This window comes from Morchella importuna (assembly GCF_003444635.1).
Source record: "Morchella importuna strain M04M26 chromosome Unknown Morimp01GS023, whole genome shotgun sequence".
NCBI lineage: Eukaryota > Fungi > Ascomycota > Pezizomycetes > Pezizales > Morchellaceae > Morchella > Morchella importuna.
Window position 1 is genome coordinate 458757 of NW_025763420.1, and position 118583 is coordinate 577339.

The window sequence follows — 118583 nt, forward strand, 5'->3', positions numbered from 1 at the left end:
CACCACTAATCCTACCCAAGCCAGCCAAGCCGAGGTCGAACGGGGTTCAAGGGGGCCTGTAAATTTTTCTTTCTTCTTTTTCTAGTGCCTCTGATCTACGCCTTGGATGGTAACAAGCGGAACGGATACTCGGATTTCCGACATGTGTTCCTGAATTCAATTCTTTTTTTGGAAATTCTTGGAAGGCAAAAAATGATTTGGTGACAAATTTCTTGGAAAAAGAGTTGCGCTCAGGGCACGGCTCGGGCCGTACTGGTTGACTCCAAGACAAGAACGACAAGAATCGCCCCCAAACTGGTGCCTGATGAATAAGAATTTGGCAGTGAGAGTTGGACCCTGGCAGGAACTCAGGAACCAGTTACTAAAGAGGGCGGGTGGTTCACCAGGTACAGAATAATACCGGCAAACATACAAGCATATGTGCAGACTCGTATCCTGGAGGTAGAATAGGTACATAGCTACGATGTGTGACTCGATTCTCGCTAAGGTAAATGCACATTGCATACTTTAGGTAAGTAGCACCTGGAGCTTCGCCTCGTTACTAAGACGCAGGTACGACGAAATGAGATGGTCTTTTAAAAGATTTGGGTTTTCTTGATCACCTTGGGTACCAGGTAGCTGGTAGTACTTGTTTACCACGAAAAGAACCAGAAATGCAGTTGCCCAGGGCAAGGATTATTTGTATGGAGTGGCGGTGATCTCTCATACAAACTATCCCTGTTTCCGTCACTTGCATTTTCTGGTTCTTTTCGTGGTAAACGAGTATATAGCATTGCAACCAGAGAACCTTGTAGGCGGCTTCCAGCATCCCTTACTCTTCCTGTCTTGTTGTTCACTTTTGTTCATCCTCGCTTTTTCGAGCTTATTGCGGATTCCAGGGGTGTTGTGTCTTCTCGTTGATACCTTCTGACACCTCATGTTTCGTTCTGTTTGACATGGTCAGGTAGGTTGTTATCACCCACGTTTCTGAGGCCAAGCAGCTGGCCTCCAGTACTGCATACTTCACTTGAACTCGTTTACGAGCAAATATCGGGTTCAGAAGGAATAAGTGTATAGAAAACCTAACTCACGATGTATGGATGATAACTATTGAGAACCGCGATATTACCCGTAAAGCCGTCTAGAGCCTACTCTCCTTAAAGTAATCCCTGGTTGTCAACTGGTTGCTGTCCAGTGAACGACTGTTGTTTCGGCACGCTCTGTTCAAGGTGACCCCAGCATAAATCTTCCACCTAGGAAGACCCTGCCTGACACAGATACTACCCGGAGCAGTATTGACGCAGAGATGCACCATTTCGATGTGGTGAACATATGCCCTTCAATCCAGTAGGTACTAACATGTAGGTACTCTATGTACCGACATACAATACATCTTGTACCTACAAGGCTAGTGTCATCCATGCGTACATGTTGCTGTGAGATCAATGCCCCACTTACGTCTAGGCACATCCCAACTCTTCCTCCAACACATCGGTCTACATAGTAGGCGAATCAACAAGTTCTTCACACTTAAGTACAGCAATTGGTACTGTACAATGGTCACTGTTTACGCATCTTATAACCAAAAATTAGCTATAATTCATGACCAGTCCGCCAAGGGGAGAATGATCTATAGGAATCAAAGGTTTGTAATCCGATGTATGCACTAGTACTACGATGTCACTTGACAGGACATCCCTTGCCATGTTCTGTCTTTAATTTAACGGCGCTAGCGATAATGGCAGTTCCATGGCCACAAAGGTTCCCCGGCTCATTAGGTTCAAATTCAATCATGAAGATCGCTTTCCAGAAGATTTCCTGACTGGACTGGTTCACTATGGGGTTACATGTCCGAAGAATTGCCTCTGCCGTAATTGGACTACGTAAAACACTCAAAGGTGTACCTCTAGGTACATAATCGCCGCTCAGCAGTCCGACACAGCACACATATAGCATAGCCTCCGATGGAGACCCCATCAGGCGGCGTGTGGTCATGGGCATTGGTTATCAACGCTGTTTGAACTCGCTCGTGAGATTGAACATCAACTCATGGGTGTTTCGAATACAACGACCTGCAGACGAGCTGCATACGAAAGGTATCGATCTGGCAACGACAACGGTCAAGAGGACGTGTAACATGTGTTCTAATCACTACAAATTCAATTGATATATCCTATTATTCGCAGGTGAGTTAGACTACTCAATATAATTAGAATAATAATTCTAATATATAATTTATGAGGCAGCGCAAGCTTTGATAGCAGATCTACAGGGGAATCGCTGAGCTGAGCTCGAGGCGTTCGCTTGAATTCTTGCGTATTGCCATCGTTTAAAGAGTCATAGAAAGCTCAGCTGCTGAGGTTTAGGGGGCTATGGAGGCCAAACGCAATAGCCTACCTATCAACGTTGAATAAGAAGTTCGGCAATTGGGCTGCGCACACTTCGGCTCGTATCCCCCCATTGGTCACCCCTACGTAACAACAAAAGCGAGACTTGATCGTCATAGCCGTCACCGTGCGCAGACAGTTCCATACATATGAGTGCCGATCTAGTAGTAACCTGTTCGCAACATACCGTACGTACAACTTCATTTGAGAGAATTTTATGGAGATTTTGGGCTGGGTGTTTGTATGGTTCGACGGAATAAGCATTTAGCTGTGTAGGCGATTTAACTAGCTTGTATGTTTAACATTGTACCCTCTAGAATATGGATAAGACTGAGATTGAGTAGATGACCGGATATTAAGATATAATCGGGTATCTTGGGCCATGGGTGGAAAAGGTAGCTAGAAGGATGGAGATTCTATGAACGACGCAACTGATGAATTGGTGAATCTAGTCGGCTTGGAAGATTTCAAGAAATCAGTATCAACTATCGGAATCCTTAAGGATTATGATACCAATCTGGGGGAAGAACGGTTCGACATTGTTTTCCAAGGGGGCAAAGTGCAAAAGATGGAAAAAAGAGAATGGTCGGAGAAGCTACATGCAGGTGTAGAATAGTGTGCGTGGTACTGCCAGAGGTAAAACTAGTAGCGTCAATTAATCGTAAACTAAGACTAAACATATAAACAGTATCAGAAGTGGATCTGATACCGCATCAGTACGGTATTGTGAGAATGTGCCGCTTTATCTCCGTATTTTAACGAAGCATGCAGTAGTGTTACGGCAGTTAATCTAAGGCATTGCCAAAGACTGCGGTAGTCGTTTTATCTATGTTTCTCGATCTGTCACTGAAGTTGTATATAACAGAAGATATTTATGAGTGGTATATATGCTCAGGACTATTGATCAATAAGAGAAGAAATATTGCAAAGATTCGAAGCTTATCGGTGCGCGTAATAGGTGTATATCACTAGGGGAGAAGGCGGGTCCAGAGAGAAGACAAGAAGTACCGGCCCGAAATCAGAGGAACCGGTGGATTGATTACTTCATTAATTGATTGTATTGAAATCAGTGGAAGAAAAGAAAGAGGAAAAAGAAATTTGGTTTGTTGTTAGTTAGGAATGGAAGTGAAGATAGGTGAGTACGGATCTAGAAGGTTGCACGAATAATCAATCAATTCATTCTATAATACCATATCATATATATATAAAAGTAATCAAACAAAGACAGATGTCGAGTGATAATGCATGACCACACATCTGGGCTCCAGAAAAATCTGAGAGAAGCCTTCGGGGAGGCTATCATTTCCCATATGAATTCTAGAGCCTCCCTCCCTGGAAGCGAGAATCTAGAGTTTCTAGAGCCCCCTGGATATCACTTACCGCCTATCAAGCAGATCTATAATCCTGCCACTTCTCCCACTCTATGTATAGTACATCCCAAGACACAATTCCTAAAGAACCATCTCAATAAAACAACACCCTCTCAAAACAAACCCACCAACAACCTGCCCAAAACCCAATCATCTACCATCAATCATCACTCATGACCACCCCTGAATCCGCCCTCCGCACCGCCACCGTGGCCAGAAAATGCGCCTTTGCCCAGCGTATGATTACAGCCTACAGAGAGCTCTACCTCGAGGCCTCTTTTGATCTAACAATGATCCGTCCAGCCTCATGCGCAACGGATACGACTTCCGAGCTCGGGCCCCCCGCGAAGGAGTCACGATGACCGATGATATGTAGTGGGAGGTGGACCACATTGAGAACTTGAAATGGGTTATAGAGGAGTGTTGCCTTTTTATGGAGAGCGCGGACAATTGGCGCAAGGATCTGCTGCTTTTGGAGATGGAGGATGTCGAGAGGGATGAGGCGGAGGCAAAGGCGGAGGCAAAGGCGGAGGCAGAGGCAGAGGCAGAGGCGGAGAAAATTAGAATGAGGGAGCTGGAGCTGGAGGAGGAGAAGGGCGTTGATGGAAGTGAAGAAGTCGCCAATTAGGTAATCTTTATATCTTCGGCCGTTGATATTATAACGCTCAGGTTCTCATCTTGATATGCTGGAGTTTGTTGCAGAGGGTCATGGCGTAGTATAGTTGTTCGGTTTGTTGGTTTTTGTGTCTCTTTGCCAATCTTGAAGCATCAAGGCGGGGGGGGGGGGGGACATGTACTGTACCGGTACGCGGTCAATGAGGTTGAGACGTCAGCGGTGCCAGAGGAGATATTTTGTACGAAACGTTTTGGCTTTCATAAGGCACTTTTAGCATCCTGTACCAATTACGGAACTATTAGAAGTGTTGCCAGCTGTACTAAGTATACTGGAAAATTATCAATGCCCTTGAAAAAATTCCTCAAATCACTCACCACCTATCAGAAGTAAAAAAGGCTTTTCCAACATCTTAATCATTTTATTTACCTGGTTTATGGTCATGTCAGAGGCAGGCTCATAATAACAAGTGTACCAAATAAGTGTCAGCTATAAGGACTTTGTACCAATATATTTTGTTAGATTGACCCATATACCAGTATAAAAAGCGTCGGACAGACTCAAGTTAATTGTCTCAGCCTCACTAACTAGTATAGTATCCGAGGAGGTTACGATCCGATTAAAGGTCGATACGTCTGAAAAATCTGATAGATGTCGTGCTGTTGGCGGGGGAAAAAAAAAAAAGGTCGTCGGGTCGAAACTCCAGAACGGTTTGCCCCATAAGCTTTATTAGTGCTTCATCCATACGAAGCTTCCCGAGTGCAAATCGGTAGTGATCTGTATACTTGTACTTGTAATTATCGAACACTTTCGAGTCTATGTATCTTCTATTAAATCCGCTGAAAACGGTGAAATCAAGCCCTCGACTGATCATTCTCTCTCCGCTATCAAGCGCAACAGACCAAGAGATCCATAGGTCCAAAACTGGTAGTTTATTGGCTTTTCTTATAGCATAGTTCGATATTTCTACGCCGCGGAGAAATTCCGGTAGAAAGACCGAGCCCGATATACCGTAACGAGCACTGTGGTTGATACGTCGTGGCTAACTGTCATGATAAGTTTATATTTATGGTACAAGGTTGATTTGGTGCTGACAGGTAATTCCATGCTAAGGTATACTCACGGTTTTCCAGCAACGTAATGGCTCTACTCCTCCAGTATAGACCTGCACCCTCTATGAAATAGAAGCCTTTTTTTTTTTTTTTTTTTTACTATTGCTGACATCGAAAATTATGGTATAGTCGCAGTTTTTGCTGACCTGACATCGTACCATAATTAAGGGACAAAAATCGCCTGCTGGCAGCTGACGTATCAACCGGCCACAGTACTCGTTACCGTATATATGCCAGATGATCCATTCTTGTCAGCTGCGGTATAAACGCCTGCATAATGGCGCCTATATGCCTTCTTTGGGCTTCGTCTTCCTCATCTTATGACATCAGACGTACCATCAGGTATGACTCTTGTGAGCTGGACGTCATCTCTCCAGACTTTAGGTATATAAGAACTGGTATCGGAGCCCCATAAAAATAATGCACATCCATCATATATAGTAAAGTGAAGCTTAACCTCCCTCACGATAACCATCGACATTATACACATACAGTTAATTCTACGTAACCCGGATTAATAGTGGGCTGGAATAATGGATTTTCTTTTGGTTTCTTCGATTTACTATAGCTAATATAAACTGAAAACCCCGTTTATATATATATCTCAACAGCCCCATTGGACAGCTGTAGGCTGCTACTTCTCTCTTATATCACCATATGCGAAACCCTTAAATTGTATCCTATTGTAAGGTGTCCTTGGTAGAAACTCGGAGTTCGGTGTGGTTATAGTTCGAGGGAGATGCGATACGTATTTACATATTATAATCATGACATATCACTCTGAAAAATAAATTGCCAAGCTTTTTGTAAAGTGTGCCTTCTCACAACCTAGCTCCCAGAGACGCGGAACCTGCGCATGAAGACTTTATGGAGCAGCATTTCCTTGCCAAGAAATTCTGGATGCGTCCATAGCCCTTTCGAAGCTTCTTGCTCATAAAAATCACGCGATTCTGATCTTCTCAGTTACCTACTTCTAATATTTAAGAGCCAATGATCAGAACACCACGCCCAAGATTATCCTTGACACCATCTCATCCTTACCCCGCCGCACTCTTACGTTCTATCCGATCTCTCTATTTCCGACTCCAAGATAAGAACCTGTCAAGGCGATCAGGATCTGCGCTCACTGCGCATGCTCGATTTTCCTTTCTTTTTGAAGAGTAGGCTTGGTTCCGGTCGGCCATTAGAAATTAGGCCGAAGGCCACGGGATTGGAACTTCTAGGCGGGAGTTTGATATACGTCGGGTGGGTATGGAATGGAGGACAATACCCGATTAAGTTTCGGGATTTATAAGAAATATAGATGTATGAGTGGTATATTGTTGTTTGCAGGTGGGATGTTGTTTGCTCGTTTGATAGCTGAATAGGATTGGCCGAATTAACTCGCGAAGCTTATCATTAACGTGCGATACTATACTATATTTTTTTTTTGATTAGATTTGAAATATAAAGTATCATGCATGGCACTGCTCTCAATGACGTCGTAGAATTGATTAGATTACATATAGAGAGTTGAATTGAATCCAACCACGCATCCACAGCCTGTACTTAGGCCGGCCTAGTAGCTGTCCGGCCTTGCAACTCAAAATTTAAAAACAAACAATTAACCTGACCCGCGCCGTAAGAACCGATTAGGTGATTGTTCAATTGATCAAGCCACTTGTCAGCAATCAAACCAGCTGCGATATATATACATATATCCTTGCGATAAAACCACTTCCACAATCCATCTATTTCACAACATCTTCCATCTCTGCGCAGGATCAATTGGCTCCCCGAATCACCTCTCCCACCACTGTCTGAGCTTTGCCCTGGATACCGTTGCGCCACAACCAGACCAGACCCCACGCCGCCCCCCAACGCCACACCTTAGATCCCCTAGAAGCGGCCCCCAATTAAGTTCGCACCCATCTCCCCCCCCCCCCCCCCGAAAGTGCAAAAAAATCGCGTCTCCCTGCAAAAGCCAAAAATAAAGAAAAAAGCCAATGGCCACGACCAACAGCACAAGAACCCACCAACAGCGCTCGGCGCGCAAGCCTACGCGCGAGCCGGTTGTGGAGATCCCCGACAGCGACGAGGAAGAATGCAGCGACGGGGAGGCGGCGGAAGAGGAGAGCTCTCGGGGGGCGTCAACCACCGCGCTGGTGGGGGGAAACGCGGGGCACCAACAGCAGCAGCTGGTCGGATCCGAAGATGAACAGGAGGAGGAGCAGGAGCAGGAGCAAGAGGAGGAGGACGATGATGACGAGGGCGATATGTGGGAAAACGAGTCCCTCCTCCGAGACGTCGTCGGGGACGGTAGTTCTCCGGTGATCTTTGAGCCCCGTGAGTGCTACCTTACTTACCTACATGATCTACTTCCTACTGTATTGCTTGCGCTTACTTGCGCTTGCTTCGCGTTTCCCTCCTCCTCCTCCTCCTCCTCCTCCTCCTTCTCCGCCACTGCCAACTAGCACCCAACCAGCCAGAGAACTAATTGCTCCCGCGACTACTATTAGATGAAGACGCGTTTTCAGCACAAGACGCAAAGGAGCTTCGACAGCTCCTACGGCAAGTCGGGGAACAGAAATTCTTGGAGCTGACAGTAATGAGCAAGAGTGGAGGTATAACTGCGAAAAAGCTCATTACAGCTTTTGGGATTAGGCCGGTTCGGAGTTTCCCGTCTCTCCACCAGTTCATGCGATTTTCTTCATAGGATAGAGAGGCTAACACGATGTTTGCTACCTTTTTGGTCGTTGTTTGATTTTACAGCCAGAATTCCTAGAAGGCTCGCCGGACCATGTGTACTACAGGTTTCTACAGATCGGTATTGCGCGGGAGCTGGTGAGACGGACAAAGCTACCCCAGTACAACTCTCCCCAGGATGTCAAGAAGCTTCTTCTTGAGTCAAAAAACATAATTGTCCTCACCGGCGCAGGTGTAAGAGCTCCCTCTCACCCCTTCCGTTAAAGCTCACATCACTGATGCAGCCCAGATCTCAACATCTCTTGGCATCCCCGATTTTCGCTCCAAAGAAACCGGTCTCTACTCCCGTCTTGCTTCTCTTGGTCTCTCAGATCCACAAGAAGTATTTGACCTCGCCGTCTTCAATGATGACCCCACGTTAGTGCCCTCCCTCCCTCCCTCCCCAGCTACTCTACCTCTAACCCCCCATATAGAATATTCTACTCCGTCGCCAAAGACATTCTCCCCACCACCGAGAAGTTCTCCCCCACACACGCCTTCATCGAGCTATTACAGCGCAAAAACAAGCTCCTCACCCAATACACCCAAAACATCGACAACCTCGAAACCCTCGCCGGCATCCACCCCTCCAAGCTGATCCAATGCCACGGCAGCTTCGCCACCGCCTCATGCATCAAGTGCCGCACGCGCGTCCCGGGGACCACCATCTTCCCCGACCTGCGCGCCGGCAAAGTCGCGCGCTGCGAGGCCTGCCTGCTCGCCAATAAGACCGCCACCGCAGGCAGGAAGCGCAAGCGCGGCCGGAGCGGCGACACCTGGAAGAAGAAGCGCTACAGCGAGGACTCGAGCGCCGAGGAGGAGGAGTTTGAGTTCCGCGAGGCAGGCGTCATGAAGCCGGACATCACCTTCTTTGGCGAGATGCTGCCCGACACGTTCTACAAGCGCCTCATGGAGCAGGACCGCGAGAAGTGCGATCTCCTCATCTGCATCGGCACCAGTCTTAAGGTCGCGCCCGTGAGTGAGATCATTGGATTGCTGCCTGAGCATGTGCCGCAGATCTATATCTCGAAGACGGTAATCACCCTCCCCAATTCTCCCCCACGGTATAGGGCGCGCGCAGAATATATCCACTAACATCCACAGCCGGTAACCCACGTCGAGTTCGACGTCGACTTCCTCGGCTCATGTGACGACGTAGTAGTCGAGCTCTGCCGCCTCGTCGGCTGGGAACTGAAGCACGAGATGATACCCGAGGACCTCAAGGTCGACATGGTCCTCGAGGAGGGGTACCCGAGCCGGTACATCTGCACCCGGAAAGAAGAACGGGAGCAACAGCAAGAGCAAGTGCAAGAGGAAGAGCTGGACGAGGTCTCCTAAACATGTATTGGCGTTGATTTGGCATTGATTGGCATTGGCTTTGGGTTCTGTTATCATTTTTTCTTCTACTCTTCAATACAATTTCCACCCTCACCACCACCACGCACGTTTTTTTAATCCTCACCCTTTTTTTTTTCCTTGTCATCTATTCTTTTTTTCTTTCTATCCATGCCCCCCGGTCCCTTGTATGTGTATTTTTTGTTTATTCTTTTTTTTCGTTTGTTTAGCTCCGAGGGAACGTAATTGCGGTGATGGAATAGAGTCAAGTCACGTGTACACGGAGGGAAGTTAGGCTTGGGGACGGGGCGGAGGGGGCGGAGGGGCGGAGGGGGCGGAGGGGGCGGGGGAGGTTGCAGCATATCATAGTTCCGTTCGTGCCATTGGAGGGGTTTCAATTAGTTTCGTCACATGCGGGATTCTGCTTTCACAAGAGGGTTACGGTCGATTAGCCATACATATAAATAGGGAACATAAAAGAACAAAAGAGCGGATCACTGATCACACTCCGTAGAGTACGATCCTTCCTACCCAGCTCATCATCTCATCCCCTCCTCAAAAAACCATCCCCTCGGCCACACTCCTAATCACCCCATAACACCCCTCAAACACCCTCTGCACCCACCCGCCCCCCTCACGCTCCAACACACCCCTCCACACCCCCGTTCCACTAAACATAACCACAACCCGCCCCGCCCGCTGCAGATAAAACACGACGAGCTGGTCCTCCATGTAGATATTGCTCAGCCCGGCCTCCACGCCCGCCCCCGCCCCCTCTTCATCCACACCATCGTCTATAGCGAAGCCAGTGAACTGCACCGCCGGTACAGCATTCACGCCGCGAAACACATCCATCACGGCCGCATCAATGGACGGCGCGACCAACTCGAGAAACGGGTGCAGGTAGCCCTGCTGAAAGTACTTCGTCGTGAGACCTATAGTATCCCGTCGCGATCGGTGAATCGCATGTCAATGATTGAAAAGGCACGAGTGATACACTGTGATTGGAAATAACCTACCGTCCTGCGTTTGTTTTATAAGCTCACGTCTGCGCCTCCACGCTTCTTTGAAAGCATTCTGCATCTGCTGCATCTCCCCCTCCTCCTCCTCCTCACTGCCACTTTCCTCGACACCAACACCGCTTTCCCACGCAGCAGCATGCACGAGGCGTGCAAAGGCGACGGATTCGGGCGTGACAGGCATCATCTCGTCGCACCGTCCGTAGCGGAAGTCGCGCAGTAGTACGGGCTGCCAGATGGGTGGTATAGCGCCTGTAGGAGAGACGCTGATGAGGGTGGCTTGGAGGGCGAGGTTGAGGAGCGTGTCTGTTAATCGCGGTGAGGGCGGGGGCGGGAGGGTGAGTGCCTTTACGGTGCGGGGGATGGGCTCTACGACGGCTGGTGGAAGTTGGGGAAGGTTCAGGGGTGGAAGGATGGTGATGGGGGTTGCGGGTGGGGGGGTGAGTGGGGATGTTGGCGTGTTGGTAGGTGTGGCGGCGATGTTCGCGAGGAGGGTTGCGAGCTCCATTGCGGGGCCGCAGTCGGAGGGGGCGTGGTCGAATGAGAGCCCCGTTGTCCCTATAAATCATACACATTCAGCACCATATTCCCACGGTACAGCATAGACCCCAAGCTCATCTACCATCAGAATACGACACCACTGTCAGCGTTTGATCCGCAAACCTATTCTCGCTCCCCCCGCCCGTCCTCACACCATTCAGCTTCTCCGCCAACCCCTCCGGCGCCCCCTCCTCCTCCAACGCAGCACTCACAAGACTCCCATACAGCACCCCCAGCGCGCCCTCGTTCCCTGGCACCGCAGCATACGCCGCCCTCTGCACGCACCACGCCGCCCGATCCAGCCGCCACGACACCGCTGCCAGCAACGGTCCCGCCTGAGCCCCAAGAGCACTCTCCAATACCTGGCGAAGCTGTACATCGATAGCATCCGCCGAGAAGACAGCCCCCTCGCTGTCCACGAGCTCAATCCGCCACGGCCACCCCCGGTGCCACACTACCGCGTACCGCGCCAGCGCCGGGTCTGCGTACTGCAGCGCACATGTCTCCGTCGTGATTGGGACGCGGAAGGCGGCGCAGAGGCCGCGCAGTTGCCATTTGAGGCGTTTCTGGGCGGTGTTGTAGATACCGGTGCCGCCGGGGAGGATGTATTCCTTTGTCCAGACGGCGACGGCGCGGAGGAGGGCGGCGACCTTGTGCGTGCGGGTTGTGAGCGGGGGTGGAAGGGTGAGGAGGAGGGTGAGGCGTGTGCTGGTGGGGACGGGCCAGCGGGTGGAGAGGAGGATCTCGAGGAACCAGTGGGTGGACCAGTTGGTGGCGGTGGATTGGAGGGTGTTGAGGAGGGTTTGGGTTTGTGTGGGGGTGAGGACGGGGTGCTGGAGGGTGGTGGTGTGGTAAGATTTGAGCAGGTCGGCGGGTAGGAGGGCGCTGGCGGTGGCGCCGATGCGGGTGAGGAGGAGGGGGATGTTGGGGATAGGGAGAGGCGGGCGAGGGTCTGGTGGCGGGGTGACGGTGTATGTACTCATCTTATCTGTGAGCTGAGTAGATATTTTCCTATAAGTCAATGAGAGATGAGATATTAGAGACCAGCGCCATACTACTCAATGAGTAGTTATATAACCAACGGGTATTTAACAGCTATTTAGCTATTGAGCGCGAGAGGCCCCGCAGCAGCTATCCTTCCCTCGGGGCCCGCACACCAAATCCCGAGTGAGTCAAAAGCTGCAAATTTTTTCCCTTTATTCCCTACTTTCCCCTCTCTGGCGCAGATTTGGAAACATTCCCCGTTTGGAAGGAGCACCGTATCCAATCCCTGCGTAGATTCATCAGCTGGGGAAGCTTGGCCTCAGGGTATATATATAAATAGTCCGTAAAGCTAGGTGCTGTATTATATGTGTATCATCATTTCACCATCAACTGTTCCACATCCCATTTGATTGGACAAAGAAGTATGCGACAGTTAGACATGATCTGCCCGTATTGAGGAGGATCATGGATAATCACTCGGCCCAATCACATGCTGCTGGAGACCGTTGCCAAGTCCCGTTCTACTATTGCTAAACACGGAGGTAAGCCATGCAAGAAGAGTACTCGACTCGCTCTCTCACGGGCCACGTTACTGTTAGCATATATGTGCCTACGGATAGTGCCTGTTGTGCGTCCTGCAGGGTGCGTATGAGGGTGAGTATAAGGATGGTGCTGGACAATTCAAGATATATATATAGGGAGAATGGGACCTAATAGATATATCTTGCTTAGCGTACGTCGTGGTGTAGCCCCGTGGAGTTTCAAGTGAGGCCTCTCTCTTCCGGTCGTATATATATATAGCTCCAGTTAGTAACAGTAAGCGGTTGATGAAATATCCCCCATGAAATAGAGGGGGGGGGGGGGGGTGGGGGAGTTCGGCCCAAAAGTCGTAAAGCTTTTCTGCGTGGGAAAGAGGAAATTTCACGTACCCACTTCATGGAAGGTAGCGTACGTAGCTAAGCAGTAAGTGACCATTGTGCCGGCAAGATCAGGTACCAGCATGGCTAGGGTATTGTAGCAGAGATATAACATAGGTATATGGGTATGGGCGGATAGCCCGGCCGGGAAGCAAGGCTTCCTTGATTCTCTCCTGTGGACCATACATTGGCGGTGCAGAAGAGAGAGGTACATGTCCAAAACTTTGAGTAATCCTCCAGAGATGTAGCTAGCGTACCACAGGGGTCAGCTTTATCGGACCCTTTATCGGCAAAATATATTCGAACCCCCCCCCCCCCCATCTGCGGAGAGAACGAGCGAATGAGTACGCCTATGAACTAGTTGAATGATATCCAGATAAAACTAGTAGCCAATTAAGTATTTATCAAGCTAATAAGAGTACACGTTACATACTCTTTTTCTAACGAACACACCACAGTACATGTAGTACTGAAAAACCGTCCGATCCCGGGTCCTGGATGTAAATACGTCAGACTCCCAAGTCAAGAAGGGCACATATCATAGCTCTCATGACACCGTATAGCGCCACGATATCGTTTTCTATCAACATGATGGACACCCAGAGGAGTATTATAATGAGCAACGCCTGTACAGCTGTTACTTATGGATATACGCATATATCCAGAAGATCTCATTTCTTCTGCCACTTACCTGTAGACTTGGCCGGCGCCAACTATCCTACATTGACATCTACCATGATATCTCCGCAACAGCTAATTGCAATTGGTCCCGAACCCACCCAACCTAATCCACTAATGCATCTCCAACACCGAGTTCAACGGTTAGTAGATAGATCTCCCACCCTGCGTTCCTGTAAGGGGCAAGGGAGGGGCCAGTGTATGTGTGTAGGGGAATGCCTACAGGATTCGAAACGACATTCTAACCTGCATCAGATTGGCCATAGGTACGTATACGACGCGGGGCCGGACAGCATATGGATAAGATAAGCTCCTAGACACCCCCCTACCTAAAGTGCCAAGAATAATCACAGGTGATCACTCGGCCCTACGCTACCCAGCTGACTGACGGCTTTACAACGCCTCCCGTTCGTTCACTGCACCACTAGAGTACATGTGGGTTAAAGGGCTTCACGCAAGTCTCCACGAACGAACGCACTTGCTAATGAACAGAACTTTAGGACGACCGTTTTATATTCTCCTCCCTCCAAACCTCATCCCCGCTATAGCAGGACTAAGCACTACAACAACTACTACTACTACTGCTACTAGAAAAACAGACAAATAAAACTTTCAAAAGAGCGAATACTTTTTTTTTATCACCTTCCCATCCATCCATCCTCCCACCCCCCATCCCATCCCTAACCTCGCGCCCCATCCACATCATCCATCCCACCGACGTACTCCCCCTCCGAAAATGAAACAAAAGAGCTAAAGAGTACTAGACAATAAGAACTAAACTAAGAAAAAAAAGATAAGGATAGCAAGATAAAAGATAAGCCAAATGGTATAATGATAGCAGGAAAAAAAAAGCAGAAAAAAAAGGTACCCTCAGAGTAACTCCCGAAAACAAGAAAGGAAAAAAAAAGTAATAACACCGGATATCCTCAACCAAAGGAGATATACAACCACCCACAGTAAAAAAAAAAAAAAAGCTTCGTAACAGATCTAACCACAATTTATCCGCGCGTATATATATATATATGTGTGTGGCAATGAGAGACCTTCATTATCGTCACAGACGGACAGAGAGAAAAAAAAGATATGAAGAGAAACCGGTTTTTTGTTTAAAAGCACTCATCATCCGTCTCCCCCATCCATTCCTCCGCGGCTCTATACCCCGAGGACCCACGATATCTGCCGCCCCAGTTCGCACCCACGCTCCTCTCCCTCTTGAGCGCTGTTGGGGCCGGCTCCGGCCTCTGGCTTCCAACCACCACCTCACCCCTCAGCACCTTCAGCGCGCCCTCGAGGCGTCTCCGGTACTCTGACCGTCGGACTGGCTCCTGCTCCATCTCCATGCTGCAGCAAACCTCGCCCAGGCCCTCAATCATGTTCTCGATGAGCTCGCGGTCCGAGTTTGACAGCTGCAGGCGGATCTCGCCGTCGCTAGTCAGCAGCATCGATTCCGCGGATCCAAGCGTGATGACTGATTTCCGGTTGATCTTGCCGCGGGTGGCAGCCGTGACAACCGCATCGATGGAGGTTGGTGCGTCCTGCGTTGGCGACGGGTGTATGGGGTATGGCTTCGCAGCCGGCTTATGTCCCGCCGACGGGGAATAGTCCTTATAGCCTAGATTTTTGGGCGTATGCGGGGCCGAGTGATAACCGTCATCGCGGAGAGTCGGGGTGGCTAGCCATTCCGGTGATGGGGTAGGGTGGTGGTTCTGGCCAGCGGCCTTGCGGCGCAGCGATTCCGTGGAGGATGTGCGGTCCTCGGCGGCCGTGGCGAATGAGTTTATCGAATCGAAGCTGTCGCGGCGCTTGAAGTGGGGGGTGGGTTCTAAGATTGCTGTGGTGGTGGACTCGGTCCCATCGCTGCCGTATGAGATTGGGCGGCCGTTTGCGCCGTTTGCGTAGATGCCGTTGCCGTAGAAGAGGGCGTCGTACGAGAATGCGTCTTCGCGGTCCTCGTGGCGGGTGGGCGAGAACGGAGATACAGAGCGTCGGTAGGCCCGTGGTGTGCCTGAAGACACAGTCGACGCATATTCGTCTTCGTCGGGGCTTTCTTCAGCGGACTCCCACGTCTCCTGCGGGGAGTCTGAGTGGTATTTCAGGTCGTCCATGGGCGTGTGAGAGTCGTATGGTGTCGGTGTTGAGCGCAGAGAGCTGATTGAAAGGCGACGCATGGAGTCGGTTTTGGCCTGCTCCTGCAGGGAGGTAATCTTACCCCGGAGGTCCTTCATCTGGTCCCGCAAGGCCCGCATCTGCTGGGTGCTTCTTGAAGGGCCGGTGGTGTGGCCCGTGGTCTGTTCCGTGATGTGGGACCGCTCGTCCTCGTCCGCAATTGTTCCCAATCCCAGCCCTATGAGACCCCCTTCACCACCGATCATGCCGCTCCTTCTCGACTTCATAACCGCACTCTCGCTGCTAGCCCTCACATGCGCAGATCCACCACCATTACTAGCACCGTTCCCATTACCCACCACCTCATTCCTCATCCTAAATCTCTGCGAATGGAACGCCGGCATCGCCCTCACTCCATTCAACTGCTCATTAAAGCTCGTCGGCGTCGTCGACGGCGATAATATCAGGGAGCTCCTCGCCCTCGAGATGTTCTGCCCACACAAATCCAGCTTCTTCTTCGCATTCGCCAGGATACGCTCCGCGCGCCACGATAGGTCGCCCGGCGTGTGAGGGCGCGGGTTGGGTGCGTCGTCGGGATCAAAGACGCTGTCTGCATACACGGACTCACCGCCAAAGATGCTTGCGTCGTCTCCAATCTCGGACATGTTGTCGAAGCCGAAGCCGTCAATCTCGATTGTGCCGTCGGAGTGGAAGGAGGCCACGGAGACGCTGCGGAGGTGGTTGCTGGGGCGGCGGAAAGGCGGTGTGGGTGTGCGGGAGGTGGGGTAGGTGTGTTCGGAGATGTCGGGGAGGGTGGTGCGGAGTGTGGTGAGAGAGCGTTGGCGGGGGGCGGTGTACCGCATGTAATCTGATGTGGAGGACATTGGGGGGAAATAAAAGGAAGGGGAGGCCTAGTGAGAGAGTGAATAGAGTAGGCGGTGGGCTCCTAGTGCCCCGGGGGGGGGGGGGGGGAATTGCTGAAATGAAGTGAACGGAAGTGGTGAACAAATGAACGAATGTGAATGTGCAGATGGCGTAGATCGAAGTGTACTCTCTGGTACTACTGTGTGTGGATTGATTGAATGTCTCAAGCGAATGTAGACGGATTGGCTAGAGCCCCTGGTAATTGTATAATAGTATGGGCTCGGTATTGCCAGTGATGTAATTGGGGGGGTGCAATCCCACAAACGAATGGAAGACAAAAGATAAAAAAAGAGTCACTAAACCCGAGAATAGAATGTAATTTCAAACGAGAGGATGCGTGCCACTGCAGCAGCTGAGAAAGTAGATTGCGTGTCGAGGAGGGAAAGGGAAAGGGAAGGGAAGGGAAGAAGTGGATGGATGGATAGATGTGGAGGAGGCAGCAAAAAGGAAGACACCGAGAAGAGATTACTCGATCAGGGGATAGGAGAAACACTAGACAGCGGCGAGCGAGCGAGCGAGTGAGAGGTAACCAACCCAAACTAAAACCCACCGAACAGCAACCACAGCACAAATAATGATCAATGATGCTGCCGAGAAGAAATATGGCAAGGGGAGGGGGCGGAGAGGTTAAACACGATAGACTGGTAAATATGGTATCTGCCTGCTTCCCTCGTCCCTGCAGTACTAGAGTAGGCGGGTGAGTAGAGCTGTCAATCAATCAATCAATCTCTCAAATCCCTTGACCCCTGCAGCTATCTGCAAATTACTTCCACCGAAAACCGAAAAAGCAGCTTTGTCTTCTGTCTGTCTGTCTTGTCTGAATGTATGTATGTATGTAGAAGGACACAAGCAAGCAAGCGAGAGAAAAACACACAGAGTGTGCGCGAGGGGGAGGCTCAGGCGGCAAAGCAGTAGTAGGCTAGTAATACTCTCCTCCTCCTCCTCTTCTCCTTCTAGTAAGTAGTAGTGAAATAAAAGCCCTTTTTGCACAACCTCAGATCTCTCTCCCCCATATCACGGCCTGTCTCTGCGCGCAGTAAAGTTACCTAGGTCCCACTTCCCCCCTCCCCTCTCTTCTGTTCCACATCAGAGACATACATCCTACATGTAACTAAAGAAGCATCAGCATCAGCATCAGAATCAGCATCAGCAGCAAGCAGAAGCAAGCAATCGCATCTGCATCACAACCAGACTATAGCTACTCTCTAGGTGCATATCATTTTTGCAACCAGCACTAAAACCAAGTGCAGTTTGTATGTAGCTGTACCCAATAGCGGCCAACAGTCCACACAGCTTTGTTTCCCCCCATCCAGTCCATCTTTACCCCCCATCTCACCAGAACCAGGCCAGTCAGCAGGCTGCCCGTCCTCACACGACCCACAGGAAACAAAAAAAAGAAAAAAAGAGAAAAGAGCTCACTCAATAGGAAAAAAAAGAAAGCAAACCCGCCCCAAACCCCAACCCAAACCCAAGCCCAACCCAACCCGGTGCCCCCTACCATCGGGTACGTGAGGATCTATCCATACATAGCGAGCGATAGGCCAGCAGCAGCTTTCTGCAGTTCAGAAACGGTGCCTGACCTGACGCCTCTTCGCTACAATTACAAATCGCCGTCTGGCCGTTTTCTATTTATATGTTTTTTTTTTTGGCTGCGCTATGTACTATTCCTGTTCTATCATGTAGGGCACATGTAGGGATATAGGTGTTTTTCTGTTTGGCTGAGGGAGGGAGGGAGCTGAGCAAGGGTTATGTTTTCGGGCGGAAGCAAAAAACGTGGCAAGTGAACCGGGGGAGGAGGAGGGAATTATGTAAGCGGCCCGGAAACCTTATTTACCCGGTAGGTTGAGGAGAAGCGGCCCTAACCCTGGGTTGATATTGGAGATTGGTTGTGCACGGAGACATTAGAGGGAGGGGAGATAAGAGCTTGGTATTGCTGATAGCAGAAACGACAGTGACAGGGCTACATATACCTACTCTACTAGTACAAGCTGTAGATACATGATTGATGTGCGGTTATGTGAGTGAGTCCCAGTCCCGTGTTTGTATGAAGGGAGCTGCTATGGTGTAATTAATAGCAATTGGCAATTTAAAAACAAAAAAAGCAAAACAAACAGACATGCACCCTATTCCTCGCCGAATGACCTTTGCAAACCAACACAAATTGAACCCATGATAAACCAGACCAATCCCAAGCCCAAGAACTAAAAACAGACCAAAACTAAACCTACAAGCTCACGCTCCTATACTCATCATGGTCCGCCAGGAACCGCAAGATTCCCGCTTCATACTCATCGTACCCGGAGCTCCCCCCATCCTCAAACGCCGACGCATCAGGCGTGCCCACGACGACGCCTCTCTCGAGCTCATAAAAGTACTCGCTCCCTCCTCCACTCTCGCTGCCCGAGACCAGCCCAATATCGTCGTCATCATACCCATCCTCCGAGTACGCCGACTCCTCCGGCGGGTCATCGCTCAGCATATCCCTCCAGCTGTTGCCAATCGGATACGCCTCGACGGGCGAGAACGCGAACCTCTCATCCTCATGCACCACGCCCCTCAAGACGCCAAAGTCGTTGCATATCCGCTCCACAAACTCGCTATCACACCCCTTGAAATGCACCCTCAACACATCGCCCGCAGGGCCCGCAACAGTCACGGGCAGATCGCCCAACTGCGCAAGTCTCTGCACGTCCGCATACACGGCCGTGATGCCACCAACCATGGCGCCAAAGTCGGCACCGAGGGTGTCGACGAACCCGGCGGCCTGGAGGCTGTTACCACTCTTGTTGAGTGGGGAGAGGCGGGTGAAGGTTGGCGCGAGGTGGAAGTCGACGTATGCGCCTGGCGCGCCCTCCATGACGGCGCTGGCGAGACGGGCACGGACGCCGATATTGCCATTGGTGTTGTTGGGGCGCTTGTTGGCGCCGTTGTAGACGAAGGCGCGCATGGCGGCAGAGACCTGTTGGAGGACCTGTGCGGGGGCCGCGGGGGTGTGAGAGAAGTAGCGGGCGGAGCCGCCGAGGGAGTAGCCGCTTGCTGAGCGGGGGAGGACGCCGCCGACGAGCTTGGGGCGGAGGGTGGATGCGAAGGGGGTGGTGGCGGTGTGCCTGACTAGGCCGCGGCGGACGGGGGTGCGGAGGTGCGTGGTGGCATTCTGCGGCTTGTGGGTGGTGGTAGTGTAGGAGCGGATGCTGATCCTTATGCGTGCGGGGCCGGGTTGGGGCCGGGGGAGGCGGGCGAGGGCAGGTTCGAGGACGAGTTTTGAGGTGGTGTGGGGTTGCGTGGGGAGGTGCTCTTTGAGGATTGCGACTCCACGCTTGAGCGCTGCTCTAGGGGGGGATGTTAGCTGATGTTGTGGTGTGGTGAGTGTGTTGGGGCGCGTCTGGCTGTGTGGGTGGCGACCACGGTGCTAGTGAAGTGATGTGATATTGCAGCAGCACCACAATAACAGAACAGTAACGAGGGGAAGGGAAGGGAAGGGCAAGAAAGAAAGTAAGCTTACCGTAAGAAACGGAGGGGCACGTGGACCCCGACCGCCATTTTGAAGATTGTGAGATTTTCTTTGCTTGTGTTCTGTGTTCAAGCACTTTTGCTTAATTCAAGATAGAGACGAGAAGAAATGCGGGGGGGGGCAAAGGGGAGCTTTAAAGACAGCTGCCTAACCGCTCAACTTAACTAACAAATTACTAAGGGCCGGGGCCGGTAGAATCCAGGAGAGCCCATCATGTAGATCTTCCCCCCCATCGATCTCGGGCAGCGGCTGTGCTTGCATGCATCGCCACAGGGTTTCAGCCCTCAACAAAGACACACACACCCCAAGGGGCCAAGCAGTGCCCAAGACGCCAAGAATGCGACGGGGAAAAAATTCTACTGGTCCTGGGGCACTTCAAAAAGCTGCCTGCGACTATCTCCCACCGCCCCTTCATCATCAACAACAACAACAAACGGCGGCGACGACGACGACGATGAACTGCTGGCTGGGGCAGTGAGTGAGCGATGAGTGTTCGTGGCCCTGGATGCCGCTGGAATTGGCAATTGGTAGGTCTTTATCCATCTCTTTCTTGTCTTCGCTACTTCCCTGCCCCGCTGTGCTGGCACGATTGCGGCACTGGAAGATTTAAATGACGAGAAAAACGCTTTTGAACAATCCAACTCCTACTTTTCCGTGAGGACCTAGTACTCTCATATTCTGATACCATCTTCCTCCTCTCATCTTCCCTGCATTATCCCCATCACCATCCATCATCCGCTAACATTCTCTCCCCAGATGCAAATTTTTTACCTTTTTTTGTATCCTTTCCTCCTTCCAGCGGTTCAGGGCCAGGAAGTGCAATCCAAAAGGTTAGTCTAATTTTTTACCTTCTTTTCTTTAACACGTAACAATTGGGGAAGTCAATCGCTTGAATGATGATACATCGACAATTGCTATGCTCCTTCTTAACACTCGTGTTGATATAAAGTCTACAATTAAGTTTCAGCCTTGTCTGACACGCGATTGACTCCCTCCCCTTCATCCCTTCCCCCTCTTCCTCATCCCAACCACACTTTTACCATCTCAACCACTCAATCGCTAACATTACCCGCAATAATCAGGTACATAAAAACATCCCTCCCCCTCAGAACATATTGCCCCAAAAAACCAAATGAAGAAGTTTGAACGTACGGGCGGACAGAACCGCGCCGCCCCCACCACTCGTGGTAGCCGCGACCCACTGTACAAAACCGGGAAGCTGGGGGGTGGTGCTTGTTGATTTCGAGCGTCAGCTGATGTTTTCCCACATCGTCTGCCTTTTAACTTGCCAATTGCTCTTGTTGAAAGAGTTGGCGCTGACTTTTTTGCGCTCTCAGATCTCAATGGACCTAACACTGGATTTTTGGATCACTAACAAACTAACGGTAAGCTTTTCCCCTCTCTTTGTTATATCCTCTTTTTTCCCTTTTCCTTTCTTTTTATCAAGGGATGGGAATTGTCGAAATGATGAAACATTTATTATTCACACTGTGTGATTGGGTTTCTGCCCTTTATGAGCACATCCATAAAAAATCTGATTTAATGAGCCTGACTCGACATATTTCCCATCCCTCTTTTTATCATACCCCCCGCGTTTCTGTTGCTTCTGGCAAATGGTTTTTGGAATTGAGGCTAATTTCGTTGGCTTCAGATTTTAGGAATAGCAGTAATATCTAGAATAGTAGAGCGTGCACAGCGGCCGCTCTGGTAAGGACTAACAAACCTTTTTACAATGGACGACTTCCCGTGAAAAATTTGGAAGGCGTTTAGGAAATAGATTTCTGAATATGTATGCGAATGCCTTCCCATGGCGAACAATATTTTCTAGATTTTTAAGTACTGCTTTGGTTTAGTGCGTAACATTAGCACCCACCCGGAACTTTCTTAACCAATCGTATTTCGCCCTTTCAAATTTCTAAATCTGAAATTTGAACGTACCCCCCTCCCCCCCTCCCCCCCACTCAGATTCCGAATCTGGAGCGTTGCCATCCAAATTTTATTACTAAACCCATCCAAACCGCTTCTAAACACCTTCTAAACGCCCACGGGAAGTCGCCCAATATATAATAAAAACAACCCGGTCGACATTCAATAATTTACAAAAATAAAAAAGGAACAAAAAGTTCACAACACCGCTCTAGGCCTCGGTTGCTACGTCTTTTTCTACGTCCGGAAGGGGGGTTGAACGCTCACGAGCTCGGTACAGAGCGTGAGCTCTATACCGCTGGGCCACGCCCAACCCCCATGTTCACCTTCTTTCCTTTGCTGCTGTTAGCTCCATGGGGGGCTCGTACGTACGCTAGCTTGGCGATTTCATGGTCAGCATGACCTGGGCCGGATGCGGATGCGGATGGCGTATATAAAAAAAAATACAATACAATAATATTTCTCTCCCTCTTGACGTGACGGTGGGTGGGATGAACGGTGTTTTTTTCTCTTTGCCGGCGTTAGTAGTGTGAAAGAGGGAAACAAATACTTCGTTCCCGAAGCCCAACCAGGTCCATTATAAACTGTTTTTCTCGCTAGTGCCATCAGCAAAAATGAATGGCTTCAGTCTGCCCCTTTGGCTCGTAGTTACAATATGCACCCATCTCGTAGATCACCCTGCCTTGACGCCCAGACGTCAAGAGTCAAGACCCATCCATCTGCAGATCTGATAAGATAAGATAACGATACCACCTCGACCTCTCTACCTACAGCTCTACGTCCCCCTCCACCTCTCACTTTAAACCTCACTCACCACACCCCACCACCCCTATATCAAAACCAGATCAAACCAAAACAATGGCCAACCTCTCCGGTACCCCCCCCCCCCAATCCTCTTCCCCCACCATCCCCCCAATCCCCACTGCCCACCCCACTAACACCCACCCCCACAGACGAAGACTCCCAAATGCACGACTCCCCCTCCTCCACGCCGTCCACACCACCACTCTCGCAGCCGCAGCCGCAGCCGCACACGCACACGCACACGCACACGCACACGCACAACCTCGTCAACCCCGCCGAGCACCTGTCGCTGCACTCGCCGCCCGACTCGCAGGGCCACCCGCAGACTTCTTCGCAGGGGGCTCAGGCGGGCAGATGGGGCAGGGATCTTCGCAGGCTCAGATGGGGATGGGGGGGATGGGGCAGGTGGTGCCGAGCTGGGCGACGAAGCGCGCGGTGGAGGACGCGGAGACGGCGAGGGAGAAGGTGGTGGATGGGAAGTTTACGTTGCGTATGTATGGCCTTTTGTGTTTTTGGGGGGTGGGTGCGGCGGACTGGGCTAATGAGTGTGTGTGTGTGTGTGTGGGGTGGACAGGTTGGGTCGGGGATGATTATGATGAGAGTGATATGTTCAAGACGGACTAAGACGGACTAGACTAGGAGGCTGGCTAGGGGGGATGGGGATAGGGGATCGGGGGAGGGTAGATGGCTAGCTATCTAGCTGGCTGCAATGCAATTTAATGATTGTGTTGCGGGTTTCTTTTTCTTTCTTTTCTTGTTACCATTATTACTACATAGCTAGCTACAGTGCAATGACTGTATTGTGGGTTTTTCTTTCTTACTACTATGTAGTTCAATGCCCGGGGCGTTATTTCTTCAAGTGCAAGCTAGATAAAATAGGGTCATTTTGCAATGAGAGCTCGTGAATTACTACTGCTGCTTTTGGTTAATCAAAGGCGGGGGGGGCCGCCACCTTCAACTTTGCCAGATCCACCTCCACCCCATCCACCTCCTCCTCCGCATCATCCATCCCCCGACCAAGCCGCGCTCATACAACTGTCTCCCCGTCAGCCTCTTCTCCTTCACGCCCCCGCCCCCCCTCCTCCCCTTCTCCTCCTCCTCCCTCGCCGCCGCCGCAAGCCGCCGCTTCTCCTCCTCCTCCTCCTTAAACCTCGCCAGCCACTCCACGAAGCGCTCCCGCGTCACCAGGGTGCCGCGGAACTTCTCCATCTCCTTCTCCTCCTCGGCGCGCAGCTGCTCCTCGCGCCGCGCCTCGACCGCCTGCGCGCGCGAGGCGATCAGCTCCTCGGCGGCTTCTTTGAGCGTGGTGGCGAGGCTGAAGACCATGGCCATGCCGAGGTTCTCGTCGATTGTGGTGGCGAGCGCGGTGAGGAGGGTGTCTTTGTCGTCGGGGAAGGAGAGGGAGGAGGTGGGGGAGGCGGCGTCGATGGTGAGGTCGAGGGCGGGGGCGGTGTCGGGGTAGGTGGGGGGGTAGGTTACGTGCAGGTTGAGGATTGCTGGGGGGGGGGGGTTAGCTAGCTGTGAGGAGGGGGAAGGGGAGGCGGGGGGGGGGAGGGGAGGGAGGGAGGTACGGGGCTCGTGGGATTGGCCGGGGATGTTGGGGGGTTCGAGGACGAGGCGGAGGGTGAACTGCGTGTCTGTGATCTCTGTGCAGCGGTGGGGTGTTAGCTGTCTGTCTGTCTGTATACCGTCCATGTCTTTGGGGGCGCAGATACGCACGTGTGAACTCATCGGGGTAGATGGACTGCAGGACCTCAATCTCCTGGGCCTGCTCTTCGGTCGCCATCTCTGCCTGCCTGTCTGTCTGACTGCACTTCTTTAATCTGCGAGAGTAAGGTAGGCTGCCAGAGAGAGAATTGTAGTTGAACAACTCGATGGTGAGAGTAAGCGTGCATGGAGTCACGCCCTCGTTTGTTTGGCGGGGTTGCAACCAACCGCCGATCACAGCCCCATGCAGACTAGCCCCACGCACAATCCGCGACCCAAAAAAAAAACTCTCCCCCGCCCCCGCCGTAACAACGATCACATCACATCACCTCTCTACAGCTATCTAATCTCTACAGACACACAGCCAACCGCAATGGCCAAAACCCGCTCCAACCCCCCCAAGCGGAAATCAAAATCCACCTCCACCGCCAAATCAATCCTGCACAGCGCCTCCAGCACCTTCTCCACCAACCCACACGCCCCCAAACCACCCCCCCCCTCCGCAGACACCCTCACCGCCTCCGCCGCCACCGCCCTCCACACCGAAGGCAACCCGCACGACGCCCTCCGCCTCACCACCCTCGCGCTGCAATCCGACCCCGCGCACCTCCCCGCGCTCGAGCTGCACGGCGAGGCCCACCTCGAGCTCGGCGACGAGGACAGCGCGCGCACCTACTTTGAGAAGGCGGCCGCCCTCGACCCCGACGGCGCGCTGTCGGGGCCGGAGAAGTTCCTGTGGCTGGCGCAGCTGGGCGTGGGCGGGGCGGAGATGATGCGGTGGTATGAGCGCGGCACGGCGGTGCTGCGCGCGTGGATGCAGGAGGGGCGCGGCGCGGAGAGGGGGCTGAGGGAGAAGATGTGTGGCGCGTTGTGTGCGATGGCGGAGATATATATGAGTGATCTGTGGTATGTTTCCCCCTAGCCTTCGGGGGTGAAGTGATGTGGAGAAGTGGAGGTGGGCTGATGTGATGTGGTGGCAGCGACGAACCCGACGCCGAATCCCGCTGCGAATCCTACGTCACCGAAGCGCTCCTCACCACGCCCGACTCCTCCGAAGCCCTCCAAACCCTCGCCTCCATCCGCATCTCCCAGCAGCGGCCCGCCGATGCCATCACAGCACTGCAGCGCTCGCTGCGCGTATGGCAGGACCTCCCCGCCGACGCTGCCGAGGTGCCGAGCTATGCGTCGCGCATCAACCTGGCCAAGCTTCTGATCGAGACGGCGCAGTACGACACTGCGCTGGAGGTGCTGGAGCGGCTGCAGCTGGAGGACGACCAGCTGCCGGATCTGTGGTATCTGGCGGGTGGTGCTTGTTTCTGTATGGTGAGCAGGAGGAGGCGGGGAGTGAGGAGAGACGCGAGCTGTGGGGGAGTGCGAGGGAGTGGTTGGGGAATTGTGGGGTGCTGTATCAGGCGCTGGGGTGGGAGGATGTGGGGATTTGGGAGCATGCGGAGGAGTTGAGGGGGAGGATTGGGGCGGAGATTGGGGAGGAGGAGGAAGGAGAGGATGAGGATGGCGAGGAGGAGGGGGAGGAGGAGTGGGAGAGTGAGGAGGAGGGGAGGATGGGGATGTGGAGATGAAGTAGAGGGCGAGTGATGCGGTGTGATGCGGTATGGAGACTGGCGTGGTGGGGTTTAACATGCTGGTTGGCCCGGTAAAAGGTGGCTTTCTTCTTTTTTTCTTTCTTCTACCTCTATTTCTTTTCTCTTTTTCTCGCATTTTCTTTTTTTTTCTTAGGTGAAAAGTTAATGAATTGATTCCTACACAAGGCCGCCAAAAAAATAAAATTACAAGTACATAGCTGCTCAGGAAAAAAAAGGGGGGCCCAGCTTAGATTGTTGGTTAGTAAATTTCCAGAGCATAGATCCTAGAGGTTTAGATCCCCGATCTGAATATAATTCGAGTAAATAGCGCCATGATCATTGAAGGCCCGAGAACTGAGAAACCACCTGTACTCGTAAACATCGGACCACCGCCCCCCACCCCCACCCCCACCCCGCTGCTACCTGCATTCTAAAACGTATAAAAACAGCTATACACCCACATCCACCCACCCCGCGCGAGAGTTATATATAGCAACACCCCGACGCACCAAGCACCAAGCACCAGCTACCTGTACGCAACCAGGGGCAATAACCAACCCAGAAGACCTACGCCCTGAGACGCGCCGCTCCATCATGGCAATAAGTTCCGCACAGATTCTCCTGTCGTCCAGCTAGCTGTTTCAGCCCCCCCCCACGGATACCAGTAGCGGAGAGAGGGGGGGGGGACTATCGAGTGATATTTCATGATGGGAGCCAGAACGCCCGGCCCAAGGGTCCGTTAGTCCGTCCGCTAGCTTCCTGTGGCTTTTTTTTTTTTTTTTTTTTACTGCTTTGGAACTTTGAGAACCGGTTCTGGGGGTGGGGTGTGTTGGCTCTATAGATGGGGTATGCTGTTTGGTTTGGTGCGGTTTGCGCATGCGCTACCACTGTATGGATGGACTATCGGTGCTGCCTGCGCTTTCCGGGTTTGATCTTCTTAAGCTAGCTTGCATGGCCTTCTTCTAGCTACTCGGTGGGCAGAGAAGGTACAGATACGCAATTAAGAACAGTTGATAGTGCACTGCCACCAGCTTAACCCCACGTACGCCTCCATGGGATGAACACACAACCCAGCCGCTGTCGGAGCGAGTAGGTAGGAGATTATTAAAATGCAAGTGCCAACCAAGTATTAGCTTGATGGCCCGTTTAATTGGCCAATTGGTTCCCAACTAAGACATACGGCGGAAATTAAGTTGCTCTTTCCCGCAGTAGTCACCCTAGCTAGCTTGTATGGCGCGACGTCGACAGTCAAACCGATTCCTAGAACTAGTAGAAACCTTATTAACACTCTAACAACACTCTAACAATACCCTATGTTAATATCCAACACAACATGTTTCAGGTGGGGCAAAAACATCCCTCAATGAACCAATCAGAAGACTATAAAAGCACATTGCCTATGCAGGTTATAATTATATACTTATTAGATGTACATGTAACCCACCACTACCGCAAATTTAAAATGCGTGACAGCAAAATATCTATATCCACGCCTGTTGCAAATCTAGTTCACAATTAAACCCTCCGAGGTTCCGGTTATAGAATTAAGCGAGCTGTCCTAGCTAAGAGACGGGGTGTCATGCCTTGTAGTATTAGTTATCTTAGTATTCTGCGCTCAAAGATGCCCTTTTCTAGATCCCCCCCCCCCCCCCCCCCGCTCCAATAATTATATATTCTAGCCCGGATTAGCCGCTTATAAACCTTTGAACATTGCGCTGATGATTGGTAGTTATGGGGGTAGGAGATGCAGAGCGTATTGTCGGAGGAATGTGTATTGAGCATCTTTGAAGGGTTCTTGAGTCTAGGCCTTTTTTTCGAAGCAGACTTAGGTCTTGATATCAAAGGTTATATCTAGGCGCGGGCTCCTAACGGAGAGAACACAGTTGACACAGAATTTACAGTGTCGTTTCCAGTCCTCGTTGTTCGCGAGCCGCACACACAACACCACACCGCAACCAATATGTAACAGCAAATTCTGAGTTTACAAAAAGGAAACGAAGCACAGCACATAATGGAAAAAATATATAAAAAAGAAGCTTATTGACCCCTACGTGATTTGAACACGCAGCCTTTCGATCTGGAGTCGAACGCGCTACCGTTGCGCCAAGGAGTCGTGAGAATCCTTTCATGAAATTAATATTTGTCTGGCATCCTTGTTGCCGCAGACAGGGATCATGATGCATGGAGGGAATGATCGGAATCACATGTTATTAACAGAAGGGAGCAGAGGGGAAATAGGACGACTTAGCTATGCAAATATAGCTGGATGGGTGGGTTAGTACGCCAATACACAAGATCAAAACCCATATAGATATTCAAAGGCCTTAATTGGAGCCCTAGTACAGCAGTCTCTCGCTAGCTCTAAGGATATTATCTATAAGCATATATGCCCAGCTAGCTATATATAGGGATAGAATGTCCCGGTCTCGCCAACTTTTTAACACTTCGTCCTGAACCTTCGAGGGTGATAATTCCCTATAAGGATACAAAGTCCTGGTCGTATCGTTCTAGCGAGAGAGAGAGTGCTGTACACAGATATCTCGGCCTGGTATATCCAATGGATTGTGGGACCAAAGATGTATAGCAAAAAAGTCCAAACAGTAGTAAAGCACCTGAAAATCTCACCCCCTCTCCATAGAGTACCTTAGTTATTGGAAGAAAATCATCAACTGCAGGCTTAGCCGGCCAGATCATTGGCTCCTTGTTCTAATGCCTTATGTGATTAATGTTAGTCACGCGTAGTACGAGAGGCTGATGACAGCGCAAATATGGGGGAAATAAGGAACGAATTATACAAAGGCATAGGCGGGAACACGGAACGTTACTGATAACTAATCTTAAATGAATTGGGTTCTTGGGAGGATGGAGCTGGCTGTTGGACGTACTAAAAACGAAGGAGGGAAAAAAAAAAAAAAAGAAAGGGAAAAGAATGGCTAGGCCTAGACTAGTGCTTCACCTCGCAAACGTCAGAAGATGATGAGGGGAGCGGCGAAAGTGCACAAGGCGCGCCATGCCAAGAAACCTAGTTTGCACCTCGAACAGCGCAGTCCATGGACGCACGCACTATTTTATTCCTCCCCAGATCTAACATGCCCGATAAAACAATCGAGAGTTTTGCACCCAATGCTAACCTAGTTTACCCGTTATAGCCTTATCGGGCATAGATCTTCCGCAGTTTTAAGTTGGTAGGCCCTTTGGACCAAGAAGTGACGATCAAGAGAATAGAGGGATGAGTACAAGGCAGTAGAACGCGCCTTCATCTGAAAAACAATTCAAGGAGTTGCAATGCCCAGTTATGCTCAGAGTATAATGGATCTAGGTATATGTGAGGACTGATGAGGAAAGAGAGGAAATCATAGTCGAGGCGCCCCATCATAATTATCTGAGGTAAGTGTGGCTGACCTAGGGCTGGGTGAAGGACTGCATATTAAAAGTAGCTACATCAGCGTTGACGATATGGGTAACCAACTAGCTCGACTAAACACTATGACAAGATACGTACGTAAACAACATAGTTTTCCGTCAATGCCGTTCATATGTCGACATTCACCGGTTGTGACTGTCTTTTCCTCTTATTTATCTCCCCTTCCCTCTTCCTTCCCCTCATTCCTCTCCTCTCCTCTTCATCTTCTTCCTCTTCGGCTTTTTAAGAATAACGAGTTCTTAGCAGGCGAGAGAAAAATCCGCTGGGTACTAAGACTTGGTACGTTTCATCTATACTGTATCTTTTGGCATTAGGAACCGAATAACCGTAGTAATGGTCAGGTTTCGAGGCCTGGGTTAGAAACACACTGCTTAAGAATTTTTATAGACTCGATTCCCCTCCATCAGACTTCGCTAGCTCAGGCTCGATCTTGCAACCATGTGGCTCTTTTTCTTCTCTGTGCATGGATTTACATACTTTCCTGACAGAATGTGAGCTACATTAGCTGAGGGGCTCGAAACCTACGGGCCTGAGTTCCCAATGGGTCAAGTTTCCTCAACTCAAAATAGCTCATGGGTCACACCACGCAACTGTATAAGATCTTATAGTGTATAAAAAGACAAGGGGATAGGCAAGCACAAATGTAAACTGCGACTCATACTCAAATGCGCCAGATCATGGTCCGAGCTCTCTCTAAGAGCTTTTCACAATAAATGACGATATCCAGGAGTGTCATGCAACAGCTAAACCTTCGACAACGTTCCCCCAGATCTCCGCCTAAGTCTTTCAACACAATCAAACAGTCGCTGACTAATCCTATATTTAATTTATAGGCAATTCATCAAATCGTTTCCTCATGACTAATCGTGACTCATTGCTAACAAACTACCAGAGTAACGAGTGATATCCCATGACCAACCACGCCTACCAGTACCCGGTAATCGAAGGAAAGAAGGAAAAAATGAGGCAAAATACTCTATAAAGCCGCCGCCCTGGTTCCAAAATGGCTATCCCAGCTTACCCTTTCGTTAATTCTTGAACCCCTTGGACTTCGCGCTAAATTCAACACAGGCCTCATCAGAATCATTATCTAAATGGTGCAGAACGGTTATTGTCATACCACTTGGCGCGGAAATCATTGCAAGTAGAATCGAGTTGTTCTGGTGCTGATAGTATCCAATCCCAAAGGTGGGGGCGAAGACATCGCAGACCGTTCCCCGAGTCAGGGTTTGACCTGGCCTAAATATGGGGCTTAGTTGGTACGCAAAGAGTCCGTGAATTAGGGTACAAACGTCACAATAGCCCTTGCGTTTCTGCGCTTTGGTGAGTTTCTACGAGGCAAGGCAGGACCTGACTGTCCAGAGAAGAACAGGCCAGCATCGTAGTCAGTGAGGTGCTTCTGTGGGGGCCGAAAATAGAGGTTTTTAGGGTCGTCTTCACAGGACTCCTCCAGCGTGAATGAGGAGCATTCTGCCTGTTTAACCATTAATATGGGCCTTTGATCTAGGTATATTGAGAGCCAAAGCATACCCACGGTCTGTTCATAACCTCCATCTCCCACTGTCTCACTCCCGCCTTCCTGCATGCCTCAACGAGTAAGTTATCTTGCTCACTGGCAAAATCATACCATTTGTTAATCTCAGGCCATTCTAAATGCACACATCTTGTGCAGGTCTGTTTCGGCCCGTTGTTCCGCGAAAATGCAGATCGGAAGGTGAACTTTCGCAGCGCCGGAAACGCCCCAGAACTGATTTTGGTCGCAAACCATAACTTGTTGTTTCGTGCAGGGAGGGATATGCTCATTGAGCGGAGATTGTGCGCTATAAAAGGCATTGGCTTCTCAGTCGGAGGGTATTGGACTTCGTCCTCGTGAGTGGTTGCGAGGACAAAATTGAAAGTGCGAAGAAGTGGGGCGTAAATGAATATTGATGAGAGAAACTCTTCGATAGGCATCATTCCGAGATATGTACCTTCTAGGTCGTTACAAAGTTTGTATGAGGAACTTGAGAGATTCCAGTTGACCTGAAAGTCTAGGTTTGTCAGGGTCGCTGCAGATTGCTGGTGGCAAAGCTTCAGATACTCAAGGAGTGGTTTGAACGGGTCGCATTTTTCAAGCGGTTTGAAGTAGGACTCGCTGACTATGATCTTCAATGACTTCAGTCCCTTTGTTGGAAGCCTCTTGAACATGAAATCGAAATCACAACCGCCTATCCTGAGTGATTCGATGGTTATAGACTCAAGGGTCCCTGGGAAGATCTCAAGTACTTTGTCTGCCCATTCTGTTTTATCCAGTTGAATGCTCCGAATGTTTTTCATCTGGCTGAAAATCTCAAGTAGTCTAGGCTCCTCCAAGATAGCCTCGGCAGAATGTTGAGAGTATCCCCAAGAGCTCCATCTCCAGTCCCATTCGACCCAATTTTGATTCCTCTCCATGGCATCAAAAAGCCTCTCCCGCAACACATCTCTCTCATATTCGTGGATATACGTCCACAGACTTCCCAAACCAAAAACCGACTCTAACCGAGCTGATGCCAGTTCAAAGATGGTGATCCACTTCGGCAATATACCAACCGAGATGTTGTTCTTCCATAAGGCAAGATCCGTTCTGCGCATTACGGGACGCACATACAACTGCGACTCGTCATGTGTGCTTACTTTCGGCCTGTAATGGGCCGATGGTTCATCTCTGCCGTAATTGTACACCCCCCTTGATAGGCCAGTGTATAGTGCAGGATTGATATCATTTGGACCATAAGTCATCTTCCAGCGAAGCTCAATCACTGGGAATTTCAAATGTCGAATAAGCGCCGCTGGGCCCTCTGGTGACCGCAGCGTATTTTCTAATCTATCGAGCTTCTTCCTTAAAATGTTCTCTCTAAGGAAGGATGGCTCGTTGTTATAGGAATCCAACGAATCCCCGTGCACCTCAAGGCAAGCATCCTCAAGTCGTAAATCGAGGGTTTGATAGAGCGCTTTTGTAGCGAACTCGTTGAAGACCCGACATACCAAGGATAGGTTATACAGCTGCTTATGTTTACAGAGAGTACAATTCTCAGTGTAGTCGACCTGTGGCAATATCAAAAACCATACATCTGCTGGCAGGGTTGGAGCTTTGCGTTGTTGTTGCACCACGTGACGATCGACATCTTCGTTGTCGTCCTCTGAGACCGTACGTATCGATAGCTGGCGAAGCGGAATGGATATTGAGTCGGGCCTCTTTGTGCTTTGTTTTGATGATGAAGAGTTAATTTGGAGTGCGTTGTAGACTTTCTTAAATGGAAACATTGGGTCAAAGCAACTTTGAGTTATCGTGGCTCGGAGATTAAATTCAGAAAGAGGAGTTTATATCAACAGCAGCCTCATACAAAGCTTCGGGCTTAGGGCAAGCAGGGTATATAAATAGCAACTGCTGCCTTGATGTGGTGTCCACTGGGGGTTTGGACGCGCAGACCCGGGCTCACGTGACAGGCATACCTGGTTATCCGGTGCACAGCCATCTTTATGGTGTAACATCTTCCATTAAACTCTTGGCTTCTAATGGGCATTGGTTGCAGCAACAAATACCAAGAGCTCATAATTTCTGAAGTTGTTTATTCGACAATGTTAGATTCCCGTTGGACGACAACTTGAGCTATCGGAATATAATATTCCCCACTATTGAAAGTGGGCAGCAGGCGACTAATTATACAGCCCCGAATGATTCATAAGCAAAGCATCTTACGACTCGTCCGATAGGCAAATGGTATTACAGTTGCATCATAGCATCTCACTCGCACCCGAGAGGAGTGAGTCATCATTGACGTTTGAACTTCCGCCCGGGTATTTTCGTACGTTCGCCTGCATCATGCAGTTCTGCGCTCACTCGATTATATAAACATAACCATACTACGTAATAAATCCATTTCAAACAATTCTAGCAACAAACCGTTTCATTCACTCTGGTGTATCAGCATGGTCGCTTTACTACACACAAGGAGAAAAATGAGCGAGCGAGTCTGCTACAGATGCGACAGAGGCTGAGGCCTTTGGTCACACAGTAAAAAGTCAATCAATCCTATACGTATATCAACTCTTTTCTTTTACCCAATTCACAATTTCGAACCCCGCCCCAAGTCCATAACACATAGCACATAGGTAGCCCACAACACGTAATGCAGAGCTAACGGTCCAAATACGTAAACAAAACAGGAGACAGAAACACAAAACACCATTGTTATAACCCTAAGGAAGAGGACGAAGGCTGGGAAGAGATAAAGATACACAAGAATTGACGTCGAAGAAAGGGCAAACAAAGAACGACTCCCAACCGCCCCAAACACGAATACACAAGGGAAAAACAGAGGCTCTCCGTTATTTTTTTAGTAGATTTTCCGACAATTTTCTTTTTCCAATCCTTTTCCTTTAATGACCCAACATGATGTTTTAGGAGCCTAGCCATCAATAACAGAGGTTTCCTGGAAAGACTCGCCCGAAAAGTATCGATATTTCCACAGGGCATCTATCTTTCGCAAAAAGAATGTCGATCCAAACCATCCCCACCCTCACTCATACTATCCTTTTTTAGGTAGAGCGCACAGCACACCTAAATCAAGGAAAAAGGTAAAAAAAAAAAAAAAAAAAAAATTGAAAAGGGATAGGAAAAGCTGTGAAAAGAGTAACTATGTACGTGAAGTTAACATCAGGTTATAAACTGCTGCCCATGACGGTTTTATAAACTGGGAGGGTAGAGGATAATACTGATGAATGCCCCTCCAAATCTTTGTAAGCATCGGATACTTTCCCTTTTGAATGCCTTCCGCCCATTTCTAGATGCAGAAAACTCCCTAGCTAGTTCCAAATACTAGATAGTCCCAAACAATGGTAGGAGTGAAGGAATAAATAGGAAATGAGTTTGGGGCGAATAAGTTTAAAAGAGAAGGCTCAGCCACCTAGAAATTTGAATGAGAATAAAGAAGTAAAAAACCAATTGGGCGCCGTATTAGAACAGAAGAAAAGCGGATTTTAAGTGAGTAAACAGTGATCTTTGAAAATGAGGAGAAAGAATTCTAGTTTGCAGAAAAGTGGAAAGAAAAAAACAATGTTGAACATTTTCGGTGACGATAAACTGTAATATCACAGAGATTTCAAGAGAAAAGGATGTAATATCTTGCGTACGGAATCCCACTACCCCCTGAAGATAAGTTTGAAGTAGTCGACTCATACCGCGACACATTTTCACTATAAACACTGTCAGTCATGATATCACTAAAGGGTATATGCGTCGCGTACAGCAGCATAGGATTCCACCAATCCATCCTTTGACTCCACACCATTCTGAAGCACGAATTGAAGCTCTGAGTCCACGAAGCTTTCAATCTTCTGTTTCCGTTCAACACTCAGCTGAGGATTTGACAAAAATGATTTAAGCTTCTCAAGACCTAGGTCCTGACCGTTCTTTACGTCCTTCTTGACCAAAGCGACAAGATCCTGGATCAACTTATCATGGAAGTGCTCGCGAGTCACAAGTCCGTTCTCGTAGAACTTGTAAATACACTCTAACCCAAACCGTTGAGAAGCGTCTGCATCTGAGAATGCGTATCGCCGGAAGTCCTCATACATCAAGTTGTTGAATTTGGCACAGAGGAAATGAGACCAGAATTTGTAGAGAGTGATCATTTCCGAGTTCTTGGTGGCTCCGGAAGATTCGCGCTGTTGCTGGGCCTGCAATAATGCATGTGGATACAACCTGTGAATGTAACTATCGGATTCTAAGCTTTGGTTGTCCTCTTTCAAGAGCCACCCAACTTCAGAGTCTAATCCAAATGATGGCCTATTCACGATAGCAGACCTATATACATGTGTAAGAAAAGGAAAGGAGTGCGGTCCATACGAGCTGTGATTGACTTACGTTGAGCCGTTGGTACCCACGCCATTGATCCCAGACATAGAAGGAGATCCCAAGGGGGATGTATGTCCAGGACGCCTTGTAACGACAACTAACCTCTGTGAATCTTCAATAAAGAACTCGTCGGGAACAGGCCGAGAGTTTTCTGCCGTTCCGTTTAAATATACAGCGCCGTTTGGCGAGAACTCGGGAACGTTGGCCGAAAGGGGAGTGGTGGCAAAGACCGGGGGGAATATGCCTGAAGGAACGAAGGGTGGAGCACCAGGTGTAATGGCGTTCTGGCCCTGACCTCTGATAGGACCGGGCATGAAAGGTGCAGCGGAGCCAGACATCTCGAGGGGTGAGCCGGAATTACTATTTTGCTGGCTGCGTTGTCTTGGATCAATTTGCCAGCTGCTCTGGTCACATTGAGCCGAAGGATCACGCTCTTTTTCGCTCAGGATCCATGTTTCCCACCCAACGGCTTTTCTTACGTGAAACTCATCAACACCATGGGCAATCTGTATCTCGTGGGATCTCAAACAGGCCTCTCTTAAGATGTTCATGTCTGTGGTCAAATTTCTGATGCGAGGGAACCCTGCAACGAGAGAAAGCTTGACAAAGCCATCACTGTCCATACGTTCTCGCAGCCACACATCCTTGCAAAGGTTGTCAACTGAAAAATAATACTCGCTATGCGAAAGTCAATAATAGCTCTAAAAGCCACAGGAATGAAGAATGTTCTTAAAAACTTACATCTGAGCAATAATCTCACTGATTCCGGCGTATTCAATCGGGGGTGGGATGCCGGTTGGGGATATCATGCTAAAATCGTATGGGAGAGGATAGGACGGCATATAGATTTGCGGGGGTGGTTGCATATTCGGGTTTGGATATCTATTACTGTAGTTCCCATTGTTGGGGCCCTGGTGCGACCTTGATCCTCTAAATGGGCGCTGTGAAGACTGCGAATTTTGAGCTGGATATTGACCATTGGTTTGGTGAGCATTGAAATGGGGAGGAGTGGAAGTAAAATGGGGTCCAGGGTTCTGATGATGCGCACCATTGTGTCCGTTTATATGTTGTTGGTTATAGAAATTCCCCCGTCCTCTATGGCCGCGGCCACGGCCTCCTCCAAAACCACGTTCTCCTGGGCCATGTGACGAAGCATTATCGCCCCCGTGGTGCTCAGGGCGGTTGCTATTGAAGCTCTGGTTATTGTACACACGTTCCCTAGGATGGTAATGTCCATTGGCATTGTGATGAGTCCTGTCTTGGCCCTCGGAGGAATGTCGACCATCACCTTGTGGGACAAAGTTGGGATCATCCGACCTCGAACCTTGACGCGCTCTGTCGTGAGTTTGGGTGCCGGCAGATGCTGTCTTCGAGGATTGGTTCGATTCCGCAGTCGGTTCACCGACCTCTGGAGACACCGCCGAGTCCTTCCTCTTCTCGGGAGATGGGACGGGCAAAGAGCCTTTTGACTCACGACGCTGTGTAGTGCCACCAGCACTGGTAGCACGCTTACCTGGCCTTCCCTGGTAAGCCCCTCGAGATGCGCCAGAATTAGAACCTTGACGGCCGCGATCGCCCTCCACTGCTACCCCAGCCCCAAATGTGCTACCAGTATGCTTATCGCCGTTGGGCGAGGATGATGATGGCACTGTACTTAGCCCCCCTCTGCTGCTACCATCACGACCACCACGAGCGCCCTTCCCTCCCCGTCCTGGCTGTTTGGCGAATGGTGGAACATGCGGTATGGTTATTGCAACAGGAACCCATGTGCTACCCCTACCGGGCCGGAGTACGGACGATGCGGGTTTATCCTTCTCATCTTTGTCTCTTTTAGCCTTCTCGACCTCGTCTTGTGCAATCTCTGGTGTTGGCCAAGACTCGGTATCCGTGACAGGCGGTGGAAGAACTGGAGCAGTCGCTTCTTTTTCTGGCGGCGGGTACCTCTTCGGTGTTTTTCGAATAGCTGGGCCTGTTCCCGAAAATGAATTAGTCCGTTGTGGTGGCCGTAGGAATATTGTTTAAAAAAAGGAAAGAAAGAATATAAATACCATCCTCCTTGCTCGCAAAGCCATTGGCCCTTCCGGCATCAGTGCTCTTCTTCCTAAACTCCCTGGCCGGAACATCTTTAACCCCACTAGACCCCTCCTTAGATCTTTCTTTCTCTGCAACATCTGAGCCCTCACCAAACGGCTTTTTCCTCTTATCCTGCCTCTGTTCCACCGACTTATCCACATTATCCTTAGCAACGATGGCGTTGCTTGGGCTTGCAGGAGTCTTGGCAGATGTTGCAGTTGCGACTGCGGCTACAGTGGGACTGGGCTTCTTGGCAGTTAAGATTTCAGATCTTACCTTCCATGGATTCACTGCTGGGAGAGCAGCAGGAACCAAGTCAGTGACTTTGGAAATATCAGGTGTTCTACTACCAGCACTGGAAGGCTTATTTTCTGTATGGCTTGACGTTTGGGATTGCTTCTCCCAGGAGCTTCCTTTGTCCTCCGACATGGATGAGGCTGATTCGTCTTCTTTTGGTAACGTAGGGGCCGACCCTACTCCCAAATTTGGAGATGACACAGCAGACGAAGACTGAGCGATCGCATCGCCATTCGTTTTGAGATGTGAATCAGTAATAGATGTCGACTGCGGGGTGGAGGTCCCAGTGGCTGGTGTACTGCCGTTCATGTTTTGTGCTGTCGATGAAGTCGAAGACACTGAAGTTCCAGCAACGTTTGATGAGGGGACTGTAGGTTTGGACAATCCAGCAGTCTGTGGCTTGTTTGCGGGAGCTGGGCTAGCAGAATTTTTTCCTGACGCAGCGGCAGCGTAAGAGAAAGTAGCCTCTGACGAATTTATGGGTCTGCTAGCAGACGTAGTAGTCATGATATCTTATTCGCTAAAAGAAAAAGAATTCGATCCTATACCCGTGGCGAGGGAAGAATAGTGTGGAATGAAATTTTTATTCCTAGCGGGGTATCCTTTGAAAGGAGGGGGGGTTGTTCCAGTGCGTCCTGTGAAGAGATTGAGCCGTCAACAAGGTCGTAGGGAAACCTGGACAATTTCTGCTTTCACAAATGGCGGGAGAAGCCGGTGCTCGCCCGCTCTTCACACACTCACAAAGAGCTTCAGTTATAACGCGCACACGCACACACAGGTGGAGACACGCTGCCTTTCACCGTAACCTGTAGAAGAGGAGATGGGGGATGGGCCGACGGGGGTTTCCTAGAAGTTCTGGAAGAATGACCAAGAGTTCGTTGATGGTTGGATGTGTCAGCCTTGTAGGTGAGTGCAACTGTGGGATGTATTTGATCGGGTGGAAAAAATGTCCAAGTTGGAGTGGGCAAACTGTGACGCTATTCGGTAGAAAGACGTACGGGATTTGACGAAGAGTAAATCTTGATCAAAGAGTCACCGAGTGGCCGTGAGGAATTGGAGGAAGGTGGACGGCCGTAAGGTGGAAGGTGGAAGGAAAGGACAAAGTCAGGCAAGCCGCGAGGAGCCGAGAGGTAACCGGGTACAATCTCTCTGAGATCCGCTCAAGCGGTAGGAAAAAAGGAACTGCTAGATTCCTTGAGAAGGAATACGATGTATCGTACACAAAGATTTCTGAGTCGAGGGACTCAAAAGACCGTTGTAAACGTCGTAGTACTTTCCTAGAATCTGTTTGACTGATAAAGAGAAACGGTGATGACGATGGTCAGCGACGACACTTTAAAACCACGCGGAAAAAAAGTAACCGGAAGACGGAGGAATTACACACGACACCGCCGAAAGTTTGTCAGGCACAAGCCACAGGTGAAAGAAAAACACAATTGGGACGGAAATGGGGGTTTACCGTTCCTAATCACACTTTAAGGTCAGACTTATGAAAAAAGTCTTTTGGTGTTTGAAACGAATTGAAAATTCTGTTTGTTCTTTTCTTAGACTTACGGTGCAGAGATCTATGAGGCGTTCAGTGATCGTGACTGCTTTGGTAGTAGTGGGAGGTGGAAGGATCGCTAGGCAGGGCAAAGCGGTAAATGAGGGTCGCAAACCTCAAGTAGATCACACCCAAAAAAAAAAAAAAGAGACAGAGGAGGGAAACGGGTGATGCGGGTAGCAGATTTTGAGGGGGGTGGGGGGTGAATGATAGAGCTGGTTGTTTGCGTACGGGCAAAGACGACACTATCAGTAGGCAAGTGGGTGTACTTTGGCTATTATGATACTGCTTCCTTCTTACGTTCGTCACCGCTGGTGGGGCGAACTTGGGGAGTGGAGGATGTCAGGGCGGGGAAAGACTCAGTCAAAAGAAGGGCGAGTGTGGAAACGACAACCCTTGGGAGTCGATGGCGATGAGATGGATGAACAGGCAAAAAGAAAAAAGAAGTGAGGGCAAAGCGGAGTGGAAATTTAGAGGCCAGTAATTGAAATTTGAGGCTCCCACACTACATTGGCAAAGGAGGGGTTACGCGGGGACAAACTCTGATGAGTTTTTTGTTCTTGTTCCACATTTTTCCTTCAAATGAATGCAATGTATACATACATATAATTGGCTTCATATCCGCACAGAAGTGAGAGGGAAACCTACTACAAACATCACCATGAATTCGTAGTTCATACTGGCAATGAATTATGTACATGTATGCCTACGCAATTTGCGTAGCGTCGTCTATACACATGTGGTATTGTACATGTAGTTGTGTACTTTGTTAAGGGGGGTGATTCTCCGATCCACAGGGTATGTAGAGTGAATCATGAAACTCTAGAGAAAAGGGAGGAAGGAAGGAATCTGATGTTCAATAATAATATGACTCCTGCGGTTTATGTTTGTCCGACACTCCCTCGGTTTATCCTCATCTCTCCCGTTACTCTAAACCCACCAAACGCGTCCGCATCGTCTGCATCGCATCGAGAAACCTAGTTCCCTTCTGAGAATTTTTATTTACCCCGCCACCCGTAAAGGCCTAGTAGTTTTCCATGCATACCCACGCCTGTCTTGTCTCTGTCTGTCCCTCATGTCTTGTCCAGCCACATCCTACCGTCAAGCATCTGTCCCGGATCCCTCCAACGACCTAACCCTTCCGCTGTTGATACCTTCATTCAACCTATTCTTCTCCTACCTATATATATGCACTAATAAGAACATCCAATTCCCTGAGCAAGCTTGTATGTATACATCTAACGTAGGTACGTGTACTTGCAAAGGATCTAGGATTGGGCGGTGCTTTTGTATATGACCGTACTAAACCGCTTTCGGGTCTATGATCTAGACATTCTATTCCCAGAAATTTATTTTACCCTGTAGCTCGTGTCAGGCAATTGCCAAGCATTTCCAATTCAGCTTTCACATGATGGCCCTCACAATCAGCAAGAATGTGTCTCAGTCCAGATAGGAAGTGCTGGGACAGCCAGCCCGGGCTACAAAGTTTATTTTTACAAACACGCCGGTCCCGCATACCTCTAATGTCAATTGATGGTTTACAAGTTGAATTACCTACATTATTTTATTCGAGTTACAGTTACTTGGGACGTCTGTTCTCGGTCTTAATTACTACATGTACATTTATGTACATGTACTCTAGTGACTACATATACTGCCATGTCTATGTTTCCCTTAGGCTTTCGTGTACTTGAGTAAGAAACTGTGATGTGGATACTGAAATGCGTCGCCTCGCTTCCGTGATCTAGAGTATACGTATACATAAGCATTTAACGCTTCAATGCCAATAGCCTCACATAATCCTCCAATAGAAAGCCCACAAATGTAATCCACCCAATAGCTTACTCTAGACTACCTTCAGACAGGCTTTTTCTCTCTTTGCTTGATAAGTCAGCTCTCAATATTTCAAGAAGGTTTCTACTTGGATTGGATTGGGGCTTTATGCCAGTCATGGCTTTGACGAATCATAACGCAAACCAACGACGCAGAGGAAGTAAGTTACCCCCTCTTGTGGAATGCGGTCTCGGTTAACGAGACATTGCAGGTACGAGGAATGTTCCTCTGTTTTGTTTCCCCTCAATGGAGGTGTCGACTGGATATATTAGATATGATCATGGGCTGCATGGCGGGTATGTACTATGATGGACAGATTTCTTGGCTCAGAGAGCTTCTGTAGGTACATGTCTTAGAACTAACACCAGCAGCGAAAAACCTCAGTTTACACAACAATCAATATGCAGAATGAATGGGGCGTCCCTATTTCCACTAGTGAAACTTGCGCCCTAACGCATTCCTTAGGTACTTAGATTAGTACCTAAAGTACAGTGCGGGCCTACCTAAAATCCTACATATACAGTCGTATACAGCCTGCACCCCGCAGAGTACTTTTAGATACGTACTTATACGGAACTCAGTGGTTGCTAGCTGTCTATCATATTACACGGTTCGCTGGAACTCCTCACGAGCACTGGGACAGCTAACACGGAGACCAAACATCGAATCTTTTAATGGAGAGTTTTATCTACACGAGTTGAACAGAAAGTCGAGCACTTAGAAAGTCCTGCACCTCTTATTGGCTAAATCCTTGCAGGTCTTTGCCTAAAACAGCTAGAATTTCTGTCCTGTTCAACTGGCGTAGCTAAAACTCTCTAATTGGGTTTCTTGAACAGCAATCGCCTACCGCCGAAGTAAGGAAGCGTCCAAAAGAAAGTTCAATTGTATACATGCATCATAGCTACCAGACAAAGGAACCTCAGCAAAAAGCCGGGATGCTAGGCAAGCAATTGACGTCTACAATATCAATCCAAATATGGTTAGATCAAAACAGCATTTCGGAACACCCAAGTGGTTCTTGGCATTGAAATCTGAAATCATGTTTCTCTTACCATAACTGACTAGCTCGAAGTGGACCTACATACAAGAAAGATGTGCAACTCTTACCATTTGGGGAAACTATTCGCAGTCCAATGAATTCTTACTTCTTCTCTGTGCCACAAGAACGCAAACCCAGATAATTCGTGGAATCTACTCTACTGTAGAGTCTGTAGAGCACATCCCTCTTTTTACACCTCAAGTGTTAAAAGAATACACGACAGGCTCCCTGCAGAAATAGAAATGGAATGCCAACCGCATTTTTCACTGAGTCCACCCAGCATGGGGGTACAAAGCCATCTCTCTAGCGCCCTTGGACACCCCCACAGCAGTAACAACAGCAGTGATCGATTTAATCACTTTGCCCCACCTTCACACGCCTTCTGTAAGATCATCGGAAGCGGGGAAACCTGTACGACGTACCAGAGACTCGATCTTTGCAGCCCTCTCGATTCTAACTACACCCCCTCTCTTTTGAACCATTTCCCTGGACTTACATGTACTCATTCTTCATATCGGACCGCAAAAGGGTTCTTTTGTTTTTCATTTATGATTGACTGGTTGTCCAGGAGCCACAACCAAGTCTCTACTAGTATTTCTCTGACGTTTTTGAACTGGGCCATTATTGCATACACCCAAAATCATGAGCTTGGCGTATTTTTGTATGGCATGCAATATCAGTCGCGTCCACAAACGTCAGAGAAATACGAGTACATCTTGCTTGCATGCAACCTTGTTGAGTACTGCAGCCAGTATTTGCGAAACCTAACTGAAGTAACCCACACTTGAAAAAGCATTGTGGCGGATAATGTTCTACAAGTTTACCTTTCCTCAGCATCAATTAATGACATCCTCTTATTTCTCTCTCTATAATCTTAACCAATCATGGAGTCATCCAATCAACCTACAGCCAATCAACGTTAAGTCAAATAACGTTGCTGGTTGGAATGCAATATTTGCTCCCAATACAATCAGCAGAAAGGTCATAAAAACAAGTGATCAATAAAACATGAATCAATATTAAACAAATCGGAAACTCACCCGGCCCGGGATTAAACTAAAAGAAAAACCCCACAGGAGCTCGAGCCTCCATATTCAACGCCCCATGATATGAACTATCTTTCCCCGCAAATGACCCATTACATATATGGTGATTCCTAGCGGGGGTCCAGATCCGGGATCGGAACAATAACAATCGGGTGGAGAACTTCATTATCTTATCGGGTGGTTTCATATACTCTACCGGACCGGCTAGTTGCGATTAGAACCTCCAGAAGAAAAATCAGAACTGCAAGGGATTCTATGTCATGTTCCGAGAAGGTTGCCCTATTTAAAATCCCACCGATACGTATGTATTCCTGTAGGTACTTGACTCTACACTAGAGAGACTCGGAGGTTGATAGTTGTGTACTCTAGGATCACCAAATAAACACATATACAGGTTACTCCATATGCATATTCCTATGTACATACATAAAGTACAAGTATACCGGTGGGTGTATGAATCAAGTTTGTAAATTAAAGTACTATACGTAAATCAATAACGAAACGGGTAGTTTCCAAACGGTGCAAGCAGGCAGCAGGCCGAGTAACCGTTCCGCGTTGCCAAATTCCATACCTCCCACCAACATGGATGTGGATGTGGATGTGGATGTGCTGCAGGCAAAGAAGCAGGTTCGACAGATCCCGTTGACAGATCCCACATTTACTTTAAATCTGCCGAGTAGGCGCCCTCCTCCGCGTATACATGAATATACAGGGGATTGGCGGTTCGGGGGGTCTTTTGCGGAAATCGACAGCCGGCGGACGACGACAATGCGTATAGAGAGGGACGGGGGCATGAGACGTTGCGCGTTCTTAGCTTCACTAGACACCCACTTTTTCTTTGTCATCTAGAGGCTTCGGTATAATTTCATCATTAGCCACGAGACAGGGAGGAACAGAAGAGGGCCAGTTTCGAATTATTAACATCTCCAGGTTCTTGAAGTTTTCAGGAACGTAAAACCTGCGCGCACTTCAATCTCATGATCAAAAGTGTTTCAAACGTGCGTGCATGCGTACCTGATACTAATGTAAGTCAACTTTAAGGATGTTTTATTTGTTTTTTCCAACCCCAGACTAACGAATCATCAAATCTCACTCGTGAAAATGAAATTATCAGAAACAAGGCTACACACACACGCACACAGCCCTACTACACTCTCACCTCACCTCACACTCACCTCACCTCACACGGGGTATGATTATTCTAGATAAATGACGTATGTTTCATTTACTTGTGAGACCAAGTCACTTGTCCTCAGTCCAGTCAGGCTATGGAGAATGTTCCCTTATTTATTATCGATAAGAATAGATAGAGCGGATAACAAAATAATAATAAAAAAGAAAAGAGGATGGGATCAATAAGCCACGCTGGAGATGACCCATAACCCGGAGGGCTCGGAACGCCAGTTTCAGGAACAAGGTACCAGACCAGGCCACTAGGCAGCCGAGGCTTTCTTCTCTCTATCTCTATCAGATTCTTAGGGCTAGAAAAAATAAAATACGAAATGGTTGGATTAGGATTATGTGGGAGATGATGTACGTACTGTTTAGGCCTAGGTATGTGACCAGATCATGAGTTCTCCCCTTCCTTCGAGAGCTCGTATTGGATAGACCGTTAACATGTGCTAAGCAAAAAATATATTTCTCCTTTTTCTTAAAGTCGTGTTATCCGGAGAGGGAAAAAAAGAAATTCAAATGACGTAAATGATCTCGAGCTGCTTCCCATAGAACTAACGTTTGTGCACCTGAACCTGAGGACGGCTCCCCGCAATAACTGGTAACTTGGGAGGAATGTACCATATGTTCCAAATGTGGCGGGCGAGCGACCTGTCAGATTAGCCTATGATTCATCCGATGTATGGATCCTTTGTCTCTTTCGCAGTTTCAAGGGAACCGTGGCTTACTCTCTCTACCTCGTCTCCTAGCCTCTGGTACCTATCGCGTTAAAAAAGGTTCCAATAGGATCCGCAGGATACTCACCCAGGATCCTTATGAGCAGTTATTATTTGCTTTCTCCTACCGGAGCTAATTTTCCCTTTTCGTTCGTCCGAACTTTGGAATGGGGGGGTCATCCTACACTGTTAGCGTACCTACATAACTCGCTCCGACTACTAGCTAGCGCAGATCATCTGGGGTTTTCTTTTGTGGCAGCGAACAAAAAAAAAGGTGAGATATGACAGGGAAAGAAGGTTTGGAGGCATGATGATGTAGGTTTGCATATCAACTCGGGCGCATTAACCGAGTGCAAAAAGATAATACACAGCATTCATTATGCACGAATGCGATCGTTAGATCCTGTAGTTCTAGCCCCTTCCCTTATTGTTCGGGCCAGTAGGTACCTACATACTACAACTTTACCACTACGACACCCCTCTTGTGTGCTACTGCTACTGCGAAGTAGACATGCGTAAAGCCTTTTTTTTTTTTTTTACCCCCTCCTCCTTTACCCCCGCTGTTACGGAATCTCTTCATTCATTCATTCGTTTTGCCCAGTAATAAAATGCCAAATAATAATAAAAAAAAAGATGATAGCCTTTTACAAATAAAAACAAGAAAAAGATATGATGCCCCATTGCTACAAGAAAAGTAAAATAGTTACGTACCCAACCCCCTGCAGTCTGTGGCTCAGCTATTACTTGGTGAAGGCGGTGCCCAAGTTGACAACCCAAGTAAGCATGTGAACAAGCTATGTTCTGTTCTAGTCCAAGAACCACATGCAGGATCCAGATGATAGGTCCCCTCTATCTATTGGACCCTACTAAATCTAGCCCTGCATCCAGGATGCAGCTCGTCTAATCCCGAGTTGACTCGCGAATCTGAGGCCTGTATTATAGTGCGGGGAGCTATTAGGAACTTCTATCGAAAGAATTGGAGTGGGCGCCATACCTGTTGAGCCCATTGGGAAATACGATACGAGATACCACACTAGTGCGATAAGTTGGGCAATGCAGGAGAAGAGAGTGAGAATCACAGATTGTACCTGACTCACACGTAAGTGATTGCTACCTCTCAGGATACGTTCACGGGGTCAAATGGACCCAGTGACAATTTTTTGATATTCAGAGAAGTAAGGGGAGGATAGAATTTCAGAATGAAAGCGGGAAGAAAGCAAAGAAGTAATAGTTGATATACCCCCAGAGCAAAGAAAAGAGTCAGGCCGATAGATCCAAAATACGCAGCTGTGAACGGCAACCGCGGGGTAGATAGAAGGTGCATGGCATATGTGAGCGGACCCTGAAGAACTGCCCAAGATGTAAGGAATAGTATCGATCCCACGGTCCAGCTGACATGAGAAATTCCCGTCAGTAGCGGAAATTATTTTGGCGAGGAACATGTGGCTTGCATGAGGGATCTACAGGACTTACAGAACAGCGAATTTCCGGGGTCGTAGAGACAGTATAGGGAAGAGGGAAAAGCAGAGGACGAAGCAAACTGCAGCCCCCAGGTTACAGCATGCAAACACCAAGAGGCGATCCCATCGGCTTACTGTATGAAGAAATGAGGACTCTGATCAGCAAAGTATTTTTCTTTTGCGGCGGTGAATTTCATGCATGGCCGTGGTTAAACGTGCACGACAGCGGCAGCGATCGTTTATGTGTATATCTCAACACCACAACCCACAACCGCTATCATCACTTTCACCATTCTCACCATTCTCACCGCTATTTACATTATATCTACCAAATCCTTCAACCTTGGCCCCAGGAGCTGTAGGAACACTGAAAGCAAGACTAATGGAGACAAGACTCACATGCTAACCATCCTGCGTCCTCTTCCTGGCGAGTTTGAGCAGGAAGCTGTGGGGGAGGGTCGGAGCTCGTTGGGAGCCGGACATAACCTCCGTTCCCAAACGGATTCCAGGATTGTAGTTTGTTTAAGAAAGGAGATGACGCGGAAGTATTGACCGGTTCATCTCTCCTGGACCATCCTAGCGAGTTCATTTGTGATCTGAACGAGTCTGCAGCCATGACGAAAGGTACAAGAAAAGTCAAGCCAAAATGGAACGTGGATGACTACTTGAACCGGGGGGAAGCTGTGTGCTGCTGAGCTTGCTGTCGGAGAATATAAACAGGATTACTGAACTGAACGGAGGGTGGAGCTCGGGATGGCTGTGATGGAGGTGGAGGTGGAGATGGAAGAGGTGGTGGTGGTTCAGGTGCTCTGCATCCGCACCTCCCTTTTTCCCAAAAAAGGTGAGATAGATCAATAGTATGTATGTTCAAGAGGAATATATGGAGTTCTCTCTCTCGGGAACAGGAGATAGATGTGGTCACCTGGGCACTACAGTAGTACTACTATGTACAATATAGTACTGGTTCTTCTCGTTCTCGTATGTGTGCTGTCTAGATCTCTGCTATTCTTTCTTTGCTGTTCAGTGTTTTTGAGCGTTAGGTGGACCCAAGATCTCTGGTGTATACGGGGAGAAGTGTTCGTGTTGAGTTGATGTGGAGGGAGGACGAGGGTGGCGCTAGCCCACATGGGCGCAAGCCTCATACTGTTCGGTACCGCCAAGGTTCCGACGGCCGCCCACTCATTGCCTGAAAGAGGTGTCTTATGGCGCTTTCCAATAATAATAATAATTAATATATTATCAGTCACTTTTTTGCTTGTCTTGGTTTTTAAAAATGCTGTCCAAAGTTTTGCTTGAAACTTTCACCTCTTTTTAGGCCAGTTTTCCAGGACGAGAAAGGTAGAAACATGCAGGTCAGTTATCGTAGCAAGCGGCGTTGTCTGGTAGGTAGGGTTTTTTTCTTGCAGGGGTTGAGTTGGGGTAGAACCTCTCCACCTGTGGAGCGGAGCAAAAGTTGGGGGTGGAAATCATCGTGAGGTTGCCCTGACCGTACCGAAAAGGCCAGCCAGCCATAGACTGAGTGAGTGAGTGTGGAAATTTAAACTAGCAGTCATCGACTCCTCCTCCGGTCGGTGGCTTCCCCCCTCCGCTCTTGCTCTTCCACCCTCCCTTTCATTCATTCCCCTTCCCTTCTGTCGCTTGCACTCTCCCAACCAAATCCCAGTCCCCATCCATCCTTCGTCCATCCGCCCCTCTGTTGATCGTTCCCCCCGTACTACTACTGAGATCTCCTACTACTTCTACCCCCCCTCTCCCCCGTCCGATTCCCCGTTCTTTCGAATCCCCTCTTCCACATACTTCCGAGTTTCTCGCCTCAGTGCTGCACGCCTTCCCCCCACAGAAATCAGTACCTGCCGTTTCATTACTGCATCCCACTCAAATACCCAAATATCAATCAGTCAGCCAAGTCTATATAATACGTGCGAAACAATTAGTTCGCCACAGGTCAACAACAGACACACTACCATTGCTTTATCTCATACATAAAGCCACACATAGCCACTAAGTAACGTAGAGTCAGCTTCCAGAGTCCAAAGAGTTCCGCGAAACCAACTGCACAATAGCGGCGCCGGTAACAACGGTAGCAACATCATCAAAGGAAACAGCTCCTCAGAAGGGAGATCGAGTAGCAGCGACCTGCATATTTCTCCGGGCCAGTCAGACTTGAGACTTCAGCCTGCTCCCCAGGCTCACCCAGCAGCACTACCACACCCCCCATCCTACCACCCCCTCCATCACTCATCCCCCCCTCTTCCACCATCCCCTGTGCCTCTGCTGCTTCTGCTGCTGCGCGCGCAAGAGGCTTGCCATTTTGTGTCACATCTACTACAATTACCCCATTACAGATTCGCAATACTTTGGTTAGTAGCCGCCTAGCTGCAAACCCCGTCTCTCCGCTTTACTTCTATCTATCTGTGTTCATCACACGCCCTAGTCGTAATCCTGCAGGTCTTTCTGTGCAAACACTCTCAGCGCACTCCATTTCTAGAACGACCGACCAATTCCAAGCGATCACATCAATACCGCTAACTAACTGGTTCGTTGCCGGGAATTTTATTTTCTTTCCCGTTAGTCAATCAATCTTACAGTCAGTCAATCAATCAATTCGCTTTCTGGCAACCCTGAACTGTCCTCCTTACCTGGCATCCATTACCTCCCCTGCTTGTCTACCTTTGCCCCTCCAACCAACCAACCAACGATCTACCCAACGTACTTAGCTACATAGCCAACCAGCGTCCAGCCCCACATCTACTCACCTCCACCTCCTACCCTACCCTAACTACATACTACTACATACTACTACATCTACTCTACATACTTCCACTCACCCCCCACCCCCTTACAACTACATAACCCACTACCCACGGCTTCCATTCGGCCTTTGTAGAAAAGCTATTTCTCATCTCCATCGCTCTGTAGAATCCGGCCGTCTCGATATTCTCTAAGCTATAATTTATTTTTGCCAAAGAGTCTTGTCGGTAGTCACCTCTTCAGTCATTAAAACCAGAGCCAATTCCGCTACCCTTTTTTTTTATTGCCAACACACGAAACGAAACGAAACGAAACGTTCCTCCATACCAAGCTGTCACCGTTTCTTGGCTCATACTACCCTTCTTGTGCTCAATTTCTCTGTTGTACCGACGTTCTGAGATCGGTACCCATCACTTCAACACGCATACACGCAGCTCGAAGCAACTAAGGTCAAGTGCGCACAGCAAGGTTGCGCGGTTTCTGGCAGTTAAAGGTGAGAAGGTGTGAGCAACACCCAGAGTTGAAGTTTCCAGTTTTCCGGTATCCAGTATTGGACACCACAAAATCTTTTTATTATGCCGATGACTAGTGAGTTAAGCTTTTACTTTACACAATTACTTGCAGTTGCACGGTTATCATTTTTTTTTTTTTTTTTTTTTTTGAATCGGTTGCCTACCTATACTTAGTGAGTCAACCAAGTAATAAAAAAAAAGAAGCTAACGGCGTCCCTTCCTAGTTCCTACATTTAGCTCCAATACATTTAAAAAGAGCTCCGCAGACCTAAGAGTCGATATACCTCACCATAACAACGGTATGCACGCCTACAACAGCAATTCCAGTAGTGGGAATGTTCCCAACTCGCCAGCTCCTTTCATCAAGAATGAGCCTCAAGACGAGTCAAGGTTTCTTCACCAGACACCATACCACGACGCATATAGCATGTCAAGCCATTCCTACCAGCAAGGCGGATTTGGAGACCAGAGTTATTCTGCTGGTGGCGATGGGAGCATCGATCCATCGGAGCTTACCATGTCTCCATCAATGCCAATCCAACAGAACGGTGGATTCTACCCCAACTTTTCAACTTCCAACAACATGGGGTACATGGGTAGCCATATGCCCGATGAGGACCTTGTGGCTACATTGGGGGGACCATTGGATGATAGTCATATAAACAACGGCCAGTTCGATGCCAATCAGAACGACTATGATAACAGCACCCATGGTTCACTCCATAATCTGTTCCCGGGAATGGATCGGAACACAAATGGAGGCGGAGGTGAGAACGGTGCATCAGTTGGGCCTACCAATATCGAGATGTTCTCTCACACTCCTGATAATGCGCCACAATCACCATTCATTCGTGGCTTTCAGTCACTGCACTTTCGTCAAATGAACAATTCTTATAATGGAGCGACGGCTGAGACCCCATCTTCATACAACGCATCACCTGTTATTGGATCTGATTCGACTCAAGGTACGAATTTCGATCAGTATATGGCTACTGGTAAGAGGAAAGCTCGACCGGCTGTATTGGAAAGAACTAGCTCGCGCAAAAGTCCACATTCGAGATCACCTCATACACCCAAGACTCCCGGAATTGGTGCCTTGTCGCTGGAGTCATCAAGTGTTCCGTCACAGCCCATTCCGCCAACTCACATGAATGCTCATCGCCATCACAAATCGCTATCGAACCACTGGGATGGAAATTCGGGTTCCTACCTCGACTCCCCTCTCTCATCGCCAGGACATTCCACGGTTCACTCACAAATTGCCGATGTTTTCAAATCAGGAAAGCACGCTTCGCTACCTGCTAAAGTCGAGCCAGGTCCCGGTGGACACACCCTTCAAAATACACAGGAGGCCAAAAGGCGCCGGAGGCGGGAAAGTCACAATATGGTTGAGCGTCGGCGAAGAGATAATATCAATGAGCGCATTCAAGAGTTGTCTCACCTTGTACCCCAACATCGTCTCGAGGACGAAAAAGTACGCAAGCATCTAGTAAATAACGGCTCCTTGTCACCAACCATGGGAGGACCTAGCGGTAGTCCACCTCGTGCGACATCAATGCTTGCCGGGGGTGTTGGTCGCCGAGCTAGTGGTGTGACGGCTGCTGGCATCGCCGGCGAGGAGAAGGACAAGGGTCCGAATAAGGGAGATATTTTGAATGGGGCAGTTGGCTGGACAAGAGATTTGATGTGGTCTCTTCATGAGAAATTGGAACAAGAGAAGAAGCTCAGAGAGCTTATTACCAGCCTTGGCGGTACTTTCCCATTCGAGCCAAGCGAAGATGACAAGAGGATGTCATCTGAGCTATACACCGCGATCGAGAAGAATGGTGTACAGAGCTTTAGTTATTCGAGGACACCCGGAACGAGTCTAAGGGTGCCAGGGTACACCGATTATGCTGGAAATCCACTAGGTAGCGGCAATAATGTCATGTCTCCGCGTGTGAGCCCGTCTGGTTCCGCAGGGAAGTCTGGCCAGAATGGCGGCTCAGCTCGAGCTACACCCCAACAGCAACAGCAGCCACAATTCTGGAACCAAAACGGCGATGACATGCCATTCAAGGAGGAGGATGAATACACTATGGACATCTCATAAAGTTGCGGATGATCCGCCTCCCTGCTCGTTACACATTTTCGAGACGATGCTAGTCGTGGCTCAAGTTATCCGACGGCAGTGATAGCTTCAGAGTTTATGCGATCAAACCATGGTTGATTTGATGCAGATTGGACGCAGGGGAACTGCTTGGGTTTATGAAATTGTTTGAACGTTTCTTGATGTGTATTATGAAGAACGAAGGATGTTTGGCGTTTATGTTTGGCATGATTGAAGGACATGCATGGCCCTATTTTATATTCTGTTTTTATTCCTGTTTTCCTACTCTCTCCACGTTTGTTTAGCTCTTCTCGTGTATAAATAGGGTAGGATTATGGTCTTGATTTCTTTTTCTTTTAATTTCTCTCTATTGTGGACTTACAATTGTTCGTGCTAAATCCTGTTTGTTATCTATTCCGTTCTGTTTATGCATCAAGATATTTCTTCTCTTCTATTCATGTTCGCATTTGCTGGTGTATTGAGGGGTTTCATATTGCTGCTTTTATGATTTCTTGGTTTCTTTACTAACTCTACTTGGCGGCGTTTCAAGTCGTTACTTTGTTTCTGTTACCTCCCCCATATTTCCCATTTTCATATCTTCTTCTTTCCCTTAATTAAGTGCTAAAGCCCTTGGAGTGGGTGGATTTCTATGATTGGGATCTCCCTATTTCAGAGTGCTTAGTAATCGGGGCTTTATTTTGAAATTTATTCTTCTATGACGATTTGGTAGTTATTTGAATACGAATGTAACCTCTCTTGCACAGATATCGATCCATCTATAGCTGCTATCTCGCACGGTGTGTGAAAAAGGGAAACCGGGCCCTCATAGATAGGATAATATATAGATACAATGTCTACCACCTGTAACCGGACCGAATCAGAATTCCCAAGTAGCAATACATAAACACAGTTAAGCTAGTTATACATAAATAAACAAGGCTTGTAATATAAAACAACTCGGCTTCTAAAGTACATATACTTAACAAGTAGCAATCAATAATGAGGTACATACAGGTATATGCGACGTATACGGACATGTAGTATGTAGGTACCGGTACGGTGCATAAAATTAGCCCAGCCATCCATTCCAGCTGGCCGGCTGGCTGAGGTTATGGGCGACAGATAGCCCGCTCGTATGTCAATCACATTAACCTTAACTTGCCTGCCTCTGAAACCTTACATCTATCCCACCCCACCTTTCCGGGAGCACAGAATCATATACGTGGACATATATATATATTTGTATTATGCTCACAACCATCTAGATCTAGATCTACCTTCATTTGCACCAAGTACGTGTTCGTACATCCTTAATAAACTGAGCAAGATGACGATTGTTGCTACATGCGGCCCATAACCCTTCCATTAGCTAATTAGGTATGCAGTCGGTTTTGGGTAATGCAATGTATCGTGGTACCAGAAGGGGCAGGGGCCAGAGATGTCTGGCCAGGTAATGGGCTGATATATATTGACACTGTGAGCGGGCGGGGTGGGATGCGGTGGAGTGGAGTATTGGGGGAGGTTAAGCCGATATCAGCCATACAGCCCAGGTTTGTGGAGCGACGGGCATAAGTACATACACCGACTCTTCATGTAGAATTGAGGGGTGAAGAAATTTCTTCGCTCTATTACTGGCCAAATGCTTGGCCTGCGTTTGACAACAGAGGGTTTGATGCTGGTACCCGCACCGCATGGGAAGAGGGGGTTTAAAATGTCGAGTGACGGTCCGTGATTCTTACTGATCACAAACTCCTTATTTTTAATTCTTTTTTTTTTTTTTTTTTTTTTTACTTTCTTCCCGATATATGCTTCCTCAGAGATAGCTATAGGTATAGAATTCGTGCGAACACATTTTATTCCTTAAACTTGCATGCATGCATGGTTATGTCTACCTATAGGTTGTTGAATTATCGTCCGATAGGAAGTAGCTATACGTACATCTACGCACTCAAGTTTGAGGAGGAAGAGAATGGAGATGGACAGTTCTTCATTCTGCCGTGTCAGAACTTGCTCTTTGCTCCAATTCCCCCTTGCTCTACCCGGAGCCGATTATCAGGACGGTGTCACGGTGAAAGTATATCATGAATCATGAATGGTTGTAGTACAGCAAAAGTCAACCGTTCTGCACAAGAGGCATTGGTGGGATTAAGATTCAAGGCGGCTATCTTCAATATCTTAAACTTTAGAGAAATGCGGCAGCCTAGTCTTGCGGTGTGTCTCCTATTCGATCGGGGAAGAGAAAAAAACATGCAAATTCTTTGATCAGCTAGTGATCGATCCCATAGTGCACTCAGAAAGCACACTTAATAAATCGAAAACCACCCGGCTATTCTTTCAGGTATCTGCTCTACAAAAAAAAAAAAAAAAAAAAAGGAAAAGGAGCACCGGAAGTATGTCTTAGCTGGCAAGTTGCATAGCATTCCTCATGTTCCGTAAATTAGTAGGCTGAGGTACCGGTAGTGATTTTTTTTCTTTTCTTTTCGCTCCCCAAGCAAGCAGACGCGTACGGGAATCTGCCTGGGGAGCTAGGGAGGGAAGAAAAGAGAGATACGTATATACATGAGAGGATCTACGCGGAAATCATAGTTACCGGTGTTCACCAAACGGCAAGGCACATAACAGACACCGTACCAGTCGTAACAATCGCTAAGTAGCTAGGTTAACTGCCATATTGCATGCAGGCTACGATTGGATCAACTCTCTTTTACTCTTTTCCTCTTGCACTCAGGCTTACGGCGCGGCAGCATGGCATGCATATGGCAGGTAAACTATGTGCATCAAGCCAATGTTCTTTTTCGCACAAACCCGTTCCTTCAGGTTCCACCAGCGATCAGAGTAACAGTAGCTTGAATGCGGTACCCCCCTGAGCCAAACCCAGCCACTGAGCGAGGCATGACTGGTTCACGTGGCTGGGGAGCCTCAGAATCGAAAATCACGGCACCGAATATCACTCGTGGTGCTGCGTCATAGAACATGATTCATGAGAGAGCCCAGAGTGGGGTCTCGTGCGGCTGAGTACTCCTACTCTACCCTCGGGATGAACCGGGGGGTGTGAGTGTGTGGGGGTTTCTTTTTTTGTGAGCACTCTTTCTCTTTGTCAATAATATGTAGGCAGCTACTCTGGGGATTTTTTTTTCCAAGACTCGATATTGCATGTTCTGATTTGATGGAGAAGGCTATGTTACAATATCGATGACGCAGGAGATAGTGAGCCTAAAAGTATGGATACCTGTGCCGGTGATAGCTTGGGTGGGGAGGTTTGGAGGGGGGTTGTTTCGGACGCCGGAAGTTCATGGTGACCATGGGGTGGAGGTGTACGTACTCGGATTCTATTTTCCTGAGGCGTCCTATAAGGAACCTCTGGTCCAAAGGGAATACTCGGAATAGTGATCCCGAGGTCTGAAAGCTGGTCGGTGATCAGGCCCAAAGATCTGAAAATCAAAAAAGGAAAAGGAAAAAAAAGGAAAAAGGTGACACAGAATCCCCAGATTTTTTATTTTTTTTATTGTAAAGCCTCACATACTACTTCCTGGACAGAAAACAAGATAAGGTCTCGAGACTGAAATAGCAGGGTTAATGAAAATGGTTGTCTCGAAGTAGTTCAGGGTTCCTTAGTTGCCGTCTTTTAGTTATTACGAAATTTGCTACTAACCATATCCGTTTAGTGTGGGTAATAATAGTACATGTAGTCTAGGGACACGAGGCTAGGCGTCCTATTATTCGAATCACCATAGCGAGACATCGAAAAAAAACAGGGCCTGTATAACATGCAAAACCATATGTAGGTACAGTCGTGAGTCGACTCGATCAGGAGTAAGCGAAAGCCCCATAAGGCTGTAATATCGAACACTCCAGAAGTCTTTACTATCATACAATTTGAGAGCGGGGTTGAGTAATACCACACAAAATACAGCTACCTAAAAAGTAACTGGGAGTACACACCGAGCTTACATTAATTATCTTCAGACGCCCAAATAATTAGGCCACCTTGCTTACAAATCTACAAAATACACAAAAAAACCTGTTCTAGTAATGTGATACCAAATCGACCATGTGCTACAGTTCCACGAGGGGGGGTGAATGTCAACCCTTGTAGATGTCAACCAGTCAGGTGGTGGCGGAGGAAGAAGATGTTTCTGTTTACCAGGAGAGCATGAGCCTCAGACAGGTCCGATCCTTGAAACGGACGTCCCCATGGCATGTTTTATTTGGCGTCATGTGACTGGCATGTCTTGTTTCAAAGCTACAAGGATCGTCCTCTATGTGTAAACCCTAACCCTATGATTATACCTACCCACATATCGCAAGTGCGATCAGTTTCAGACTTTGGATTGCGCACATTGGGAAAGTTGTCAATCAATGTTGTGTGTTCTCAATAATCCCAATTCTTCGCTGTGATATATCACCTTATTTTATGCCAAGATACAAGGCGGGCCACAAGTGAACTCAATTTATTTAATCATGAATAATCACTCATGCTCAGCCTTATAGTTATCTCAAATTATAAACACGCCCGGCCCGAAACGCAACAACAAAATCTCTAAGATGAATCAAAATCACCCCCTTATAGTAAACCACCCAATATGCGAAATTCTAATATTCGCAACTCCCCGAACCTACTTGGTCCGTATACGTAGGCTGTAAGAGATGCCTTGTCGGAATAGTAAAAACCATCCTCTTTGTGGTCAGGAGGCTTAATGCTCATATCTGTTTACTACTCAGCGAATCGGAAGGCCGAGGGTGGTATGAATTCATAATGTGCAAAAAAGAACAAAAACAAGGGGTAGTACTGTACCTATTACAGCCAGTGATATAGTAGTGACCTAATGCGCCCCATCCCTTCCCGATAGACCGGAGCAGTCCAAAGCCACCAGGAGTATTGTGGTTAAAAAACAATGCGAAGGCTCAACTCCTCATACACTTACAGAGTTCTTTTTTTTTGGTACCTTTGCAATTTGGCCAAACTTGAGTTTCTAGGGTGGCTTGGCAATGCCTAGTGCGTGGTGGGAAATGATACTTTTGACACCATCACACAATTACGCCCCACCCGCCCAAACTGTACCTCATTGATAATCAGTAACAATAATAACTCTTGAACCGTCAGGCCGAATCGAAATCGGAGGCACTCAACCCCTTTATGGCATTCATGATTAAATCAACGCCAGAGGGTGGTATCTTTAGCCGTTGACATGCGTGATGGTTGTAGCAGATTCCAATTCTATGCGCCACTTGTTACTTGTATCACGATTATCGTAAAGGGTTTGAGTGCCCCGTTGCAATTCGGCCTGATGGTTTAGGATAGTTAATGAACCCTAACGATGCACACCTGATCCACGTTCTACATGAAAACAGTATTTGTGCTGCTGGGATATTCTTCTTTCTCTCTCAAGCCATACCAACCCAAAGCGCTTTGTCTCCTAAGTTACAATCTTCGAACTCTTAATTAAGCCGCAAAACAGAGGCTGTCCCCAAGAGAAAAAAAAGGTTAAGTGATATGTTGATTAATAGGAACTTTTAACTACCTTATTGGCTGTAAAGTAAGTAGGTTGGCTATTGTAAATGACATCGCCGCGCATGCCGTTGACCCCCGCCTATCTGTAGACTCCTTCATAGATTATCACTCGCAGTTCTAAATCCGCCAACTACGCACATTTTTTTTTTTTTTTTGTTTAATTCATTAATTGCATGCAGCCAACTACGCACATTAATTGCTAGATTAATTTGGTACATCTAGCTAGGGGTGTACCACCTCGCGGCCGCGGGTTGTTGGGTTCTGGGTATTGTAAATATATTATTGGTATTAGACGAAGGCCTTCAAGAGGGGGGACTTCTTCCACCCTGCCCCGCCCCCCCCCCAATTCCACCTCCCCCCCCTCCCCCGGCCCCTTCCAACTCGATACCTCCCCCAAGCTCCGCCGCTAGCTCTCCACCTGCCATCTCTACCTCGTCTACCGCCTTCCACCACCTCCACCTCCTCCACCTAGTACTCCCAGTCATATCATATCATATCATACCATATCATTAATTATATTACAATTATACACAGACCTTTTTAGATAAATATAATTATACAGAGACCTTTTTAAATGAATATTAGATCGTTAACCATAGAGCTTCCGTTGCTCAGCAATGTCATAGGTTTTGGTGGGGTGGACCGGTTACCATGCAGGAGTCAGTCAGGGTTAGAGTTCTCGCTCTCAACCAATCAGATGCCAGAGAGTTCCGCAAAAACCATAATCCAGTACATAATAGAGATTTCTATGACAACACACATACATATAAGTAAACGCCCAATATCTCCCGAACGGAACCTACCATCGTTGAACACCCCAGATACGAACCTAAAAGATGTACCCAGAAGCTTTTTTATCTATGTATAGATACATTTTTTCTTTTCAGGAGTACGCATAGCCGGCTGGGTATAGTTGTCTGGCTAGCTCAATACTACTGGTAGTGTGGGTCGTTCTTTAATTGTACCTGGCGCTGGGTTCTTGCGCTCCGCACTGGGAGAACGAGTGATAGTTCATGATTAGCATCATCTGCAAGCATAATGTAGTTCGTGAGACTAAGGCAGTGATCTCTATGTCTCTATTGAGATATATAGATTGCTTTAGGCTACTGTTTCATGAGTATTGAATTCTCTAATAAGCCAAACGGCAGGCGCTCATGGATCATGAGATATCACTCGCAGGATTTGTTAGCGCCAATGTTGAATGTTTGACTTTTCGAACCAGTACAGAAGAGCTGCCAAAGTCGAAGACTTAGGTGGGTTCTATTAGATTTGATAACTATAGGAAACATGTAGCCAAACTTATTCTTATCACACCAACTAAAGAAAAAAGACGAACTATTATTCCTAGCTTTACTAAAAAATTACCGCTAGCTAATCCTCACTCTAGAACATAGTAGAACCTCATCCCTAGTTTTGTTCCCTACTGCTGATACTCCGGCGACGGAGGCCTATCCCACCGTCCCTTGACCGCACCACCTTCAGCAGATCCCACGGGGTGGGCATCGTATTCACCCTGTTCTTCTGCGGAATGGTAAGCGGGGTCCTCTGCGGCGCTGGCAGTAGTAGGGCGGCTCCACGACGCAATGTTTGGTGACTCGGCACCCCATAGCACAGGGGACGGAGAAGGAGCTGACTGAGCAGGGGCAGTAGAAGAGGACGGAACAGTAGTGGTCCATGGTGCAATGTTTGGCGGCTCCGCACCCCACGGCGCAGGAGACGGAGAAGCGGCCGAACGAGCAGGGCCAACAGAAGAAGATGGGACAGCAGTACTCCATGATGCAATGTTCGGCGCATCTTGACCCCACTGTGCAGGGGGCGGCGAGACAGCTGATCGACCAGGGGGGGAGAAGAAGCTGGGGGAGACGTACTCCACCGTGCCGGCGGCGGTGACGCCGATCTTGCTGCACCATTCACTCTTTCTGGAGATCCGCCGCGGCGTTCCCAGATCGGATCTGCGTCGTGTCTTGCCGGCGGCGGAGACAGCGCATCCCCCCTGTTGTCTCTCGCACGTTGCTGGTTGGCCGCTCTCAGCAACTCAACCTCCTTCTCATGCTCTCTCTGAAGGTCATGGATGCGTCTCTGCTCCTCCTCCATCTCCCTCATCCGCTCCCTCTGTTGCTCGCGGTCCCACTGCGCATGCTGAGCGCGCTGCTCCCGCATGAATCTTTCGCGCTCCGTCCACTGCTCTCTTTCTTCAGTGAGGTCGGGGCGGCCGTCTTTGGCGGCGGCGAGCTTTGTGAGCTCCCATTCGCGGGTGAGCTTTTTGGACAAGGAGCTGAGGTCCTCGATGACGCGCTTGCAGGCGGTGGTGAGCGCTTCCTTGGGGCCTATGGTGGCATCTGTGGAGATGCGGAGAGTGAAGGTGGGGAAGAGGGGGTGCGGGACTTTATAGGCGGCGAAGACAACGTGGTCCGTGTCGAGGAGGGCGGAGGTGAGGAGGTTGCCGAGGGTGTGGTCTTCGCGGGCGAAGGTGAAGATGGCGGTGTTGGGGAGGCCTGGGGGGAGATGTTAGTGGGATAATATCGATGAGGGTGATATTGGGGGGGTATTGGGTAGAGTGATATTGAGTAGAATGATACAATTGAAGACACAATTGAGACTTAGGGTAGGAATTTAGGATTAGGGAGGGATAGAAAGTAGGGCTGAGCATGATATATAGCAAAAGCTCCTAGGAGCGCAATCACAAAGAGCAAACCAAGAGCAACCCATTTCAGCGAAGGAGCAGTATTGAACTCCCGTTATCCAGGGCACAAAACGCAACACAAAACACAAAACCACACACCCAAGCCGCACATCCATAGCCATAGCCAAAAAAAAAAAAAAAAAAACAAGAAGAAGAAGAAAAGCGTCAAAAAGCCGTCAAACAAAAAAAAAAAAAAGAACTTACGCAAATCCCACTCCATCGTAACCCTATCCATACGCACCCACCGTTAGCACTCTCTTCACACTTTGTCCTGCTTTCCGGGAGTGATGACATACTTCTCTTCCCCCTCAATTAGCGTAAATAGCTCATACCTCTCCTGGCGGTCGTCCATGTTCCGCGCATCTTGCTTCATGGTGAGATTGAACCGTTAAAAGGCAAGGAAATGTTATGCCAGATGCTATGCTGGTATGATCTCGTGATAGTTGATGGTTGTGTGTGACTTTGAGTTAGGGTTGGGATGAACTAGATGGTCAATGTAGTGTGGAAAGTTGGAAATTGGGTGGGTGGGATGGCTGTCAGAGAGAACAAGGTGCGGCAGGCAGCGGGAAGGACCCTGGCTGAGAGCAAACATGCACTAGCAATCCTGCTCTGGAATTGTCTGGGACGGCTTTTACCGCTGGATGGACGGGATCTGGGTGCAGGTAGATAAGATAAGACCCTTAACTTAAGCTTCGGATTGATAGATGCTGCTATGCTATCGAAGATTACATAGTGCTAAGTTGAGCTCAATGGTTAATGCTCAATGCTCAATACGCTCGGTAGAATTGTTGTAGCTTGCAATTGCGGAGCTAAAATTGATAGTTAGCTTTACCAATCTACCGTTTTATAAAAAGAATATAGATCGAAAAGGTTTCACTGAAACCTAACCCCGAACCTGGCGCCCTCAAAATTGAATGGAATACAGCAGATATCAATTTCATGGTGAATAAAGAATAAAGGGATAGATGATGTGGTCCTCAAATCTGATGGGAGGTCTGCTATCTGTACTCGGGCCGTGGGAGATCGGTCACAGGTGCTAGAAGAGCCTGAGTTCTAGACTACATGTACCCACATACCTTTAATTTGGAGCCTGAAAAATAGTGACCCCGGGGGCAACACCCAGAGGTACCCCTAGTTGTATTATCACTGGTTGATTTATTCTTCCGGGACTTTATACATATTGTCCCATTCGTAAACCCTGCGTATCAGGTCGCCGCTGGTCAATGGGACGTGTCTAGCCTTTGGATTGCCTGCTCTGATCATATCTCATCCCAATGGGGCAGTTTATAAAATAATTATAGCACTAGGACAGAAGTTTTGGTAGTATACCCTTTTTACAGCCAAAGTAGCCATGTTTAAAAGTCTCAAGGACAGTTGGAAATTATCTCAAGACAGGGCCCAGAGAATTCTAGAATTTTAAGTCCATTCGTTAGGTGTGTGTGATCTAATTTTTAAGGTCATGATTTGAGTGTTTCTGATTTTGTATGGTGTTCCCATACAAATTTTGTTTTGCAACGGCAACCAAAATTTACCAAAACTTCTGTACCCCGACTGTACATGTACTTGCAATTGTCGGACATGCTTTAATTGAAGAATTAAGCATGTGTTCACAGTTTAATTTGGCTATGTGCCGCTCAAGTACAAAGCAGTACAAGTCCTGGTAGTGTAATGGCGCACGCTCTAGGTAATAGCATTTAAAAATGTTAGAACTCGGAGAGGTATGAGTTCCAGTCTTAGTCCGGATCATATTTAAAAAAAATTCTTTCTTTCTTTTTCGTCTTCTTTCCTCCGGGAGAGATGTCAAGACCATACTAGTGCCCGTGATTGCTGTAAAGGGGGGGAAGGGGGGCTTATCTCCTGATATATAAAAGGTCAGGGCGAAAAGAAATTTCGCAAATGGCGGGTGATGATTGGCCCTGTACCCAGGCTTCCTACATAGAACGTTAAGGACTGGAATATGGCGGAACAGCCCTTCAATGAAATGATTGTTCTGTTTACTCCGCCCAGGAAAGTACATGTACTTCCAAAGGCAAAAAGGTTCCAGGCCAGAGTAGCAGGAAAAAAGAGAAACGTAAGGCTTTATTCCATTCACCAACCTGGTTTGAATTGATAGAATAAATTAAGATAGTGCGTCATGAAATGATTCCAGTTGGTAACAAACGGGAAAACTTCTAGTAAAAAATAAAAATAAGAAAAACCCCCGCTCGACATCAATAAGTTATACAAAACAAAAAAAGAACAAAAAAGTTCACAACACCGCCTAGGCCTCGGTTGCTACATCTTTTCTACGTCCAGTCCGGAGGGGGGTTGAACGCTCACGAGTTCGGTACAGAGTGTGAGCTCTATACCGCTGGGCCACGTCCAACCCCATGTTCACCTTGTATCTCATAAAAGAATATAGATCAGAAAAGTTTCCCAAATCCTGCGGCACCTGACCCTGCCATATTGACAATCTACCAAGTACATCATGACCCACTGGCCACCATTCCATTTTTGAGCTCCCAATAACTGGTATAACTAGGAAGGCCCAGAACACTGTAAGCTTTTTAGTACAAGCCAGAGCTGTTGATTTCCTCTGTTGATATTGATTTCCACTCTTCCTCAGGACTACACTTCCGCGTTAGGATTCCACTCCACGACAGGTACCCCACGAATATTCCCCAACCTCAGATATCCAATCCACAATCCACTCCCTGACTTCACAGACCCAACTATCTCACTGCAATATCAGTACTTAATTTACAACCCTACCTGTACCAACACAAACCCGCCCCGCCACTCCCATACCGTGTTGCCAACCATGCAGGGCCCACGGGAGATCGCCGCAGGGACCCCACCCCACCACGCAGACAACCAAAATGCACTATACCCCGCCAATGACTGCTGTGCGAGTAACTATTAGGCCCATGGTATACACATTTGTGACATGGGCTGTAGGCGTGGGGTTTGGTGTATATTTGGGTTTTGGGACTATACTACTAGGGCGTACCATGTCATAGGATTGATTATTCGCGGAACTCGCTCGATACTCGTGTGATTTTAATTTTTGAAACCTACCTACCAACAACACCTGCAACTGCAGTGCGATAGACACAATGAGCGGCTTCGGACGACCACCTTCAAAAGTCATTTTCTCGCCGACGCCGTAGGTCTCTTCCTCTACAGTTGCCGACCCAATACTAACCCACCGCACCCCTCCAGTCCCGAGCGCGGCAGCTTCCCACTCGACCATGAAGGTACACCACCCTACCTCTCCCTGCCTAGACCTAAGCACTAACAGCAGCGGCGCTCCCAGGCGAATGCAAATGCGTCATGACCACCTACCTGGAGTGCCTCAAGAAGGCCAAAGGCACTAATGACATGGCCTGCCGTCTGATCGCCAAGGACTACCTCAAGTGCCGCATGGACCAGTTAGTTTTTTACACCTCTCTCCAGTTTACCCGGTAGCTGATATGGGAGATAGTCAATTGATGGCCGTCGACGAGTTCAAGAACCTCGGCTTCCAGGAGGAGGCGCCGGTGCCGGTTGCGTCGAAGGTGGCGGTGGGCGGGGAGGGGAGTCGCCTGGATGAGCTGCGGCGTGAGAACGAGGAGCTGAAGAAGCAGCATCGGGAGGCAGATAAGAAGACTGCTGCGGCGGCGGGGGAGAAGTAGGAGTTAGGTATCGGCGCAGGTACATAGTCAGTGGTGTAGAATATATAGGGTCTATTCTTGTAGATTATCCGAATTGAAGCCCCCGGTTCCCAAATATCGTGATGATCATCCGTGTCTGTGTATCGCAACCGCAACCACACGGAACAACCCGCACAACCTCACCTCCGCCAAACCAACAAAAACCTACACACGATGAACCCCCCGCGCACGCCCACGCCCAACGCCTGCCTCATCGCGATCCTGCTCATCACCCGCGACTCCTCCGGCGACAAGCTCACCTTCCACTACCCACCCAAACCCACCGTCGACACGCCCCTGCCGCCGAACAGCACCTACACCGCATCCAGCGCCTCCTCCTCCGCCGCTTCCGACGTCGCCTCTTCGGGGGACGAAGACGACGACCGCCAATCTCTCACCACACTCCACGACCTAACTGCCGTCGAGCGCAGCGAGTCCGGAAGCCGCATCGGCCGCCGGCGGAGCCGCAAGGCGGTGGTGCCGGAGGAGCCTGCGGAGGAGGAGGAGACGACGAAAGATGATGGGGGGCCGCCATGGGAGACAGTGCTGGGGTTTAAGGCGGATTTCTTGGCGGGGTTGTTGGCGCCGAAGGCGGGAATGTGTAAGCGGAAGTTTGAGCTGACAGTGGATGATGTGGTGTTTTTGGGCTTCCCGCTGCATGTGAGGCCGGATGGGACGTGGCGAAAGAAGAAGAAACGGAGGGGGAGGGGGACAGAGGAGGAGGAGTTGAAGGAGAGGATGGAGGAGGCGGTGGTCGTTGATCGGGGGAGCGATGTTGAGGAGGAGGAGGAGAAGGAGGAGGATGTGGGGAAAGAGGAGGAGGCGGAGGAGGAGGAGGGAGTAGAGGCGACGGCGGCGACAGCGGCGGGGGCGAATGGGGGCGATGTGGCGGATGAGGAGAAGGACGGAGACGATGAGGGCAGCAGCACTCATGGCGGAGGGATGAGCATGTTCCATGTCGTCTTTGTGCTCAATCCACCTGAGATGGAGTATCATTTCAGGACGAAGCAGATCTTCAACGAGGTCGTCAAGAGGTTTGCGAGGGCGCTCAAATACGAGCAGGCAAAAGACGGATATGTCTGGCGGGAGGCCGTCAAGATCAACCGTCTGCGTGACAAGGCCGTCCAGGAATGTGCGTATCAAAACCCCCCCCCCCACACACAACCGATCATTTCCCCCAACCCCGGTGTCAATGATAGCAGCTCCTGGTGTCAATGATAGTTCCCACTAACCCCCTCCACCGCAGGCATGCCCTTCTCCGAGCTCTGGCGCCAGATCCTCGAACAGAGCGGCCTGGCATATGCCATCTCGCGCATCTTCACCGACATCTCGCAGAACAAGATTGCGCATATCTTCCTCAACAACGCACTAGGGCTGTCTTTGCAGATCCCCATCACCACCGAGACCTCCGTTCTCCCATGCATCACCGACCCGCAGATTCCCGGGCTCCCGCTCACCACCGCCGACTCCTTCGGTGACGACGACAACGAGGGCGACAATCTTCTCGTCCGCCACTTCACGCTCCTCTTTCTCGTCGACGTTGACAGCATTCTCAAGGACATCGCCGCCGAGTCCAGCGACTCCAGTAACTCGCTCGCGCACTTCGTCAAGTCCTGCAAGCCATCCATGAGCTTCCTACAGATCAGCAACAGCTCCGGCATCCCACTGCACAACATCCAAGTCATGGCACGCCACCTCATCCACTGGCGCAAGGCCCGCGCAATCCCGCCAATCCACCACAGAGACATCTACATCGTCTCGCCCAACGCCGACATGAAGCACCTTCACACCCTCATCCCCGTCTACGCCAAACTCTTCCCCACGCTCCCCACGCTCCCAAAGATCCTCTCCCTCCTCTCCCAGAAGCCAAAGCAGTTCGCCGCCTTCATCCCCTCCCGCGACCACAGGAGCGCATACTGCGACATTCTCGCCTGGCTGTTGCGCCACGGCCTCGTCACCCAGCTGCGCAACTTTGCGTGGATCCGCGTCACGCGCGATATCAAGCTGCGCGTGTTCCGCGAGCAGCAGCAGCAGCAGACGGCGCTCCTGTCACGCTCCCTCTCGTTGTCGCGCTCAATCTCACGCTCACGCTCCCCCTCGCCGGAGCCTAGCCGTGCGGATATCGTGGCGTCGGCGGCGTTCGCGTATGAGCCGCACCCAGAGGATCCAGCGTTTGAGGAGAGTATAGTGCTGGCGCCGCACCAGGCGTCGGCGGTGGAGAGCGCGTGGCTGGAGATGATGACGAGGGGACAGCCACCGGATGTGAGGGCGTTGTGGGATCGGTTGTTGAAGTATTTGAATGGGCAGCATGCGATTGAGAAGATTGCGGTGAGGGAGGGCATTAGTAGGAGGGATGTGAGGAGAGTGTTGGGCGTGTTTGATGAGTATATTATATATGTGAGTATTGATCCCCAGCTGTGATGTTTTTGTTTTGTGAGTGGGATGATGCTGATGTTTGGGGGGGGGGGGGCAGGCGAGGCATTGGTAAGTGGTAGGGTGGGTTAATTGTGATAAGACTCTTGGGGGGGGGGGGGTATATATGTAGTTAGTAGCAGTCTGGAGTTTGGGTTAATAATGAACATTAACAATATTTGAATGCGGGACTCACAAACTAGACCTAATCTATCCTATATACCCCGTTGAATGAGAATATTGTTCAGTGTATTGTAAGTAAAAGAAAGAAAGATAGAGTATATGCCATAGCCAATTAAACTAAAGAAACAGGTCAGCAAGGCAGAGGACAGCAAGGTAGGACCACAAACCCTCTTTACAGGCCAACCCGCATATGAGCAGCCAACGACTAGCTATTTCAATAATAGCGCCGCGAGGATCGCAACCATTGATACAGAATACCCAAATATCCCCACTCATTCCCCATGTTTCATGATTGTACTGTGATGTATTATCGCGTTTTTTTTCGTTTGTTGTTTCTTTGCCTTAGTCCTAGCCTAGTTTCGCCGCCCACAAGTAAAGTTACCAGACCGGGCTGTCAATGATCAAAGTGCAGGATTCTGAACCTCAACTTTCCTGATGTGGTTAGCGCGGTATGTACCTGCCAAGACACTTATGCAACCACTTTCCATATGTCGAGAGTGTAATCCGTAGTCTTTACTTTCTGACCTGTTGTATTGATCGCATGCGATATCTTGCCCGGTCAGGGGAAGCTGCTGACTGGGGGGCCACGGACTCATATGATAGACTGCCGATCATGGATAATCACTCGCCCAAACCGGCCCTGTTTCCACAGCGCAGGAGAAATAATCTGTGCTTCTAGCGGTTTTGACTTGAAACTGGAACTATTGTCGATATTGGTATGGTACCATGAACTTACGCTGCGTTCACTCTTTTTCCTCGTCTTCTAGATCTGTTAATGGGGGTGTACGGACGCTGACTGTGGTAGTTGAGCACTTCGGTCCCTTTAAGAGCTACTTTTCTCCACGCATGGGCTAATTTGCCGGTCGTATCAGTTATACCACGGCAGTATGGGTACCGAGGGCCAGGGGTGGGGAAAGTGATTTAACACATGAAGTGTTGTCACTTAATTTTGGCCTACAAGGTACCATTTTTGTCTGCAGAGTAGCACCAATGAGACCAAGAGATATGCGTAAAGAGATAGAGGCCATAAACTCCTGTGTTGAGGGTTGTGTGCCAAAAGCCATCTGTATAAGAGAGATTCTGGAGAATACAGGCGGTATACGTCGAGGATATCATTGTCTTCACTTAATTAGGCGTCATCATCTGTTTCGCAGTAAAAGGTTTTTTTGGGGGGGGAGCAGTTTGAACCCCCTTAAACCTGGGATTCTTCTTACTCTCTGCTCTTGTGCTCCCTCTGTTATTCTTTTTTTTTTTTTCTTTCTTTTTTTTGGGGGGGAGGGGGGCTCCCTTCTAGCTTCCCCTTGCTCTGTTACATCTATAATGTATGCTAACTTTGTCTTCGTACATTAAGGTCTTTACGTCTAGAAGTACGTGTCTTGAATTTCATTGTCGTCATTTGCCTCCCTCTCAACGTTATAAACAAATCACCTCCAGTCACTCATACTGGTTTTTTTGATGTAGAAAACGATTTAAAAACTACATCACGGTACGGTAAGCCAAAACAAGAAGACACTCCTAGGTAAAACCAGTACAGAGCAGCCTTGGGAGAAGCTGCATTTATGCGCCATATAAAGCTCGGAATTTTCCGAAGATTACAAGTAGACACATAGTTTTTCAGGGCCAATAGGAGGGTTGAATTGCGAAGGCCACAGCTAAAAGAGTAGGTTTCGATCTTGGTCCGTGAGCGCTCACTGAAAAATTCTTTTAAGAGCCAACGGGACTACAGGGTCACGGAAAACCAACTTTCGCATTAATTCTACCAGAGCCTGTACATACATACATGCGTGTATTCAGCTTGTCTTTCTTCACCTGATGGTTGGTTCGTTCTTGAAAAGGTTTCCTCATGGAACTCAAGCTGTGCTGGTTATTATCCGACTGGTTTTCCCGGTTTTTCACTGGTTCATAAGGGCTAGGCCTAGGGGTGGTGGACATTCGCTGGTAGAGATTGGCACTAAAACTCGCATTAAATTTACGTATGCTTCCATATCCATTTCCAATTGGCTGAAGGCATGTGGCTGGTAGCCTGCTGAAAGAATTAATGAAGGCACATATACAGCGGTAGGTAATAAGTGATGGAATGGCTGAGACACGGTGATACCAACATACGTATACGGTGTTTGCAGTATAACTTTCCCTCTACTATAATTATAATGAAAGGAACTAACGTAAATATGTCAGCTCAACCTAAGCCTAATCACAGCCGGATTTTTTCACGCATTAGGTTTGTAGGCCAATGACCCACTTCCCAGTCTGACAAGTACCAAGTTAAAATTTTGTATCTAGGCCGTCAATCGATTCATTCTTCACGGTCTACCTACATGTAGTTAACACTACACCGTGCGATATCGCTTATACAACCGTTCGGCATTCCCCACCCTTGTCATACCTACATATATGTAATCCGGATCCTATCTGACAATCCCCATCGTATTCTTTTCTGTCATCATGCATGCGCTCCCTACGCCAAGCTATCTAAGCCACGTAACGCAACAATTAAATATTCTGACGTCCGGTCCTCAGCGTCCAAAACCCTTTAAACATTCTAAGAACGTTCCTTTGCATCATGGCTGATCCTCTAAGTCTCGTTGCAAGTATACTAGGTGTCACTCAGCTAGCAGCAAAACTCACCTGTTTGGGCTATGGATACATAAGCGGGGTGAAGCGGGCGCCAGACGACCTTATGGACCTTATGAACGAGCTACTCGCACTCAGCAGAGTGCTCTCTATCCTACAGGTTTACGCGGACTCAAACTCAAATGCAGCAAACAGTGCACTATATCAGCTCAATGGCGCAAACAATAGCCCATTGCAAGTGTGTTCTCAAGCGCTTGAAAAACTACTAAGAAGGATGGAGCCGAAGGATGGGTTCAAAGGCTTTATCAGCAATATGAAGTGGCCATTGGAAGAAAAGGAGACTACACAACATATAGCTCGGATTGAAAGACACAAAACTTTATTCATGTTTGCATTACAGGCAGATCAAATGTGAGTATTTTTCTTAGTAAGGTAATTTTTTGATCGTTCAACTAACTCGAGCTGCAGATCTCTCTCTAAAGTTATTGAACTCTACACCGAGAACATCGATGCAGCGATGCAAACTATCCAGGCGGACATTAACTTTATGAATAATACGGTAAAGGAAGTAAAGATGGAGATTGGGCGCACAAATTCCATGGTTCGGAAAACCAACGATACTGTTCACGATACAAGCACTTCGCTTTCCAATCTGAGCATCAAGTCTATGGAGGAATTTATGGCACAGAAATTCTGGAGGGATAAACAATACACCCAAGACATGGGTAAGAAAATCCATCTGATTAACCCTTCAGAAGCCAGCAGGTAGACATATGTTTATCTCAAGTAATTTCTTACTGGATGAGCTGTATTACTACTATTAAACCTTATCCTAGAAGAATCCAGTTGTTATAGATAGAGACTAAAATGCCTCTCACTATAGTCAATACCCGCAATCAGTTTCTCTGTTGGGTATACCCAGGAAACTTCAGTGAAAGGCACCTCAGAATCACCGAAGCAAGGCAAAGAAACACGGGGGGTTGGCTTATGCGAACACCGAGTTTTCGGAATTTTGTGCATGACAACATACGTCCTTCGCTGCTATGGGGATATGGGATTCGTCAGTGTCCCAAATACCTGCTCTAGAAATATATGCTAATATTCAATAGCGGGAGTTGGGAAAACCTTTCTGAGGTATAAGCCAAGAATAACTTCCTATCTATTTGGTTTAGTTTATTGGGAGACGATTTTCTTGAACAGCAAGTACACGCATTTTAGTCTTGTCCTAATTCATCGTGTTTTGTCTTCGGAGCATGAAACTAGAATGGTTGGGTCGAGGTTAAAAATTTTACGCATTGTCGCTGGGTCCTACCTTTTCTGAGGTGCTGTCATGCTGAGGTGCAGTTGAGCTATAGGATATGCCGCTATGGTTATCGAATATACCCGCTATTTCTATAATGGAATAGTTTTAGAGCTTACATGGGGATTTGAGATTGTATGTCAATCTCTAAGTAAATGCATGCATATTCGATATCCTGAGGCATACCTCATAGGTCGATGCACCTTTAAATACACTAGCTCCGATGAGGTAGCGCTTTTGAAAGCAAAACAGTGGCTCGCGATCATAACTTCTTCTATAGTAACTGACAATATGCAATTCATGCGCTTTAGCTCCTCTGTGATCGATTACCTACACGATCGTGCAACAACGACGTCGGAGAAATACACAGTCGCCTATTTCTACTTCGATTATAAGCAACAGGAAGAGCAGGGACCTACCGCCGTTCTCGGCAGCCTTGTTAAACAGTTAGCCAGTCATGTATTGCCGCTTCCAAAAGAAATCGAGGATATATACCAAAGAAATTTGAACGCCAACAAGAGGTTGAACTTAGAAGAACTATACTCTGTTTTAACGCTACTCTTCAGTCTGTTTAATCGAGTTTTTCTTGTATTCGACGCCTTGGACGAATGTCATCCTGAGAGGCAGAGAAAACCTTTACTTCCCTTGTTTCATCGGATGGGAGAAGATGGTGCCAGTATTTTCTTTACCAGCCGTCAACATCCCGAAGATATCCAAGAATCTTTCCACAATATAGAGAAGATAGAGCTTTTAGCAGACGAAGAAGACATTAAGGCCTACATCAGCGAAAAGATTGAGGGGACTCCACGGATAAAACGGCTTGTACATCAGGGGAAGTGTAAAGATGAAATTCTTTCCGAAGTTACCGCTTGTTCGAAGGGAATGTAAGTTAGATCCCGGATCCTACTCCATGCATACCGCGAGAATAAGAAATTCTTAGCGTGGAAATAATTAGAATCGCTAAATAGTGGCGGGAACTTGAAACATTCGTACATTTACTAATTTATTACAGGTTTTTGCTTGTAAAATTCCATACCGATTATATCTGCCAGCAGATAACAGCAAAAAAGATTATTAAAGTCTTGGAGAAACTAAAAAGCTCCCCGACGGGGGATAAGCCTTTGGATCCGACCTACGATAGGATCATGGAAAATATAAATCGCCAACTTGAAACATCGGAGTTGGCAATCAAGGTGCTCTCGTGGATAGTCAAGGCGCAAAGACCTCTTACAGTAGAGGAAATCCAGTGGGCAGTTTCTATCGAGCCAAATGAATACGAACTCGATGAGCTTGATCTTCCAGATCGAGCAACTATTCTCGAGTCCTGTGCGAGCCTAGTGGTTATTGATGAAGTCAGCAATATAATTCGACTAGCTCACTATACAGTTCAAGAGTATTTACTAAGGAAATCGATAATTCCCGAAGACGCGGATCAGAATATTGCGATAGTCTGTACTACCTTACTTTCACTCGATACAATTTCCTAAGTTCCTTGTATATCTAATGAATCGCCCGAAACCCGACGTGAAAAATATCCTTTCTTGGATTACGCGGCGATTTTTTTGTCTTTCCATCTCAAAAATTGTCATGAAACATTGTCGATAGAATCCTTCCTCAGATTTATAGCCCGTCCACAGAGCATTTATTCCTATATGTTGATAACGGATCCTGCTGTAAGCTATTGGAGGCAGTTCAATCATTCTCGGCCCAAGGAACCTCCTTTGCACGTTGCAGCCACCTTGGGGCATGCTCTAGCAGTCAGGTTTCTACTAGAGGGCACTCATTCAATCTCGATACCAGAAAAGAATGGGTCGATACTATTCACTCTAGACGCATCTATGAAAGATGAAGAGGTCTCCCGACTACTCCACCGAAAATCTGACATATCAAGTGTCGACACCCATCGAAATACAGCTTTACACAAGGCAACTATTAAAGGAAATAGAGAAATAGCCCATATACTTCTCGAGAAAGGCGCCAACCCTCGTCTAAGGGGAAATGATGGGAGAACGCCCTTGCAAATAGCAGTACAGGACGGAAACAAGCCGATGGTTAGTTTACTTCTCGCGGGAGGTGCCGATACTTCAACAAGAAGCCGAGATCATGATCGATTGACAGTCCTACACGAAGCTGTATTAAATGGAGATGAGGGAATGGTTGCTCTGCTCCTTGGAGCAGGTGCTGATACTTTAGCACGTTCCAAGTCCGGACTGACGGTACTGCACCTGGCGGTACAACGAAAGAATATAGCAATACTCGATTTACTTCTCAGGACAGGTGTTGAAGTCTCGGCACGCTCTAATTTTGGGATGACCGCACTACACTTCGCGGTTCAACACGGGATTGTGGAGATTGTCGATTTGCTGCTTAAAGCAGGTGCTGACACTTCCGGGACGTGCTCAAACATAACGAGGGCAATACTGGACGAAGCAGTAACACTTAGGAACATAGAGACGGTTAGATTGCTTCTTAAATCAGGCGCCGTCCCCTCAGAACAGACCCTCGCCTGTTTTTCAAAGATCTTATCTGAAGTAATAAGATATGGCGACTTGGAAATATTCGATTTGCTCGTCAAAGCAGGTGCTGACACTTCCAAGATGGACTCAAAGACGAAGGGAAGCTTGCTAAAAAGAGCAGTAGCACTTAGAAATATAGAGTTGGTCAGATTGCTTCTTAAATCAGGCGCCGTTCCCTCAGAACAGACCCTCGCCTGTTTTTCTGGGGTCTTCACTGGAGAAATAAGAGATGGCGACTTGGAAATATTCAATTTGCTCATCAAAGCAGGTGCTGAAGTTTCCAAGATGGACTCAGACACAAAGAGTAAGTTGCTGGACGAGGCAGTAGGACTTGGGGACATAGAGTTGGTCGGATTGCTCCTTAAATCAGGCGCCGTTCCCTCAAGGCGGCCCCTCACCTGTTTTTCTTTACGGGTGAAAAAGAGATGGCGACTCGGAAATATTCCATTTGCTCGTCAAAGCAGGTGCTGAAGTTTCCAAGATAGACTCAAGCATGAAGAGAAAGTTGCTCTGGACGAGGTAGTAGGACTTAGGAACATAGAGATGATCAGATTTCTTCTTAAATCAGGCGCCGTTCCCTCAGGGCAGACCGTCGACCGCGAATGATGGTTTGAGATGGTGACTTGTAAAATAGTCGTTTTGCTCCTCAAAGCGGAATTAAAGGTCGGACCTTTGGGGGGACACAGCCGTAGTTAAGGTCTTAATACACCAAGTGATATTCAGCGGGTCCTAGAAAAAAACCTGAATTGCTTTAAGCCGATACACTATAGAAGAACCCGGAGATAACGGGAATAATGTTATACGAAGCGATAGTATACGGAGCAATAGCTATAGGAGGTGAGTCCGAAATAAAGAGAATGGTGTTATACGAAACGGTAGGACTTAAATTACCTCGGGAAATCCAAGATATTCCATTACCCCTTAGCTCCATTAAATGGGGGAGCCGAATACTACACTTCCAATTAACGATACTCGAAAACGGGAGATTCATTCATTGATTTTTCGCCAAAGACACTGGTGTTCCGGTAAAGGGTGGTTGCGGTAGTAGGGCATTGGATATTGTAGTTCGATCGGAGTTTTAAGGAAAAAAAAGGATACAATGGCAGATTCTTCCATGTGTACAAGATCCAACTGGATTTTTTGTATGCTTATCGATTTCAAAAAACGGATAAGCTAGTAAGAGTTATTAGACACTCGAAAGACAGTGAGGCCGCTTAAGTGGATATGGCTCACTTTTCCCGCGAGGTACTTCTCGTGGCCACCGGGCCTGGCCCTCGCCTCGGCCAACCAGAGGCCACCACCCTTGCTAGCTATCGATTAGATACATACAGACCTTATATATCCTAGACAATTCGTATATCCTGGGTTAGAAAGATTAGGTCGATATACCTCAGAGTACAGTGATGCATTTGTGTAGAGACTACAAATATATTTTCATACCTTTACGAGTATATCTTACGCTGATACCTGCAGAGGATGTTGAAGTATCCCGGGGACCACACACGTTACAGTCGTCTCCTCTTATAAGAGTAGCTCTTAAAAAGGTAACCGCTTTGTCATGATATGGGATCTCGGGCTATATTGAGCTTCGTAGAGGCAAATTTCCCTGTCTATAATTATAAGGGCACACGAGCTATAATGATATTAAGGGTACGACTCCACGCCGCCTCTGTACCCCTATAAGGGTGAGTTAATTGTAGTTAGATGGCTCAGAAACAGCCAGAGGAAGAAGACTTAGTCTTCTATTTAGGGGTATATAGAAATATGAGAATGGAAAAACGTACACTTTCGAGGGGGACTTTGGTCTAAACGTCGACATGCACTTAAGGCTACATATGTTCGAACTAGCTACGTCCATCGAGTAGCTCGCTGCTTGGCTCGAGCTATAGTTCGATCAGGTGACGCAACTTCACCTAGGAGTAAGTTTTATTACTTTAGGTTAATGTCTGTCACACAGATACCCTGGATAATGGCGGTAGAGAGATTTACTTAAATTTTTAATGATTTTTACTTTCCACTTAAACTTGGCCCGGTGGGAGCGGGAAAAAAATAGAAAAACAGAAGGGAGTATAATATCGAGTGATAACCTATGACTAAACCTGAACTACATGTTAATAATTCAACTGTTCTTTGTCGCAATATTGTTACCCTGTCACAGTCCTACCATTGCGTATTAATATCGGTTTTTCTTGTTTGCTGAATATCCAAGCCTGGATGATAATCAGTTCTTTGGGGCCATCAAGACAACATTTGCGGTAGTTCCCCGAGGACAGACTACCACGTTCCAAGCGCGTGCACGCACATATTCCTGCTACGAACTATTTCTTGATGTTTACTTTACTTTCTTTGCTTTGACCTGGGGTATTTGAGACTGTGTATTAATTCCCAGCGGAAAACCAGAAGGACCCTATCAAAGTATATGGTAAGAGATTGGTAGAGAGGTTGCCGTTGAGGCTATCAGGTACATTGACTCAGTGACCCTTTGTGGGGTTCGAGGGCAACTACAAATGTATGTAGTTAACACCAGTCCTCCATTAACGTAAATGTATTATGGCAAATTCCCCTGGCTTTTTTTGTCAAGATTCACCTGCGGTCGAATACAGGTTTGGCAGATCGGTTTGTTGGTTGAGTCAAAGAGATCAACTTGCCTTTGATTCAGCCGTAACGTAGAGTACTATCTTGAACTATCTAGAGTATAAACATCATACCTAATCAGTTTGATAAATACCGGACACATCCACTACCCAGGATTCTCAGCCTCTCTCCGGCTACTATCGGGCACTACACACTCGTCAGCCTCTCTCTGTGCGCCTAGAAGCGCAGATCATAGTCCATCACTTCCAGGTGAAGTCCGTAAGCGAGACTCAGAGTAGCCGCTCTTGTGTGTAGATTTTCTTTTTCTCTTGATAGCGCTTGTAGAGGAGCTTTGGATGTAGGTCTCACGTGAGGTGAGACTTGTGCAACACACTGCCACTGATACTGTACCCCACAATGTTAATCAATCTGTTACTAATAATAGATCTAGTGAGTAGCAAACATTCTACGGGCAGCTGCTTAGAGTAGAGTGGAGAGCTTCGGGGAGATGCCTAATCAAGAGTAGAAGAACAGAATTTAATTACCTACTCATGTACCTACATCTACTCTCAAATCGACTCTAGGTAGGGTAGAGTACGCGTTTGATTCGATCTGGAGGTGCAAGGCCGGGGTCGTGAGCACTCTAGGTACTCTACTCACTCTGCAGGGTCTGCAGGGTCCAAATCCAGAGTCACGTTGTCGTTGAAGATCGTTGATTCGCGAGTGCAGCTCGAATGGAAATTCCATCTCATGACCCCTTTCGTTTAAAGTCATCTGAAGCTCTAAGAGAAGAGGGGCTTTTTTGGCTACTTAAACCGTCGTGGACATCACAATAACGGTGTCCAGTAGACAAAGAACAAAGGCATCCAGTTGACCGTTTGCATCGTCGGTTTCATTACACTTCATTTCCTTCCCCCTCATACATTGGCGCCCCACGTTTCACCCCTGTTGCTACGCCCCCGACTGCACTGTATCTCCCCCTGAAAACCTGTTTCCGAACAACACACACACCTCCTCCGACAGCAGACTCGTAGTACAAGAACCAAGGACCTTCTCCGATCCTTCTCTCGATCTTCTATTCTCTCCTTCGATCAGATCATACACACGTAAACCTACCTACACACGCTCCTTACTCAAGCTTGTTTTTTCAGTTCGAATCCACTCACTCACTTTCCACCAATTAGACCACATTTCTTTACCAATAAGCCAGCACACCCATAAACAATTGTTATAAAGATGTCAGCCATCCGCTCTTCCGTCTCAGGTCTCGCCCGCACCTTCAAGCTCAACAGCTTGCCTGCCCTCCGAGTTTCTCGACTCCACACAATCCCCTCGGCCGCCGCACCCCACTCACCAACACTTCCGACCTCGCGCATCAGCCCAGGCTCATTTCGCCAGGGGCTCACGCACAGCAAGTTCGGTAGCAGCCAAGGACAGTGCAGACTCTACGCCGCGGGCCCTAGGAACCTCGGCGAGACCGGAGGCAGCAAGAATCCATTCCCGGTTGTGCCCTTGGTATTGATATTTACAGCCGGAAGTGGTGGATTTTATTTGTTGGTGAATAGCCGAAAGGGTATGCCTTCTTTCTTAGTAGTCCTTGGGGGTGCTTTGGGTTGAAAAGCACTGGATGAGTAGGCGAAGGCTGACATTCCCGTCAACAAATAGAAACAATGCCCGCCACCGAGAAGACTCTTCCCCGCAGCCCTAAGAAGGCTAAGACTACGCCCACTTTCTCCCCTAAGGATGTCTCCGTAATCTTTGTCCTTGGTGGTCCTGGTGCCGGAAAGGGTACACAATGCCAGAACCTAGTCCGCGACTATGGTTTCGTGCACCTCTCTGCCGGCGATCTGCTTCGCGCTGAACAGAACCGCGATGGCAGCGAGTTTGGCGAACTCATCAAAACATACATCCGTGAAGGCCGTATTGTGCCCATGGAGGTCACTGTTGCTCTACTTGAGAATGCCATGAAGGAGTCTATTGCAAATGGCCAGAACAGGTTTCTGATCGACGGTTTCCCGAGGCAGATGGACCAGGCAATTAAGTTCGAGACCGAAGTGTGCCCAAGCGTATTTACCCTCTTCTTCGACTGCCCTGAAGAGGTCATGTTGGAGAGGTTGCTGAAGCGTGGTGAGACGAGCGGACGGGAGGACGATAACATTGAGAGTATCAAGAAGCGTTTCAGGACGTTTGTGAACACTAGCATGCCGGTGGTGGATATGTTTGAGAAAGAGGGCAAGGTTGTGAGGGTGGACTGCACCCAGGGAGTGGAAGAGGTCTACAGTGCGGTCAAGAAGGAGGTCTCGGTATGTTTCCCAAGGCCTGTGTGAAACGTGCCACAATACTAACTAGATTTTCCTCATAGTCCAAGTTTAAGCCAATGAAGGAGAAAGCGGTAATGACCGCATGAATACATGGCCTGGCTATTGCATCATACGATTTCGTGATTCCGTGTTCTCTACCGTCTCCGTCGTCTCTGGCTCGATGATGGGTCATTCCTACCATTGGTTGACCTCTTCCCCTTCTCTTTTCTGTATGCATTTTAGACTTTAGTACATTGGTTAGCGGTACTCCTGGGTTTCCTTTTTATTTATCGGTTGTAGTGGTTCGTAGACTACCTGTTTGGGAGAAAGGGGGGAATAAATCTTTTAGAGTGGTGTGGTTCATATATTATTGTTTCTACTGCGTTTGGTGCATGAATAGTAATAATATTTTACCTGGAGATGGGATGGAATTGGTTTTGAGCATGGATGATCACTCGCTTTTCATTGGAATGGTTCCACACGTGTTGAGTAGATAATTGAGAAGACAGAATGTGTGGTTTCCTGTATCCAAACTTGCCACATTCCTACACAGTTTAGAGCTCTCTACCTTCTGACAGCTCCGTTCGATATCTAATTTTCGGCATATACTACATATATCCCACATTTCAGTTTATAGTCTATCTGATGCATGCATAGTTCTCTATTTGGGCGCCAATCTACTTCCAAGTAAGCTCTATATTAGCGGTAATTAGGGCCCGAATGGATTGCACATATGCATAAAGTTTTAGCCTCCGTGGAATGCAGACCCGACCCTCTAGACGTGAATTAATTGCCCTCGAGTGCTCTCCAGAGTAATCTTTCGCTCCAAACTGGGATAAGGGATACCTCGCTTATGCCCGCACCCCCCTACCCAGAGAAAAAAAGCTTAGCCCAACCTCATGCTCATGTCATGTTTGTTGGCAAGCAAGCACGGATACGTGGTTGCGTTACGCGGTAGAGAGCTAGGAGGTAAGGGGGTTGGAATAAATACACACCCCCGTCCCCGTCCCCGTCCCCGTCCCCATCCCCATCCCCGTCGCCGGCCTCTAGGCTTTTGAATATATCACCTTTATTCCCTTTGTAACCCGACTTCTTTCAATTGCGCACCGTCAACCTTCTACCTTAAAGCGCTGTTTATTGCTTTCTTGCAATCACATCAAGAGGTTGTGATATTCCGCGGGTGTAGACCAAGGATGGTTTCCGATTACGAGCTCGCCATGTAAACAAACATCCCCTCACCAATATTTCCCACGTTTGAGCTAACATTACACTATCAATCATGCAGTGAACGTAATAAAGCAGCCAATCGAGCATTGTTGGCATCTTTGGGAATTGAAAAGCCACTTTTTCAGGCACCCGCTCCCGTTAAAAAGCGCAAGAAGCCCTCTGTCGTTGTCGAGCCCTCTCGCAAGTCAGCACGTATTTCTGAGGACAAAAAGTCCCCACATTACGGCTACGCCGAGCTTCCAGAAAGCGACAGCGATGATGGAGGCGCTAAGACCCGCCGTAGCAAGCGTGCCAGGACCAAAAAGACTGAAAAGATCGGCTCTACCAGTACCGACGCGGATGCTCTAATCCCCACATACATTAATGAGCGCAACGCTCACAGACTCAACCCAAAACGCTTCCGCCCTGACCCAAAGCAGCATGGCGAAATCCCTGGCATCAAGGTCGGTCACTGGTGGGAAACCCGTATGCAATGTAGTGCTGATGGTGTCCATGCTGTAAGATCCCCTACCCATTCTCTCTGTGGTTCTCTACTGATATCCTCCCAGCCCCCAGTTTCCGGGATTAGTGGTTCTGGAAATGGGTCAGCATACTCTATCGCTCTCTCGGGGGGTTACGAAGATGATGTTGACGAAGGATTCCGCTTTACTTTTACTGGTTCTGGTGGTCGTGACCTATCTGGCACTGCAAAGAACCCTAAAAACTTGCGTACGGCCCCACAGAGTTCCGATCAGCAGCTTGTTGGTGGTAATTTGGCATTGAGCAATTCTTGCGAGAGCGGTCTTCCTGTTAGGGTCATTAGAGGGTATAAGGCTACCTTAGGGCCACCGGAAGGCTATAGGTACGATGGCCTATATAAAGTTGTTAAAGCATGGTGCGATGTGGGAATGAGCGGCTATAAGGTCTGGAGATTTGCCTTCATGAGAATTGATGGCCAGGAGCCTGTGGATTACAAAGGTGAGTTTTTATATCATCCCTTCAACTATCACGACCAATCGAAATGGCAACTGCTAGTCATATGTAGAGGTTGAGCTCTGTTGAATACTGTCAATGGCCAAACTCTCTCAGGGTTGTTAATGCTTATCAGACGCCGAGAGAGTAATGCCAAAGCATTTATTCGTAGAGTTCAAACCATCATACCTACCGCATGTAGGGCTAGCAATTGATATTTAAATTCGGTGTGACGGTTCAAGGGATATAACTGCTAGATTGAATTTGTCAGTATGTTGACTGGTGTGTAGCTGGTAGACCTGAGGATAAGGAGCAATATGAGCTTGAGGGGGCAGACGAAGACGACTCGGAAAATTCAGCGGATCCCACAACGCAAGAAACTACCCCTGAAGCTACGAGTGAGAAGGATGGAGAGGTTTCTGTCAAGAAAGACATAAAAGCTGAAGCTGCTGTCAAGAAGGACACGGGGGTTGCTATCAATAAGGACACGGAAGTTGCTGTCAAGAAAGACACCGTGGCTGCTGACAAGGTCACTGCAGCTGTCACCAAGAAGGGGGCTTCAACAGTCGTCAAGAAGAAGACTACAACAACCGTCAAGAAGGAGACCGCAACAGTCGTCAAGAAAGACGCCAAAGCTGTCGCCAAGAAGGTGATTGTGGCCGTCGCCAAAGACACTGAGCCTGCCGCCGTTGTCGATAACAGAAGAAGAAGCGGAAGGAACAAGAACTAGTGTTCCTACTCCATGAGTAATTTAATAAGTCCGATGAGAGTATGTTGTATTTTGTCTCTTATACCCAAGTGTATCGCTTGTAGCTTCTGTGTGTCATTGATAAAGTTGCGCTCGCAAATGCGATTTGATAAACAATTACTTCAAGACAGCTTGCCTTCCAACCGCAATGAGTGGGATAGACTCTTAAAGTCTTGTTTTACATGAGTGCACACGCACACATGCACAGCTGGCTGATGAGTGTTTGGAAAAGCCAAGGCTTTGATCTCTCGTGGGCTCGAGATGCAGTGGTAGCCTGGCAACAGATGCCATACATGCAAATCTTGTTACCGCGCCACAACACCTCTTATTATCAGCAATACAATGAAAGCAAGTAATCTATAGAGGCCTCAATAGTAAGCCGGCGCACCTCAAAACCACAGGCCCAACCACGAATATCGCCGAGTGATATCCCATGCTCCAAGACCCACAATACAAACCCAACCACATTACTAGCATAATCTCCCACAACCTCCTCCCAACCCATCCTTTCCCCCTACCCAAACCTCCACCACACCACACTCACCACCTCCACCCCAGATTCCATCGAGTGACACTCTATGAAGCCATGCTTACTAATCACCGCACCCATCCAACCAACCTAGCAGCTCCTACCCAACGTCATTTCAAACCGTCCTCTCCTGCCACTGCAATATAACACACAACACAAATGTCGCAGCCCCGAACACGACCAATTCAGAAGCTCGCCGCGGCAGTCGCAAAATGCAATACCGAGGTATATATACTACTTGCTACACAACTACAATGCTCTGTGACTGACGGTGCGGCGGTGGCGGGGGAAAGGCGGCGGCGTACGGGAGGTGTGTGATCGAGGACTATAATGATGTGCATAGGGATAAATGTGCAAAGGCGTTTATGGCGCTGAAGAATTGTGTGGTTGTGGCTTCGGTAAGTACTTTTTGCTACTTGGGACGGGCTGGGGTTGGGGTTGTTGTGGTTGCGGTTTTGGTTGGTTGCGGGTTATTTGGGAGAGATAGCTAACACTGGGGTAGAAGAAGAAGTAGGTAGGCTTGGAAATGGAGGTAATAGGAAGGTTTATTTGTAGAAGCTTTTGATTGGGAATTCAATTGCTGGTGGGTGTATATATAGGTAACTAAAAAACATCACCCATATCACAACAATTGCAGGTCCTTATAATTATATGGTTTCGGATTCAGTTACAAGAAACGGCCAGTGCAATGACTGGGGTACATAGAGAGATTAGTACCATGGTGCTTGGCTATGGGTAGACTGTTGGTACTAATCTTACTATTTGCGGGAGGGAGCTTTCGAAGTGGCATATATGGGGTACTTTCCGCGTTACCCTCGTTTCCCAGCAAGCGAGTCCACCACCACCTACCGAGTGTGAAACCATTTCCCACCCAAAAAGTGGCATCTAAAGCTGCAGCAAAGGGATATTTTTGTGGGGATTGGAGCACTAGTAGAAGCGGTGATGCTAGTTATGGACTTATGATAGTGGGTTAGGTACACGGTGTCTATTATCGAGTCTAACGAAGCAGACAGAAAAACATCTCTAATCCCCAGCTTTCAATTGGGAGACTCAGCCACAAGCAGATTGATAACAAACGCGGGATGGCCATGGCTCAACCCCAACTCCGGCGTTTGCACTCATTCATAACTACCTGTATTATTACCTCCCCTCCCCCTGCCCAGTGCCCACGACAGAACAATCTGCCAGCACCTCGTGACATGCCCCGGGCAATTCAGAAGGTCACAGCTAAACTGTCGTTGCCCTATTTTCTCTGCAGGCCCGTGAAAATTGAGCCCAGCCTAGCTATGATTACATTACCAACACCACGGATGATCCGCTTTCGACGACCCGCCCGATCGACTGCTCACAGCAAGCGCACACCAAGCGACCTATTTACAACCTCTCTCTCTACCGCCAGCATCACCACTGCAGTCAAATTCACCATCTATCTCCCTTCCCTCGCCAGCAGGCCAATTCAGCTTCAACCACCACCACCATCACGATAGGGCCCAAAAGACCGGCCTCCTTCCCTCTTCCCCACAGCCAGCCAGCAAAGCTACCGGCCGGCAGAGAAAGTTTTCCCAAGACCAACGTGGGGTACATAGTGGGGTATTTATGCCGCGCCCCAAGCAGCAGCACCTCTTCGCCAATTGCCGGGGAGTACATCGGACCCCCTCAAGCCGTCCGTCCGTCCGCTAATCCTGTCTGTGCGTAATTATTAACAGCCAGGAGGTTTGTCCCGAGGATTTGGGTTTGACGGATTTTGTGAATCGGCCCAAGCTTTTCTGACACGACGATAAGCTCTTAGAAGCTCCCAAGCTAAGTCTGACGTGCGTGCAGACTTTCTTAAAAATTTTCCTCCCCCCCCCAAAAGCTTTCTTCTGGCACCATAGGTTGTAAATTGATTACGTTTACCCCCCCCGAATCCCCCTCGTATTGATGCCATTGAGCTCTTGCTTAAACTGTACAGAGCTCCAGCTAGTCCCAGAGCTCGAGCCAGCTCCCACCCTGTAGTCTACAATTAATATGCTCGTTCAAGGGGAACTACAAACGCCGTTCCTCCAAGCAGGACCACCCCCAACCCCAACCCCAACGGTTCCCGCCCACCTTATAACCAGCAACAATAATAGATCCCATAAATTATAACCAATACTGACTAACCCTCCCTCCCAAAACCCAAACCCAAACCCAAACCCAAACCCTCAAAGACCCAAAGAAAGCTCAGGCCACCACCCACCCACTCACCCACCGCATCCGCCCTAGCGCCCCACAAAGCGGCCCCAACTGAGACACCCCTCCATCCTTCCTTCCCATCCTTCCCCCCCTCCTCCACTTCTACTAAAATACCCCACCATCCTACGTCATACCCACCCACCACACCACACAATCACAGCCCATCACTCGGCCACCAACACGCACACCTCCCCAGGGGTCCGTGCGCGTGCGCATGTTTGTGCCCTACAAGAGGCCACCCGCCGCCCAAGCTTTGCGCAAGGCGTTGCCGTGGGCTGGGGACAAACTGGACTGTACCTACTGTTATGTATGAACCCCCCCTTGGCCTTCACTTCCAACCACCCCCCCGGCCGGCCGGCCAGAGTGCAGTTCAGGGGGATTCAGCCTCCTAGAGTAGAGTAGGTGTTTTCTCCCTTCCGTGTTGCCTGCATTATTGGCTGTTCCCTGCGCTTCCTTAATTGCCAGTCTGGGCTCAGGGGGGAGAGTGCATGTAGCAATCTGCAGTTAGTTCTATTCGAGAAATGGAAGCAGCAGCCAGCTCAATGAACAAGATTCTCGACTTGAATGTTACTTTAGTAAACGGGGGTTCCTGTATAGTGTATAGTGTATAGTGGGTGGGGCGGGAGGGGGGCTATCTCATCAGTTGTATAAATACGTACAAGATGGATTGAATCATTAACGTAGTTGCGGTTGGGTTGGGGGGGTTTTTTTTTTTGGTAGGTTAGGTAGGTATACGGCTTTTCGTGTGTCACACAACAATCAGAAGACGGACGACATGAAAAAGAATCAAAAGGCAAAAATATAAAAAACGGATAATGACGATGATGCATGCATGCAGTTGGATGATGATGAGGAGGGGCAAACTTCGGGCCAAATTTGGCGGCCAGAGGAGTTTGTAATATATCACACATGGGCGCACACGATCAGGTATTAGAACCGGTGGCCCTGATAAATAATGTGGAGGAGATAGATATGAAACAGAAAGAAAGAAAAAAGCAAATGAGGCCTATAAAAAACTGCCCGGGAAAGTAGCCCAAACCCAGAATCTAACAGACTATTAGTACCAGTGAGACTTAAAACCGCGCCTCACCCGAAACCAGTCTTGCTCGACGCAATTGCCCAATCGACAATCAGAGACTATCATACCCTTTTTACCCTCCCAAACAAATACAACTCATTCAACGCGCCTACCAGAGAAATTGAATAGGGACAAGGAATAAAAAGACAAAAACGACCAAAACAACCTTGAATAAACCCTGGCGCGAACGATCACACCGAATTGAAAGAAAGAAAGAAAAATAGAAAAAAGTGTAAAAAAAAAACCACAGAATGATACAACACCTAAGAAATACAAAGGAGACAACACGTACACAAACAGAGCAACAGAAACACCGAAGAAAAAACCTATCAACGGTACATTTGTTTCTCATCTGCTAACTTAACACCTTAACCGTAAGTTTTTCCCCACAACGAGATAATATGACGTATTGAACAATTCCGCCATCAGCCCCATCCTTAACCATCAAATCAAAATAAACGGCTTCCTTTTCTCGTATCATTCGTTATTACTCCCCCACCCATTTCCATGCGACGTATATGATTTCCAAGGTTCGCCTCTGGCAAGGGGTATATCAAGGCCCGTTCTGGAAAAAAAAAATGAAGGTCGGTCGTCGCCAGCCGATTAAAATATGTAAAAGAGTGAATTGAATTTATGATGCATGGTAGGAATGGGATTGTTAAAAAATGGAGATGTTGATTGATCACCGGGACTCTTCCTCAGACTCAACAGGCTCCGGAGCAGAAATATCAATACCATGAGCCTTCGCATTCTTCTTAGCCCACTGGCGAGCATGAATGGAAGCTGGAGAGAGAAGTTAGTTTGAGAACATCAAGAAGTGTGATGGATGTAACCTACCTTTCATGAATTTCTTACTAGCATACTTCTTGAAGAACGCCTCGTGCTTGACAGGGCGAGCAAGATAATCAATCATGAGGTGGAAGACTGGCATGATCTGATCCTCAGTGTAATCAGAGTAGTGAATCAAATCGGCATCCTAATTGGTAACATATGTTAGCATTGATTATAATAAGAGCGTAAGAAAACATACCCAAGGTCCACGCTCAAGCATCATCCTGGACAAGTACATCGCAGCAGCAGCGACGTGACTTGGCAAGAATTCCATGAACCTGTGATCCAACAAGCTAATCTCCATAAGGTACTTGGCGACAGTCCTGGTCTGGAAGTCGTACTGGTCCGCCTTGGAGATACGTCTCAGGAAATTCATAGGATTAGGATAAGAGAGGTTGTAATCAAGAGTTGAAAGAACAAAACGTTCAGCGCGCAAGATCTCCTCTTCAGTGAATCCATCATCGGCAACGTGACGGAAGTATTGAACGTGAGGGGAGAAAACCTCCTCGTACTTAGCGGCAATGAACATAGCAGTGACACCAACCAACTGGAGCTTGTCCAACTTAACAACCTTGCTGCTCAAGAAACGATCGACAATGTTGACAGCAAGAAACAAGGTTTCAGGCAAAAGGCGGAAGCGAGTATGAACCTCAATGAGCCAATCAATAAGGATTCCGCGCATTTTCCACTTAAGCTCATCTTGATGGTCCATGTAATCAGGGTTTGGCTGAGTGGCTGGCTCAATTTCACGAAGATAGTCAAAAATTTCACTAACATACTCAGAAACCATCAATGGATCGTCTGCGTCCTCATCGTCGAGATCATTGTGAGGAGGACGAGGAGCAGGCTCCTTGGTGCGGATCTTCTTAGAGGCATGAACAACTGGCTCGGCCTCCTTAGCATCAACCTTAACTTTAAGCTCAACAGCGGCAACGGCCTTGACGGTGGGGGCGGCAGCAGCAGCGGTGGTGGTAGTGGTGGTGGTAACCGAAGACGCGTCTTTTTCCTCAACAACAACTTCCTTCTTGGCCTTAGCAGCAGCGGCAGCAGCAGTGGTGGTCCTCTTCCTGCTCTTCGCCATAACCCCAGATCCATTGTTTGTTCTCTTAACCTCTTCCTCCTTCCCAGTGTTCTTGATTGGTGCAGCTTTGGCGGTACGTGTAGTTTTGGTGACCCCATTGGTAGCCGCAGCCTTATTTGTCAGGGCAATCTTGCTAGAAACTTTCTTTCCTCCAACCTTCTTGCTCTCCTCAACTGCTCCACCATCAGCCTTCACGACGTTACTGACATCCCCCAAGGCGGCACGCTTTCGGTTGTTTTGGGCGGCGGTTGTGGTGGTGGTTGTGGACAACTTTGAAGTAGTCAACTTGGTTGAGGCAGCATCTGTAGAAAGGGCGGCGGCCTTAGCCCTGGTTAGACGGGTTGTTGTAGTAGCCTTGTTCTCATCATTGGCCTCGATGTTGCTCGCTGAGCGAACGCGAGCGGCTCGACGCTAAAGAGAAACAAGTATTAAAGTTAGCAACGCGCTGAAAAAAAAACAAAAAACAGTAAAGTAAAAAAAAAATAAAGATAAAAAAAAATTGCAAAGTAAAAAAAAATTCGCGTTTTCTCGCGTTCATGGGATTGACAAAAAATTGTGGGGTAGAAATAAAGTTTTACTCACAGACTGCATATTGTTGGTGATGGTGGGTGTTGAATAAGAAAGAAAAAAAACCCGATATGAACCGGGTTTAAAAGGTGGTGATGAAAAGGGGTATCGTTAAAAAAAAGTTTCGACTTGGCGATGTTTCTGCTTAGTTCCGAATGCACGGTATTTAGCGGGTACCTAATGCCAAATACGTCAGTCAGTTGAACATTCATCAGATGCGTTATCGATGACAAGAGGCTTTGGGGGAACGCCGTAAAAAAAAAAACGTGCAGACAACCGATTGGACAAGCAAGACTGGACTGCCAGCAGCAGCAGGGGGAAATACTAACCGACCTGTCGAATGATTGTTGCTGGAAGGACGTGTCTTGTCAAGCCTCGAGTTCTAACGCAGACTGTGTGGACTCGGGATGAGAAAAACCCCAGGACGAAAACACGAGAAACGTGCTGAGCAAAGGGAACGAGACGTGATTAAACGTGCTAAAGCAATCACGAAAGGAGAGGCGTGAAGAATGGATGGGGAGAGATGGAAGAAGGTTGGGTGTCGGAGAGAAGAAGGGAAAGGAAGGAGGAAGAGGATGGGTAGAAGAAGGGTGTGTATGTGTTGTGTTTGTGTGTTGTTGTGAGAACGGGGGGTGGAGAGGAGGGATGGGATGGGAGTCGGCTGTAGGAAGAGGTTTAGCACCTCAGGCATGCTGGTTTTGGTTTTTTTTGCGTGCCAACTTGCCAAGGGATAACCTTTTTTGTTGAAACAGTAAGGACTAAAGGAACACCCCGACCGCCGCAGCGCGCAAGCCCCTCCGCCTGGGAGTAGCTAGACATTGAGCGGAACAGTAGCAGCGGAAATAAATCTATTTGCCTTCTCAAAAAGCCCGCACAATTAGACCCCTCGAGAGACTATCGGGTTCTCTAGCGTACAGTAATCACCACTCCCTCAATGGCTCAAATAACGTCCTTTTAAACACGTTCATGTCACGTACACCTGACAGCGCTCTTCCTGTAAACAGGATAAGCGCGTGGGGTGGTTTCCACAGCAACACACGACCGCGAAGAAGAAGAACGGTCACCGGTGGTGGTATTTACCTATTATTTATTGCAGCCTTGATGTCCGGCCAGGCTCAGCCGCCCTCTCTCCAGATAGCCCACCCAGTAGACTGTAGATTCTGGGGGCAAAAACAAAAGACAGAAACATGTCTCCCGGCAGAAGACGTCACTTACCATCCAATCGGTAATGTGCTGTCGCGAAAGTTTCGCCATCAGTGCCCATCTCTCGTTCTGGCTGGCGCAACCCCCCCCCCCCCATGCCATCTCGTCCGATTCCCGATTTGGGTCCCCGCAAATAAACAACGGGCAAGCATTGACCCACCACTCTACAAGCAGCCCCAGGCATAATAAGATCGAGGGTAGAGGGTTCTGTCAGGTTGTGAATAGGCAAAAAAAAAAAGTAGAGCACATACATAGATGATCGCATTCAAGGTTCGAGAGGTAAATACTATCAAACTAACCTGATACATGATGGGAGGGAGGTTGGACTTGTACATTCAGATTTCCCCTCACCTTCACCCCTCTCTTGAGGTTTCCTTTCTACCTGCAGTGCAGTTGCAGCAGCTTGAAGGTACCTAGCCTCCGAGATGCTACATACAGTACTGACTGGAAGGACTCATCAATCGACATGACTCTATCGAACCCTTCCTGGAAAGCTCAGCCGCAGCAGGACATGTTATGTATGTTACAGTATGTACGTATGCTCACAAAAAAAAACATAGCGGAATTGAAACAGCATTTGTTCATAAGCTGCGATCAACGAATGTCGAGACGGTCTTTTAGATGCCCTGACCCTCCCATTGGCTCTATACAACCAAACAAACAGTGGCCGGTGGGATAACAGGTCAATCACTCGTTGTTGGAGCTTCCCAACCACCTATTACTGATTGGGCCATTGTGGTGGGGGTGGTGGTGGTGAGGGGAGGTTACTTCGGAGCTCAGGTATTAATACGATTGGGGGATTAACGGTTTCCGTCAACAGCTCATGGGGAAGCTTAATATAATGCACATCTCCGCCCACGGTACCGGAACACCTCTCTCTCTTTTTTTTTCTGTTTCCTGTCATACGCAAACCCTCTGACTCTTTCTTTTGTTTCTGCTGTTCTTCCCATCGACATCAGTTTCCCCCCAAATCCATTCGTGTTGATTGACTGACCTCATGGCGCCGGTAACGTCACAGCACACACCTACTTCCTACTCGAGAATAGGTACTTGGCTCCGCAACAGGCAGGTAACGAGGTAACGCTGCATGATGGTACAGGACAAGTCTTCTCTAGGTAGGAAAAAGAGTAAAATTGCTCAGCGCTCTACCTTACACTTCTTCTACCTAACTGAACAGTATGCTTGGTGGAATCCGGTCTAGCTCCCGGAACCCTACTCTAGATTACTCTAGACCGGCCAATTCCATCGAGAGGAACAATTTACAATTGGGCTGTCGGGAGAAGTCCGGATCGTGGGAAATTCATTCCAGCTACCTACCTAGGAGATAGAGAAGATTCCTCGAGTGAAATTAGGCTCTCTTTTTTTTTTTGTTCACGAGGAATGACCGTCTCGACTCTCAGGAATCCATCTGTCCCTAATCTCCCCCGCACTGTAGGTCCGGGCTGGACTGTCTACTATGCTCTAGAGCTAGAGGGAAAGCAGATGAACGCGTCAAAGTAGGAAATCAGGTCGGAAATAGCATACATACCCTACGAGTCTACCAAATCTATTTTTTTATTTAATTTTATGCAATGAGGGGGCGGGGTAATACCGCACTCAGGGCTTAATTTCCTTCTATCGTCTTCTTATCACCCCAAGAGCTTTTCGGAGATTTCAGAAGGGTCAAAACGCGAGATCGAGAGCTCAACGCGTCCGTGGCATGTCCATCTTAATGTTGCGTATACATGATACCCTAAACAGAACAGAACAGATTGTTACTACGAGTACAGTACTCTAGTGGAGTAGAGCAGAGCGTACAACTGCCCGAGTATGTACAGTACATGATATGCTTATCACAAACAAACAAACAAACAAAACCGTGCTGTGCGCTGGATCTATCAAGAGTCAAATAACATCTGGAAGCACTCACTCTTTAAACCAGGTTACTGGCAATCGGCGCCCCCACCCCACTCTCCCTCTATGCTACTTGATCTGTCTGTGTTTGAGTTGCATGTTTATGCGGCCATGCCGCCATTGGTCCGCATAGCAACGGGAGCCTTGGCGCCAAGAGGATGAGAGCAAGCTGAGGTTTCACGTTGCACACTCAGACATTGATCACTCACTGACTTCAACGGTGGAATCCTCACGACATACTACGGGTCTACGTGCTGTATACACTGCTAGATGTGACCGCATCAGCATGCGTCTCTATATTCTCAGCTTAATTACTGCCTAGAATTACCTCGATTCCGACAGAGCTGATCTAGGTAACGCAACTTCGTCTCAAGATTTCTAACCTCTTTAGATCTTTCAACTAAACGTCCAACTAAACCTCCACCTAAACCTCCACCTAAACCTCCAAATCCTCCGCCAACATATCTGAAATTATCTACACAATCCACCAACACTTCGACCTCACCACCACAACCAACACTCCAACCTCACCACGACCGCCATGTCCACCCCCACTCCCACCCCCGCCACAACCCCCCCCTCCACGTCCACCTCGACGCCCTCACCCTCCAACGCGAATCCCGCGCCCCCCGCCCCCCAACCCACTCCGTCTACCACCGCACCCCGCACTCCTACCGCTCCACCCACTCCGGCCTCCACTCCTCCCAAGCGCGCACGCCCACCACCACGCACTCCCCGCGCGCCTCCGTCTCCACCCTGCAGCTCCAGCACCTCCTCGAAAAGCTCGAAATGGACCAATACAACACCTACGGCGTCGAAGAGCTGCGCGACGGCTTCTTCGACGCCTCCTTCTACCGCCCCATCAAGCAGCCCGACGATGACCCCCTCCACCCCCTCCACCCACCGCGCACAACGCCGCGCCAATGGGCACACGCCCAACTCACCGCCGCCAAGAGCGCCGCCACAACAGTGTTCACGACGCGCCAGGGCGTGTCCCTGGCAAAGAGCTTCCTCGCCTACTTCGCCGCCTACGTCCTCTGCCTGGTGCCCGCGACGCGGGCGTGGCTGGGGCAGCACAGCTACTGGGTCCTCATCGCCGCGCTGTCCAACCACCCGGGGCGCACGGTCGGCGCACAGATCGAGGGGACTGTGTCGTGCGGTGTTGGCGGCGTGCTGGGGCTGGGCGTTGGTGCTGCTGCGCTTGCGGCGGCGGGTAGGGCGGGCGGAGGGTGGTATGGTGGTGTTGTGACGGTGTTTGTGGCGGTGTTTATTGGTGTGGCGAGTTGGGTGCGGTGCTCGCTGGTGAGGGTGTATCAGGCGATGATGGGCGCAGGGTTGGCGTTCTTCTTTTTGGTGCTTGTGGATGGGCGCGTGGAGGGGGAGGGAGTGGGGGAGGAGGGAATAGGGAGGGTGAGGGCGAGGGTGGGGGAGTGGGCGGTGCCGTGGGCGGTGGGGCTGGCGCTGTGTGCGGTTGTGAATGTGTTGATAGCGCCCGAAGCGGGCGGGAAGGCTGTTGCGTATGTTTTTTTTCTCTAGTCTCTATTCTACTCTAGTCCTCTCTATGTACATCTACAATATACTCCATCCATTCTCCCATACTGATCCCTCTCCCCGCACCACCAGAACCGCACTGCACAAAGCCCTCCTCTCCGCCCTCGACGGCCTCGTCCAGCAGCACACCTACTCCCCCGCCACACACCGCCACATGTCCCTCCAACTCGTCAACCTCTCCGAGGCCGTGCGCGACATGCGCAGCGAGATTGTCCTCTCGCCGCTTGCGCCGGCCGACGCCCTGCAGCTGCGGAACCTCCTACAGGCCGTCATCCGCGATATCATGGCTATCAAGCCGGACGCTAGTCTCTTTGACACGCCCGCCGCGACGGCGAAGGAGGAGGAGGAGGAGGAGGATGCGGTGGTGGTTGGCCTTTCCCCCACTACTGCTGTAGATAATGTGTCAGACAGCGATAACCTCTCGCTCGCCTCCTCGACCGCAGAACACATAAGCCTAGTGCGCAGCATCATGGCCACGCCCACACAAGCGCTCCTCGCCGCGTGTGCCTCCGTGCTCACATCCTGCGACAGCAGCCTCATGACACTTCTGCACCACCGCGAGCTCCTCCGGCACCCCGGCACCCCGGCACCCTCTTCCACCCCTCCCACCACCACACCAACACTCACCACAACGCACAGCACCTTCACCGCCGCCCTGCGCGCATTCGACGCCGCCGACACACACCTCATGGAGCACCCCACGCTGCCCAGCTCCTACGCGGCGCACCCAGACCTCGTCAGCCTCTTCCTGTACATCCACCCCGTGCGCCAGGCCGCCGAGTCCGTGTCCGCGCTCGCGGGGAAGGTGCTGGCCCTCGAGCGCGGCGATAATAGGAAGCGCGTGTATGGGCCGAGCTACCCGCTGGAGAAGGCGCTGTACCGCGCGTCGCCGCAGGTGCGCCATGACCGCGGGGGCACGACGGCCGGGTACTATTTTAAGAGTAAGCAGCGCATCGAGGAGGCGATGGAGCGGTACCACTCGCTGCCGTTTACGCCCAGCCCGGACATTCTCAGTCCTGCTGGGGCGAAGACGGATTCGCCTTCTGCGGGTACGGCGGGGGCGGAGACAGAGACGAGGCGGTATAAAGTGTGGATGGTGGTGCATAGGCTGCAGCAGTTTGAGAGCCGGTTTGCGGTCAAGGTTGTGCTGGTGACGGCGCTGCTGTGTGTGCCGGCGTGGACGGAGGCGGGCAGGGGCTGGTATGTGGCGGATGAGGGGTGGTGGAGCGTCCTGGCGGCCTGGTTCATGATGCATCCGCGGGTCGGCGGGAGCGCGCGGGATCTGGTGACGAGGAGTGCGGCGGCCGCGGTGGGGGCCGTGTGTGGTGGGGTGGCGGTGGCGGCCGGCGGGGGGAATCCCGTGGTGGTCGGCGTGTTTATGGTTGTGTTTATGGCGGGGTGTAGTAAGTTCTTCCTCCTCTTCTCTGTGTGGGGGGCGGGCATGTGTGGCGGGTGAGGGAGAGTGGATGCTGATTGGTGCTTGTTTCTGTCTCAGTATTCCGCTTCACGGCAAGCTCGCATCCACGCTCAGGGCTGATGGGGTGCGTGGCCTTCTCGGTCGTCTCCGTGAGCGCCTACACCGCCGCCGCCGCCGCAGACGCCACAGGCACGGCGGCGGGCGCGGCAAGGATTGCGTGGACGCGGGGCGCGGCGCTGATTGTGGGCATTGTGAGCGCGGTCGTGGTCAATTGGGTGATTTGGCCGTTTGTGGCGCGGCACGAGCTGAGGAAGAGTCTGTCGTTCATGATGCTGAATCTGGGGATATCGTATCGTGGCGTTGTTGCGAGGTTTGTGCCTGTGCTTGTGTGGTAGAGGAGCGGTGATGGCGGGGAGAGTGGCTGATGTGTGTGTGTGTGTGTGTGTGGCTGCTGCAGGTATATTTACTACGACGCCGACTCGGCGCCGACAAAGGAGGATCTCGAGCGCTCGGAGATGCAGGAGGCGCGGTTGAGGGAAGGTATGCACGCCTGTCTGTTCTTTTCTTTCTACACTGGCTTCGAATTACCTTCCTCGCTCCTGTCTGAGACTGAAGCAAAGCTCTTTCATCACTTTCACTACTCTATTGTAACTTTTGCTTTTTCCCCACAAATGTTTTTCTTCTTCCCTGTTGCAGCTCCCGTTGTTGTCGATCGCGGGCGCCATCCACCCCAGCCCCATTGGCTGTCTTGCCGAATCGGGGGTGAACTAAGCTTGGTTGCCTGTCTAACACTTGTTCTTCTCCTTCTTCCTTTCCCAGGATTCGTCCGCATGCGCGAGCTGCTGGAAATGACCAGACACGAGATAGTAAGTACAGTGCATAAGTGCACATCCATCTCTGATCTACCTTCAAATCAAATCAATCCGGAGAGAGAGAGAGAGAGACCCGGCAGCTAGCACCAGGTTGGCAGTAGCTTACACTTTCCCCTTCTCGCACAGCGCCTACGCGGGCCCTTCGACGCAGCGCCCTACAGCGCCGCCATGGACAGCTGCGAGCGCCTCCTCGAACACATTGTCGAAGTGCGCCAATCCTCACTCTTCTTCCAGCCCTTCCTCTACGGCGGTACGTCCCTGTCCCCCCCCCCCCCCCTTTTTTGCTCCGCTCCCCACTAGTGGAACCACGTCTCCCCCCTAACCCTACACACAATACAGGCACCGAAGAATTCACCCGCAAAATGCTCTCGGTGCGGCGCGACGCCGTAGCCAGCATCCTCATGAACCTGTACATCCTTGCGGGCGCGCTGCGCGCGAAGCGGCCCGTGCCCATGTACCTGCCCTCGGCGGCGGCGGCGCGCAAGCGGCTGCTGGAGCGCATGGCGGAGATTGAGGAGGAGGATGAGGCGCTGGCGGAGGTGCGGCCGCGGCCCGAGGGGTCGAGGAGGTGGGCAGATGTGTATCGTAAGTTGTTGCTCTTTTCCAATTGACCCCCCGGGGGGGGGGGGAGAGGAGAAGGGGGGCTAATGAAGGGACAGAGTATGCCTATTCGTCTGCGCTCACGGATATTGTGGGGCAGTTGGAGCTGCTGCAGAGGTATACGAAGGCGATTGCAGGGGAGATGGCGCTGGATTTTCCGGATTGGTAGGATTGGCTGGTCTGCTCTGGTCTGGTCTAGGTGCTCTAGTTTGGTTTAGTCTGGGGGTGTGGGGGGGAGGGGAAAGAAGAGGGGTGATTCATTGGATGGATTGGGTTTTATAATAATTTTTTTATCCCTATTTTCTTTTTCTATGTATCGTTAGCTTATGTAGCTTCAGTATGTAGCTTAGCTTAGCTACAGCTACTCCCCCCCTAGCTAAGGCTGCAGCACACACAAAAAACACAACTGGTCAATAGTCATGTGCCCTGCACTTATTTCTTCCGGATTATTCCCCCGCAATCCATTGGTCCCCAAGCCCCAAGCCCCATGCCCCATGCACGATTGCTTGTCTTGCCTCTAGCCTCTAGAGTAGCTCTCCCTCTCCATGCACCCACCCCCTCCACTCGCTGCACGTCACAACAGCTTCCACGCCCACGCAGCGCACAGCACAGACAACAAACACCACCCTATCTCAATTTCTGCCTTCTGCATCTCCACAAATACATTAATTACTCCCCCCCACAAGCAAACCACAAGCGCAGTCACAACCCCCCCCCCCCCACACTCCACACGGGAAGGAAGCTTTAGAGTTAGGGTTCGAGATGGGCATCCATATCGCCCACCCCACCTCCAACCATACACTAATTAACCCTAACCCACAGCCAACGCCGAGTGAGAGCTCATGATGGCAACGACGGAGCGGTGACGTTTGCGGCTCTGTTATGTATGTATGTTAGGGGGTGCGATAAAAAAAAAAAAAACGCTTATCAGGGCAACCCCACCATTAGCCAGAGAGAGCCCCACCAAGCAACCTAAACCCCCCCCCCCCCCCCGAGTTAACCACTTATCATACAGCGCAGAAGTAGCGCAACATAAGAAGAGGAAATGCAGAAAGAAGGAGGAGAGGAAGCAGAAGCAGAAGGAATGTCGATAGTACCGCCGGCAACAATCCCACTGGGCGACGACGAGCCGATCGAGTGCCTGATCCACTTTGCGCAGATCCACGAGACGTTCAGAAAGGCGGAGATTGACGCGCTGGCGGTGCTGCATGGGATTGAGGTTGTGTGGACGGGGTATAGCGATGATGTGTGTTTCTCTCTCTGTGTCTCTGTCTCTGTCTCGAGCTCTGTCAAGCTCTCTCTATAGAGCAATCCACTAACATGAGTCCCCCAGAGCCCCTACGCCACCCTCCTCCTCCCCTCCCGCACCTCCGCCCGCACCCTCGTCTCCCGCAGCATCCTCACCAAAGCCATCTACGAGCTCTGGGCCACCTCCGCCACCCTCACCACGCTACACACCACCATCCAACAGCGCACCCCCCACCTCTGGCCGCGCCTCACCCCCCACCCCTTCAAATTCACCATCGAGACCTACAACTCCTCGCACACCTCCGCCGCCCAACTCGCGCTCATAAACACCTTCTCCTACCTCCCCCTCACAGGCCCCATCTCCCTCCACAACCCCACCACAACATTCACCCTCCTCGAATCCTACACCCCGCACTCCCCCACCCCGCACACCCTCCACTTCGGCCTCCGCCTCGCCCCCGGCGCCCGCCACCTCCCCGACACATACGACCTCAAAAAGCGCACCTACATCGGCACCACCAGCATGGACGCCGCCCTCTCCCTCATCACCGCCAACCTGTCCCTCTGCGCCGCCAACAAACTGATCTACGACCCCTTCGCCGGCACCGGCTCCTTCCTTGTCTCCGCCGCCGCCTTCGGCGCACACACCTGGGGCAGCGACATCGACGGCCGCCAGATCCGTGGCAAACCCGGTGGCCCCGGGGTCAAGGATAACTTTGTGCAGTACGGGCTGACGGACGCATACATCGACGGCTTTGTGAGCGACCTGACAAACACCCCTGTTGTTGCCGGCGGCAGGCGCTTCCTCGACGCCGTGGTGTGTGATCCGCCGTATGGCGTGCGCGAGGGGCTGAAGGTTCTTGGATCGCGGGATCGCGAGAAGGGGCGGGAGGCGGTTGTGAGGGATGGGGTTTTGCGGCATCTGTATGCATACCCACCCCCGGGGGCTGTCCCCAATCACAGCAGCAGCTAACGAGGGAGAAAAAAAACAGGCAGCCAGACTACGTACCCCCCAAGCGGCCCTACAGCTTCACGGCCATGCTCAATGACATCCTCGCCTTCTCTGCCGCGCGCCTGGTCGACGGCGGGCGCCTGTGCTTCTGGATGCCGACGGCCAACGAGGACTTTGTCGAGGGCATTGATATACCCATGCATCCGCAGATGGAGCTCGTGTGTGTATGTGTGCAGGTGTTTAACAAGTGTATGTGTTTTCTCTCTCCCTCTTGGTGATTTTGCGTGTGGGGCTGGGTTTGGCGGTGGGTGCTGATTGAGAGGGTGCGGCGGACAGGGTCAAGGAGGCTATTAACGTACTCCCGGAAACCCGGGGATGAAGGTCTGGAGAGCGTTGCGGCGGCGGTGGGGGAGGGGGCGCGGGATGGAGGTGCTGCAGAGGGGGAGGGGGCGCCGAGGAAGGCGACGGCCGATGAGTTGAATAATTTTAGGAAGAAGGTAATGATCGCTTTCACCAGTTTTTCTTTCCTGCATGCTGACAAACTATGACTTAGTATTTCGAGGGCTTCCGGCCTTCATAGGGTAAAGGGAAAGAAAAAAAAACAGCAGGATGTACAAAAAAAACCACAGCATCAGCAGCAGTTAATATTTATAAAAGTATATATGTGTGCAGTGTGTGTGTGTGTGTGTGTGTGTGTGTGTGTGTGTGTGTGTGTGTTTATGAAGTCTTTTGATTTTTGGTTCTGCAATTCTAGCGTAGCGTGGCATCTACAACCCCCCCCCCCCCCTTCTCCCTCCCCCCTCCCTCCCCCCTTCACCCCGTCCAGATTTCAGATATAGATTCCCCAGATGCCGTCTGTCTACAACTCCAACAAGCCAACGAAAAACAAAAAAGAAAAAAACAAGCCCTCTAACCCTCCCCCCCGCCTATAACTAAAACCAGCTAACACACACCAAATGCCATCCCCATCTCATTCAGCGCCCTCGACAGCCACGTGAGGAGCTCCTGGTCGCCCTGCGCGACCGCAATGCACTGCGAGATGAGCGGAAACAGCGTAAACAGGTGCTGCTTCGTCGACGGTGGTAGGTGGGCTAGAGTTATTTTTGTTAGCTTAGCTCAGCTTAGCTGGCGGTGGGGGAGGACGCGCTACTTACATTCTTTGGAGATGGATTTCGAGCTGGACTCGAGGTTGACTAGGCGCTTGAGGACGTAGAGCATCTCTTTGCGCTGGACGACGGGCTGCGGCATCCGGCCCCGTAGTGGTTGGTCCTGGTTTTGTTAGCCGTAAAGGTTATCTGATGGTCAGGGGGTTCATACGGAGATGTAGTGCTGCAATACTAGCCCGGCTCTTAGCACTAGGAATGGTGCGGCGGCGGCAGCAAGTCGTTGCAACTCAGGCGAATCTAGCGTCACAACTTAGCACCTTGTTGACCAGACTAGCAACTGGGACCTTTACCATCACCTCCAATCTTGGAAAGTTCAAATAGCTCGTCGAGACAAACGTAGCTCATCCTAACCCTTCTCTCTAGAACCAACTCGCTTGTGATACCGCGTCGCCGCCTCTTCAGTCCCTCTAGCGCCCCTCCGTCCATCTCCAGATCAACACCATATAAAAGTGAGCTCTTGACGACGCTTCTCACATACTCATTAACCACTTTATCTGGAACCACCGACCTCCCTAGCCGCGGCACAACCAATTCTCTAAGCTGCTTAAAAGAGCTGATGTCAAAGTCCTCATCCATCTGTAGCGTTACCTCCCCGACACCACTAGTCGTGTCCGCCGAGACAACAGAGCCAATGATCTGTATCACCAGCCCCCACACCTTCTCCTCGGCAATCTCCAGCGAATCCATAGCCGCCAGTGCGCGGGTCAATATCCTTAACACGACTGTGGTCGCGGGTATCCACTGGCTTGGCCGCTTAACTGAGCTCGTTGTTTGCGGCGCGAAATTGTACTTGAGGCTAATAGGCACGCCTAGCGCCTCCAGGACGCTCTTTAAGGCGCCGCTAGAATATATCTCCCGGTTCTCAATGTGCTGCAAGGTTACCGCCTCAATGATCTTCATACTCTGGGTCGCCAGCGCAATGTAGGTGGGGATGCGCACGCCCTTCTTGTCGATACCCGCATGGAGGTTAGTGTCGTATGCGACTGTACTGAACTCTGATATCTGCTTCAGAACCAAGCTGGGCACGCCCGGAATATCGGTTCTTAGTAGTTGCACGACCTCGAGGATGACGGCTTGCAGGGGCGTGAGGATATCAATATCTTGGAAGTATGAGGGCGCATCGGGGAAGATGATGCACTCTCTCATTATAGCGAGTGTACGGCCTGCCATATCTGCGTCGAGAGTAGGCTCGAGAAGCCGGTAAAGGGGTTTAAATGAGTCCACATATGCTGTCAGAGTCTCTTGGATACCCGTACGGGAGGTCTCGACGTTTCCTTCAACGAGCTTGATGCCCTGGCCGCTCCACATGCGCCAGACATCTTCACGGTTTGCCTGGTCTAGTTTCTCGGGCTGAGAGACCTTCTCAAGGACATGCTTGAGCACTGTAAAGACATTTGTGTTGACCTCAAAGCTCCGCCGGGAGAGGAGGTTCTCGAGGTAGTGAATGAAAACGCTCCAAGTGTTTCGGAACTCGGATTGCTGCGCAAAGATATCAAAGTAATTCGAGTACAATGTTCCAATTCCGCTGAGGACGAGATTGATTGTATCGTCCCATTGTTTGAATTCACTCGTTTTTGCTTTGACGCCAACATCAGAGTCAGTGGGTGCTGGTGCTGGATTGATTCCCATCATCTTGAAGACCACAATCTTCAGGCAAGAGCTCCACGCCTGCGGACCAAGTTGATGCCCGTAGGTATCGAATATTCTGAATAGCGTTTGTATTGATCCTACGCCAGCGTTTAGCTCTCAATCAAAAACTGGAAAAAAGATTACTTACCGTTCCGTACTTCTGCTCTCCGGTCACCACTCACCCCCGTCAGCCTCAGCAACAGCAACATCCACAATGCACTATGGCTATCTCCCTCTCCCTTTTCTACAATCTCTAATAGGTCCTCTTCCTTCTCCGCCCTGCCCACAGAGCCCCCTTCAGCCCCCCCTCCCTTTGTCTGTAAATAATCGCTCACGTTCCAGAAAAACGTTATCGTCGTTAGTGATATATTCAGATCATCCTTCTGGCTACAAAACGCAAACAGCGCATCAATAAGCACAAGCACACAACTCGTCGGTAGATTTGCTAGAAAGTCGCTACAGATGAGCTCTAGCGAGCTGAAGGAGCCCCGGATAAGCTTTGGACTCTTCGCGCTTTTGGCTCCCTCCTGCTGCGCATCTTCCACTGGCAGGGCCGCATCCCGCCGCCATACTATACTAGAATCAAATACGCCCGTGATTATCTCAAACACAATCTCCCATCCAGCGATCAAGCTCTGCCCCGAATGCTCAAGTATCGCATTTAGCGCTTCCAAGCCCATCCGCACAATCTCTGCCTCTGTGGCTCTGACTCCTCCGTCTGGTGCCACGCCCTCCTCACCGCCTCGGACACCCTCCCTCAACGCTGTTAGGATTCTCCTCTGTACCTCTGCTACGTTCTCTGTGCTCTCCAGCCCAACTGTCTTTGCCGCTGCGACTACAACCTCGTTCAATACTTCTGCAGCCTTCATCCGAATTGGGTTTCCGCGGTCCCTACTCCCAGCCACAGTAGCAAGATGCGTAGCAAGAAGGTCCCAGCCTGTACTTGCGGGATTGGGGCCAATGAGACGTGACATATTTATCATTGCCAGCTCGCCGAGCTTTGCAAGCGCAAAAGCGTTATCTGTGACCACAGCCTGAGACGAAAAGGACGACACACTACCAATCCTTTTGTGGCCGCCCGGAAAGGCCGGAGAGCGGGGCTTCTCCATACTTGTTCGACCGCCTGATTCGCTCTCACCGTCACTAAGTTTACACATTGCAGCAAGAACGGCCATAAACGCATCATCGGGAAAGTCACGAGTTGACTCGAACATTTTCCCTGCAGCGAGTTCAACGGCAGCGAGTTCAGGACCGACATTTGTCATGAGGGTTCCCTGGTGCTCAGCCTTCATTGAGTCGGTTCTTGATAACCCTCCTCCTGGTGCTGAGAGTGATATCTGTCGCCCATTCTTCCTCGAAGAAGCAAAGAGAACATAATCTGCACCCTGAAGGGTTTCAAGAAGGATGCTCCAGCTTTTCTCCAAGGTTGGACCGAGGGCAATCCCAAGATTTAGCAATGCACGGAGACACAGCAAATTCCGGCTATTAAGTCCAACCGCTGTCTCTTCCCTTAGACCAGGGCTAGGAGCACCACGTTCAGCATCAACACTAAGTAAACCCTTGGATCCAGCAGTACTGCTACCGCTACCGTCAATGTTGGCAGAAATAACATTACTCGGCACTGCTGCCTTGCCCAGCGTTGTTAGGAATGCATCTCTCGGCGTCGTAAGTCGCAGTAACCCAGCCACATGCGTAAATTTCTGAAAGCTCCTTACGAGCCCATGGTAAAAACTCGTTATCTAAAGTCGCATACAAAAAGGTAGAGCACGCTGCCAGGACCGCTGGCCAACAAGCCTCCATTATCGCAGTAGAAATCGTAATTTCCGCGGCCAAAGGATGGTTCTCAAGTGTGAGCGGGTTAATGGGGATTCGGTGTACTCTTGGGGCTGGCTTGCGTTTTAGAACCGCACCCTTTGTTGCTGCCGGACTGGGAGTTCTCGGTGATTCGGCTGCTTCACTATCGCTCCCGGGGGCTACCACGAGAGACACAGTTCCAGTCCGAAGCATGCCTCGACCCCGCCGTTTGGAACCTCCACTTTTACTTTCGCCGCCGGGAATAGTGAGTGGAAGGATAAATTTTGCGAGCCCCTCGCAGAATAGGTTGACACAAGTCAAACCGAGACAATAAACATAACTCTCTGGCATAGCGGGTGGCTCACTTTTATCAAGTTGATCAATACACGGGACCCTAACTAAACTCCACTGTGTACTCAATCCCGCAACCTGGACTTCCCCAAGCCCAACTGCGCCACCGATAATGCCAGCAACTCCGCCCGCCTCTAATGCAGCTTGCTCGGAGGAAAGGTCTTTGAGTGCCTGTGCACCAACTGGAACTGTGGATTGTGAACCCAGGCCTATGATGCTAGGCCGTTCAGTTGCAAGACGCGTGAGCGCGCCCATCAATTCTTTCATGATGGGTTTGCGCCCCTCCACAGCATCATAAGTGGCGAATATTTTACGGACAAGGGTAGGCTCCGAGCAGATTCCACGGAAGACTTCCATACAGAGGGCACGTTTCCAGGGTGCACTAGCGTCAGGGTCTAGCATCTGCGTAAGAAGGTTCAACGCGTCCTCGCATTCAAGACTGAGAATACTAAGATGTCTTCTTAGAAGAATATAAAGTACCCTAGTGATTCTTACTGTTGTTGGGAAGTTGAGCCTATCGGCCAAAGAACGAATAATGAGTGGTGAAACTCTTGTCTTTAGAACATATGCCTGTTCCGGGTGTGTTAGGAAAATGTCCGGATGGTTGGTAAGAACTGATTCTATAAGTTCTAGTCCGAAAGGTTGCGGGAGAACATTGAAACGGAGAAATTGAGGACGATGGCCTTCTGTAAGGAGGCAAAGATCATAAAAGACACGATATGCATCAAATGCCGCAGGACGGAGAGGTATGAGGCCATCATCGCAAGGCGCCTCGCCAACCGTGTGAATATCGGTTTCTAATAAACGCTCATCTTCTGAGACTACTTTATCGAATATAGAAATTACAATCTGAGATAGTGCTGGGAGATGTTAGCAATATTGTCTTCAGGCCGTGCGAGGTAACATACTTGCGGCAGCAGTATTATTAACAACGCCCATCTTACTCCCTTGAAGTATCGAGCATATTAGCAGTGCTTCTCCAAGGAGATTTCCATTCAGGTCTTCTGCATAGTTTTGCAATAACGGTGGTAGCGCTTGTAGAATCTTAAGCTGGATTTCGACACCTATAGCCCGGTTAACCCTATCCTCTACCAGTGAACCTTCAGCTATCTCGTACCCAGATTCGCAGCTTCTCTGAACGCTTCCAAAACTTCTCGCAATCTCGACTGTACAAAAAGTAAGCATTAACGGCTCTAGTTTCATAATCCGGAAACATGGACAGCACCTTTGCAAGAGCTCTCGAAAGGATCAATCGCTGTAGACACACCACTCCTATGGTACTGAACTTCGCATTCCGAGTGCCACAGGCGATCAAGAACGGCGACAGAAATCCCGGTTTCGTAGATAGCTCTATAGCACACTATCAGCTCCAACAAAGAGACACCTCCGGGCTTGCGTTGAAATACCGGCAGCTACCTCAGCTAAGGGACTCAGCGACTTTAGATCCGACAACGATTTCTCCGCAGCCTACCACATATCAGTATCATCCATTCCCGAGCCCGAAGGTGAACTGCAGTATTATCACACATGTCTCAGATCCGAATTCTTCCGTTTCGCCTCTTGCACTAGGTTTGTGAGCTCGTTGGTGAGAAACTGAGCGGTCATTCTGAAAACCCGTCGCTCAAACAGCTCCCGTGGTGGACGCTCTATTAGGTTGTGATTAGGTAACTATCGCTCTGCGTGGTAATCGACTCTCCTAACGAGATTGAGGTGATTTAATTGTTTCGTCGCGCGTGGCCTTTCAAGTTTGAAGCTTTAGGTCGTCATCGTGGGAGCCGCGTGGGTGTGATCTGCATGCTGTCCTAACCGTTTGTGGGTGGGACAGGTACATGCAGGGATCAACGGGCCTGCTACCAGATTGGTGATATCAACCTCAGCTGCGAACACTTGAATCGATACTATGCTTGATATATTACTGAGACTTGTGAAGGTCATCACTAGCTGCCACCATCAGGAAGCAGCCATCAGGCTCTACTACACTTGAGAATAGAATGTACTAAAGCCGAAATTAACGATAACGTTATTCATATGATCACCCAACAAGTACATACCTTACCTGCATGTAGGTAAGTAGAGTACCCGGGGTAAGCAATTAATAAGAACAAAAGTACAATGTGTAGCTTTTCGCCAGTTGCAAATCAGAGGTTTTTACCATAAAAAGGTTCTTCTTGCCTACCGGCCCAAGTACGTGTTTGGTTCGATTAAACGAAAAATATACAATATAGTTCGTGACTACACATGTATACATATATAAATTATAAAAGCAGGTATACGGGTCATTGATCTTATCCATTGATTCCGGCCGCCACTGGTTGCTGGGAAAGTCTAACTGCTCTTGCCCGCCTAGTGCTATTAGCCTGTTGGAAAGCACTTATGTATCTACATGTAAGTACATACATGTATATCTCTTGTCGCTAGTTTTTGAAGAACCATGTATGTATCTTTAGATACTAGAAAAATCTACTAAGTGGTAAGGGGTTTGGCCGAAGTACTTCAAGACTGTACATCTAGTTAGATATTATGTGTTTAGTTCTCAGTCAGCAAAAGCCCCTGGAATCAAGCGTTGAATGTGCGTACGATACTGTTCATATTATGATTACAGTACTTTTCGTTCTTCACTTCATCATGCATATACATTGTAACTTAGTAGCTTTATTGGTATAGGCATAGGAACAGGTCATGCCCCCCCCCCAAAAAAAAATTGGGGGGGGGGGAACCAGCCCGACCTAGTAGGCCGAGCCTAACAAACGTTAAACGAGCCAAAGCCCAAGGAAATTGTATACTAACACTCAACATAAATGTAAATGTTGAAGGGTGCATATTTATTGTAGGGGCCTCTCATCTAAAGTATACGTAGCTTAAATTCACCTAGCTTCCCATTGGCCAGCTAATACGCAGATCTTCTGCGCTTGGGAGAGTAATGTCGAGTGATAGTTTATGATGGAGCCGTGAGTGTTTCCATGGCCTTGTCTCTGAGGCCAAGGGACTAAAAACCTAGCGTATACTACATGTGCATATAAAAAGTTACATGTAGTCCGGTAGAGGTTTAACTGGCAGAGGAAAAAATGGGGTTCGTGCGGGTTAGTTAGGGCTAAATGTATATCTACATGTAGTTAGGGTGTCTTATCGGACATCTGTGGTATCGATAATGAAATGGGCAGGATCGACGTCGACTCATACATCGTACCTTTGTCCAGATAGGTGTGAATACCTACACATTCACCTATCAGGACGCTCTCTCAAAACATCAGTTCCTTCTTCGATTACTCCATTGTCTTCACATGGCAGAATTAACCGTCCCATCGAAGGCGTCATTAGACCCCAACACCAAAGAACAGTTCAAAACCTTCCAAGACAGGAGGCCACATCTCCAAGAAATATAAATAAATATTCTTTTACTAGAAATACGCACAACTAATTGTTCCCACACCATCTACGCATCCGGCCAAATACTCTTCGCCAGCTCCACAACCAACTGCATCTTCTTTTTCATATCATCTCTTGTGACCAGATTTCCCTCCATATGGCTCGCAAACCCGCACTGCGGGCTCACACATACCCTTTGGAGAGCCTCCTCCTTACTTTGCGCGTTTCCAGATGCCATTATCTCTGCCGCTGAGTAGACTTTCTTCTTCATCTCCTCGAGATCCTCTAGTTGCGGGAACTTACTCGTGATCAGGCCGAGTACGACCGTTTTGTTTCTGGGGAGACGCTTCAGGGGTTCAAAGGTTCCCGCGCGCTATTGGGAGGTCAGTATGGCCGTGTAGGCGGAGAGTGGATGTTTGGGTGGGTCTATAGTATACCTCAGTGTCGTATTCAAGGTAGTACACATCCACGTTGATCTCATTGAAGAGCTTAGTAGCAATCGCATCATATCCCCCCTCCGAGAAGTGCACACTATTCCTAAAGTTCCCGCGGCACAGGTGCAGACCGACCGTCATATCCGGAAGCTTCGTCGCACGGTCCCGGAGACAGTTGTTATACAGCCTGATATAACTCTACTCAACCACAACCATCAGCGATCTCCCCTGGGCGCCCTCAAACAAAATGACACACAGAAACCTACATCAAACAGCGCCTCGGGGTCCTCGCCCTCAGCCTTCATTCCATCCAGCATTGGCTGTGCGCAAAAATATGCCAACAGCGGGTCATCGAACTGGATGTTTCTGCAACCCGCCTCATAGAGGATCTCGAGCTCTGTTCGGTATGCGGCTGCGATATCGTTGAAGTGCTCTTCGTTGTTGGCGTAGATGGATTTGTCATAGGCATTTTCGCCTTTGGGACGTTAGTAATTCCGCAAACCTTACTACGGGTAATTGGGAGCGGAGTGGAAGGATACCATGGCGTAAGTGGTACCATTCTGGGGCCGCGAGGGTGAGCTTAATATTTTTAACCTCTGAGGGCTCAACTAGGGCTTTAAGGGCCTCGAATTGAGGGAGGTAACCGGATTTGACGTGTCTATTGCGGGCAAGTCAGAGTTGGCTCGTGGGATACAAAGAGGGTTTTGCGTACTTTATTTTACCAGTACAGAGAGTTGTAGAGGGGGGTTTCGTTTCTTTAAGAAGAAAAACGCCGACATCTGGGACGTACATCTAACAATGGGTATTGATATTAGTCCACATATAGATATAATTTGACAAATATCTACCTTAAAGATCTCTCTCGGTGCCTCCGCAATATCTACACAACAATCAGTATATTTATCGATTGCTCGATTAAATAGAGTAATTACAAGTAAACCCTTCCAAATGTTCAAAGAACCCATCGAAAAACATATGACGCCTACATATTATATCTTGTCAGCCCGCACATTAATTGTTATAAACGCAGCAGGTCATCTAACCTATATTCTCCGTCCGAGATTCCCTTAAAACCCACTTCCTTTTGCAACTTTACAATATCCTCGATAGCTTTGTCCTCAACCATCTTAAGCTCCTCCGGTGAGAGCTCCTTCTTCTCGAAAGCCATCCGGGCCTTCAGCAGCTCTTCGGGCCTAAGCAGAGAGCCCAGATGCTCAGCACGAAACGGGGGGTTTAGTTTAAAGCTCATTTTTTTTAGAGGGGAGGATATATCAATGCAATAGCAATCGAAGCTGACTAGCTGTTGAATATATAGAGAGAGCGCGAGCGGTGAGATACCAATGTCTCCGAGAGGAGAAAATGCGCTTTTATATACCCTCTCCTCATAGTGGGGCATACCGAAGATCCCCCCGGATCTCGTTGCCGAAGCGGGGATCATATCCTCACTGGATAGCCCCGTGGTCCTTACAAAGGGCTTGAAATCCCCACGCATATGGCTGTCAAAGCATATGATAATATGCCAAGACTGCGCTAAAGCTGCCGAAAAGCTTGGTTTGGGGCCATCAAGCGCGGTGCTTTCCTCTCACGTGATAGCGCGCGGTGAAGAAGGTAGAGTAATGTATTTGATGCACAGTCACTACTCTATCTCTGACGCGGTCTATCTAGGAGATACTTCGGTGTCACTGAATCGGACATTGGGAGCCTGGTGCACGTATATCTGTTTGCTGTGCAAGGCGTCAGCCATATCATGAGATATCACTCGTTCCGTTTAGTCATTAGGGAACGCTAATTATAGACAGCCCGTGCAGCCTTTTGCCGGGCAGCCTGTAGTAGATGTAATAAAAAATATAGGACCTCCTTGACTCATTCACCGTATATCATGTAAATCCTGGTTTACCCTCTAGTATGTAGGTACATGCCGAAGGGCTGGACGAAATGGTATCTCACTGCATATGCCTCATCCTCCAAGCTTGAAATAAAATCCAAAGCATATCCTAGCAAGAGATAATACATATATCCGCGTTATGAGACTTTGGAGTATCGACATCAACTACCCCCAAGACAGTTAGTTATGCTCACCATATTAATAAATTAAACAAAAAAAAAAAAAAAAAAAAAGGTTATGTTCATCATGCAGGCTTCATCACCTTATTATGCGCACATGAGAATAGCTTTTCAGTAGTGTAGCCGATCCATAAGGATGATAGTCCTTGTGCCCTCGATATATGACACTAACTCTTCTTACGTTAACGAGGACGAAGACACTCTTAAACCTCGTCTCGAGCACCCTGTAGACCACACTACTTTCAGTGACAGGTACGTACTTGGATCACTTGGCACCGGCAAGCGCAAACGTGTCTACTATTCAACGAGTACAACTACAACTTTAGAGCCGCAAAGATCTAAGTAGACAACCACCCTGTTTGCTGGAGGAGCAGGCTGGGGGAGTATTGTAACTAAGCTTCACAGTATAAAAAGTATTGCTCTAGATCAAACCAACCAATAATTTCCTCTCAACTCATGGCGTGCATTTCCTGAAGGAAGTACTACTCATACCCGTCTTTGTGCTACTGATATCATATCTAACTATAAAATCCAAACACCGAGAAAAGTTCCTCTACAAATATAATAACGCCCCCTCCAGCCCTTTCAGATCCTCCCTGATCCCCTGAATGTCGTTTCCAGCTTTGCTCGCAATCTCCGATTTTCTACCCTCCCCAAAGCCGATCCATCTACAAACTAGGGCGCCATCCAAGACCCCTCTCAGAAGGTCACCTCCGACACCCGCGGCTCCGCTACTGACGACGGCCCTATACCCTCGGGGGTTCAACCCTGCGGTGTGCTCTTCCCCACTTACAATTTGGCCTTGCACGATGTTGAGGCGACGGTAGCTGGTTTCTGGGAGCGTGGTGATCATTGCGAGAGAGCCGGTAAGGGTCCCTGCTAGGACGAGGAATTCTTCGGGAGTGTCTGTGACGGTGTCCATTACATCTGGGTCGGGTTCTGAGGCGATTGGACGAGACCGTGGGAGCATCGTAAGGGTCTTGACTTCGTGGCCGGCGAAGAAGTCGGCACGGCGGATTAAACGTTGACCTGCGAGAGATTTAGGATCTAATCCAGTTAGTACTGTCTGTTCGAATGGGAAAGTGGGGGAGAAAACATACGCTCGGGATCGTATTGCAAAACATGAATATTGCTGTCCGCATCGGCAACTACGAAATATAGCTTGTTGCCATCGGGCAAAAAGTCGGCGGCAACAACTTCGAGTGTCTGCGTATCCTTTCCGAACAACGTCATCTTATACGGCTCCTCAGAGAACCCAGTAAACCAGATGCTCTTCATGAAGTCTCCAAACAGGATCATGCCGTCGAGATTCTTTGCAACAGTGACATACATACTCATGTCCATGAACGCCACTGGGAGAAGAGACTGGTCTTCTTTTAAACCTCGTACCATTATCTATAGATGTTAATTGTGAATCACGCATCAACGGGGGAGGAGAGTGTAATCAGGTACCTTTTGACCCTGCGCGGCGAGAAGATATCCATTGACCCCACAGATAGCAGATACGGTCCCCTTTACTTCTTCACGACACACAAGCTTCAACTTACAGTTCGTCTCTGGCTTTCCGGGCTCTGGGACAACTTCAATTATCTCAAAGACGTAAATCCCACCTCTTGCGGAATGGTCTTCTCCCTTGAATATACCCGTGCCTACAGCAACAAGCTGTTTTCGCTCCTTTGTGTGCTCCGAGATTTCCATCTCGATCGTCTTCACTACCAACGCAATTTCGTTATGTGCAAATTTAAACCTAAGCCATGTCAGTGATCGCTTTGAAAAGAAATTATTTGGAGTTCTAGAGAACTCACTGGTCAACAACACTCCAGTTTAATGGTGACAAGATTTTAATCGCCCCGCTTTCCACCTCCGGTTGTAAAGTTGTTTCGTCCTTCGCGACACTCCCATCGTCCTCAGCCAGGTCAAACGGTACCAGCTGTGTAGTGCTCACGACATATACGCCCATCGGTGGGAAATAGCTCAGCGCTTGCACGACATCGCCCACGGCAACCTTTCTTGCACCCCAACTCCCATCAAAGTTAAACTCAGTTGGCATGAGTGAAACACGCACTATTCCGGAGTTGTCAACATACACAAATCCTCTATCCGCACCTGAGGAATGGAACGCTGCTAGACTCCGCACTGCGTTTCCAGCCAGGCGGTGCACGTGCGGTATACTCTTGCTTGTCTTCAATACAAAGGATGGGTCTGCGCCGGGGAGAAACACGCATCTATACCCTGCCAAATTTTGAATAGAGACAAGGGGGCGGAAAATAGTTTTTGATGATGAGGGTTTCATGGGATTGATAGGTAGTGCAAGGTGCGGATTTGGAGACTTTGCGAATCGGAGAGTGGGTTTGCTCTCGCTAGTGCCAGGACAAATAAACGGTTTGTAGAATGTAAGATCGTCTCGCGCACTTCGAACCTAATATTTGCTAGTTAGATATCGTAGATTTTAGCTAGGGTTGGTGTCTGGTACAATCATGAATGGTTCCTTCGCGACCTGGTCTCCCAGGTCGGTAACTAATATCTCAACTATATTCTCTTTAACATTTTTCTCCCGATGGGAATGTGATGTTGGTTCAATTGTGTCGTCGGCTCTCAATAACGGGGGAAGAGAACTGAACCCTTCAGATACGAATATGGGTTCGGCCAAATTTGCAAGACTATAAACCTAATCAAGGTCAGTACAGCGACTTTTTCACGGTCCAGGAAGAGAATCTAACCTGCAAGCATCCCTCAAAAGTGATGAGGAACAACACATATTCCGTTTCCCCCTCTTCTTCCTCCTGGGCTTTCCTTTTCTCCTCATTTTCTTCTGATACTGCAGCTGCTGGATGAAGTTCGCCTTTTTTAGCGGCATAAATACACCCCGAAGAGTACTTGCTCGATTTCAGTCTATCGCCCCTCTCCTCTTCGACAAGTTCTAGATTTCCTTTATGGACTCTGTAGATCACTACACTGCCATCAATTCTAACCAGAAGCACATATGGATCATAAACTCTCGCCCTCACCACGTTTGGACCCTCCTCTCCGGTATCTTCATTGAACATGGGTATTATTTGTGCCAACTGCAAGTCACAGTCATAAACACGAACTTGTTCACTCACAACCTGAACAACTCTCATTCCTCCACCAACAACACCAACCTCAAGAGTCTCTCCCTCGCTCTCAAAATCTGTGCCCCGGACCTCTTCAAATGTATCGCCAACTCTGAATACCTGACTCTCCTCGCTCTTGCTCACGAACAAGAACCCATCAAATTCTTCCTCTGCCCCGCCTTGGTCTTCTTCGCCGCTTGTTAAGCCTGCTAACGCAGAATTGACTGCCGTCTTCCCCGAACGAGCTCGTACGGTCCAAAGCGCCTGGCAGGTTGGGAAATCGAGTTTACCTACAACAGTCGGCGCGATTGATTTGCGCAACACACTAACTCCGGCGTCTTCGGGTGTATTGATAGGACCAGCAGTAGTAACGAGTTCTAATTCGGGCGTAACACCAACCTGGCGCGAAACAGAATCCGGGGTAAACGTGGGACGTCCTAGGACGATATCACGGAAGGGGCCAAGGTTAAGAAGACGGTCATGGGTGGAGAAAATATATTCTCCCATCGGCTTTACCCCACCATCCTTTCGCTCTGTCTTTTTATAAGAAGAATCACCACCGCCATAAAGGTCGTCATCCATGTCCTCCAACATCTTGTATACATCTTCTTCATCTTCGTTCTCAGCAACTTCTTCCTTTAGACTTTCGCCAGGCTTTTTCTTCTCGCCTTTTCGCTTCCACTTGAGGAGACGTGCATCACCTTCTGTGCACCCCACAAAGAGGCGGCGGGACCCAAGTGCGACGAGGGTCGAAACCCGGCCGCCAACGAGAGAGGTAGGGTGGTTTGCAAGGCGGTTGATTTTTACGCCACTGACGTTGCGGCCGTCGGTTTTGAACTCAATGATAACAGCCTCTCCCTTCTTCGTAATAAGCAAAATGTCACCATTTTCACCCTCAAGTTCAACCACTGAGCTTCCTTCTAGCTCCAGGCATAGGTCGCTTTGGTCGGCAAGACCGGCAAAAGTGGTACTTCTCTTAGTGTATGGGTTTACTGCTACCCCAGTTGTCTTACCAGCTTGATCAAGGTGGATAATTTCGTTACCTCCAATCAGCAAGCTCCCTCCGATTGGTGGGGCCAAAGCAACCACCTTAAAGATATCATATGGGAGCCCCGAAACACTGAGAATTGGAGTGGAGGCTCGCTGCTCTAAATCAAGTGTAATGACAATATATGAAATGGTATCCTTCCTCCCTTCTGCCGCCAGTAGACCAGCCCATGTCCGGCGAGGCGAGTAAAGGATTCCGAACGTAGGCCCGCGATATTCGTGCAAAAACGTGAGAGATATAACATGTGAAATCGCATCGTCAAGTCGAGATACTGGGAGTACAAAAGATGGGTGATAGGGTCTATCCGCAGCGACCAACTTCGCTGCCATGACGTCCTCTTTTGTTTTATCAGTGGTTCCGGCCATCTCACTATCGAGCTCGTCCTCGGGTTTCTTCTCAGGGGCCGAAGGATCCCAATCATCGTCTTCACCTTCGGCCATGTGTAGATCGTGGCTAGCTCCATCCACATTTCCTAATGATAAATCTTCGTCTTCCCGTTGCCGAAATGGTAGGATTGCGATCATGTCCCCCGCAAAATTGAGCGCCGCGCAGCGACTCCCTGGATCTGCCACAAGGGTTGTCGACAATCCTTCTGGAACCACAGATGGCCAGAACTCCTCCCTTTCGTAGTAATGTAAACTGATTGTCGTAACTGCGTTTGTCGATGGATCCCACTCCAACAGCGAGAGCTTCGCATCTTTAAACGACAATAATAATGCCTCTCCGCCCGATTTCGATACGAGAAGCTTAATCCGTTGCATTCCCGTTACCGAACCGCATAGATTGTATTCCGCGACCAGAACAAGCTTCGTAACCGTTTGGACCTGCGATCGCTGCAGGACTATGTCTGCTGCGAAAGTCCCTTCCTCATCCGCGTCAAGAGCGCGGCGATCAATTCCCCCCTCCTTCTCTTTGTTAGCTGGGTCGGAGGAAGATGTTCCATTGCTAGACGGGAGTTCAGTCTCATGTGTTGTCGTGCAAAATATCTGGAGGAGCGATGTTCGTGCGACGATCAGGTTTTCGGCCGTCGCAGATGTGAAGTGGATAGTGAGCGAGTGCGAGACGGCCGTGGGAGCGGTCAGTTCAGTGTAAACTTCCGGCATCGTGAAGGGGCGAGTAGATTATTGTTTCGTCTGTTATTACTAGTATCGGGCGGGGAATTGCATTCTGCGTCGCGTTCTTTCTGGAATGTTGTATGTAGCAGGAGCTCGTGTAGTTTAACCCTTGGCTTAGTTATTGGAGTGCGGCTGAGTGACTGTGCCACTATTAGCTAGCGTATCTCCACACCACGTGCCACATCTTATTCCACCAATTTGAATCTTACGAGCCGGAGTCGCAAGCTTTGTACCTAGCATACAGCTCATTAGGGATTACACTCACTCACGGGGTGAAGGTGGATCCTGTCTGATGGCGGTCAGGGATTTGAGGCCAATAAAAGAGTTAGGTTTTGGACGCCAAGGGCAAATTACTACAAACAGAACCATCAGACAGGATCCGCCGTCAGTAGGTGAGCGACTGTACTCACTTCTACATAACTACATGTACATATACGCCCACGAGGCTACACATATGTAGCCATCGACATGAACACACAACGGCTATATTTATTACCCCAAATAATGGTCCAAAACTACTTGAACTAGTGCAGGTAATAGATTGAGACAACTCTAAGCACATATGTAAATACATGTGTATGTACGTGCATGTAGATATATACAAGCAACAAAGTCTCATCACACTCGGGCTGCAGCCTTTCATTAAGGGAATAAAAGGCCGGAGACATTTAGAGTTGTAGTTGTGTGGTTAATTCGGTGGGATAAGAAGTACCTACATGTACTCGTACTTGCCTACACGGAGAGTTATTCGGCACATGTTAGCACCTATGTACCTATCTACATGTATTCCGGTTGAATCATGAATCGTCACTCGTTTAAACTTCGGAAAATTATTATTACGTCACCATAGCTCAGCTAAACGCTAACCACCTTTGTATTACACGAACCCCTTCAGTAAAGCGTGGTCTCAGCCGAAATCACAGCACCCCGCGATTCCCCTCGCGACAAGGAACCAACCGTTGCAAAGCAACCCCACCTCACATAATCCACACCTCCGACTTCACCTGCTACGATCAGCTCTGATCATACTACCTATCGCATTGGTTTTTATACCCTAGCCATCCTCCCCATAGAAGAACTCACAACTCAAACTACAAAACATGACTGCCAAAGTCCCCAGGAACTTCCGCCTGCTCGAGGAGCTGGAGAAGGGTGAGAAAGGTCTAGGAGCTGGTGAGTATTATCCGCTATATAGATACGTAAAACTAGTGAAGCTGATTGCTTTACCGCGATAGATGGCTGCTCCTATGGCCTTGCCGAGGGAGACGATGTTATGATGTCTAACTGGAACGCTACGATTCTTGGCCCCCCCCATGTGAGTCTTTCCTGCTTGAGGTCTTCCTTTCGCGTTCTAGAGGCACAAAAAAAACCCATATCACCGAGATCACTCACTTACTGTTGTCCAGAGTACCCACGAGAATCGCATCTACAGCTTGAAGATCCACTGCGGCGATTCCTACCCGGACCAGCCTCCTATCGTCCACTTCATTTCCAAAATAAACCTCCCCGGCGTTGACCAGAATGATGGCAGAGTATGCTTGAGTGTCCCGATAAACTTCTTCCCCGTTTCTAATATTCATGAAACATTTAGGTTGATCTTTCAAAACTTCAACGCGTGAGTCAGTGGGCTAGAAACTTCACCATGGAGAAGATCCTTGTAGCTCTTCGAGAGTATGCCTAACTCACCCCTCACCCCTCACCCCTCACCCCTCACCCCCTCCATTTAATATAACTAACGCGTCTATCCTCAATTGTAGGCATATGGCCCACCCTAACCACCGGAAGCTCCACCAGCCCCCAGAGGGCAATACTTACTAAACTCGAGGGGGAAAAGGCAGACGCCATGATATCTGGCTGGGTACGGCATAATCGAATGGTCGTCCTACAAATGTGTAAACAAGACTAGTCCTTTCCTGTGCACGCAGACCTAGCTTGTATTTTTTTTTTAACTTTACTTCGTTTCAGTTGGTAGGGTTCAAGGGCTTCGGAGTATCGTAGTTTCTCAAGAATTTGCTTTTGTCATCAAACGTTCCTATTAAAAGCTACAGGCAGATGATATGAAGTGAACTTGCATTTATGGATAGGTATTCGTCTATAGAATGCCCGCTGCGTGGCGAGACACTATTGAGTAAGTCAATTGTAGTGTCGACGACATCACGAGAAAACCCAGTTTTTAGCAGACAGTTTCAATGAGCTCGATGCAATCGTAATACGAATCATATTGGGTGATTTTACTACTGTCTCTATAGGTGTACAGGTTACGCGGTGAAAAGCAAGTCGGAGATATGTTCTGCCCGATACGCGAAATCCTCCAGTTCACGAACTGGGCGCCCGGTTCGGTTGATTTTCCCGCGGGGCACGATTGAGAAAGTATGAGTTTAAGTCGCTATCAAGATTAAGAACAACGGAAAATATTGCTTTAGCCCCCAGCCTGGGGTACGTAGAAAAGTTTCTTTCAACCCTTTGAAACCAAATACGTCTTTAGTAGACGTACCCGCAACAGCTGTCTACAATCCGAGGGCTCAAATGAATATGATAGACTTTCTTTTAGTTACTATGTCTCAAAGAATTCTAGTTAAAGTGGTTTCACCCGAGGTAGTTGTATTATTGATAATGGCTGATCTCAGTATCAATGAGAGAAAAGCACGGTTCTTTTTGAGCAATTGAGTACGGATTTTATGTAAATTAATATTCTGAATGGGACAACTGATCTACGAATTCGCTGAACAGGTCGATCCGTTCAAATTTTGTATGGTACTTCCGAGCAGAACAACCCACTGAGGAAACTCACTGGACCGGGCGCCCAGTTCGTGAACTGGAGGATTTCGCGTATCGGGCAGAACAGATACATATGAATGTACGTCTTCTAATACAGTCTGGAAGATGTAGGTACTGCTAAATATGAGCTTGCCCTATAATAGAATCCCTAAACCTACGTAAATCTCTATGTTTATTGCTACATGGGATGCGTGGCAAGGTTGCTTTTCATGCGCATATGGAAACAATCCGTCGCGTATGTAGATAGACGCGAAGCACGGATTCATTGATAACCTTATCCCAATCGCACTGCATTTGGTTTTTCTCTCATGATCCTCTCACTTCAGTCAATTATTAAAAATATTGTTAACTCAGGTATAAATTTTTACGAAGGCCTTCGGGTCAGATCGCCTGTTGAGACTTTGGTGGGATCGCCGGCGATATATATATCGCGATCGAGTGATGCGTAGTGATTCACATAATCCGCAAAAATCTTATATATATAAGTACTTGATGTACGTGTAGATCTATACTCGGGTAGCTTATTACCTTGGATCTAAGCTACTGTAAAATATGGTGATTTCGCAAAATGACCCAGTTCTAGGGTACAAAATTGCGGACTTGGCGCATTTTGTATGGGATCCAATCACAAAAGCATGCGTGTAGCCCCCGCATTTAATAAAGGCTGACTTTTGAACTTTTTAATGTCTATCGCTTTCGAATTCCAGGTCTCCAGATACAAAAATAAGTACCTCTTAAGAATATTTAGCTCGCTTCCATGGCCGAACCGCTTTCTATCGGTGCTTCAGTAGTTGGATTGATATCGACAGCTACGCAGGTTTCATTAGTTATACTCGACTTCGTTAATAACGTCAAGGACGCACCAATTTTTGCTCGGCATGTTATGAGTGAGGTTTATGCCATCAAGGCCGTAATATCCACTCTTCAGGGATATCTCTGGGGTGAGACGAGTACCACCGGCTCTCAAGAATCCATGATCCTCGTGGAGCACTTAGCTGTCATCTTGACTGCATGTGTGTTTACTTTCGTCGAACTTGAGAAGGAGGCTAGCGCTCTGAAATCAAGTTACAACATGAAGATATTAGAACGGGCGAAATGGGCACGTAAGAAGAGTACTTTCACACAAATCTTTACATGTTTGCAGAACCACAAGAATTCATTGAATTTGATTTTAGCTATACTGCAAAGGTCAGCTGGCTTACCATTATTTTCCAACAAGTATATTACTAATAATCTCATATAATAGTCAAAATAATGCACAAGCCGAGGGAAATTCGGGCAAGCTCTGCGCATCCCTCGATAAGATATTGAACACCCAGAGGGACATCCTCAAACGGCTCGAACGATTTGAAACTAGAGTGAACTCAGTAGGATCAAACCTAGTGGCCAGAGAGAATGATCTAGATACAGCGTCTTTATATTCATTTCGAAGTACGATAAGCCGCGAAACCGTTGGAACCATGGTTTCCAAGTTTAGGTTTTCTTTCGATAGTACTCTAAAGATTTCCAGGGTTTATCAACGGGCGAATTCCAGATATCCGATATTCCTCTCAACAGACTCCAAGACGAGCACAATTGCAGCACAGAGCATGGGATGGTCCTTTATGTCAGGGCTGAGCATTTCCGATATATCACAGGTGTCAGTTTTGGGTCTACCAATATACCCACTCGACATGCCCAACAACCAATATTACACCTTCGGTTGTGAAATACCACGCTCTGCAGCTTCAAAGAAAGGCAATCCTCGACGACTACCGTTGCACTTTGCCGCGGAAGATGGGAATAAATATATGGTTAAATTATTGCTTGATAACGGAGCGGACATCTCAGCAGCTGATTCTACCGGGATGACAGCCATACACATAGCAGCAGGAAATGGGCACAAGGATGTGGTTCAACCTTTACTCGAAAACGGAGCAGACACCTCAACAATGGATACATCCGGGTCAACGGCATTACATGTAGCAGCAGAATATGGGTACGAACGTACAGCTTTATTACTACTCAATAACGGGGCCGATCTCTCTGCAGAGACAACCCCTAGCAAATGGGTAGCATTGCACATAGCGGCAGAACGTGGGCACGAAAGTGTAGTTCGATTATTACTCGATAACGGGGTAAATACGTCAGTAGTTACAAAGCCTAATGGATGGACACCTTTGCACCTAGCAGTGAAAAATGGGCGAAAGGATGTGGCTCGACTTCTTCTCAGTAAAGGGGCAGATATCTCAGCAGTAACGAACGATGATCATCTCACAGCGTTAGAGCTAGCATTTCTATATGAATATGATGATATTGCCAAGATGCTATCCTCTAAACCCAAGGAAGACGTACTATCGAATCGAGACTGGACTAGAAGTGCTGTTTACAAGGAGACTATGAATATCCCTAAGGATTATCGCGGGCCAACTATTTACTACGGAACCCAATTGGTAAGTCATTCCACTCTGAAGTGATAAACCTGGCATGCACTGTAGATATATGATCATGAAAGAGACTCATTTTGTTTCTAGAGCTCTCTTAAAAATCACCCTCCAGCAGTTAGAACGTTCCCTGTAGACACGAGTAACTGGGCAGTGACTTACGGTGCTTCTTCAATATCGTGAAGTTGAAAAAGGATACAACTGCATGTATTTTCTTTGCGGGTGATAATGAGGGAAGAGTTATCAGCGTAGCGCAAGCTCGGAGTTGGATCAAATTTTTTAAAAAATTATTTCATTTTCGCGAGAGAGTGAATTATGGTTTTATATATATATATATATATATTTTTGCTCTATTTTCTTTTTTAAGAGGAATGAACATGGGGACGAGAGGATCCGTTTACATGTATACCGAGGGTATATTTTGGTAATGGGCATGATCGAAACATCTCGAGATAATGTCTTCGCATTAAGATCTCAGCTGTGAAATGAGGAGAATCCTCTCGACAACTCCCGGGCCGGTCCCGGACAAATCACATACAAGACTCCACCACATTCCCACCACAAGTTGAACTCGTACCAA

General features: G+C 48.8%; 33 protein-coding genes across 33 annotated transcripts; 20 read left to right on the forward strand and 13 right to left on the reverse strand.

The window, feature by feature from the left end:
* Nucleotides 1-1535: 1535 nt before the first annotated feature.
* LAJ45_07330 (uncharacterized protein) lies at nt 1536-2237 on the forward strand (the record flags this gene model as incomplete). Its single annotated transcript, XM_046116888.1, has 4 exons — nt 1536-1624; nt 1725-1809; nt 2058-2165; nt 2226-2237. 4 exons carry the CDS (start codon nt 1536-1538, stop codon nt 2235-2237), a joined length of 294 nt encoding a protein of 97 aa, XP_045969923.1.
* Nucleotides 2238-2515: 278 nt separating this feature from the next.
* LAJ45_07331 (uncharacterized protein) lies at nt 2516-2982 on the forward strand (the record flags this gene model as incomplete). Its single annotated transcript, XM_046116889.1, has 4 exons — nt 2516-2540; nt 2656-2658; nt 2711-2761; nt 2819-2982. 4 exons carry the CDS (start codon nt 2516-2518, stop codon nt 2980-2982), a joined length of 243 nt encoding a protein of 80 aa, XP_045969924.1.
* Nucleotides 2983-3909: 927 nt separating this feature from the next.
* LAJ45_07332 (uncharacterized protein) lies at nt 3910-4364 on the forward strand (the record flags this gene model as incomplete). Its single annotated transcript, XM_046116890.1, has 2 exons — nt 3910-3973; nt 4153-4364. The coding sequence occupies 2 exons, from the start codon at nt 3910-3912 to the stop codon at nt 4362-4364; spliced, it is 276 nt and encodes a 91-aa protein (XP_045969925.1).
* A 3082-nt stretch (nt 4365-7446) lies between these two features.
* On the forward strand, nt 7447-9523 carry LAJ45_07333 (uncharacterized protein; the record flags this gene model as incomplete). The annotated part of the gene is made up of 6 exons (XM_046116891.1): nt 7447-7786; nt 7960-8108; nt 8213-8380; nt 8436-8563; nt 8620-9220; nt 9290-9523. The coding sequence occupies 6 exons, from the start codon at nt 7447-7449 to the stop codon at nt 9521-9523; spliced, it is 1620 nt and encodes a 539-aa protein (XP_045969926.1).
* A 552-nt stretch (nt 9524-10075) lies between these two features.
* Nucleotides 10076-12062, reverse strand: LAJ45_07334 (uncharacterized protein; the record flags this gene model as incomplete). Its single annotated transcript, XM_046116892.1, has 3 exons — nt 10076-10455; nt 10540-11097; nt 11162-12062. 3 exons carry the CDS (start codon nt 12060-12062, stop codon nt 10076-10078), a joined length of 1839 nt encoding a protein of 612 aa, XP_045969927.1.
* Nucleotides 12063-14764: 2702 nt separating this feature from the next.
* Nucleotides 14765-16648, reverse strand: LAJ45_07335 (uncharacterized protein; the record flags this gene model as incomplete). Its single annotated transcript, XM_046116893.1, has 1 exon — nt 14765-16648. One exon carries the CDS (start codon nt 16646-16648, stop codon nt 14765-14767), a length of 1884 nt encoding a protein of 627 aa, XP_045969928.1.
* A 2264-nt stretch (nt 16649-18912) lies between these two features.
* LAJ45_07336 (uncharacterized protein) lies at nt 18913-20228 on the reverse strand (the record flags this gene model as incomplete). Its single annotated transcript, XM_046116894.1, has 2 exons — nt 18913-20017; nt 20191-20228. 2 exons carry the CDS (start codon nt 20226-20228, stop codon nt 18913-18915), a joined length of 1143 nt encoding a protein of 380 aa, XP_045969929.1.
* A 476-nt stretch (nt 20229-20704) lies between these two features.
* Nucleotides 20705-21910, forward strand: LAJ45_07337 (uncharacterized protein; the record flags this gene model as incomplete). Its single annotated transcript, XM_046116895.1, has 4 exons — nt 20705-20726; nt 20956-21029; nt 21537-21584; nt 21851-21910. The coding sequence occupies 4 exons, from the start codon at nt 20705-20707 to the stop codon at nt 21908-21910; spliced, it is 204 nt and encodes a 67-aa protein (XP_045969930.1).
* A 1073-nt stretch (nt 21911-22983) lies between these two features.
* On the forward strand, nt 22984-23563 carry LAJ45_07338 (uncharacterized protein; the record flags this gene model as incomplete). The annotated part of the gene is made up of 3 exons (XM_046116896.1): nt 22984-22999; nt 23079-23419; nt 23504-23563. 3 exons carry the CDS (start codon nt 22984-22986, stop codon nt 23561-23563), a joined length of 417 nt encoding a protein of 138 aa, XP_045969931.1.
* A 320-nt stretch (nt 23564-23883) lies between these two features.
* On the reverse strand, nt 23884-24715 carry LAJ45_07339 (uncharacterized protein; the record flags this gene model as incomplete). Its single annotated transcript, XM_046116897.1, has 3 exons — nt 23884-24425; nt 24501-24575; nt 24649-24715. The coding sequence occupies 3 exons, from the start codon at nt 24713-24715 to the stop codon at nt 23884-23886; spliced, it is 684 nt and encodes a 227-aa protein (XP_045969932.1).
* A 294-nt stretch (nt 24716-25009) lies between these two features.
* On the forward strand, nt 25010-26216 carry LAJ45_07340 (uncharacterized protein; the record flags this gene model as incomplete). The annotated part of the gene is made up of 3 exons (XM_046116898.1): nt 25010-25542; nt 25617-25959; nt 26049-26216. 3 exons carry the CDS (start codon nt 25010-25012, stop codon nt 26214-26216), a joined length of 1044 nt encoding a protein of 347 aa, XP_045969933.1.
* Nucleotides 26217-30619: 4403 nt separating this feature from the next.
* On the reverse strand, nt 30620-32928 carry LAJ45_07341 (uncharacterized protein; the record flags this gene model as incomplete). Its single annotated transcript, XM_046116899.1, has 4 exons — nt 30620-30699; nt 30764-30882; nt 30936-31117; nt 31174-32928. 4 exons carry the CDS (start codon nt 32926-32928, stop codon nt 30620-30622), a joined length of 2136 nt encoding a protein of 711 aa, XP_045969934.1.
* Nucleotides 32929-34857: 1929 nt separating this feature from the next.
* Nucleotides 34858-38398, reverse strand: LAJ45_07342 (uncharacterized protein; the record flags this gene model as incomplete). The annotated part of the gene is made up of 6 exons (XM_046116900.1): nt 34858-34860; nt 34912-35470; nt 35531-36199; nt 36263-36485; nt 36570-37490; nt 37570-38398. The coding sequence occupies 6 exons, from the start codon at nt 38396-38398 to the stop codon at nt 34858-34860; spliced, it is 3204 nt and encodes a 1067-aa protein (XP_045969935.1).
* A 678-nt stretch (nt 38399-39076) lies between these two features.
* On the reverse strand, nt 39077-40005 carry LAJ45_07343 (uncharacterized protein; the record flags this gene model as incomplete). The annotated part of the gene is made up of 5 exons (XM_046116901.1): nt 39077-39183; nt 39351-39355; nt 39446-39456; nt 39550-39708; nt 39976-40005. The coding sequence occupies 5 exons, from the start codon at nt 40003-40005 to the stop codon at nt 39077-39079; spliced, it is 312 nt and encodes a 103-aa protein (XP_045969936.1).
* Nucleotides 40006-44269: 4264 nt separating this feature from the next.
* LAJ45_07344 (uncharacterized protein) lies at nt 44270-47317 on the reverse strand (the record flags this gene model as incomplete). The annotated part of the gene is made up of 14 exons (XM_046116902.1): nt 44270-44310; nt 44367-44372; nt 44774-44803; nt 44894-44974; nt 45147-45176; nt 45254-45277; nt 45330-45337; nt 45403-45422; nt 45953-45960; nt 46158-46172; nt 46236-46329; nt 46482-46632; nt 46715-46835; nt 47101-47317. 14 exons carry the CDS (start codon nt 47315-47317, stop codon nt 44270-44272), a joined length of 846 nt encoding a protein of 281 aa, XP_045969937.1.
* A 2710-nt stretch (nt 47318-50027) lies between these two features.
* Nucleotides 50028-52056, forward strand: LAJ45_07345 (uncharacterized protein; the record flags this gene model as incomplete). Its single annotated transcript, XM_046116903.1, has 2 exons — nt 50028-50040; nt 50189-52056. The coding sequence occupies 2 exons, from the start codon at nt 50028-50030 to the stop codon at nt 52054-52056; spliced, it is 1881 nt and encodes a 626-aa protein (XP_045969938.1).
* Nucleotides 52057-58985: 6929 nt separating this feature from the next.
* Nucleotides 58986-60621, reverse strand: LAJ45_07346 (uncharacterized protein; the record flags this gene model as incomplete). Its single annotated transcript, XM_046116904.1, has 4 exons — nt 58986-59359; nt 59434-60060; nt 60453-60475; nt 60545-60621. 4 exons carry the CDS (start codon nt 60619-60621, stop codon nt 58986-58988), a joined length of 1101 nt encoding a protein of 366 aa, XP_045969939.1.
* A 2722-nt stretch (nt 60622-63343) lies between these two features.
* Nucleotides 63344-63901, forward strand: LAJ45_07347 (uncharacterized protein; the record flags this gene model as incomplete). The annotated part of the gene is made up of 4 exons (XM_046116905.1): nt 63344-63393; nt 63450-63484; nt 63544-63658; nt 63712-63901. The coding sequence occupies 4 exons, from the start codon at nt 63344-63346 to the stop codon at nt 63899-63901; spliced, it is 390 nt and encodes a 129-aa protein (XP_045969940.1).
* Nucleotides 63902-64093: 192 nt separating this feature from the next.
* LAJ45_07348 (uncharacterized protein) lies at nt 64094-66407 on the forward strand (the record flags this gene model as incomplete). The annotated part of the gene is made up of 4 exons (XM_046116906.1): nt 64094-64869; nt 64921-65051; nt 65166-66316; nt 66393-66407. 4 exons carry the CDS (start codon nt 64094-64096, stop codon nt 66405-66407), a joined length of 2073 nt encoding a protein of 690 aa, XP_045969941.1.
* A 2670-nt stretch (nt 66408-69077) lies between these two features.
* Nucleotides 69078-70409, forward strand: LAJ45_07349 (uncharacterized protein; the record flags this gene model as incomplete). The annotated part of the gene is made up of 4 exons (XM_046116907.1): nt 69078-69499; nt 69557-69813; nt 69972-70148; nt 70198-70409. 4 exons carry the CDS (start codon nt 69078-69080, stop codon nt 70407-70409), a joined length of 1068 nt encoding a protein of 355 aa, XP_045969942.1.
* Nucleotides 70410-72226: 1817 nt separating this feature from the next.
* On the forward strand, nt 72227-73375 carry LAJ45_07350 (uncharacterized protein; the record flags this gene model as incomplete). Its single annotated transcript, XM_046116908.1, has 1 exon — nt 72227-73375. One exon carries the CDS (start codon nt 72227-72229, stop codon nt 73373-73375), a length of 1149 nt encoding a protein of 382 aa, XP_045969943.1.
* A 3339-nt stretch (nt 73376-76714) lies between these two features.
* Nucleotides 76715-77885, forward strand: LAJ45_07351 (uncharacterized protein; the record flags this gene model as incomplete). Its single annotated transcript, XM_046116909.1, has 3 exons — nt 76715-77051; nt 77144-77781; nt 77841-77885. The coding sequence occupies 3 exons, from the start codon at nt 76715-76717 to the stop codon at nt 77883-77885; spliced, it is 1020 nt and encodes a 339-aa protein (XP_045969944.1).
* A 1086-nt stretch (nt 77886-78971) lies between these two features.
* On the forward strand, nt 78972-80686 carry LAJ45_07352 (uncharacterized protein; the record flags this gene model as incomplete). The annotated part of the gene is made up of 4 exons (XM_046116910.1): nt 78972-78997; nt 79064-79502; nt 79554-79962; nt 80247-80686. 4 exons carry the CDS (start codon nt 78972-78974, stop codon nt 80684-80686), a joined length of 1314 nt encoding a protein of 437 aa, XP_045969945.1.
* Nucleotides 80687-81392: 706 nt separating this feature from the next.
* On the forward strand, nt 81393-81925 carry LAJ45_07353 (uncharacterized protein; the record flags this gene model as incomplete). Its single annotated transcript, XM_046116911.1, has 4 exons — nt 81393-81458; nt 81527-81631; nt 81789-81832; nt 81901-81925. The coding sequence occupies 4 exons, from the start codon at nt 81393-81395 to the stop codon at nt 81923-81925; spliced, it is 240 nt and encodes a 79-aa protein (XP_045969946.1).
* Nucleotides 81926-85207: 3282 nt separating this feature from the next.
* LAJ45_07354 (uncharacterized protein) lies at nt 85208-87028 on the reverse strand (the record flags this gene model as incomplete). The annotated part of the gene is made up of 4 exons (XM_046116912.1): nt 85208-85308; nt 85363-85501; nt 85556-86848; nt 87020-87028. The coding sequence occupies 4 exons, from the start codon at nt 87026-87028 to the stop codon at nt 85208-85210; spliced, it is 1542 nt and encodes a 513-aa protein (XP_045969947.1).
* Nucleotides 87029-89048: 2020 nt separating this feature from the next.
* LAJ45_07355 (uncharacterized protein) lies at nt 89049-89535 on the forward strand (the record flags this gene model as incomplete). The annotated part of the gene is made up of 3 exons (XM_046116913.1): nt 89049-89067; nt 89226-89322; nt 89385-89535. 3 exons carry the CDS (start codon nt 89049-89051, stop codon nt 89533-89535), a joined length of 267 nt encoding a protein of 88 aa, XP_045969948.1.
* An 851-nt stretch (nt 89536-90386) lies between these two features.
* LAJ45_07356 (uncharacterized protein) lies at nt 90387-94709 on the forward strand (the record flags this gene model as incomplete). The annotated part of the gene is made up of 9 exons (XM_046116914.1): nt 90387-90390; nt 90492-91617; nt 91724-93054; nt 93147-93438; nt 93526-93608; nt 93888-93934; nt 94067-94190; nt 94280-94525; nt 94600-94709. 9 exons carry the CDS (start codon nt 90387-90389, stop codon nt 94707-94709), a joined length of 3363 nt encoding a protein of 1120 aa, XP_045969949.1.
* Nucleotides 94710-95585: 876 nt separating this feature from the next.
* Nucleotides 95586-97320, forward strand: LAJ45_07357 (uncharacterized protein; the record flags this gene model as incomplete). The annotated part of the gene is made up of 5 exons (XM_046116915.1): nt 95586-95786; nt 95874-96712; nt 96781-96989; nt 97077-97237; nt 97294-97320. 5 exons carry the CDS (start codon nt 95586-95588, stop codon nt 97318-97320), a joined length of 1437 nt encoding a protein of 478 aa, XP_045969950.1.
* A 362-nt stretch (nt 97321-97682) lies between these two features.
* LAJ45_07358 (uncharacterized protein) lies at nt 97683-103285 on the reverse strand (the record flags this gene model as incomplete). The annotated part of the gene is made up of 11 exons (XM_046116916.1): nt 97683-97831; nt 97895-98009; nt 98058-98143; nt 98197-99633; nt 99684-101159; nt 101251-102540; nt 102589-102744; nt 102798-102846; nt 102906-103030; nt 103087-103147; nt 103208-103285. The coding sequence occupies 11 exons, from the start codon at nt 103283-103285 to the stop codon at nt 97683-97685; spliced, it is 5022 nt and encodes a 1673-aa protein (XP_045969951.1).
* A 1828-nt stretch (nt 103286-105113) lies between these two features.
* On the reverse strand, nt 105114-106729 carry LAJ45_07359 (uncharacterized protein; the record flags this gene model as incomplete). The annotated part of the gene is made up of 8 exons (XM_046116917.1): nt 105114-105419; nt 105484-105678; nt 105747-105955; nt 106020-106138; nt 106193-106272; nt 106329-106360; nt 106413-106462; nt 106524-106729. The coding sequence occupies 8 exons, from the start codon at nt 106727-106729 to the stop codon at nt 105114-105116; spliced, it is 1197 nt and encodes a 398-aa protein (XP_045969952.1).
* A 1368-nt stretch (nt 106730-108097) lies between these two features.
* On the reverse strand, nt 108098-112790 carry LAJ45_07360 (uncharacterized protein; the record flags this gene model as incomplete). Its single annotated transcript, XM_046116918.1, has 6 exons — nt 108098-108591; nt 108645-108939; nt 108997-109291; nt 109350-109963; nt 110018-110212; nt 110265-112790. The coding sequence occupies 6 exons, from the start codon at nt 112788-112790 to the stop codon at nt 108098-108100; spliced, it is 4419 nt and encodes a 1472-aa protein (XP_045969953.1).
* Nucleotides 112791-113902: 1112 nt separating this feature from the next.
* LAJ45_07361 (uncharacterized protein) lies at nt 113903-114620 on the forward strand (the record flags this gene model as incomplete). Its single annotated transcript, XM_046116919.1, has 5 exons — nt 113903-113975; nt 114038-114117; nt 114209-114334; nt 114394-114473; nt 114560-114620. The coding sequence occupies 5 exons, from the start codon at nt 113903-113905 to the stop codon at nt 114618-114620; spliced, it is 420 nt and encodes a 139-aa protein (XP_045969954.1).
* Nucleotides 114621-116337: 1717 nt separating this feature from the next.
* Nucleotides 116338-118186, forward strand: LAJ45_07362 (uncharacterized protein; the record flags this gene model as incomplete). Its single annotated transcript, XM_046116920.1, has 3 exons — nt 116338-116768; nt 116827-118012; nt 118094-118186. The coding sequence occupies 3 exons, from the start codon at nt 116338-116340 to the stop codon at nt 118184-118186; spliced, it is 1710 nt and encodes a 569-aa protein (XP_045969955.1).
* Nucleotides 118187-118583: the final 397 nt, after the last annotated feature.